General features: G+C 36.1%; 2 protein-coding genes across 2 annotated transcripts; both read left to right on the forward strand.

Annotated features, from left to right (window-relative positions):
* Nucleotides 1-21987: 21987 nt before the first annotated feature.
* On the forward strand, nt 21988-107003 carry PSMD14 (proteasome 26S subunit, non-ATPase 14; the record flags this gene model as incomplete). The annotated part of the gene is made up of 10 exons (XM_084236236.1): nt 21988-22035; nt 66615-66686; nt 66902-67021; nt 69550-69620; nt 70573-70723; nt 84847-84954; nt 92088-92162; nt 95446-95571; nt 104412-104474; nt 106905-107003. 10 exons carry the CDS (start codon nt 21988-21990, stop codon nt 107001-107003), a joined length of 933 nt encoding a protein of 310 aa, XP_084092362.1.
* A 4978-nt stretch (nt 107004-111981) lies between these two features.
* TBR1 (T-box brain transcription factor 1) lies at nt 111982-119961 on the forward strand (the record flags this gene model as incomplete). The annotated part of the gene is made up of 6 exons (XM_084230848.1): nt 111982-112673; nt 113324-113478; nt 113855-113976; nt 114578-114736; nt 115842-115903; nt 118864-119961. 6 exons carry the CDS (start codon nt 111982-111984, stop codon nt 119720-119722), a joined length of 2049 nt encoding a protein of 682 aa, XP_084086974.1. The 3' UTR covers nt 119723-119961.
* Nucleotides 119962-123518: the final 3557 nt, after the last annotated feature.

Below are 123518 nucleotides of genomic sequence, written 5' to 3' on the forward strand. Positions count from 1 at the left end.
CAACAACCTACTCAAACTGAAATAATAACAAAAACTAGAATATCCACAAAAGACAGAAAGTACAGTTGTGAACATAGTAGAAAAATATTGTTAATATTTGGAGGAAAAATAATTGATAACTTAGAATATAACAGTTAAATTGCTATTCAAGGGTGAGAAGAAAATATATCTAAAGTCAGAGACTGAAAGAAATAGTGAAGAATGGGTTTCTGTAAGAAAGCAATAAAACCTATGTGCAAAAGCAATGCTGAGCAAAATAATGAATAACCACGTAAGTCCAACATTGATTAGAAAAAAAATATTATGATTCATTGTGAATATTCATATATATATGAATATTTAATATTCATTCATTCATGAAACTGGACAATAATAATATGGAAGATGGAAGAGGAGTTTGTTAGAGTTCAAGCATGTTAAGAGCTTTGGTTTGGAGGAATGAGTGACTGATTTAGACATTGATAAATTAAATATTCATATTAAAATTTTGAGGGTAGCAACTAAAAAGATATAATGTACAGACTAAGGTAATTTATTTCTAGATTATATGCAATAATTATGATAACTAACACATTTATTAAGTGCTGTAGAAATATGAGGTCATTTAATTCTCAAAATAATCCTACTGAATATGGAGCGTAACTGTCCCTAACTTGGCTCCAAAATTCATGCTTTTATCCACTATGTTAGTGTTTTATATGTGTCTTATTTGATTATAAATGCAATCAGGATTAATACTTTTTTCCACAGTTGGCAACAAGGAAAAGATATACAACAGTGGGGGGTGGGTGGGAACGAAGGTGAGAAGGGGCACAATGATCTGTGGTAAAGGACTATGGGTGCTTTGACGGGGGTGGTAGTGTGGTGCCCTACAACTGAGTTGTAAACCTATTCCCCTAAGTCACATGCAGTGTTGCAAACCAATAATACCACAAAAAAGAAAATAAATAAATAAACCAGAGAAAAAAAGATACACAAAATGCTAACAATCAGTTTAAGGAACTAAAAGTCTCCACAGTTTAAAAAACAAAAGCAGAACTATAATGTAATAGGTTCTTGGCAATTGGTGAGGATGGGAAGAGTTAGAAGCATCCTTAAAACTAATGTAGTAGAAACTAGAAATAGATTTGATGATAGGTGAGAATTAATTACAGGAGAAGGGTGACATTTCAAATCAGTAGGAGAAAGGAACATTACTTAATAAACTGTGGAACAAGTAGGTAATAATCTTGAGAAATGTAAATTGAAAGAACTGCTTTGTTCTTCACAAGAAATAAAATCCAGTAGATCAAGGATTTAAATGTAAAAGTCCATGAAGGACAAGATGATCATTTTACGATTTTTATGCTGTGAAATCCTTTTCTGAGTATATACAACCTAGAAGCAAAAGCAAAGTCATCAAACTTTTTTTGAATCTTTATACAGCAAAAAATAGAATAAACAAATCTGCAGAGGACTCCAGGTTTTCCCACCCACCAACCACCTCAACAGAGAAGTTCTGAATTTACTGTTTTATACACTGGCGCTCCATGTAAGATTCCATTTGGCAAAATATTCAATTGCTAGAATAAGAAGAGGAAGAGAAGGAACTTGAAAACCAGTCTCTATTTGCGCATACTGAGACCCAGAGCAGTTAAGTCACCAAGGAGCATAATCTGGTCCAGAATTTGTGCTTTTTTTTTAATTTTTATTCTTTCTGCTATTACCTTGTTAAGATTAAACAGCATACTAGCAATTAAAATAAATTTTTTTGCAGAAATTAAATAAATAGCTCATTGACTTTTTCAACTTGCTTAGTTCTCAGTTGTGATTCATTATAAATCTTTTGCATGTCTCTCATTGATTATGTAATTATTTAAGGGACTATAGGGCCTAAAAGGTACAGGTTAGGGAAAAAATTGAATACTTTTCAAAGAAATATACAATGCTTTAGAGTTATTCTTAAGTTTGTCCAAATGATTAGAACATCTTACAATCTAATGAAATTTGGCATAATGACAAATTTCCAAAGTATCTTATTATAAGGAAGTGTCACCATCTAGGCAATTCCTTAGCACAGACACTATGACTAGTATAACAGCTCTAGCAAGTCTTTTTGTACGCTAGTTTCAAAAACAACTATATATATTTATACTACATACTATATATACACTACATATGTATGATCATGTATATGATCATGTATATGATCATATATATATGTAAAAGATTTGATATGCTGTGCAAATATTATTTTTATTTTTACCATCTTTTTGGGCAGAGCATTTACTCTTGCTAAATATTAATGCCCTGATTATGTTTTGAAACATAAAATAAAAAATTATCACAGTAGGGAAAAATACTATAAACTGCCCTTTATTTACTTCTTAATCAAGTTATTTGTAGTCTTAGAACTATCACCTTCAATTTTTTAATCAATGGCTGAAATTTATTTAAATTGTTATCACTGATATATAAAGAACCCTTGTTATTTTGTGAGTAAATATTAAATCCTCTTCATGAATGAGTTCACTTTCACCCAAATTGTTAGAAAATTCACCTATTATACTAACTTTCTAAAACACTAAGATTTTTGCTTAATTTATTAAATACACAATAATTATAGCAATAAGTCACAAAAAAGCTAACTAATGAAAGGATCAAAACGATTTATAATGAATAAACCTACAAATCAAATACAGTCATTATAAAAAGTTATACTCTAATAATAGGAACTCTTAATAGGCCCAATTAATATCCTCTAACAAAAATTATCTTGTGTAAGCAACCTCATTAGAAGCTAAGAAAGCTTTTGAAAATGAACTGAAGCAACATTTTCTGATACTTAACACATTTTGATTTAATTCTCATATTTGTAAGTGAATCAAATTTATTTTATAAAAGATTCAGAGCTTTATGCAAGTTCCAACCAATGAGTCACTAATATTTTTACTCTTAAAATAGGAGCTGTCAGTTTGAGGATTTTATGAAATCAAGAAAAGTATTTTTACCCCAATTCTTAGGAAAAGAGTAAAATTTTATGCAAATGGTATTGTGTATACTGAAACAAATGACAATACTAAATTTCTTTGAATCCTAGAAAAAAAATCAGTTTGTTAATAGTCTTCAGTTATGATCTGACGTAAAAAAAATTGCCTTGATCAAGAATACGTATAAATAGTATCTTCGAATGATCTCTTAAAGTAGTTCACAAAAGGTTATAGTCTAGAGATACTGAACCATTAGGTCATCACTACCTTTTTTCTACTCTGTACCCTAACAATTTTAGAGAGTTACTTTTAGCTTCTTTCATTTAAAAACTCCTAAGTGATAAAAGAAAGATAGGACATTTATCACCCCCAAAACTGGATGCATCTTATTTTAATGCTTTTAAGAATGAAAATATTTTATGCTATCCTTATCATGGATATTGTTGTTCACTTATAAATGATAAAGCTCTTCAAAATTGTCATTCTGTATCTTCTGTGGAATATATGACCATTCTACATTTTTCTTGAAATTAACTTATTATTCACTTGAATCCATCCCTTAGAATTTTTCTAGGTTATACAACTCAAATTAGTTTCATCTTTACTAGTGTTTTCTATGATATATATAAATAACTATTGTTGTTTTTCTTAAAATTTGGTGTAAAAGTTAGATAGAAAATTCTAAAAGGGGCCTAGTCAATGCCCCAAATAAGAAGAGATTGCACATGCTTATCAGAAGAAAGAATAGGAAAAAAAATTAAAAAGAAAAAAGAATGGGGATTTTAGGAAGCACACAAATAAAAAGATGGGCATTTTGGTGAGCTTTCTCACTGCAGCCAGGAATAAGGAGAGGAAAGTACCTTCTAAACATAAATGTGTCCTTGTAAATAGCCAGAAGTTGAACGTTAAATGGAAAGGGACAACATTTATGAATGAGTAGAGAAACTACAGAGAGAATCCACCAAAATGGAAATTAGATTTTTTTGAAGATTAAAATTTTTTATTTTAATTTATTTTTTATTAATTTATTTTATTTTTTATATCATTGTTCATTTTTAAACAATATTTGCTTCCCCCCCACCCCGTCAGGTGTAGTCCCCATAGAGTTTCCTTCCCCAAGTACGCTGTGCACCATCGACTCAGTCCCATGTGCTTCTCCCTCCCTCCCTCTGATCCCTCTCCTGCCTCCTCCCCTGCAGGATGTCTCTGATTTATAATTTTCTGTATTGCTTTGTTGTGTTTTGTACTGTTATTATTTTTTTACACTGATGTCTTATTTGGTTCCCCTATATTCCAGCTATAAGTGAAACCATCCAATATTTTTCTTTTTCCTCTGGCTTATTTCACTGAGCATAATTCCTTCTAGCTCCATCCACATTGCTGCAAATGGCATAAATTTATTTTTTTGATTGCTGAGTAATATTCCATTGCGTACATGTACCACATCTTGAAGATCAAAATGAAACTTATTATTATCAGCCAGTATATACGGCAAGTAGGCCTTTAGCTATGGATTGCCTTTGTAATTTTTCTCCTGACTATGTGGGAAGAGTTATATTACATACTCCTCTCAATGTCATTGGAAAGATAGTAAAAATTTAGGAATACTAATGCAAAGTTAGTAACACAAAACAGGATGTGCATTTTTTTAAAGCAAATCTTTATCATAATAATATCTATCTATCTATCTATCTATCTATCTATCTATCTATCTATCTATCTATCTATCTATCTATCTATTTATACAAGCACTGGGTACAGTCAAAAGCGTGGGAGGATGAGAGAATTCACCAGAGCCAGAGCGGGGAGCAGAGCAGGCAGAGGGACTGAAGTACACTCCTGAGGGGAGCAGCGGGCGGCAGGAGAGGTCTGCACGCCATGTGGGACCCTCCTCTGGTGGCCGGGGAGCAGCCGGGGATGGAACCGGCGCTGCAGAGGCTGTGGGCAGCTTTGCAACTCAGCAACCGCTGCGCCACTGGGGAGGCCCAGGATGTGCATATTTTTAAGTAAAACAATAATGGGGGAATTTTGAAAAATGGCTATGTAAATAGGAAACAAATAAAAATGTGTCAAGCGATTTGGGTAGTGTTTTTAAGGATTTGCTTGGTGGAATTTACATTGAGACTTGGAGTATGGTAAGCAGGCTTCAAGTTTATTTTTATTTTACTATACTATAAAGTGAAAGGGGCAGATTCTGGGGATATAAAATAGTAGTTATCAAACATTTTGATTTGAAATTCTTAAAAATAAAATTCTATGCTCCATATCTTCATAAATTTCAAAATGATAGCATTTGCTCACATGTATGTATTCAGTTTATAGGCCACCATGGCTATTTAAAATATACTATTTGGAAATGAGAACTTTGACTTATAATCATATACTGTCAAAACAGTCACAGGGATGTAAAATAATAGTACTTAATTAAAAAATAAACAAAAATAAATTAAGAAAAATACACTGTAGTTCTTTTTGCCTATTAGGCAATGAAGAGCTATATCACAATGAGTAGATACTCATCTGGGAATCTGTATAACGCTACATACTTCCTTCACTCCATCCCCCAAATTTGACTTCTCAGGACAGTTATTAACAAAATCTTCTGTTGCTTGAAAATATAATGAACAGATCTTTGACTTTGCAGGGTTCACTATCGGGTGTAACCTCCTTGGAGCAGCATTCCATTCTCAGTGGACAGCTAAGCCTACATACTGACTTAGAATCACCATAGTCATATGCAATCTGAAGTGTAGAATGCAATCTGAAATGTGACAGAAATCTCATATAATACTAGTTTCCACTTTAGAAAAATAAAATTTAGAAGGAAATGATATTAGTTGTACGTAAGTTGCTTTTAACCAAAAAAAAAAAAAATCACTGATTACTATGAATTTTGACTTTGCTACATCCCATGTGATGTATCATCTTTGGGTTTTGTCTTGTTGAAGTACAAAATGAAGAGTTTAAACATCCTCAAAAAAAAAAAAAAGGAGAACTCCAAGGCCTCCTTGGTGGCCCAAGGGGTTGCGATGCAGCACTATGAAGCTAACCACAGCCACTACAGCACAAGTTCCATCACTGGCCAGGGAGCTACCCCCATGGCGCAGCAGACCTCTCCTGGCTCGCCCGCTGCTCCCCTCAGCAGTGTATTTCAGTCATTCCACCTGTTCTGTTCCTTACTGTCTCTGGTGAATCCTCTCACCCCCCACACCTCTGGCCTGTACCCCAGTTCTTGTATGCATAAATAAATAAATCTTAAAAAAAATGTAAGCCTGAATAAAATCATACATGGAGTCTTTACAGTGAGAACTGGTTGGAAATGGCAAGGGAAGACAGGCTAACAAATTACATTTCCAAAAGAGCAGAGGAAAGAAAGGCGTATTAAAACCTTTGTTTTGATAATCATGTAATATCAATTTCCTTTTCCCGTTATATATCTGAATACTGTTTTGTATCTTCTATAATGTTTCTTTCATTAGAAACCCTTTTGTAACGTGAAAAATTATTCTGTAATATCAATAATTACCCTATCTTATTTATTTTTATTGAGATAACATTGTGCTTACAACATTGTATATAGTTTAGAGATATAGGATCACACATCTTCAGATGTTTGTTACCATGCAACACCCACCACCATAATCCTCCACCATAGAATACTAATGCTCTTTTTTATATTAAGACTATACTAGGTTTCTGAACTTAAGGTATATCAATTTGAAGTCATTTGAGTACTCTCTATATGCTTTTTTTTTAATGAAAACACAGGAAATTATATTTTAGAGGCTTTTCAAAAACAGAGATTATGTTTTTTATCCTGGAGTAATTTGAATGTGGATTCTGAATTCTGCTTTATCCTCTTTCTTATATACTTTGGGTAGCTGCTTAAAAAATTCTTTGTTGAATTATTTGCTCAAAGAGAGATTAGGAAATTATTTGAAAAGATTAAATTTTATTGACACTAAGAATACTTAAGACCACATCACCAAAAAAAAATTATGGGAATATCAGTAGTGCTTTTTAAATTAAATGACAAATTGGAAGTGTTTAATAACATATGGTCTCTTTTCCTTGACATATATGATTAAGAATATATCTTTTTATCAAAATGTAAAATACCATCTGGCAGAAGTAACAATTATTCTATTGGCCTTATACATTAAATTAATTCACTATACTTTTAAAAGTAAATATTTTCTTATTTTTCCTTTTCCTTTTGCTAGATCTATATTTATTTATAATACTCAAATACTGCATAACTCAAAAACTATAATTAGGTATAACAATTAAAACCAATATTGAATTTGGGACAGAAAACAATGTGTTTCTAAAATTCTTTCCAAACATTTCTTAAAAATTCAAATGGCAACAGCCCTTTTCTGATATCCATAATTATAAAAATAGGATATTTCAAAATTTTCTGTTACAATTTTTTTATTACATACAGACTTTGTATGTGAAAGGAATTATATCTATGTATATAATGCTCTTTACAAATAGGAAGGCATTTGTAATAAAGCCGATGTATTTTGAACAGGTATGTAGTAATGCCACTAGTAAGAGTTATCTATTCATTTAACAAATCTTTCATGTTCAGAAGCAGGAACTGAGCAGGCAGGTTTCTCTCTGACACAATGTACATTGCATATTTAGCAATGTGAACTTTTGGCAATTTATGATTTTAGGAAATATATCAAACATTTCCACAAATTTGTGCACTATAGTGTTTTCCAAAGCCACATTGGAACCACCCAATGAATGCTTTTAGCATTAGCATGTAATATTCATGTCAGATATGTGACTATTTAAATTCCATAAATTTGTTTGTTTTTAAAAATTTATTTCAAAAGAGGTTAGATTTGGCTTGAAAATGTTTCTGATCCTCTTATATATTATTAGCAAGGTACTTTAACAATCATTTTCACTATTCAACAACAATTTTTAGTACCTACCCTGGCCAGGCCATGCTCTCTGCTCTTAGGAAGCTTAAATTTTATTTATTTTTTTATTTTTTGTGGGACCCTCGCCAGTGGCAGGTCCCCCCCCCCCCCCCCCCCGTCAATCGCCGTGCCACCAGGGGAGGCCCGGCAGGTTAAAGTTTAAATGAGAAGGCAGACAAGTAAAACAGGATTATAGAGTAAGATTGTAGGGTAACATACATAACTAGTATTTATTGACCACTTTCCAAAAGGGGTGGAGTGTGGGGATAGGAAACGAGAGGAAGGACCTTCAGAAAGGAGAATAGGTTTGAAGATTCTGATGCATAAAACAACATGACTGAACTACAAATGTGTGGATATAGCTAAGCAAAGGGGTAAACTAATAAATTTGATGGATTTTTCTTCTTTTAAATAAACTTTATGGTATTATGAATTATATACAATAAAATGTACCCATTTTAATTATAGGTTGATGAGTTTTGACAAATCACCACAATAAAGACATAGAACAATTCCAACAACTCAAGTTCTTTCACATCCCGTGTAGTCAATCCTCTCACTTAACTCTACTTCAAGCTCCTAAAATGACTACTAATCTAATGTCTGCCATTACATATTTGATTTCATTTGTGTAATAGCAATGTTACTTTAAAATGGTGTTACACAGTTTGTACTCTTTTTTTGTCACACTTCTTTATCTCAGCATGTTTTTGAAAGTCATACATAGGAGCCTCCCTGGTGATGCAAGGGGTTAAGATGCAGCGCTATGAAGCTATCCGCAGTCACTGCAGCAAAAGTTCCATCCCTGGCCAGGGAGCTACCCACATGGCGCAGCAGACCTCTCCCGTCTTGCCCACTGCTCCCCTCAGCAGTGTATTTCAGTCAATCCAACTATTCTGTTCCCTACTCTGTCTCTGGTGAATCCTCTCACCCCTGCATCTCTGGCCTGCACCCCAGCACTTGTATGCATAAATAAATAAATCTTCAAAAAAAAAAAAGACAGACATATATGAGTAGTTTCCATTTTATTGCTGAGTATGATTGCATGTTAAGGAGATACTCATCTTTACTTACCAGTTGGGAAACATTTGGTTTATTCCCAGTTTGGGGCTGTTATTAATAAAATTGTTATGAACTATCATATTTTAAGTCTTGGTGTGGGCATATGTTTCTATTCATCTTTGGTAAACATAAAAAGTGGAGTGAGAGGTCAAATGATAATTATATTTTAATTAAAAAAATGCCAGAACAATTTCCAAAATGGTACCATTTAGTTAGTTTGCATGTTATATGTTTTTACATGCTTTTACTTTCAATATATTTTTGTCTTTGACTCTAAAGGGTGTCTCTTAGGGACTACATATATCTCTTTTGTTTTTCTATTCCTTTATTACTTTTGTTATTTGTGTTAAATACATATTTTCTAGTGTACCACTTAAATTTTAATTCTCTTGTCATTTATTATATAATTTTTGAGTATTTTCTTAGTGATTACTCCTAAGATTATAATTACCAGGTTTAACTATATAGTTCAGATTAATACCACTTAATTTCAATAGTATACAAAAGCTTTGCTATAGTATAACATCATTCTTTTCTCCCATGTCTATGCTTTTATAGTGATAGAAGTTATATTTCTCTATATATTATGCTTATCCACACTGATTATAATTATTGCTTTATATAGCTGTTGTTTAAATAGGAAAAAATGAATTGCAAACAAAAATATAATTATACTGACTTTTTATTTACTTTTACAGTTTATATTTACTTTTACAATTACTTTTACAATTACCTTTACCTTTATAGTATCCTTTAATTCCTTAATGTGGATTTGAGTTATTGTCTAGTGTCCTTTCATTTCAGACTGTAGGAATTCCTATAGTATTTCTTGCAGGGCAGGCTTTCTAGTGATGAATTCCATTGCTGTATATACACACATCTTGGGAATGTATGCATTTCTTTATTTTGGATAGTTATCTTAGATATAAAATTCTTGATTAACAGTCTTCCTACCTTCCCACCACCCCACCCCAGCATTTTGAATGTTATACCAATGCATTTTGTTTCTATTGTTAATTTTATTAAGGATTATGTGATGAGTGATTTCTCTCTTGACATTTTGAAGATTCTCTCCTTGTTTTTGACATTATTATAATGTGTCTATAATGTATGGATTTCTTTGAATTTAGTTACACTTGGAGTTTGTTAAGCTTCTTGGATGTGTGGGAAAAAATGTTTTCCATCAAATTTGGGGATTTTCTGACCCTGTTTTTTCAAATATTGTCTTTTTCTTTTTGTCCTCTCTTTCTAGGACTCCCATTATACATATGTTGGATGTTTAATTATATCTCTCATCCTCTCGCAGTTTCCATTGATATCTATTTTCTATTTGTTCTTCAGATTGGATAATCTCCACTGATTATTCAAATTTGTGGATTTTTTCTTTAACCTCTTCAAATCTTCTGTTGAATCCCTCTAATGAATTTTTCATTTCAGGTATTATACTTTTCAATTCCAGATTATTTATTTTTTAAAGATTTATTTATTTATGCATACAAGAGCTGAGGGTATAGGCCAGAAATGCAGGGGGTGAGAGGATTCACCAGAGACAGAGTGGGAAACAGAACAGGCAGATTGACCGAAGTACACTACTGAGGGGAGTAGTGGGCAAGTCAGGAGAAGTCTGCTGCACCATGTGGGTTGCTCTCTGGCTGGCCGGGGATCGAACTCGTGCTGCAGAGGCTGCAGATTGCTTCATAGTGTGGTGCTTAACCCCTTGCGTTACCAGGGAGGCCCCCAGATTTTTTATTTATTTAAAATAATTTCTATCTCTTTGTTGATGTTATCCATTTAATGAAACATTCTTCTTATACTTTGCTTCTAGTTCTTTTGAAACAGTCCTCTAGCTTTATGAACATATTTAAAATATCTTACTTGAAGGTCTTATCTTTAACTAGCAAGTGCAATATAGGGGTTCCTCAGTGATAGTTTCTATTGACTGTTTTATTTTTGTATATGGGCCATAGTCCTTGTTTCTGTGCATGTACCATACTTTTTTAATATTTTATTTTGAAAACTACACATTTTAACTAATCCAATATGACAATACTGGAAATCAGATTCTGTCTACTCCCCAGGGTTTCTAGTTACTTGTAGTAGTAGTTGTTGGTTTAATGACTTTGCTGAATTCATTGTCTGTATTCTTCATTGTGTGTGACCACTGAATTCTTAGTCAGTAAGCTTAGTGTTCATCTGATAACTGACAGATTTCCTTAAACATCTTCGATCAAGGGCCTCCCCGGTGGCGCAGCGGTTGAGTGCTGTGTTGCGAAGATGCCAGCAGCCTCTGCAGCGCCAGTTCAATCCCCGCCTGCTCCCCGGCCACCGGAGGAGGGTCCCACATGGCGCGCAGACCTCTCCTGCCAGCTGCTGCTCCCCTCAGCAGTGTACTTCGGTCCTTCTGCCTGCTCTGCTCCCCGCTCTGGCTCTGGTGAATTCTCTCACCCTCCCGCGCTTCTGACTGTACCCAGTGCTTTCATAAATAAATAAAAATGAAAAAATCTTAAAAAAAAAAAATCTTCGATCAATAAATCTCCCAGTCTTTGTTGAGGGGCTATGTATGTGTATTGATGTGTGCTTCCAACAACAGTCAAAACAGGGATTTTACAGCTCCACCTTGGGTTTTACTTCCTGCATGTGCACAGCTTCAGAGTCAGCCAGAGGTTAAAGCTGAGGGCCTTCCTGAGCATTCCCACAGTCCTAGGAATGCACACAACCCTAAATACACATGATATCTTCTAGATTCCCAGGAATATGTCAGAGTATTTCAAAGTCCATGTGAATATCTGTGTGGCTGAAGCAAATAAGGATACTCCAAAGTTAAGGGATTTTTTTACTTTTGTATTGGATGTTATAGGAAGCGGAGCATGAATTTCTTTTTTTAAACACAGGTGAAATTTTAAGCAAACGATTGTGACTACATTTATATAGCCAAAATATCTTTACCAATGAAGTGGAGAATGGATTGAAGGGGAACAGATTGAGGCAAGAATAGCATTCCAGGAAAAAAGTGATGAAGTAATGGAGAAAGGGGGTGTGATGTTAGAAAAACTATTTTATAGATCAGACACTTCATGATTTCTAGGGTGGCTAATTGAACGGCCAATAAGAACAAGCGAATGAAAGTGTCTACTCTCAGATTTGATTAGGGATACTAGATAGTGAATAGAAATTCATCAAAAAATATACAAAGAAAAGGCACTGTTTGGGGAGGGAAACAAAGACGTGAATCCAAATATAATTAAAATTACCTGTGATTGAAATACTCTATTTTTTGATATGGAGTATCTTGTAGAGGAAAATTCTAAATTGTGCGACTCAAATATCTTTGGATGCTTTTCCCCCTCCATCCAGCAGATTTATCTGATTTAGGAATGCTTTCAAGATGCTATTTGGAGCATAGTTGATAAAGTGGGAAGGATCTGGTGAACATGCTGCCTAAACAGAGCCTGTACCTACCTGCGATACAAACTTGTCAATAGTCACTTCTTGGGCGGTTTTGCTCTCTGAAAATCTGGCAAGGAGCAAAGAAGAGGTAAACGTCGTTGACACTAATTACATGGAGAGTAAATTATTTATTTCTTAAGCCCTGTAAACTGACCATAAACTGAGTGGTTTTAACATCTGGGAAACACTGCATTTTCCTGAATCCAATCCTTGCAAAGCAGTAGACACGGGCAGGTAGTTCACACGATAGGAAATACGTTTGACAGATTCCCCTTCGTTTCACACCCCTTCCTTTTTTCTTGTGCTTCTCAGATGACCAAGTTAAGTTTATTTGAAGTGAACCTTCAGGTTTCGAGGAGGGCCTCGGTGAACACCAAAACGAGAGCGGTTCAGATCTCTCACCCCTGCAGTTGCAATTCCCAGCCACGGTCCCTCCGCGTTGGATAGGCCGCGGCCGCAGAACTTGGGGGGAGCAGTGCGGGGGGCGGGGGCGGCTGTTGGGGGTGAAAACTCAGACTATCCCAGACGCAGGGGCCCCGGCCGGGCCGCGACAGGCGCAGTCGGGCAGCCAGCGCCGTCGGTCCACCCGGCTCCTCCCGGGACGCCCGCCCGACTCTCGCCCGAGTCGCCTCCAATTGGCCGTCGGGGGAACGGAAGCCGCCGCGGAGCGGTGAACCCGGAAGTGATTCGCGGGGAGGCCCGGGCGACTCTTTTGAATGGAATCGGGCTGATTCATCGCGGGTTCGCCGAGCCTGAGCCCAGCGGAGTGCGAGCCACTCTCAGCGCCCCGCCGCCGCCGTGTCCCGGCAGCAGGAAGACAAGGGTCCAGACCGCGGGTTCCCGGGCCCGGCCGCCTTCAGGTAGGACGGGGAAGGGAGGCCCTGGAGGCCGGCGGAGGCAGCCGCGCTAGGCCGCTGCCAGCCCCGTGCTTTCCTGAGTCACGTTGTCCAGCCGAGTTGCCACTTGTAGGCCCGGGCCCTGAGGAAGGAGCCCAGGCGCGCTAGTGCTCCCCACCCGCTTTCCCTGGTTTCCGGCAAAATTAGTTCTGGATGTGGGCCCCTTGCTCCCGGATATTTTGCTCCGCTCAGTTCATCCTATCTGGGGAACCTCCCTTCCCTGTAGAGGGAGAGCTCCTGTTTATGGCCTCAATTTGTTGGTGCTCTATTGATAGTTACTCCTGCGTTGACAAACTTCAAAGCTAATAGAGGAAACAAGGGAGAGAGGTTTAAAATTAATTAAAACTTTCCCATTGGAGGCATGGTGGTTTTATCATTTGTGCTTCTCGTAGCTTTGACTCTTTCTCTTAGTGTTATGTTTTCAGCTCCCTTCAACAAACAGAAAGCCCGGAGGTGCACTTGTTTTTAACTTTGAAAATCTTCAAAACATTTTCCTGCTTTGCCTCCTAACTTTAATATCAATTTGTCCCGAGTCGTTGCTAGTGAATTGACTACATTCTACTTTTCAAGAAGGTAGAACTCTGCTAATCTACATTCCCTCTTGGAACCTAATTTTCGTGGGGACGTTACTTTGCGTCTGTCAAAAGAAAAAAATGCAAAGTTTCCGGAAGAGTTTAATTACAAATACAGTGACGGGATGAACAGTTGTCGAAATGGTAACCAAAAGTTGATAAAGATTGTATGGGAAAAGCAGAGAGAGGCTTAAAATTAGCACAGAAATACAGGTCTCAGTGAATTTTTTTTTTTCTGCTCATAGAAGTAAGTATTTTTTTTAGAAGTTTTAATGCTGCTGACTCAAATTGTTAATAATGTGAAATAACAAAAAAAAGGACCGAATTTTAGTAAGGTTGATTAACGGTGATGACATTCTTGGTTATGTGGCTACCTCGGGGCACATTTGAAGTTGAAGTTAGAAGTTTTTCAAACAGATTATATGGATTATTGTGCATATGCATAGATTAAGGTATATGGGAGTTCAGAAGTAACTACAATTATGATATGTTTAATGAAGTGTTATTTAGTAAATAGCCTGTCATGAATTTGTCCCAGAACAAAATTACAACAACAGAAAGTTTTGAAGTCATGATCTTTCAATGAGGCCTCACCTGTTGAGTTGAAAAAAATTTCCGCCCAAGGTGTTTGGTTAATAATATATTGCTATTACAATTGCAATGCTGCATTTTAACCTCTATGATAGGGGTTCATTCTGTTTTTAAACATGTCATGTAAACCTTGTGTTTTAGTATGTAGGCTCATAACTGTGTTTGAAAATTAGTAGCAATTGTGCCTTCATTTGTCCTCAGTTTAGTAGTGTTCTTTTCATAACTACAGCTGTGGAAGCTTTACCTGAATACTTTTACTCATGAAGTTGTTATGTACCTTGCTTGTTGCACTTATGTACCATTCATATTATACTTTGTGATATTTCAGTATCTCCCTCTGTAAAATAAGGATTGGATTAAATAGTCTTTTCCAAAAAAAAAAAAAAAATAGTCCTTTTCACCTCTAAGACAACAATGGAAGCAACAACACTAGTTATTATGTGTGGGTGGTCCAGATACAGTATTAGGCTCTTTGTATTTATTTTTACAACAGACTTGTAAGATAAGTATTACCCTATTTTATAGATGAGTTCTAGAGTCTGATCATTTGTTCCAGGTCCTAAAGTGAATAGCTGGAGGAGTTAGGATTCAAATCTCTATCTCACTGACTCCAGAGCCTTTCTGGTTGTAAACTACTGTGCTGTCACCATGTTTTCTCATGGGTTTATATCACGCCTCTCTAGGTAGATTGTAAGTTCTTTTAGTGCAAGCCACAAAATTTCTTGGTGAATCTTTTTCTATATCCAGGTAGTATTTAAAAAATATGCTTGAATGCTGTAATTAGGAGATAGCACAAGAGATATTTATAATTCTATCCTCACTGTTCTAAACTGCGGGAGATCTTCCTTTCAAAATCCTACTTAAATGATTAAATTTAATGTTGTCTTTTCCACTGAAGAATGCCCTTAAGAAAATTAGATAAATTCCTAATTATGTTCCACAAATTATAGAGTTGGGGAATTAGAAATACAGTAAGATCGCAAATATGGAGTGGTTTAAAAGGGATTTACTATCAAGTAATTGTATTTAGGTACATCATAAATTGGGGAGAGAAACAGTAACAAAACTAAGAAACAGAACTATAAACTTGAACAGCTAAAAGGACATCAGGATTTTGCTTGAATTCTATGAATTATTGGATAGTGTCCCTTGTGAAAAGATTGAAAATTAAAAAAAAAAATTGTCAGTTTCCAAATCCAGATTAAGATAATTTTGAAGGATCTGTGTTTTGAGGTTATTCATGGTTCTGTACATTTTCTATAAATGATAACTGATTTATTTTAATTCCATCATAATCTAACAAATCTGTGTAATCATATATTAATTCACTTGGGTGGGTGATGAAAAAGTAGAGAAAATTAAATCTTATGAAATTACTGATGCCTGGGCCTCGCTGTGTCTCAGGGGTTAATGTCTCAGTGCTGTCAAGCTATTCGTCACCCACTGCTGCATGAGTTTGGATCCCTGGCCAGGGAGCTGACCCACATGACACAGCAGACCTCTCCTGTCTGACCCACTGCGCTCCTCAGCAGTGTATTTCAGGAGATCTGCCTGTTCTGCTCCCCACTCTGTCTCAGATGAATCCTCTCACCCCCTGCACCTCTGGCCTAAACATTATGTATGACATATTAGATATAGTTACACACTTCATATATATTTCCGAATAATGTTTTAAGTAAAGTTAATCATATGAATGAACTCTTGAGTTCACTTTTTGATAAGTGTAAAAACTTGGTTTAGATTCATAGGCCTTTTGTATTGCTTTATTTCTAAGAAATAAAAGCATGATTTCTTTTGTTAATAGTATAACACTTTGATTTTATAACCCCTTTGCTAAATAGAATTTCTTCCTCTCCATGTGATTAATTTATCACTATGGAATAGATTGGGTGTTTTGAAACTCACTAAATGATTAATTATTTGAGAAGAAGGATCTCTATTGGATGAACTGTAGCTCAGCTCATAGGTGCTGATAGTAGCTAGCATTCATTGTTTATGCCAGGCATTATGCTGAATGTTTTTTATGTCTGTTGTTTTTAATTTTCTGAACAACTCTGAGGTGGATGCTATCATCCATTTTGCCCATGAGGAAACTGAGGTTGAGAGAAGTAATTGACTAAAGGACACAGTGCTAATAAATGTCAGAGCCAGGATATGAATCCAGGGCCCTTGGATTGCAGTCAGTTTTAACCATCATAATACCAAGAAGGGTAGTCATCACCAATTCCCAAATGTACCAGTCGACCTTTTTTATTGTATTTTTTTTTACAACTTTAGGTCATTTTATGAATACAGAAATAAAAATAATGGGGTAGCAACTGTATTAGACTGTATTAGAAATGGAATAGAAACTATTAGAAATGTTAATAAAGTTTTTTAAATTTTTTTAAAAGATGTATTTATTTATGCATACAAGAATGGGGTTACAGGCCAGAGGTGTGGGGGATGAGAGGATTCACCAGAGACAGAGTGGGGAACAGAACAGGCAGATTGACTGAAATACACTGCTGAGGGGAAGCAGCGGATGAGTAAGGATAGGTCTGCTGCACCATGTGAGTTGCTTCCTGGTCGGGGATCGAACTCCTGCTGCAGTGGCTACGGTTAGCTTCATATGTTGTGTCTTAACTCCTTGCGCCACCAGGGAGGCCCCATATTAATAAAGTTTTAACATAGCAAATACAATTTTTTATTTTGTATTTGGTTTTGAAAGAATGTATCTCAGATAAACAACTTTCTTGAATGTAATTAATTGCTCTTCATCATACCTAAATCTGGAGTATAGCCATCATGTAAAGAGCAATTCCACATTTTATATATGTCTCTGATAAACCCTAGCTTAGCACTTCTTCTGATTCTCCTTGTACTTGGGATGTTTTGTATTTGTGTTAAAAAATATATAACGTAAAATTTCCCATTTTTAGATATATAGTTCAATGACATTCAGTACATTCACTTAGTTTTGCAACCATTATTACCATCTACTTTAAAGAACTTTTAGTCTTCCCAGTTGCAATACTTTTTGAAAATAATGACATCTAATAATTCTGTTGATGAGATCATGGCCATCATCTTTCTTGTAACACATTTTTATTTTACATTGATAAACACCTGTTAGAGTCCAGTGATTTTATTTTAATTTTTGCATTATGAGTTTCCTTTTGTTCATCTTTGTGTGCAGCTCTTTCAGCATTTGTCCACAAAAAAGATGAAAGGTCACTCATGTCTTCAGCAGAACAAGTTCTTGTAAAATAGTGTATAATGATGTCCTGTTGAATGCTGAACTGGATAAAGTGTCATTTGCTTTTTGGTCTTAGGAATATATTGGTCATTCTTTTGATTCTTTAAAAGAATAATGTATTGAGGTAAAATTAATTTAATATAAACTATTTTACAGTGAATAGTTCATTGTCATTCAGTACATTCATTCATAATGTGTTGCAACCAGCACCTCTATATAGTTTCAAAACATCTCAGTCATTCTGAAGTAAAATCTTTTAGCCATAAAGCAGTTTCTCCATTTTTTTGCCTTGTAATTTCTGGCAATCACCAATTTGCATTCTGTCTCTATGGATTTATATATATATTTTGGATATTTCATATAAATCAAGTCTTACGGTATGTGACCTTTTGTGCATGACTTTTTCCAGATAACCTAACATTTTGAGGTTCATCTATGTTGTAACATGTATCTGTACTTCATCCCTTTTTATACCTGGGTAATAGTCCATTTCTCTGTGTGTGTGTGTATATATATACATATCAAATGTAATTAGTATCTAGTTAGTATACACAGACACAAGCACACATACACACTAGAATTTGTTTATTCTTTCATCCTTTAATGGGTATTTGAGCAGTTTCCATCTTTTGGCTGTTGTGAATTGTGATGTTATAAAGATGTGTGTACAGGTACTTGTTTTGCATACCTGTTCTTAGTTCTTTTGAATATGTAGCTAAGAGTGGAATTCCTGGGTCACATGGTGGCTCTGTATTGAACCTTTTGAAGAGTTGCCAAACTGTCTTTAACACCAATTGATTCCTAAGCTAAGAAACCCTGATACATACCGTCAATTCATTTTTCATCTTTTGTCAACATCAGATGAGAATGTTGTTACTTGTTTCTTTACATTCATCTTATTCTCTTAATAATTTAAAACTTTTTTATCTGTCAGTTTTCCTTTCTTTGCCATTATGGTGGAATATGAAAAATTCTGAATTCTCAACTGTGCTCAATGAAAGCTAAACAAGGAACTACAAGATATGTCTCTGACTTTTTACATCTTTTTTAAAAGATATATTTATTTATGCATATAAGAACTGGAGTACAGGCCAGAGGTGTAGGGGGTGAGAGGATTCACCAGAGACAGAGTGGGGAACAGAACAGGCGGATTGACTGAAATACACTGCTGAGGGGAGCATCAGGCGAGTCAGGAGAGGTCTGCTGTGCCATGTCGGTCATGTGCCTGGCCAGGGATCCAACTCCTGCTGAAGTGGCTGTGAATAGCTTCATAGTGCTGAGACTTAACCCCTTGTGCACCAGGGGGGCCCTGACCTTTTATATCTTTTTGAAAGATGAAGTAGTGCTTTGGGCAGCACAATAGGAATCTAAGGTGATGGAATAACGGTAATATGTTTCACTGTTGCATCATTTTGGACAATTCTTATTCTTCCATTTGGAACTTTATTTTTGGTATAGTTAGGAATAAGTAAGAAACTTCCAAGGGTGATGAAAAAGCAAACTTTTAAGATATAGGAAAAATAACATCACTAGGATCCTATACTACATCATAGATTTGTAATGATGAACAGTATACCTGTAGATAATTGCGCAATAGAGTGAATTTTGTTCTATTTAAAAATATGAGTAAATTTTCTCATTATTCTTTGAATACCTCTAGAATGACTAAGTCATGAAATACCAATCCACATAATGAGAACTGCTCAAAAAAGGAACTTATAACCATTCCTAGTATAGTTATTTCATTCCATACTCTCAGGAAATTGTCATTAGAAGTCTATTTTTATTTTTATTTCACTTTTAGGAATTTTTTCTTCTTATAAAGCTTTTGGCATAACATTTTTTCTCCTTGATTCTCAAAACAATTATATCTTATTTTCTTTTAGGAGAGAGAGAAAATATACGTGTGAAAAATTACACCCGCCAGTATTAGCAGGAGCTTGAGTTCAGAAGAAATTTGTCCAGCTTAACACCATCAGAGTTGTAGTTACTGACCAGGTGAGAATTAAGATGTGTTTTATTTTTTTCTATTCTTTCAGGCTATAATATAAAGATCTTATGAAAATTTTTTATCACATCAAAATTGCAGTTGTGTGCTAGATAGCCAGATTTAAGAACTTATAGAAGTCATTTAGATAACTGACATTTGTGTTCTTGTTTGTTTTCTCTAAACTTCTTTAAAAGTGGTGTGATTCGAATGTTTATCAGTATATTTCATTTTCAAATGTTAGTGTTTTTATTAAACCTGGTTATTTTATCTTAAATGTTTTAGTTAGTTAAATATTTTTTCCTGTTTGCTGAGACATCTAATTTTGCTAAAAACACAAGTTTGACCTGCCAGATTTTCTTTCCCTCTGCTCCCCACATAGCTCATGTATATTCACAGCATCTGGAGTCTGTGTAAAGTCATCAGAAACAACTCAGGGGGAATAGATAAACTGAACACAGCTGGGAATCGACTTTGGCCTGGAATATATATAATGTCTAAAGTATACTGTATGTTGTTTCCTTTTTTCCACTTGTTTTTTAAGTTTGTAAGTTTGAAGTGGTCCAAAAGAATTTTTTTCCTTTGATAATATATTCTTGAGAAATGTCTTTAACATTTTAAAATACACAGGACTTTTTTTGTTCTTCTTTCTACAGCCTTTGAAAAATGTATTGAATGCCAAACTTGAGGAATTTTAATGAGAATTTCATGGAGATCTTATATGTAATGTTGCTATTAGGAGGATCAGTTAAGGTTATGAAACAGAAATTTTGCCTGGATTAATAAATTTTCTTATGTGTCTTTTCATTTTTTTAAATGTTTATTCATTATGAATCTCACAAACTTGTTGATTGAAGCAAATGAAACAAAAAGTATATTACAAAAAGTACTTTTTGTATATTACATTTATATAGAATTCAAAAATGGCAAAATTAATTTTTGCTGTTAGAAGATAGAATTCTACCTTTAGCAGGTTAGTAGACCTGGGAAAGGAGCATGAGAGGTGATAGTAGAGGCCAGTAATGTTCTGTTTCATTTAGGTAGGTGATGGATATTTGTTTTCACATGGTGAAGATTCTATGGCATTGTCATTTGTGCACTTTTCTATATATGAACTTTAATAAAGCTTGCAATATTAACATTGTTATATAAATGCACAGGATTAAATTGTTAGTGAAGTCAACAAATATGATTGGGCAATATATATACCAATATATATGGCAATATGGACAAATGACTCAACTAATTTGTTAGCATTTAATTTAGAATGTAATTTATAATAGTATCATTTTCTAAAGTATACCCTTAGGGAGAAGAATTTTAAGGCACAGTAGCAATTTTCAAATAGAACAAAGCCGTATCATTGTCATGTTTAAAGCATTTGTGTTTATATTAATTTTTACAATTTTATTCCTCCTTTTTCTGTATTTGAAGTGATATCAGTACAATTACTATTTCTTTTCTTTAATTTCTGGGAGTTTTTTAAGTTTAGGAGAATGCCTTCCTGTAGTTATCCCACATATAAAAAACATATTAAATTGATGTTTCGAAGTTAATTCTCTTTGTATTGATTAACTCTAAAGTTATAATTGAGAACAGCAGTTTTCAATTTCTGTAGTGAACGAGATGTGTGTGTCCACAACATCTGAAAAAACACGAAATATCTGTGTAGGTTTTAGAACACTATCTTAATGCAGTTAATGTTTACTTTACATTTCTTTTAGTATAATGAGTTCGTTTTTTAAAAGCCTTTGATGCTAATTCAGAGATCCATAATCTGCTCACAATGTCTTTCACATGTAGTTTTGATGATAACTGACAAGCTGTAAGTTAATTAGCACAGAACTTACTAATGAGGATGTTAAAATTTAATTTAAAAGTGAGGATTTTTATTTGTACACTCTGGACAAATTGAAGGAAATTCAATCATACATATGATAAGCATTTCAGGCACTTTTTCCTCGTACAGGTACTTTATTAGATAACAATAAGAAAATATAATTAACTTAATGATAGCAAAGTTTTGAAAGTATGCTAAGATTGCTTGTCTTTAAAACTGGGGATAACCCAAAACCAAAGCAGTAAAATAAGGTCTGTTAATTAGCATGGAAGACAGCTTCTTGAATTAATATGTGGTGTTAATTAACAGGAAGTCTGATGTTGTGTTGTAATTACCACCAATATTTTTGACATACTGAGTGACTGAAGGTGAATTATATAGATAGCAATTGAGTAAACACTTTTGTGCTTAGGAACGTTTTCCTTTGTTTCTGTTTTCTAGAAATATGGACAGACTTCTTAGACTTGGAGGAGGTATGCCTGGACTGGGCCAGGTTAGTATATAGACTCTCAGTATTTCTTTGTAAACTATATGCCTTTCTTTAGTTATCCAAAAAAAAAAAAAAAAAAAAATCACACCAAAGAAACTTGACTCAGAAATAACCTAATGGTAAGAATTTACCTATTGCTGATTGCTATATTGCAACACTAAGTAAAGTGTGGAGAACATTTTCAATTAATTTTCTCTTAGGAATAAAAATTTTCTCTCTGTTTTAATTTAAAAATTGGGGTTATATGAGATTATCAAAATTGTCTTTTACTAAAAAAATTGATGCAAAATATCTTGTTTCTGGGTTTGCAATATATGTAGACTTTAGAGATAATATATTAGAAAGTAAACATGGCATGTAGTTTTTCTGCTCTTGGTGAATTCCAGAAACTGAACCATAGAATGTTTGTATAGTCTTAACCAACAATAAATTCCTTCTAGTAATTATGAATTAATAGGTATTATATCATTTTTTTAAAAAAATTGCTATATGTTTTCTTTCTGTTCTTATTAAAATTAACTGAATTTTCAGTTGCTTTAATATTATTATTTATCTTGTTCCATGCTGTTGGGCAAATGGAACTTTTCTCCTAGGATATGCTATCTGCTTTTAACTAAAGAAGTAATTCTGCCTCTTTAGAGTTTTACACTAGTTATCTTTCATCTCTTCATTCACAGAAGAGATGACTGTTGTTTCTTTCCTGAGACTTTTTTGTAATGTATTGTTTTATGACCAAATTTTGGGGTTATTTTATAACCTACCTATTTAACCTCTTTAGTTTCCAGCTTTCCCTCACTTCTGTGTCACTATCAATGACTTTGTCTTTATTCAAAGTAGTCTGTATGTAAAGATTTATTTTTATTTATGCATACAAGAACTGGATGCAGCCCAGAGGTGCAGGGGAGAGGGGGAAAAAGGATTCACCAGAGATGGAGTGGGAAGCACAACAGGCGCATTGACTGAAATACACTGTTGAGGGGAACAGCAGGAGAGACAGGAGAGGTCTGCTGTGCCATGTAGGTCAGCTCCTTGGCCTGGGCTCGAACTTGTGCAGTGGCTGCTGATAGCTTGATAGTGCCGAGACTTAACCCTTTGCGCCACCAGGGAGGTCCCCAAAGTAGTCTTTATTTTGTGTAAGAAACAGTTTTGTTTGAGACTTCATTAAATTTTCAGTGTTTTAGAGGCCTTTTACAAGCATTCTTTGATTAGGTCTATCGTGATTTATGACTAATAATTCCTTTTAGAAAGTTGAAATCATTTTGTAATTCTATATAGCATTCTTGTGTACACTTCAGTTATTTTTAATTTACTTTTGTTAGTGTTGGATATTTCTCATGCTCATTTACTGGCAGCCTATTTCTTCATGGTCCTTCATTTTTGTAAGCTATGTAATCCATTCTCTGAAGAGGCCTAAAGCCCTTTGAACTTGGCCCTTCCAAAACTGCTTCCATAGTTTTGAAAACATTCTAGCTAACTTCTCTACTCTGAAACTAGTAATAACAATGATAATACATAATTTACCTGTAAATTATGCTTAAGTTTTTGATGTAATAAATTCTGTGTCCATGCTGGAAATCCATACTCAGAAGTTGCTTAACATGAAATAATGGCTTTATTGACTTCCAGTTGAACTATATCACATATCAGTGAACACTGCAAACTTTTGCCTTCAGTGGAAAACTAAATATTGGTTCAACAACCGTTCCTTACTTTTTCCTCCATTTTATCAGCCCCTCTGTCCTCAGTTTGTATATTCATTTTAACTTAAAAATATGTTGCTTAAGAATCTGTCATTTTGTGTGTATGGTTTATCTCCCCAATTAGATGACAAACCTAAAAGGAAATAATTTGTAGGGCTATTATTTCTGTGATATCTCCTTTATCAAATACTAACTATTCAACAATTAATTTTTTTCTTAAAATGTAGTTAATCTAATACTTGACTAACATGAAATGCTAAATATATTATTTTTGAATGAATAGGAATAACATTTTAGAATGATAATAGCTACTTTTCCTAGTAGATTATGCATAGCAGCCAATAAAAATTAGAAAAGGAGACATAATTTGTTTTCTCCCTCCAAAAATCTTTAGGAAGTATTAGTGCTTTACCATTTAATGGAAAAGACAGTTTTTCCTTATAAATAGGGGTAGGTCACTTATTGGTAAATTTGCAAGTGGCCCTTGTTAAACATAGGATAGGAGCAGAACACAGTTCTCTCATCCATTCTCAGGATTCTTAACTTTTTCTGACTAGCAGCCACCTGTCTCTTTTCAACCTAGTCCTTCCATTTATTCTCTGATTACATCTTCTTTTAAAATGTTGCTTTATCTGTACCTACCCCTTTCCCTGCAAAGATGTTTACATCTCCTGTATCCAAAATACAGTAGAACTTCACTGCATCCTACCATTTACCCTTTCCTTTCATTTATTTCTAGAATTATTTCTAGAATTCTGTAAGTAATAGCTTACGCTTACATATTCTACTTTCTTACTTCTATTGACTCTAATGAGACTATATTCTGACCTCCTTTTAAGCAGGAATTGTTCAAGTTGGCAAATCTATTGGCCTGGTTTTAGTGCTTTTTTAGCTAGACTTTAATTTCCACACTGTTTATAATCTTTCGTAAAACTTTCTCTTCTATTAGCTTTATCATGGTAACTTTATCTAGTTTTTCATCTTGGTGTCCATATCTACAAAAGAACTTAAAATTTTTTTTTAATGTTACATTTTTTAGATTTTAAAACTTGAAAAATGATAAGCTAAAGTCATGGAATCTTTCCATAGTTTCGTACTTCAATATAACTTACCAGTGATTTAAAGTGGAAACAAATGTTTTATTTGAACTATTTAAATCTGTAAACTAATAACTTTAAATTCAAGTGTTTTTAAATTGCTTTTAAACTGAAGAGTGCATTTATTTTAAAGATTTATTTATGTATACGAGAACAGGGGTATAGGCCAGAGGTATGGGGGGTGAGAGGTTTCACCAAAGACAGTAGGAAACAGGACAGGTGAATTGACTGAAATACACTGCTGAGGGGAGCAGCGGGTGAATAAGGAGAGGTCTGCTATACCATGTGAGTAGCTCCCTGGCCGGGGATTGAACTCATGCTGCAGTGGCTGCAGATAGCTTCAAAGGTTGCGTCTTAACCCTTTATGCCACCAGGAAGACCCTGAAGAGTGCTTTTAAACTGAAATTACTAAACATGTAAGGTGATTCTATTAAAAACATTTACGGTTGTAATTTGGCTGCTTGATTGGACTAGAACTATTTCCAAAGCCGTGAAGACAAAACTCAAGAGATGGGCATAGCCCAAGTATAATTTTCAGTGTCCAACAGTTTTAGTTTAAATCTCTGGGTCCATTTTAACTTTAGAAACAGTCAAGTTAAAGCATAGAAGTACATGAAACTTATGTAAAATATCAGTATTTGAATGTTAGGCCAGTGTTTTCAGGTATTAGCCATAGGGAATACTAAGATAGATAAAAATGTCATTGCTTAACCTAGGGTCCTTGTATTTTAGTAGATACATATAAATTATGTTTTAAAGGCCTGGTACATAATGTGGCAGTTACACTGAATAACTAAATATTAGTGTTCATTATAAATAATGTGATATGTTAGTAGATTTAGGGTTTATTTTTTATCTACAAAAAGAGAAAATGAGACTGAATGGAGGAGATGATATTTGAGCTAAATTTGCGAATATATACCAAAACATTCAGAAAGACTGGAGAATAGGTTATGTGAGGTTAAGTAATGGGAAAAGATGCTGGGAAAGTAATTTGGAGTGGATTATGAAAGGTGTTGAATATCATTCTTAGTGCTTCAACTTTTCCCCCCATAGGCATTGTAGTTTTCACAAAGATTTATATTTAGCAAGTTATGAGATAATTCAATCTGCTTTTGAGTAGTTATTTTAGTTTGGAAAATAGGCAGAGAGGAAGAGATTGAAGGCAAAGTCATTATTTATATGAAATATTTTTGACTTTCAACCTTCTAAGCACATAAAAGAATTATATTTTGTCATCATTTTTGAAGTTAGCCTGCTCATGATTTTGCTTTGACTAAAATAATATGAGTTGGGAATTAACAGGACACTTTTAGGTGGAAGCATTTTGAATCTGATTTATTTGCTGTCATAATCAAGGAATCATAGATATGGAGTCTCTCTTAGGTTGGTGCCTGAATGAGATGATATTCTTTAAGTTTTAAAGCAAAGTCAGAAATCGTGTGCTTTTGTGTGTGTATGTGTTAAATACCCAATTTTTTGTCTCCAGTTTTTTTTATAGAAACATTATGCAGAAGTCACTGCATATATGCAGGAGTGTATTACCTGTAAGTCATCAGTTTATATCTTTCTGATATAGACCTCAGTAGTTTCCAGGTACAAACATAAGGGAAAATTGCATAGGTGAATAGTCAGAAAAGGCTTTCTGAAAATAGTGAGATGCAAGCTACATTTGGAGGGACTTCAGGTGACTAGATTTTAAAAACTAATTTCATGAATCATCTATTTTGTTATAACTCCCAACTCCACACAACATGGATTTTGTATATGTAACTAATAACTTTTTCTGGTTTCCTATGATGGACCTTAAAGTAGAATTACTCCTTTATTGTAAGATTTTTATTCTTTTATTTATTTTCATGTGGAAGAACTGTGGTGTAGGCCAGAGGTGCAGGGGGAGGGGTGAGTGGATTCACTAGAGACAGAGTGGGGAGTAGAACAGGCAGATCCACTGAAATACACTGTTAAGGGGAGCACTGGGCAAAACAGGAGAGGTCTGCTGTGCCATGTGGGTTAGCTCCCTGGCCAGGGATGGTACTCAGGTGCCTTTGCCTCTGGAGGCCTGTTTCAGTGGTAGTGCTAAGACTTACCCCCTGGACCACCCAGGGAGGCCCTGGTCTACTGCTTTATAGAAAGGATAACTTTAACAATGGGAAAATGACTGGGATAATGGGAGAAATTGTACCATTTCCATGGATGAGGACTCTAAATAAATATTACATCCCAGTTCTCTCCAATTAATCATAAATTCGATATAGTTTGGTAAAAATACCAACCAGAATTTCTGTGGAATTAGAAAACCATTTCTATATTCATGTAAGAGAAAACTGTTTAAGAATAGCCATGAAATCCTTACAAAGGAAAAAGAAACTTGCTGTGCCAAATATCAAAATATATTTTAGTAATGAGTGACTCAAGTTGGTGTAGAGATAGTCAGGTAGATCAATATTTTCCCCAAAAAGCTGAGAAATAGACTTGCATATATGAGTACTTGATTGGTGATAGACATGATATTAAAAAGTAGTGGGGAGGTAGAGTCCTATTAATTAAATGATAGTGAAACAAGTGACTTTACAAATGGGGGGATCACAAATTTATTATATTTCATTTTACTTATTTGTGTATCTTTTCAGAGGAAAACTAATTTAGATTCCTCCCCTATTCTGTACACCAAATAGACTGAAAACCTACTTGTGAAAATCAAATTTTATTATTTTGGAAGACATGCTTCTTAGGATTGCTATTATCCAAAAAAGCTAGAAAATGACAGGTGTTGGTGAGGATGTAAAGAAATTGGAACCTTTGTGCATTATTAGTAAAAATGTCGGATTGTATGAGCCCTGTGAAAAACAGTACAGTGGTTCCTCAAAAAATTAAACATAAAATTGCCATATGGTCCTACTATTCTGTCTCTTGATATCTATACCCCAAAGAATTGAAAACAGGGACTCAAATGGATATTTTTACACCAATGCTCATGTCATTATTACCCATACCAGCAAAAGGTGGAAAGAACACCAATATCTCTCAGTGAATGAATGGATAAATAAATGTGCTACAAATAGTCAGTGGACTATTATTCAGCATTACTGGAATGAAATTCTAACACATGCTAAAATATAGTTGACTCTTGAGAACTTCATGTTAAATGAGAGGATAAATACTGTATTATTCTACATATATATGGAAAAAATCAGATTCATAAAGGCAGAAAGTAGAAAGGTGGTTACCAGATGTTGGGGGTGTGGCAGAGTGGGGAATTAGTGTTTAATTGGATTCAGAGTTTCAGTTTGGGAAGATGAAAAAGCTCTGGAGATGTGTGATGGTGATATTTGATAATATGAATGTACTGAAAATGCACAAAACTGTACATTTAGAAATGTGTTTTTTAAAGTGGCAAATTTTATGTTGTGTGTATTTAATCCCAACAAGAAATAATTAAAAATTCACTTGCCATATCTTTAAAATGAATTAAAAATACCTATCTTAAATGGTTTTTATAAGGATAATATAAATTAGTTGTGAACATGCTAAACATGCAGAAACTAACCCCCCAATTTTTTTTGAAAGAAAATTTTATGTCTTTAGGATCTCAAGGTAGGAAACATAATTCAGAAGAAAAGAGTGATGATGTAACTGCCTCAATATTTGACTCTTGTTCCAACAAAGATAATAGAAATAAAAGAGAAACAATAGGAGAGAAGATAATTTGCAACACATTTAATCTGTAATTCAAAAGAGACAACCTTAAAAGAAAACATGAAACCGTAATTCGTAGAGCAAGAATTGCCAAGCATACTAAAAGATACTCAGTGGGGCCTCCCTTAGGTGTCAGTACTATGAAACTAGCCAAAGCCACTGCAGCACGAGTTCTATCCCGGGCTGGGGAGGTGCATGGTACGGCAGACCTTTCCTGTCTCGCCTGCTTCTCCCCTCAACAGTGTATTTCAATCAGTCTGCCTGTTCTGTTCCCTGCTCTGTCTCTGGTGAATCCTCTCAACCCCCCCAACATCTCTGGCCTGTACCCCAGCTCTTGTATGCATAAATAAATAAATCTTTAAAAAAATAAATAAAAAGATACTCAACCTACTATGTATTAGGGAAATGGTAATTGAAGGCAGAGTTGTACCAGTTAGGCTTTTTCGGTGTTTTTTTCTTTTGCCTCACTAAGATGTTCCATATTCTACCGTAGTCTTGGAATTAAAGAGGATAACAGTAGATTAGGAGAGACTAGGATATCAGTGACAAGATCATGTAGGGCCTTGAACATTCATTCAAGTGTATTGGCCTTGTAGAACATTCATTCAAGTGTATTCAAGTGTCTTAGCAAGGATGTTAATGTTCATCAGATGTAACATTTTTAAAGAACCAGGATACTCTGGAGATGAGACCAAAGATGACAAGAATGGGAGCAGAGACAAGAAGCAACTACAGTATGATTTTAAAATAAGTTACAATTAAGTTTTTATTTTTGTTGTGTATCTACTAAAGTGATTCTGATGTGACTTAAACCAAACATAGATTAATGTATACAATTAATCTTTTTTTTTTTTTAATAGAGGCATGCTTTATTTATTTGTTTGCTGGTTTGTTTGTTTGTTTTGTTTATACATGCACTGGGTACAGTCAGAAGCGCGGGAGGGAGGGTGAGAGAATTCACCAGAGCCAGAGCGGGGAGCAGAGCAGGCAGAAGGACCGAAGTACACTGCTGAGGGGAGCAGCGGGCGGCAGGAGAGGTCTGCGCGCCATGTGGGACCCTCCTCCGGTGGCCGGGGAGCAGCCAGGGATTGAACCGGGGCCGCAGAGGCCGCGCGCAGTTTCGCAACCCAGCGCTCAACCGCTGCGCCACCGGGGAGGCCCTACAATTAATCTTTATACTTGTCACATTTATAATAAAACCTTTATTTACTACAGCAGGCATTTAGAAGAGGCTCCTTACCTTTTTTTTTTTTCTTTTGATTAAACTTTATTTTCTGCACTATTGTTCATTTTTGTACAATATTTGATTTTTCCTCTCAGGTGTAATTCCTGTAAATCTATCACCACATCACCTGTGAACCATCACCATAGTCCCTTGCACGCTTCCCTCCTCTGTTTTGATCCCTCTACCTAACCCCTCCCTACTGTATGCCTCAGATTATAGTTTGCCTGCAAGTTTACGTTTTTTTTTGATGCTTTGTTCGGTTTCCCTGTATTCCTCCTATGAGTGAAACCACCTGCTATTTTTCTTATTCCTTCTGACTTATTTCACTGAGCAAAATCCCTTCTAGCTGTATCCATGTTGCTGCAAATAGCACGAGTTTATCTTTTTTTTGATTGCTGAGTAGTATTCCATTGTGTGAATATACCACATCTCTGATCCATTCATCTATTTTTGGGCATTTAGGTTTCCATATCCTAGCTATTGTAAAAAGTGCTGCAATAAACATAGAAGTGCAGGTTTCTGTTGGAATTAATGTTTTTGTGTCCTTTGAGTAGATTCCTAGGAGTGGAATCACTAGATCATGTATGTGGTGGATCCATTTTTTAGTAATTTGAAGAACCTCCACACAGCTCCATAGTGGTTAGACCACTTTGCATTCCCAGCAGCAATGTAAGAGGTTTTCTTTCCCCCTTTATCTTTGCCAGCATTTGTTGTCACCAGTTTTTTAAATATGGACCTTTCTCTTTCACTCGTGTGAGATGGAAGCTCATTGGTTTTGATTTGCATTCCCCTCATCATAAGTGATGTTGAACTTTTGTTCATATACCTGTTAGCCATTTGTATTTCCTCTCTGGAGAAGTGTCTTAGTGCCATGTTTTTGTTGAGTTGTGTAAGCTCTTTGTAGATCTTTGATGTCAGTCCCTTATCAATTGTATGGAGTACAGATACTTTTTCCCAATTTGTGGGTTGTCTCTTCATTTTGGTTATTGCTTCTTTTGCTGAATAGAAGCTTCTTAGTTTGATGTAGTCACAGTTGTTTATTCCTTCATTTTTATTGCTTCTGGGAATGAGTCATTAAAGATGTTTCTGAGATATATATCATGTAGTGATGTGCCTGTGCTTTCTTCTATATATTTTATGGCTTCAGGTCTTACATTCAAGTCTTTTATCCATTTTGAGTTGGTTTTGTATTCTTGATTACTACTAGAGGTGGTAATCTAGTTTCATTATTTTGCATGTAGTCATCCAGTTTTCCCGACACCATTGATTGAAGAGACTTTCCTTGTTCCAGTGCACATCCTTTGCTCCTTTGTCATAGACTAGTTGACCATATATGTGTGGCTTTATTTCTGGGTTTTCAATATGATTCCATTGGTTTGGTGTCTGCTTTTGTTCAATACCGAGCTGTTTTAATTATTATGGCTTTGTAGTATAGTTTGAAGTCTGGGAATGTAATACTTCTGTGGCTTTTTTAAAAAATGTTCATTGAGCACTAACCTGTTTATATTGGCAATTTCTATATATTGATGCATGCTTCTGGTTACTTGTTCTCTTTGACTTTTTGAGTATCCTTTGAACATTTACAAAGAGCCTTTCTAAATATTGGTAGGTATGTGATCATATTTCTTACTATTAAGAAGTAGAGATGGGTCACTACATTTTAATTGTTTCATTTCTTTGTTTAATTACAAATAAATAGTGATTTTTGCGTTAGAAACACAATACAGAGCAAATACAAGATGCCTTTTTTTTTTTATTTGCTGCCCTTGTTATGTGATAACTATACTTCTAAAAGTATAGTTCATAATCATTCTATTTGTGTACTTGAGCTGATGTTTCTATAGTAGAAACTTAAGAAAGAGGTTGGGTCAAAAGCAAGCTAATTAGAGCATATTCTTTCTGGTTGTTATAGTATATTTCTTCTGGGCAGACATTAAACCCACATGAAAAATGTAGTATTTCTGAGAAGTCTCAAAAAAGTAAAACGGAAGCAAATTCTTCATGGGGCTTTATTGTTTTTCTGTGTCATTTTTTAACATTCTAATTGCAACTGGTTTTCCAAGGGGAAAGATCTTTGATATTTGTGAATGTTAAATTTCTACTTTAATATTTAATTACCATGAATAACTTTGTTTGGATTCTTTGGAACATAAGAAAAACAGTGGTGTATTTTTTTTATTTTAAGATTTATTTATTTATACAAGAACCAGGGTATAGGGCAGATGCGCGGGAGGGTGAGAGGATTCACCAGAGATAGAGCAGGAACAGAACGGGCAGACTGACGAAATACACTGCTGAGGGGAGCAGCGGGCGCGACAGGAGAGGTCTGCTGGGCCATGTGGGACCCTCACGGGGCGGCCAGGATCAAACCGGCGCTGCAGAGGCTGCGGACAGCTTCACAGTGCAGCGCTCAACCGCCTTCGCCACCAGGGGAAGCCCAGTGGTGTATTTTTAATTACAGTGAAACTGTCTCCCAGATTTAATCACATTCGATGAAAGAAAAAACCAAAATTATGAGGAAAAATGAAATGTTAAGATTTAAAATTTGAAGTCCAAGTTTATGGTAACTATAACATCTGGTGCTATTTTTGGTACAAGAATATATGAGATGAGAAATAAGACAAATTGCCTCTGTCTAATGTAGCAATCTAAGATACAGTATCATCTCAATATGTTAACTGTATGGGATGTTACCATAAAAATCCAGTCTTTTCCTTCCCTATTCTCAGCATTGTTTTACATGTTTAATTTACTGGATACTGTGCTCATTTGGTACATTGATCTTGGGGTTTCCAGTCTTCAACTTGTACAGTATAACTTCCCATTTTTCAGCTCATGTTATTGTTTGGACTGGGCAGACAGGACTGGTGTTCTCTCCCATAACACACATTCAAGGTGGTTCTTTGTGGGATGCTAATTTGGGTTCAGTGTCCTGGAAGACTGCCACCAGAGCAGGCCAGCGGTCTCCACTGGGCAGCCTCCCAGTGCTGCTTTTCAAACTGTTGCCAGTGATTCACAGGCTCCTCTCTTCAGGAGACTAAATGCCTGTGTCATACACAATGGGGAGGAATCTGTGATAATAAAAGAGTAAATTAATGATTATGAAAGTTAAACTTTTCTCTTAAACATTGTATATACATTTCCTCTTTTTTTTTTTTTTTACTTAATAATGTTTTTACCTGCCTGTGGTAGCTGTTTTAAGTTGTTCCTTATTCCCTAGTGTTGTAGACATCAGAGTTGGTAACTAGGAGCAAAATGCTTATCAAAAGTAGGCAAAACCTAGTTTTGGAAACATCCCTTTCTGTTCTTGAGAAAATATGTTCTTTTACTACATGGGAATCTTTCATTACTTAGTAGAATGCATTTTGTTACCCATATATCTATATCAGCATCTCTGTGTCTGTGTATTTGTGTCTGTGTATAGCTGTATCACAATAGGGAGGGGATTTTGATTTTTCATAGTTTGATTTTATATTAGTTTGCCTTACAGTTCTTGTCTCCCATTTCCTTTCCATTTGCAGGTTCTGGTTACTATACATAATTCCTATTCAGTAGACTAAATGAGATCTTTAGATATTTTATATCTTCGTCTTTCTGTGACTCTTCTTTGAGTTCTTTCAGCTTGCTATGAAAATTGTAGTTATACTATAGGGAGATAGTCAGATACTCTGCATAGGGAATGTCATTGTCAGTGGGATCTAGAGCAAATGTGTGAATCCATTAAGAGAACCCATGTTGTTTGATAATTGTATCAGGATTCCCCTGTAGAATTTATAGAAGTGGATGGGTGAGGGTGTGAGAGGCAAGGGGATTAATACTGAGTACCTCCCATGTTTTGATCTGAGGTGTTTTATGTATTTAATATCCTCACTTAATCCTCACAGCATCCTACATGGGAAGGAATAATTATTTCTGCATTATAAGGTGGAGACATGGAACTAACAAGAAGTGGAGCTAGAGTTGGAACACAAATCTTTCTTGTACCAAAACCCATTCCACATCATCAACACTTCCTCAGGTAGTTAGTATCTATAGTGTTGTCGTTGGCCTCTTGCTTCATAAATGAAAAAATACCTTAAATAGTCTTAAATTTTTATTGGAAAATGTAGATGAAGAGTAAGATGCTTACTTTGAAAATTTTTAGAAGCCTAAAATATTTGAGAGGGCTTTGTCTTTATTCTGACATGTAATACTTCGTCCATGTTTTAAGAAAATTTCAGGAATCAGTGAATATTTTATTCATTTTATTCTCTATCATAATGTATATTTTGACACTGATAAAGGTATAGGATACAAACAGTACAACTTTTTAAAGAAGGTTTTTTTTTTTTTTAGCTCATAAAACATTTTTCTTACTATCGGAAACTGATTAGTGCTCTAAACTAACTGCCAAATGAGTTGTTACATTAAAAAAATTATTTTGGAAAAGAGGCTCTCTTATTAAGCTAATTTGAATGACCAGTCTTGTTCTACCTTGATTTGTAATAATGAAAGAAGAGGTGCAGAGAGCTGTTTTATTTGAATAATAGACTTGCCAATTAGCCATCAAGTGCTTCCATCTGTGAAATTGTTGATCAGATGGGTTAGCTGGGATGTTTCCAGACTAGGGCATCATAAATGGCACTTGAAAACTGTCACTTTGATGATGAGGTTTCAAGTATTACACTGCTTGATGCTGTGGAACCTTTTTTTCCTTTTGCCAGTTCCATGTTTTTTTAGAACATACTGATCCCACTTATGAATTCTGTGGCATCAAGAGAACTTGGGAGACCTGCCACTGATGTAAAGTTCTGCTTAATCTGCTTCTCTGGCCTGTGCTGAGATTAAACCAGAGTGTTAACAGCTTCTTTTAGTCTTCAGAGAAATGTTGGTTGGTGATCTGACTGGCACAGGCGGGCGATGCTCATTGCCTGTGGCCATGGAGCTGGCACACATTGGCAAGTTTCTTGCACTTTTTCATTAATTTAAACTCATTTTCAAATGTATCACTCCCTTAAATAAATATGTAGTAATCTAAGGCCATGCAAGTATTGTATTTTTTTACATGTAGCAGTTGTGTGAAATGATTTTAACATGTGTCCTATAGATTTTTAAGGATTTAAATTACTTACTGGTTATTTTTACTTTTAAAAGTTTACTTAATAATGACTTGAAAACACAAATTTCTGTAAATAATAATATTTCCTTTCATACTATGTCACATCTTCCTTACTTGGTCTTCTATTTTGTAGGAAGTCTTTAGTAAGTCAGCTTCCTCAAATTTTTATAGATATGATTAGATACTGTTATCTCTGAATGACATTCCTATCTGGTAAGTGCTTTTCCTCTTTTCCCACAAACCTAGATACCTGAAATTTGGGCAGGCTTCCTGGTCACCAGTCTGTGTGGGGATTAATTCATCGCCTTTGCCTCTTGTACACTGCTAGCTTGGCTTTTTGTCTGACCTGCCCAAACTCATTGTGAAAGGCAGTATGTATTGCACAAGGATGAAAAGCCATGCTCTGGAGCTAGATCTATACAGAGACTGAGATTCATGGATGAGGAAGGGAAAATGAGAATGTAGTGTGAATGTGCAGAAGTTGATAATTTGAGATCTTGTTCCTATTCATGTTTCTTCCAGGATAGATTTTAAGCAATTGCTACATTTGCTACATTATCAGGCCCTTCAGCCTCTCCCAGCTGATCTTCTCAATGAGAGGAGTATCAATTCAAATGTGTTGTTTGTTGTTTTGGAATACCTGGTCACTCTGTTTTTTGGTGTTTTTTTTTTTTTTTCTTTTTTTTCTTTTTACCTTCTCAAAGGTTTGGTGGTATGTGATATGTTACAGAATTCAGAAGTTTGAATAAGTGTCCTTGCTATTTTTATTCCCTCTTCTTACAAAAATCTCTAGAAATTAGTAAATAACATTGATTAAGCAACAAGTTTTCCCTTTACAGTCGTGGAAGTTGAAGAAATAACATATTAGGGATGGGGAGAAGTGATTTCAGAACTGAAAGACTATTGATTTTAAGAAGCTTCTTTTAAAAGCATTAAATGGAAGTATAAAAAAGAAAAACAGATGTGACAATAAGACCTCATAAGAACATGCCTTTTGACCACAGCTACTTTCATGTGTTGTAAGCATTTTTCTTTTGTTGTCTCTGTTCCCTTACTTCCTTAGAAATAACAAATTAGTTTTGTGAATAGATGAATTCTTAGTGAAGTTAGGACAGTCATCAGGACTAATTCTAGGAAGTCTTGAAGAGATGATTTTTATTAGCCTCTCACTGTTATGCCTTGGAAATGCTGTGCTTGTCACTAGCAGATATCAATGTTTTGACAACTAAACAAGGTATTTTTAAATAGGTAGTATGTGACAAGTTATAGAGTTCAGAAGGTATAAATGTTGAGTAAGTGTCCTTGCCATTTTTGTGCTCTTCCCTAGAAACAACCGTTGCCATTTTCTTTCAGTTCTTCCAAAGATATTCTCTATCAGTGCTGTCCAACAGAACTTGCTGTGAGGATGTAAGTGTATTGTACCTAGCTGCCCAGTGTAGTAGCCACTAGTCAGTCACATGTGGTAACCGAGCTCTTGAAATGTGGGGTTTTTGACTGAGGAACTAAATATTTAAATTTTTACTTAATTTTAGATAACATATTTAAATAGCTGTTTGTGGCCAGTGAATATTATATCAGACAATGCAATATGCATTCTTAATAGTATAGCCTGAAGAATTAACCCATTCCATATCCCTATTTATATAGCTTCTCTGTTTTCTTTAAATGATTATTTGCTATTTCATTTTAATTCATGATTTATTTAGCCAGCCCTCTATTGAGATACAGTTAGGTTGTTTCCTGTCTTTTATAAGTGTTTTATTCTTGTAATGAGAACTTTTAAGATCTCTTAGTAACTTTCAAATATGCAGTATATATTTTAATTATTGTCACCATGCTGTATATTACATGCATGGCTTATTTTATAGCTGCAAGTTTGTAGCTTTTAACCCCATCACTCATTTTGCCCACCCTTCCCTCATTTCCCTGCTCTGGCTGTCATAAGTCTGTTCTCTGTTATCTATGAGCTTGTTTTGTTTTAGAGTCCACATATAGGTATAGTATTTGGTTTTTTTTTTCCTCTCTCTGACTTCAGCCACTTTGCATAATGCCTTTGGGGGCCATCCATGTGCAACTGGCAAGATTTCCTTCTTTTTTTAATGACTGAATCCTATCTTTCAGTTTATATACAGTGTTGAAGTAAATATCCTTTGAAAACATGTATATTCCTAGAAGTAGAATTACTTTGTGATCAGTGTAAGTTTAGCCTAATGTGATAGAAAGAGTGTAGGATTCAACTTTGAGTTTAGACTTCACCCCTTTATCATCTCTGATAGACACATTGGTTTAACTTTGAGCCTCAGCTTGCTTCCTCATTTACACAGTAATATCCATTTTACGTGATTATGTCATTATTAGAAGTAAGTTATGTAATGCACCTCTGGAATGGTGCTAGCAGCTCAAATTAGAGGTGGTAGATAATGATAGCCTTACTGTTGCTTATTATTTGAGTAATGAGACCATAGCAAGCCTAGAGACCTATGTTTAATGTTGAATTGTGGCAGAACATTCAGACGGCTTTGCTTAGCCCATTTTAGATTTGTAAGTACAGACAGTCTCCACCTTTTATTCACTTGACTTCTCTGAATTGTACATAGCCATCTGTAGATTGCTTTTCATATGCTAATTTAGAACGTTTATATATCAGCCTTCAAAATTGTACATTTCAAAGACTACATCTTGCTTTGCCTGTTAGCCAATAGTTAAATTTACGTTGGGTCACTGTCTTAATATAAACATTACTTAAATTTAAAAATTTTATGATACTTGGGAATATGGCGGAAAACCATATTAAAATAAGGTTTCTTATTAATAAATGGAAAATAAAATTTCTGACCTAAAATTTATATGGATTATGAAAGTCTATTATGAGTTTGGATATAAATTTTTCTTTAGTATTTTCAGTGTTGTTGCTTGTTTGAAATAAAACCCTTAGAATTATATTGAAGAAGTAACTTTTGTAAGTGTATACTCTACGTCTGTGCATGTTGTGCTATACTTCTCATTTTCTTTTTGATTTGTGTCCCTAAAAGGTATGTTTTTATGTGAAAATCAGTTAAAGGAAAAAGTATTAATTAGCCTTTTTATATCTAAATTTGTATGTTTCTAAAACATATTTATATTGAAATTAGGATAGACATTGGTAGTTTAAGTATTCAAAGTTTATTACTAGAAGTGGTAGGTAGAGAACTATGAAGACTAACAACGATGTAAGAAAAAAAATAATTCATTTGGGGGCCTCCCTGGTGGCGCAAAGGGTTAAGCACCGCACTATGAAGCAATCCGCAGCCTCTGCAGCATGAGTTCGATCCCCAGCCAGCCAGGGAGCAACCCACATGGTGAGGCAGACCTCTCCTGTCTTCCCGCTGCTCCCCTCAGCAGTGTATTTCAGTCAGTCTGCCTGTTCTGTTCCCCGCTCTGTCGCTGGTGAATACTCTCACCCTCCCGCGAGTTTGGCCTGTACTCTGGTTCTTGTATGCATAAATAATCTTTAAAAAAAATAATTCATTAATAAAAAAAGAGGGAAAAAAATAAAATAATAAAATGGGAAAAAAAAACAAAATTTACAACAACAAAAAAGAAATGGTAGGTAGATTAGTAGCCCCTGTGTGCCGTGCACTCTGCTAAATGCATGTGTTTTATTTAATCCTCACAGTAACCAGTACCATGGTTATGATTAGCTTCACTTCACCAGGGAGAATGAGTCTTAACTTTAAATGGTAGAGTTAAGATTCAACTTCAGGTGGAGTCTTTTCGATTCCAAAATATTTATGCCTGTTTGCAATAGTTTAATTTGGGAAGGGGTTTTGCCAGGTTGATAGCATTGCCATCTTCTTTATATTCTGAATTTTTAGGAATACACAGTGCAAATGGTCTTTCTTTGTTAATGTGATAATCTGCCTGTGCAGATGACTGTGAGCAGTAAGTAATACTATTTTTCAAAATGTAAACTTAAGTTACTTTTGCAATAATTGAAATGATACAGAAAGGGGATTAGACTGTTAGGAGATTTGAGTTCAGTTGTTTAATGTAAGTATGAGTATACCTCTCAGACTAGTTTGATAATATGAATATCAGTAAAAGTGATGAGGGAATCTAATATTGTTTTGTAAAATCATAGCATTCATCAAGTACTTTAATCTGAAAGAATGGTGGTCTTGGAACATAAAACATTGTAATGAGTTGTCCAGCCTTAGTAAAGCATCCTTAACTAAATTTGTCTCCTTTGACCAGAATTTCTTTTGAAGAACTTTGGAACTATAAATTATAAGAAATGAAGTTTGGAAACTGCAGTATGTTTGTAAATACAGGCTATAATCCAATCACATGGTGGGTGGGGTCAGAAGATTTTTTTTTTTTAAAAATTAGGAAAAGTACTCTTAAAAGTTTAAATTGGCATTTTTGAATGAATGCTATTTTTCACCCTGATACCATGATTTTTTGAGCTGCTGTACCCTGTTTGCAAACCTTTTTTTGTTCTATGTTTATAAGCGGTTTTTTTGTAGTCACTATATTTGGTAGTGATCACAGGAAGAGGCACTAAAGATACGCATTAAAAACTTTTATCACATTCTACATTAAAAGAATTCAGGATATGAACATTTATAAGCCTTTTATTTTTAATAGCTTTATTCAGCAATATAATTGACATACAGTAAACTACATATATTTGAAGTAGATGAGTTTTAACAAAACCATTACTGCAGCTATGATGGTGAATATCCAGTACACCCCACATTTATTTATTCCCCTTGATCGCCCCATTCACTCTTTCATATTCTTCAGACAATCATCATCTGCTGCCATTATGACTTAGTTTGCAGTTTCTAGATTTTTAAATAGAGTCATATGGTAGATACTCTTTTGTCTGGCTTCCATTACCAATAGTAGTTTGTTCTGAGTGTGCATCAATAGCTCATCTCCTTTTATTGCTGAGTAGTATTTCATTGGATAGATACAATACCACATTTTGTTTATCTGTTCCCTTACATATTTTGGTGTTTTAGTTTTGAGGTTGTCATAAATAAAGATGCTCTAAACATTGTGTACATGTTTTTTTTTTTCTCTTGGATAAATACCGAGGCGGGGGGGTGACTCTATCATGAGGTAGGTATGTGTTTAATTTATTAAAAAAGGCCAAATGATTTTCCAAGGTGGTTGTACCATTTTATGTTCCTACCAGCAGTTGTGTGAAAGTTCCAGTTCCTCCACATCCTTAAAAATTGATTTGGTTGGGCCTCCCTGCAAGGGGTTAAGTCTCAGCCCTATGAAACTATCAGCAGGAGTTCTATCCCTGGGCAGGGAAGTGACCCACATGGCACAGCAGACCTCTCCTGTCTTGCCCGCTGCTGCTCCCCTCAGCAGTGTATTTCAGTCAGCCCTCCTGTTCTGCTCCTCACTCTGTCTCTGGTGAATCCTCATACCCCACACAACTCTGAACTACACCCCCCCACTCTTGTATTCATAAATAAATAAAATTAAATCTTGAAAAAAAACCTTGATTTCTTTGATTTTTTTAAATTGTAGCCATTCTAATAGGTAATATAATCTGATTGTGGTTTTAATTTCCATTTTCCTATGACTCATGATGAACATTTTTTTCATGTGCTCATTTGCCATCAATATATCTTTTTTAGTGAGGTGTTTATTCAAGTCTGTAGCCTAGATTTACTGAACTATTTTTTTTTAAGATTTATTTATTTATGCATACAAGAACCATGGTACAGGCCAGAGGTGTGGAGGATGAGAGGATTCACCAGAGACAGAGTGGGGAACAGAACAGGCTGATTGACTGAAATACACTACTGAGGGAAGCAGCAGGTGAGTCAGGAGAGGTCTGCTGTGCCATGTGGGTCACCTCCCTGGCCAGGGATCGAACTCATGCTGCAATGGCTGCGGATAGCTTCATAGGATGCATCTTAACCCCTTTCGCCACTAGGGTGACCCCTACTGAACTATTAATGGTTTAGGAACTTTACATATTGTAGATAATTCCTTTACCAAATATGTTGTTTGCAGCTATTTTCTCCCAGTTTATGGATTATTTACTTACTCTCTTTAGCAATGTTTTTCAAAGGAGAGAGAGAGAGCTCTTAATTTTGAAGTCTAACTTATAAAAATTTTCTGTTATAAATTATACTTTGGTGTGATATCTTAGAAGTCAGTGCTAACCCAAGGCTATAAGATACACTCTTATGTTTTCTTCTACAAGTATTATAGCTTAAAAATTTTAGCAGTTTTTAATTCATTTTGAATTACCTTTTTTACTTTTTTTGAATTACTTTGTGTATTACTTTTTTTGAATTACTTTGTGATACACAAAGTGTGATAATGTTCAGGTTTAAGAACATTTTTTATATGTGAATGTTCAATTTTTCTCCGTCACAGTGTTTAATTTATCAAGAGAAACTATTCCTTATACCAGATATTCATGTTTCATAGTTCAGGAACACACGTCAATGACAAACTTCCATAGAAGTCAGCCAGAGAAATCCTTTGTTTCAAATCACTTTGCACTCTAAAAGATACCAACCTACTTCATCACCTTAAAATCTTTCATGGTATTGTAGTTTTTTTTTTTTTTTTAATTTTTTTGTCTATTTTTTTTAAGATTTATTTATTTATTTATACAAGAACCTGGGTACGGGGCCTCCCCGGTGGCGCAGCGGTTGAGTGCTGGTTGTGAAGCTGCCCGCAGCCTCTGTAGTGCCGGTTCGATCCCCGGCTGCTCCCCGGCCACCAGAGAAAGGCCCCACATGGCGAGCAGACCTCTCCTGCCGCCCGCTGCTCCCGTCAGCAGTGTACTTCGGTCCTTCTGCCTGCTCTGCTCTGGTGAATTCTCTCATCCTCCCACGCTTCTGACTGTACCCAGTGCTTGTATGTATAAATCAATCAATCAATCAATCAATCTTTAAAAAAAAAAAGAACCGGGGTACAGGCCACATGCGCGGGAGGATGAGAGGATTCACCAGAGACAGAGCGGGGAACAGAACAGGCAGACTGATGAAATACACTGCTGAGGGGAGCAGTGGGCGAGACAGAGAGGTCTGCTGGCCATGTGGGTTGCTCCGAGGCTGGGCGGGGATGGAATCGGCACTGCAGAGGCTGCAGACAGCTTCACAGCATTGCACTCAACTGCCTGTGCCACCAGGGGAGGCCCCCATGGTATTGTAATTTCTGTAGAAATCTATGTGTGCCTTCTTTCTGTTTCAGTCACAGCAAACTTATAGAATGTTGCAACCCCCAGAGATCAAATGAATGCTCCTACAATATGAAATCACAGATGCTAGGCCAGAATGCCTTGCTATCTGAGGTTTTGACATAGCACTGGAAGCTGTGGTAGTTATTCTTCTTAACATGGATGTCCTTCTACAATGAAGGGGAAATGAGAGTTGATGTTTAATTTTTTACAGTGCCATTTGTTGAAAGGATTACTTTTTCTCTACCTTTACATTTGTACCTTTGTTGACTATTACTTGTTCATATATGTGTGACTGTAGTTCTAGAATTTCTATTCTATTCCATTATCTATCTTTTTAAGCCATTAGTTCACTGAATTGGGTACTGTAGCTCTGTATATATTGAGATCAGGTTGTATTAGTCCTCAACCTATTCTTTTTTAACAGCATTGCTTTCAATATTCTAGATTTTTTGCATCTTCATATGTATTTTAAAAAAAAGTATGTCAATTTTTTAAAATAAAAACCTGCTTGAGTTTTGATTAGTGGTGTTTCAGATTTACAGATCGATTTAGGGAAAATTGGCATCTTACCAATATTAAGACTTGTATTTACATCTTTTCTATGACTATAATAGAAATCTGTTATAATATATATTTCTATTTACATCTTTAATTTTTTTCTCAGCATTTTTTTGTAGTTTTCAGTGTACAGAATATTCACATCCTGTCATATTTATGTCTAAGTTTCAAATTTTTGAAGTTATAAGTGGTATTTTTATTTCAATGATTATGTTGTCTATGAAACAGTTTTACTTCTTCCTTCCCAATCTGGATGCCTGTTTCTTGCCTTTTTGAAAACTGACTGTAACTTCAGTAAAATGTTGAATAAAAGTGATAAAAATGGATTTTTCTGTCTTCTTCCTGGTTTAGGGGGAAATAATTCATCTTTTTTTTTACCATCAAACATGATATCAACTATATGTTTTAAAATAAATGTTGTAGAAGTTCACTAGTGTTCCTACTTTTTTCAGAGTTTTCATCAGGAATCAATGTTGGATTTTGTCAAATCCTTTCCTATATCTATTGATTATATCAATCCTTTATATAAAAACCTTTATCCCTTGTAATATGCTCTGCTCTGAAGTTATTTGATGTTAACATAAGTATCCAATTTTTTTTTGATTAATATTAATGTATTATGTAGCTTTTCCTGTTAACCTATTTGGGTCTTTATTTTTACCTACTTGAAGTAATCAGTAGGCAGTATATAGGTAGGTCTTATTTATTTCTTTTTAATCCAGTCTGTTAATCTTGGCTTTTTGAGATATTTAATATTTAGGTCATTTTTATTTAGTTTAATTACTGTATGATTACATTTAAATCTAATATTGGTCATTGTTTTTTCTTTTTCTTAATTAAATTTTTTAGTAATTCTGTAGTATGACCTTTGTATTATTTCTTGTTATAGTTTTTTTTTTTTTAGTTTATCATTACAGCTTTTATTATTATTTTTAAAGCTTTATATATGCGTTCAAGAACTGGGGCACAGGCCGGAGGTGTGGGGGGAGGGGTGGTGAGAGGATTCACCAGAGACAGATTGGGGAACAGAATAGGCATATTGACTGAAATCCACTGCTGAGGGGAGCAGCAGGTGAGACAGGAGAGGTCTGCTTTGCCATGTAGATCTGCTCCCTGGTTGGGGATTGAACTCTTGAGCTGCTGTGGCTGTGGATAGCTTCAGAGTGCTGAAACTTAACCCCTGGAGCCACCGGGGTTACTGACGGGAGGCCCTATGTCAGGTTTTATACTGTACACATCTTTAGCTTATCACAGTGTACCTTTAGATGATATCATGCTTTTTTGCTTGTATTTTATAAATGTTAAAATAGTATACTTTGTGTCTCTTCTCTGTACCTTTGTAGTACTGATTTTGGCTTATTTGTTTAATAGATTTATTATCAGATTTCCTTTTTAAGGCTGAGTATTTCATTTTTATAACACATTTTGTGTATTAATCAATTGAGGAATATTTGGATTGTTTCCTAACTTCTAGTTCTTATGAATAAAGCTGCTGTAAACATTACAGAACAATGTTAGTACTTAATCTCTATGTTCAGTATGCCTGGGTATCTACACAGAAGTGGAATTGGTATAGCAAATGGTAATTTTTTTTTTTTTTTTAGGAACTACCATATTTTACACAGCAGTCTGTTGTCTTTCAAAGAGATTTAATAAGAGAAAAATCCTCTGCTTACCTGTGTGTTTATCTTTCCAGTATTCTTCTTTCCTTTATGTAGATCTGGTATCATATTCCTTCTGCCTGATAGACTAACATTTTTATGATGAAAGTTTGCTGCCCATTTAAACAATTGGACTATTTTTCTTTCTAATATTGAGTTGTAAAAATTCTTTACATATCGTGGCCATAAGACCCTTTTTGTGATTTGTAAATATTTTCTTCAAATCTGTGTGCTATCCTTTCACTTTTTTGATAGTGACCTTTTAAGTATAAAAGTTTGTGATTTTTATTAAGTCTAGTGTATTAGTCTTTTTAATGATGTCTACCTTTGGTATTATACTAAGAAATTATTCTTTAACCAAAGTTCATGAAGATTTACTTTTAAGTAAATTTTCTTTTAAGAGTTTTATAGGGCCTCCCCGGTGGCACAGCGGTTGAGCGCTGGGTTGCGAAGCTGCCCGCAGCCTCTGCAGCGCGGGTTCGATTCCCGGCTGCTCCCCGGTCACCTGAGGAGGGTCCCGCATGGCGCACAGACCTCTCCTGCCACCCGCTGCTCCTCTCAGCAGTGTACTTCAGTCCTTCTGCCTGCTCTGCTCCTTGCTCTGGCTCTGGTGAATTCTCTCACCCTCCTGCGCTTCTGACTGTATCCAGTGCTTGTATAAATAAATAAAAATAAATCTTAAAAAAAAAAAACTTAAAAAAAAAAGAGTTTCATAGTTATAGCTCTTAACATTTAGTTCTGTGATCCATTTTGTGTACCAGGTGAGGTGGATACCTTTGCAAATTGGTATCCAATTTTCTTAGTGCAATTTGTTGAAAAGACTGTTCTTCCCTCCATTAAATTGTATTGGTCCTTTTGTCAAAGGTGAGTAGACTATGGGCATGGATGGTGGGTGCTTAGGTGGCAGATGTGCTACAGTAATTATACTTGAAGGGGTAATCTTATATTTCCAGCATACCAACATTTCCAGTGCAAACCAATTGTACATGCATATGTACTTACACATGAGTTTTAAATGTAAGTATCTGATTTTTAGATACCCTGCAGTTTCTTCCTTATCATAATATGTTAAAGGCTTACTTAGTGATTCATTTTCTCAATTAAAAAAATTGTTGAAATTGAAACCAAATTAATAGAAATTGCTATCCTTTTTTAGTATTCAGTGGTTTTAGTATTCAGTGGTAGTAACTAAACAAGGTAAGTGGAATGTTTATTGTTTTATGAACACACAAAATTGAATGTTCAATATAGGACTTTTTAAACAAGAGAGTACAAAGGGACAGATTAATAAATTACACTGAAATTTAAAATTCATTTTTCTTTTAAAAAATGCATTATAAAATAATAGCTAACATTTGCAGAGCATGTACCTGTGCCTGACACTATTCTAAGTAGTTTAGAACAGTAGTTTACATCTGTATAAAGGTGGGTTATTGGGCCTCCCCGGTGGCGCAGCGGTTGAGCGCTGGGTTGCAAAGCTGCCCGCAGCCTCTGCAGTGCCAGTTCGATCCCTAGCCACCGGGCGAGGGTCCCACATCGCGCGCAGACCTCTCCTGCCGCCCACTGCTCCCTTCAGCAGTACATTTCATCCGTCTGCCTGTTCTGCTCCCTGCTCTGGCTCTGATGAATTCTCTCACCCTCCCGCACTTCTGACTGTACCCAGTGCTTGTATAAATAAATAAATAGCAAAAACAAATAAATAAATAAACAAAACCAACGTTTTTAAAAAAAGATGGGTTATTGTTATAATCCTTATTTTTCAGATGCACTGAGACAAGAATGTACAAAATAAGACTGAGCAACAAATTGGGAAAGAGATGTCTAACATAATCAGCAAAAAAGCATTAGTTGTCAATATATATGTTTAGCTTCTACAAATCAGTAAGAAAAAGACATCCATTTTTAAATGGGCAAAAGATTCAAACATCAGAAGAAATGTGTTTGTTACAAGATGGTGGTAGCATACAAACATCTTAGAAAATATATTGGCAAAATCTAGTAACAACAAAGATTTACTACTCTCTAAGCTAGCAAATATTTCCTAATTATATTCCCTTGAGAAAATCTCCCACAGGAACAAAATCTCCCACAAGGACATTCATAACAGCATTGTTTATGACAGGGGTTGTGTTTTTTTCTTAAAGGGCCAGATAATAAATATTTTAGGCTTGGTGTACCAAATGGTCTCTGTTGCAACTACTCAATTTCACTCTGCCATTGTCCTGCTAAAGCAACTATAAATAATACTAAAAGAATGGGCTTGACTGTTCCAGTAAAACTTCATTTTCAAAAACAGCTAACTTGCTTTTATAAGTCATAGTTTGCTGATCTCTAGTCCATTATATTTAAAAAATTGAAAATCTGATGGATAGGAGTAGGAGAATATGTACATAATTTTGCTTAACAGTGGAAGTTTGTAAAATAGTGAAAATGAATGCTCTTCATATGTCATCATGATTAATAACTAGCATGATTATGTTGATATTAACATAATGAAGGGGAAAAGCAAGTAGAAGAATAAATACCTTCTATAGGAAATTTTTAGGTATAATTTTAAAACATGCAAAATAATGCTATATATTTCCTGTGTATACATATGTAGTAAAAATATACAGAAATGCACATTAATCACTTAAATTGGAATGATTACAGCTAAGAGTATGGGAGAGGGCGGCATTGATCAGGGAGGAGGACATGGGAATTTCTGCCCAGTTGCTTTAGTTTCATTTCATAAGTTGGGTATAGAGTTTATTATGTTTTAAATCTTTTTGTGTCTCTTAAGTATTTTATAATAAGTTTGAGAAGAAACAAAAAAAATAATGGTTAGTTGAAAAAAACATTCATTGTTCGCTTTGGATAGTTGTCACTTGGCTCTCCCTCTCAATACTCCGATCTGACCCGCTTCTGCTTCCCGCTATTCTCCCCCAAGGCAGCTTTCTACTTAGACCTAAGACTGATTAGCTTTCTAAATGAGTAATAACCATTGTGCCCAGTTTGCTGCCTGATTGATTTACTATCTCAGTCTCTTATTCTCTTAAGTATCTTTCAAGCATACTAGTTCCCTTTTCATTTAGTCTGCCTTTTAGATATACTTAGCCTTTTGGGAGAAGGGGTCTGAAATTTCTTAATGGAAACCTTACAAGCAAAGGATTATTGCCTTTGGTGGTTTTTTGTATGCTTGGCTTACAGAGCCATCATAATGCCTGCTTGGCATGTTTGTAGGTGAGGTCGTGATCACAAATAAAGCTAAAACTGCATTTATTTATAAAGAGATTGAAGAGTTATTTGTTCAGCATTCTTTTGTGTTTTTGATAATCTTTTTCTAATGTAGAATTATTTCAGTTATATCTATAGCCTTAACTTTTGACTTTTCTATTAAGATATTACATCAGGAAACAAGTGGTATGCAGAGCACTGACTCAGGTACTGTGTGACTTTACGAACAAGTGAATACCAAGCCCGGATAGAGTGTTTTACTTAATGGGAACCTACTGACATGGTGAGGAGAGTGTGTAACAGGGAAAACTGCATCCATAGAGTGCTGCTTAGAGCACGTGGGAGTCATCCGTCAGCCAGACTAGCAGCAGAGGTTGGAGGAGATTAGCAGGGCAATATGCACAGTGTGCTCTAAACTGTGAATGTTTTCTTGCCTAAAGTAAAAGACATATTTATCAGTCAGTGAATGATTATTTTAGCATTTGGAGAGAGAAGATATTTCAAAGTAGGTGCTGATGTCCAGCAGTATTTCACTGGGCATAGCAGGTAACATGTTCATATCTGACTTCAAGAGATCAGGGAAGTACAGTCATATGCCTAAGAAAAGGACCAGAAATACTTAGTGGGTAGCAGTAATTACCACATGTGATACCTCCAAATCTGACTAGTCTTTCCCTACTTCATTCTTCTATAACACTTCATAAAGCCCCTATGTGTCATTGAGTTGATATTATAATAAATCCTGTCGTAATGTTAAATATTATTTGTTTGGCAATTGACACTAAAGGCCTCTGAAATTACTAGCCATCTCGCTGGATAAACTCACCCTAGTTATTTCATTAACCTTGCAATAATAAAATCCCTTGCTTTATAAATTTACATCAATAATTCTCAACTTTGGCTGTACTTTATATCACTTGGGTAATAAAAAAATAAAAAGAAATTCTCTAGAGTCATGCCAGAGCAATTTAAATCAGAATGTCTGAGGGTGGGCTGGGCACAGGTTTTTTTTTTTTTTTTTTTTTTTTTTCAGTGTATCAGATAATTCTGAGGAATAAATAGAATTAAGAACTACTGTTTTACATATGTTCATTACTTATGTGCTTTATGGGGAAACTCTTTGAAAATAAGACCTGTTTATATTATATTCCAAGGCTTATTTTCTTCCCTATTAATTTGGTACCAAACCCAAAGTATAATTATATATTCACTTTTATATTTACTTGTGTCTTAACCTCTCCTACATATATTTTCAGGACTAGCACCATATCAAATTAGATTACATACCTAGTGCGTATCTTGGTGAATGGCACACAGATTTCCCAAGTCTTTTTTTTTTTTTCTTTCTTTTTTTCCTCCTAACCATGCCCACCTTCTTCCAATTTTTGGGATTCCCTTATATCTTGCTGTTTTTTCCTTATATATTGTTCCTTTGTCTTTCTCCTTTATTAGATGAGATAAATAACATATTTGAAAAATGTAAAGCAGGACACACCAAATTGGCAAAGTTATTAGTATTCTCTGTTTACGCCCTCTAGGGCTGACTTTTGCGGCTACTTAGTGGTTCTAACATGCTGATCACAGTAGCATCCTCTTCACCTTCAGCTCCTTTGATCAGTGATCCCGCTAATCCCAGCCTTTAAACTCTGTGTCTTCTCTTCAAATCATACCCATTGCTTGGATGTCATATAATCAACTTTTGGTAGTATTATTTGCTGAAAGAATATTTTGTCTCAAGAACTGTGTGTTAAATAGGTCCTTGACCTCCAGGCTCTGAGATGTGATATTTGTACAAATTCTATAAATCAAAGAGACTACATAGCACTGCAAGACATTTTGTATGAAGAAACTCATTCCTTTAACTTATAACTTACAACTGTTTCTTTTTTAAAACATGTCAGAATATCAAATCATTTCATTTACACTCTGAAATACTATTTTTCATAATAGCCAAGGTGTGGATAAGAAAACGTTTTTTAACAATGCCCTTTTTGAAAAAGGTACATCCTTAGAAAAGCACCTATTGAAATTGGAGCAGTATTAACTCATGTTTGACTTTTTAAGAATCCATGATTTTAGTGGGCTGTTTAATTGTTTAAAAAACTTTGAATAGTAACATACAGGTGATTGCTGTTTCATGTCTGTGTGCCTTTCAAAATGTTTTTGAAGTTCTTGGAATGCTTCCCACTTTTTTTGTTTGTAAAAGTCTACATATTCAATTCTTAGTGTAGGGAAAGATTTTTATCCAATATTAATAGATTACTCTGACTTTTGTGCCTCCTATACTTGCCTCCATTTTTGCGCGTAATCTGCTGTGTTTGATTTACTGTTTTTCTTTTTTGCCTTCCTTCTAGTTTGTAAAGCTTTTAAAGGCCCCCTAGGACCTGGCTACTTTTATATAGCCAGTACATGGCATTGGGGCGTGGGAGCGGGGGGAGAGGAAGGGGAATGTTCTCAAGTCTATGATTGCTACTGAATAACTAAAAATATGCATCCTGTGTATAACATTCCATGCATGAGTTTATGTAATATAGTTTGGAAGGTAGTCTTATAAATTGTGAGTGCTTCACAAAATAACCAGTTCATTTGTGGCTGACTGTATTTTGCATGCATTTAAATTATAAATACATAAAGAAATAGTATTGTAGTTGAACAGTATAAAAGAGAAAAGCTACTGGTCATTATAAAAACATTAAAGTAAGTTGTAGGATCTATTGTGAAACAATTCTAATACCTTAATGTTCTGTTATAGGACATTCACAGGTTCTGCATTATTCTGGGACCCTAATTCCAATGATAGAAGATAGAATTTTTTGCAACTTGTGAACATTTGTAGTTATTGTCTGGTTTCTGAAGTTTGACCAGTTGATCCTTTTTATTACAAAGGTAGTTAAGCTTTGTCCTTGCTCCTTCCTTATTGTGATGGGGGGGGGGGGCAGAGTGAAAGTCACCTAGAGTGGGAAACAGTCAGTCCCTGTTCTGGTAAGACAGATTTCATAGATGTCTAAAGTGATTGGTGCTCCCGGCATATTTCACACACACATACACACACATTTTTAAGTAGGTGAAAATTGTTTCAAAGTGAATATCAAGGGTGGTCTTAAGAGAAAGAAATGTCACAGTTGGGCATTGTGCACTAGGCCACCAGCCCCTGTGTTACTTTGATCAGGTGTCTTTATAAGCAGGTAATGGTGTCATCTCCCCTGCTCTCCTACTATTACATTACCTCATCCCACTGCTTGTTCCCCACTGAAATTTTTATATTCTCAAAATATTGGCTCCAGGGTAGCCACTTAGATTCATTATATTGGAGGTAACTCAATAGAGCTAGGAAAAGAAAGTCATTTTCCAGAGAGTAACTGAGTTTGTTAAGTACTTGGAAGTCTTGAAAGAAAGGAATAGATGAAATAGGAAAAGGTATATAGATTAGGGTGTAGGAATATGTATAACTCCCTTTTTTGACATCCTGAAACCTTTATATTACCTGTTGTTATCTAAGCTCTTCTTAATGAAACTTATGAAAAGCATATTGTTAGTTATAGTTACTCGAGAGTTCAGCTGTATTACAACAGTGGATGAAATTACATCTCCATTGTCATAGTGGTGATTTTTTTTTTATTGATTTATCACAATGTACATAGTGTTAAGTATTACAGATTTTCTAAAGTTTAGTTCTTACTCTGATAATTGTTTTTATTAAAGGAAACTCTCCCAAGAGTTTCCAAGATTACTGAAATGAAAGGTGGAGTATGTTAATTTTTTATTCTAACATTTAGAATATTATTTATATAATTAAGTTTTACTTTAAATATCTATAATGCTTAAAATATATGGGAATATTAGTATTTATAAATAAGGTCTTTCAAAAGCAATGCACTATTATTTTGACATTTCCATTCTTACTTTCTTTTCTCCCTTTTTTTTTTTTTTTTTAAAGAATTAATGTGCCATCTGGAAACCTCTGAGATCATGCCATAAAAGGAGTTTTGGCTTTTTGGCAATCAGTCATCAGGATATGCTGTGACTGTGCACCTTATCAGAATAATGAAACATAATTAGAAAGGTGTTTAACTTATAAAACATTTTTATATTGGAGAGTCTTGTGTAGACATTATGGGATTAAAAAAAATTACTACTACTAAATCCCAAGGTTAAGGTGATTTAAGATATCATCATGGCAGAGTCCTGGGATGCTTAGACAGATATGTAAATCAAAACCCTATGTGACTAAATGGGTCCAGGCTCTTTCTAAACACTATAGCCTATATCTTCTTTTCAGTGTTAAAATAAGCAATACAATTAGTTTGTATGTTTTTCACAGAGGAGAGTAGCAATTTTACTTTGCAATTAACTTCCTGTGTTCTTCTCTTCTGAATAATATAGTCATTGGAATTGTCGGCCAAAGGACCTTTTTTTGGAACCTTTTTTTTTAACTCTAAAAAGTAACAAGTTTTTTAAATTAATTGAGAGAAAACAGCTGAAATCATGTATTGAAAGGGTTAAGTCGACATGAAAGAATTCATTTCCACTTTAATGACCTAGCCTTGCTGGGTTAGGACGATGGGGAACATGCTTCTGACTTGTACTCCTATTGCCAATTAACACCTCCTATAACAGGTTGCCTCAGCTAGTCATTGAAGCTCAGGCAGTAGAAATAGTTTACATGCAGCTTGTTTTTCACACTAGTTGTTTAAACTCACAAAATTAAAGTATTAAAAGGTTGTTTCTTACCTTGCTGGGTAAGAGATAAACATTACAGTGATAGTTATTTGTGTGTTTGAATTCACTTATATTTTGTTCAATGTTCTTTCTTTTTAGGGGGGTTTTTAATTGAGGAAACTAAAGGTAATGATTTCATCAGATTTTAAAGTTTTTGTGACAGGTTGAGGGTTATATCGAATAGCATAAATTGAGAGTAATTTTTGGTGAACTATTCAGTATATTATGTTTAGGATTATTTTTATTTAAAAATATACAGTCACCTTTATTTTTTAAGAAAGTTTGTTTTCTCTGTTGAAAAATACATATTTTAAGATACCTTTAAAAATCTGTAATGCAGGACCAACTATATACCTTTAAACAGCCATTATGAAAAGATGACCTATATGTTATAATCTTTTAGTGATAGAACTGGTGGTGTTTTTTATTTTTTTAACAAAACTTAAATGTTTTATGTTGTTTCCTAAGATAACTCTATTTTTGGATTGTTTCAGTTTTCAGTTCAGTGATACTATTTATTTTACATTTCTTTTAAGTGACACTTTGGTTCATGTTTAATCAGCAGGTATTTTAATAACATAATAAAATTGGCTAAATAATTGATACCAGTTCACACTAAGGGAGAGGTGGAATAATATAACTAATAGTGTTAACAAATTTGTTAAAAGGCCTGAGTAGGTAACACTTTGAGGCGTTAGTTTTTATCCTGTTATAATGGCAAATGCCTTTTTTTTTTTTAGCACTTAGTCAACAAGGGCTGCCCAAATAAACGTCACAGTTTTTTATGCTGGATCAGATTTTAACCTTTTAAATGGGCGGGGGGAGGGGGGCAGGAAGCAACCATGTCTCATTTAACAACATTTAAAATTTGTGTTAATTTCTGGTTTAATGTGCTAGATCAAAATTTACTGTATGTAGATAAGTTTGGTGCCTTGTGGAGTCCATAATAAGTATTAAATCACTCGTGTAATTTCTTTTTGTATGAGGATTGGTCACAGTGCTTGTACCTGTGGCTCACCTATTTCCCCTACAGTTCTATCGGATAGATGATTACACTTAAGTCAATTTAAGTATAAAGGTATAGATTTTCCCTTTTTTCTTAAACAAACTTAGTCAGATTTAAGTGACTTCAAAGTTGCCTATAGGAATTGTTTGAAAATTTATCTAACAAAAATAATGATTTCAATTTCTTGTCTGTATCGAGTATGTGCATTTTTTGTACCATGCTTTTTGCAGCAATGTATAACTAAATTTCCATTTTCAAATTTTAACATTCATTTAAGTTTTAACAGATCATAAAGTTGCAGCATATTCATATTTTTTTACTTATGTTGTCAATGGGGTGTGTATTTCTGTTTTATAGTGGCATTGTGTGAAATTCAGACTAATTTTCTTTAGTTTTTAAATTTTATTATTTTATATTTTTTGCTTACTACCACTATAAACTGATTCTTCAGTTTTTCTAAAAGTTATTAAAGGACCTTGAAGTTTAAGTTAACTTTGTATTACAAGTTATGTTCAATCTCCAAAAAAACCCAGCTTTCTGTACTTGTTTATTATTGATAAAATAGTTGCTATAAGGTCAGCAGCGTTAACTTCAATAGTTCACACACTATATAAGTAAGCTGGTAATCCTAGAGCTATGCAGTTGATTAAGCACCAGAAAGAAAACATTTTCTCCATTACCTTTTTTTTTAAATAATAGTAACAGCTTAAACCCGTTTTAAAAATTTAAGAAGTATTTGGGACTAGGTTTTCTTTAGATTTATATTGTACAGCTTTCCACCTTAGTTTAGCCAGTATTTAGCTTAGTTTTTAAATATAAGTTCACATGAAATGAAAATTGAAATGATTCAAGTTCTGTACACTTATTCAAGGTTTTAAAAAATTCCTGTAAATGGGACATATAATATGTATTTAATTTCTATATATGAAGTTTTTTATTTCTCATTAAAGTCATAGAATTGTAAATAAAAATAGGGCTGAGGTAGGTAGTTAAATGGATATGGAAATTCTCTTTGGGTAAAAAATAAAAACCATCATCATGTCTCTTGTTCAGTAGCATTTCCCAATCCTGGTTCTTTGTCACTGTACCATTACCACTTCATTACCCTGATTGCTCCAGCTCTGTACACCCCTCCTCCTTAAATTCGCTGACTTGTACATTTTTTTCCTCTTAATCTGTTTAAAATGGATCTATTTGAAATGGAGTTAGACCTCACTATCTTTATTTGCTTAATGTATAGTCATGTAGCACTTGAAGTACCTTGAAAATTCTTCATATTTAAGACCTCTGCTTCTGTAATGAATTGGTGTCTTATTTTTGTTGTGTACTTTACTCAGTATTTGTATTACAATAGATATAATACTGAAATAATTTTCATATATACACACACACACACACTTATATACACACAACCATGACTTAACTTTTGAACAAGGTGATGTGTTTGAGAAGTGTAGTTGCTGTGTTATTATTTTTCTATCACTTGTATGCTGTAATTAAACACAAACCCCAAATGCTTTGCATGACTTAAATTTCTCATAGTAGGTTTAAGTAAAGTTATGATTTTTGTTTTCATAGTAGCATATATACTATTAAAAGAAAATTCAACAGTTCATTTGCAAAATCCACTGTTCTCATCTAACTTTCAGAAAATATGGGGAGACTTTGAGGTGTTCCCTGCTCCCAGTGGGCATCCTTACTGCTTTTGGATGAAAAACATCCCAGTTTTTTCTTTCCATAGGGAAGTGGCTCCAGGTGGCAGAAAATTGTAAGCAATGATAGGGAACTAAGCTTATAGAATGAAAGTAGATTTGGGTACCTGAAGATGAGATGGTTTGTTGTGGAGGAAAGAACACATTGCTAGAAGTAAGAAATTTCATTTTAGTTCTGGTTATACTACTTTCTAGTCTTGCGATTGATGCCAGTGTGTATTTTGATTGCCTCTCTGACTACATCATAAGTTTCTTGAAACCCTCCTTTAGCTAGCTGGCTAAAGGGCTAGGCGTATGGTAAATACTTAAGTATATTAGAAGCCTGGAACTGATCTCTGCCTCATATTTGGGGAAAAAAATGATGTATTTTTCAAAGTCTTAAAAAGAAACTCCAGATTTTCCCTGGACCATGGAATAATTCAGAAAACTTTTGGTTAAACAGATCTTTTCACTCCATGATTTTTGTTAGATCCTTTAATAGTCTAATGTACAAATTTGGAGGCTAGGGTGGATATTCAGTATGTTCCAGTCTTACTGGACTAGAAACGAACTGTATGGATGGCATTTTCTTGAAACTTCCCAAAAGTGAATATTTAAAAAAATCTCTGTCACACAGCTGAATAACAGAGTAGCCAAAACTTGGTTATGTATTGAATATAAGGACTGAAGGAGAGAGGGAACAAGAATTTTGGAGGTTTTTAGTTTGAGGTTTTTAGTTTTTAATTAAAATTATAAATTGGAAAGGTTAATTTGTAGAAAGATGTAATGGGTTAGAGGTTTGAAGACATTAAATTTGAGATATTTCCCTTGGGAGACATATGATTGATAATGTTAGTAAGTTGGGGGTGGGGAAAGGGCTCTAAATAAGTCTGATTTGATCACTCCTCAAATGTGTATAACATTTTCACCAGTCACAGTGCTTACATTTTTATTTTAATAAATCCAGTTACAGAGAACTCATTAATTTCACTCTTTAGATAGCTTGAATCAGTAAGATTTTTCTTACACTGAATCGATGTTTAATCTCCCCATAGCTTTATCCATTGCCCTTAAGTCTATACACTGTGTAGTCTAAATCAGTGGTTCTAACACTTAGCAAACAATGTAATCACAGAGAGGACTTTCTAAGCACCCATTTTTTCCTGGACTCTGCCCCAGAATTTCTGATTCAGTAGGAATATGCATTATGCATTTCTAATAAATTCCCAGGTGATGATGGTATGTCTGGTTTAGGGACTGCACTATAAGAACTATTAGTCTGAATTTGGTCTGAACTTGGTCTGATGTTTCATATGCGAGGGTAACTTTTTTATATCTTGAATCTTTTCTAAACTTTATCGAGATCTTAAGCACATTTCCTACATATCATAATCTTAAGTCATTCTCCCATCTTGGAAGGTCAGAATTTGAGTGAAGAACTTTCAGTAGTGGAATCTCTTACATACAGTCAAGAATTGGCCCCACGTCCCTGTATCCTTAAGTGCTCTAAGATATTTTGCACTGGTAACATTGACACCTATGTGGTTTGTCTTTGGTCAGTTCTGATTTACCTTCCTTTGTTATCATAGCCTCCAAGAAGGGAGTGAAATTTTTCTCCATTTGAGTATACTTGGCAGCTATGCTCTCTTCTTAGTTTTCTTTTTAAATCAGAGAAGGATTTCTTCAAGATTGTAAGTTAAAAATATTCAATATTGCAGCAGACTAGTAGACTTTTAACTTTAGGTAATGATGCTAATTAGAAAGCTCACAGAAAGGGGTTTTCAACAATATTTTTAAATTAGTGGTTATTATTTTGTACCTGGGTTTGTTTACATTATTTTCATTCATACAAACTTCTTTTTTTTTGAAATATGAATACTAGCTACCTTTATTATGTACAATACCAAATTATGTCTAAATTTTTATTTTTTTTAAATAATAAATTTTATTTTTATATTCCCCATACAATTGCAACCCCCCTATTCTGACCCCAATCCCTCCCCTCCCGGCCCCCACCCCCAAAAAAGTGTCTCTGGTTCATAGTTTTTTGTTGATTTTGATTTTCACTTTCTTACAGTTATTCATTTTCCTGGTCCCTTATTTAAGTTTTCTAGATTCCTGCTATGAGTGAGACCATCCGGTATTTTTCTTTTTCTTTTTGGCTTATTTCGCTGAGCATGATCCCTTCCAGCGCCATCCATGTTGCTGCAAATTGCATGTGTTTATCTTTTGAATGCTGAGTAATATTCCATGGTATATATGTACCACATCTTCTTGATCCAGTCATCTATTTTTGGGCATTTGGGCTGTTTCCAAAGCTTAGCTATTGTAAATAGTGCTGCTATAAACATAGGGGTGCAGGTGTTCTTTGGAACTGATGTTTCTGTGTCCTTTGGGTAAATACCTAGCAGTGGAATTGCTGGATCATATGGAAGCTCTATGTTTAGTAGGTCCAGAAATCTCCACACAGCTTTCCATAGTGGTTGGACCAGTTTGCACTCCCACCAACAGTGCAGAAGAGTTCCTTTTTCTCCACACCCTCGCCAACATTTGTTGTTGCTAGTTTTTTTAATATGTGCCATTCTCACTGGTGTGAGATGGTATCTCATGGTAGTTTTGATTTGCATTTCCCTGATTGCAAGTGATGTTGTCATTCATACAAACTTCTTTACTTCTTTACTTATAATTTTTAACAGTACATACAAAAGTAGGTCAAAAAGTTTGTACAGTTGTAAGATTCTTGACATATGTTATTAAGTTGCTTTTCTGATGGATTATACCAATTCACATTCCCACCAACAGTGCTGAGGGTATCCTTTTATGACATCCTTTCCAAAATTGGGTATTATAAAGTGTGTGTGATATAACAACATCAGCGTCTTACTATGTTAATTGGTATTTCTTAATTAAAGAAGTCCAAGTAGTGAGGTTGAACATTTTTCATATTTATCTTCAGTATTACGTCCTTAATTTGTGTTCTTTGCCTGTGTTCCCATTAAAATTTTGGTATTTTTAACTTACTTGTATATTGACTTTCTGTTATAAATGGGAAAACTTTTTTTCAGGTTTTTTTTTTTCTTGTTAATTTTTTGACTTCAGTAATTTTAAATTATGTTGTGAGTTTTATATTGCTTTATTTGTTTAGTGGATTTATACTTGAACATTATTTCTCACCCAGATCAGAGATAAACATTTATATACATGTTTATATATAAAACTTCATGCCCATAATAAACAGTAATTCTCCATACCATTTAACTCAGCCCCTGGCAACCACCAAAACAAAAAACACCTCTTTGTCTTTATGATTTTGACTGCTCTAAGTACCTCATCATGTAAGTGGAATCATACAGCATATTTTTTTGTGGTTGGCTGCTTTCACTGAACATACAGTTCATTCATACTGTAGCATATTGCAAAATTTCCTCCTAATTTAAGGTTAAATAATATTCCTCTGTATGTATATTCCACATTTTGCTTATCCATTCATCCATTGCTGGACCCTTGGGTTGCTTCCACTACTTAGCTGTTGTGAATGTTGCTGCTGTGAACATTAATGTACATATATCTCTTTGAGATTTTGCTTTCTTTGGGTAAATACTTAGAAGTGGAGTTGCCGTGTTATGTGGCCTTTTGTTTTGAGTTTTTTGAGGAACTGCCATATTGTTTTTCACATTGACTTTACCGTTTTATATTCCAGTCAGCAATGCACAAGGGTTTCACTTTCTCCATATCCTTATTATTTTCTGGGGTTTTTTTTGTTTGGCTTTTGTTATCGTAGCCGTCCTAATGGGCATAAGGTGATTATTGATTTTAGTGGGGTTTTTTTTCCCCCAAGATTTATTTATGCATACAAGAGCTGAGGGTACAGGCCAGAGATGCAGGGGTTGAGCAGATTCGCCAGAGACAGAGTGGGGAACAACAGGCAGACTGACTGAAGTACACTGCTGAGGGAAGCAGCGGGCAAGCCAGGTCTGCTGCACCCTGTAGGTTGCTCCCTGGCCATCCAGGAATTGAATTCATGCTGCAGAGGCTGTGGATTGCTTCATATTGTGGTGCTTAACCCCTTGCGCCACCAGGGAGGCCCTGATTTTAGTTTTGATTTATAATTCCCAAGTGATTAATGATGTTGAGCATATTTTCATGGGCTTGTTTTCCATTCATATATTGCTAGAGAAATTTCTGTTCAAGTCCTTTACCCATTTTTGAATCAGGGTGTTTGTGATTTGATTGTTGAGTTTTAGGAATTCTCTAGATTTTCTGGGTATTATTTCCATAACAGATATGATTCACAAATATCTCCCATTCTGTGGATTTCTTTATGCTCTGTAGATAGTATCTTTTGATACTTAAAATTTTTTTAAGTTTAATGAAGTTGAATATGTCTATTTTTTTGTTTGTAACCTGCATCTTTAGTGTTACATGCAAAAAATCATGGCCAGCTTTTGTCTTGTGATATTTTATGAGTTTTATTATTTTAAGTCTTACCTGTATATCCATCTTCCATTTTGAATTAATTTTTGTAATTGTTGTTAGATGAAGGTCCAGCTTTAGTTTTTCTTTAAAAATGGATATCCAGTTTCTACAACACCAACTGTTGAAAAGATTTTGCTTTCCCCATTGAATTGTCTTAGTTTCCTTGTTAGGAATTATTAGACTGTATATGTGAGGGATTATTTCTAGACTATTCTATTCCATTGGTCTATGTGTCTCTTTATGCCAGTAGTAATTGTTTAGATTATTTAAGCTTTGTGCTGAGTTTTGAAATAAAGTGTGAATCTATAGTTTTGTTCTTTTTCATGATTATGCTGGGTATTTGGGGTCCCTTGAGATTCCGTATGAATTTTAGGATGAATTTCTATTTCTACAAAAATTATAATGGAATATTGATATAAATTGCATTGAATTTTAGGTTGCTTTGTTTGTACTGACATTTTAACAATAGTAAGTCTTCCAGTTCAGAAACATGGGAAGTGTTTCCCTTTATTTAGGTCTTTAATTGCTTGCAGTTGTGTTTTGTTATTTACAAAACTTTCATTTCCTTGGTTAATTCCTAAGTATTCTTTTTGATGCCATCGTAAATTGAATTGTTTTTGTAATTTCCTTTTCAGATTGTTCATTGTTCAAAATTTAACTCATTTATTGTGTTGAATTTGTACTCTACTGTTTTGCTGAATTGATTTTATTTTTAATAGTTTGGAATCTTTAAGGGTTTCTGTGTACAAGATCACATCACTGCAAACACAGACAACTTTATCTCTTTATTTCCCATTTGGATGCCTTTTATTTCTTTTTATTTGCCTTGTTACTGTGGAGGTGCTATGTTGCATTGAAGTGGTATACGCAGGTATCCTTGTCTTGTTTTTGACCTTTCAGTCTATTACTATTGAATATAATGTTCATTGTGGGGCTTTTATATTTGACTTTTATTATGTTGAGGTAACTTTGTTCTAGTCTAAGTTTGTTGAATGTATTTAATCCTAGGAGAAGTTGGCTTTTGTCTTTCTGCATCAATTGAAATGATCATGTGTAGTATATTACATTGATTGATTTTCATTTGTTGAGCCACCCTTGAATTCCAGGAATGAATTCCATTTGGTCATTATGTATAAATTCCTTTTAATATGCTGCTAAATTCACCTTAATATTTTGTTGATTTTTATGCCAGTATTCATAAGAGATTCTGGCTTATAGTTTCTTTGTCTAGTTTGGGTGTCAGAATAGTGCTGGCCTCATAGAACGAACTAGAAAGTGTTCCTGTCTCAATTATTTTTAGTTTATTTTTTAAACAATTTTTTATTGTAAATCAGTGTGTTGGTAATATAATGTAATATGGAGAAACAAATTTGGTTTTAAATGCTTCCAGTATTAAGACAAGTGAAAATAGACTATGTTTAATACTATGGTGATAACTTTGAAATCTAAATGAAAGAAACTATCTGAAATAATATAATTAATAGTCCATCTATTCTGAAGACATAGGTGACCTGCATTTATTAATATCACAGAAAAGGTTATAACAATTAGTTCCAAAAATAGCTTTGGAGCAACTGTTTTGCTAATAAACTCTTCCATGTTTTAAAGACATAGATAATTTACTATATCTAATTAGATAATTTACTATATGTGTGTAAGCATTATTAGAATAGAAAGTGAGAGATTGCAAAATTTTTCCAATTCATTTTATAACCTAGTGATATGACAACCTAACAAATTTAACAGAAAAAGAAAGTATTCACCAAATCTCATTTTATAAACAGGGAAACAAAAATCCTAAATGTAAAATATTGTGAGTCAACTTGGACAGTTTATTCCAGAAGTACAAAGGTGACTGAATACTGGGAACGATAGTGATTAGTACATCATAGAAGAAAGACTTGGTGAGTGATATATTGTGGTTTCATTTACAAAAAGAATTATAGGTATGTCACCATACCAAATTGTTATTTGGTAGCAGCAAACACATGCATTCCCATTAAAAATGTATTTTGTGGGCCTTCCCTGTGGCGCAGCAGTTGAGCGCTGGGCTGCAAAGCTGCCTGCAGCCTCTGCAGCGCTGGTTCAATCCCCGGCCACCTGCAAGGGTCCCACATGGCGCACAGACCTCTCCTGCTGCACCCACTGCTCCCCTCAGCAGTATACTTTGTTGGTCTGCCTGTTCTGCCCCCCGCTCTGGTGAATTCTCTCACCCTCCTGCGCTTCTCACTGTACCCAGTGCTTGTATAAATCAATAAATCAATAAATAAATCTTTTAAAAATGTATTTTGTGTGGCTGTTAACAAGAGACTTAAATTCATTTATATATTTTCTTACCAATCTGTTGCTCTACCTTAAATTGTTTGCTTATTTGCATTTTGCTTCCTTCATGGGTCCCTACCTTTTTTTTTTTAGTATTCTATTTGCTTTAATTCTCTGTTGATTGATAAGGCATGCATTCAGTTTTAGCATTCATGTTTTCATTTAAAAAATTTTTTAAGATTTTATTTATTTTTGCATAGAAGCACTGGGGTACAGACCAGAGGTGCAGTGGAGGGTGGTGAGAGGATTCATCAGGGACATAGTGGGGAGCAGGACAGGCAGATTTACCGAAACACACTGCTAGGAGGAATAGTGGGCAGAACAGGAGAGGTCTGCTGCGCAATGTGGGTTAGCTCCCTGGCCAGGCATTGAACTCAGGTTGTGGCGGTGATAGCTCTGAGACTTAACCCTTAGGCCACCAGGGAGGCCCTATTTCAAAATTATTTAAAAAAAAAAAAAAAAACAAAAAACTACTAATATCTGTTTCTATAGTAATCAAAATCAACACTTAAAACAGACCTCTTTCCCTCCTGTATGTATATTAGAGAATTTGGTAAACTTCATTTCCACTACCCTATCGAGTTTCTTGTATAAAATCTATGGTTTTGAACCCTGGCCATTTATATTACTTTGCTCTATCTCTGTTTTTAATTGCATTCAGTGGTTGTAAAATTTTTTTTATGTATTCTATATATGCTTTTCCCTTTTTAAGGTTTTTTTTTTTTAAGATTTATTTTATTTATTTATACATACAAGAACTGGGGTCTAGTCCAGAGATGCAGGGAGTGAGAAGATTCACTAGAGATAGAGTGGGGAGCAGAACAGGCAGAGCTCCTGAAATAAACTGCTGAGGGGAGCAGCAGGAGAGACAGATTTGCTGTGCCATGTGGGTTAGCTCCATGGCCCACGATCAAACCCACACTGCAGTAAATGGCAATAGCTTACCCTGCGCCACCAGGGAGGCCCTTTAAGGTTGTTTTTGATTAGTTCTGTTTTGGATTAGTTGCTCAAGAAGTTCTTTCAAGGAAGAGGCATGCAAGCATATTTTCTGAGCCCTTTTATATTTAGTACTTTATTTGGGGATCTCCAACATTTTTGACTCACAGGGTTATTCTTTTAGAAATCTGAAAGATTGTTTTCTGCCATTTAATATTGCAGGGAAATTCAACAATTTTTCTGCAGGTGCTAGATTTTCCTACTTTGTATAGTTTTAGGAATTTTGCTATATAGGTGTAATGAAGATTTATCTAAGATTTTTCAAGGTATAATGCTTTCATCATTGACTTTTGCCGACAGTGATCCAAATGTAATTTTTTTCATTCAAGAATTTTTCATCTTTGTCTTGTTGACTTTTTTTCATTTCTTAATTTATCCTTTGAATAACTGTATTTCTAAGCTTATCTCTCCTTTTTCCATCCTTCATTATATTTCTAATAATTTTCATCTCTAACTTTTAACTCTGGCTTTTTTTTAAGGGTTTATTTTTGTTTATTTGTGCATACAAGAACTGGGCTACAGTCCAGAGGTGCCATTGGGAGGGAGCCATGAGAGTATTCACCAGAGACAGAGTGGGGAACAGAACAGCAGGATATACTGAAATACACTGCTGAGGGGAGCAGCAGGTGAGACAGGAGAGGTCTGCTGTGCTATGTAGGTTAGCTCCCTGGCTGGGGATCGAACTGTTATAGAGCAACCCCGATATTAAACGGGTTCCTGGCTGTGGGTCCTCACCCGCGCGCTTTAAAGGGACTTATGAATACTCTACTACAGACACACGCAAAATAAAAGGTTTATTTACAAGAGAAAAAGAAATAAGGAAAATGTACAACTCAGGGAGAAAATAGGGAAATAAAGTCTTTAATGCATCCTACCCAATCCGACGACCTGGAAACCCAAAGTCACTCCCAGAGCTGGCCAGACACTGCGAGCTGGCGGAGAGCCAAAATGGAGAGAGCCCCCCAAAGCCCACGTGTCTGCCTTTTGTATCCACCTGGCTGCTTAACCCCACCCTCAGGTCCCAGCCACCTTCCCTTTGGTGGTGATGGGATTTGGAGTTCCCAGTGTCTTTGGCTTTGACCTGGGCTGGGGGTGGAGTCCACAAAGCCTATATGGAATTTGCTTTGGGACATCCTTTTCCCCCTAACAGAACTTGTCCTGCAGTGGCTGGCAATAGCTTGATAGTGCTGACTTAACCTCTTGTGCAACCAGGGAGGCCCTTAACTCTGTTTGGAGATATCCAAAGTTTGTATTCTATATCACCAAGAGAAACTAATCATAATTTCTTCAATGTAATTAAGTTTAATTCTTATTTTTCACATTTTCTTCTTGACCTGTCCTCTAACTCTCAAAGATAAGAAACCTTGTATTTTACAATGCCAAGTAGTTTTTCTAAAATACTGTTCATGATTACTGTTTTTAGATGACTTTTCTCTCTTTGAATCATTAGAATGCTTTTTCCCCAGAAATGTTTGCCAAAAGATAAGAGTTTGAAAATGTACATTGCCCCCCATTTTTATTGCTTTGGGGATAGTCAGATGATATTTTACCTCTACAGGTTCTTACATATCTCTCTTAGTTCAGTTTCCAGGCTGTTTTATGGAGATTTCTTCTTTTTCATTGCCTAGTTATGTAGTATTCTATACAGGTGAACATCCAGAATAATATATGTAGCTACAGATATTGTAGCTATAATGATAGCTACAAATATTCACTGCTGCTAGAGATTCTTAACATATGCCCCACAGACAGTGTTATACATGGGTTACTCTTTTTTTTCTAAGGATGCAGTTCACCACTGCAAACATTTTGTCTTCTAGTCAAGCTGTCTTTTGGGAAATTTAATCCCCAAATAGATCAAGAAAAAGAGTAGCAGTGGAGTGAGAATCTTTCTTTCTCCTTGCATATGGTTTGTTTTTTCATTTCTGTTAAATAGTCTTGCAATATCTCAATTTAATTGTTTCCTTTTTTCAACAGTACTTAATATGTGTTCTTATCATGTGTCAGGCACTTTGCTAGTGCCTGGATAATGTTTTTTAAAAAAGTGTTTCTTCCTTCATTGGTTGCAGAAAAAGATTCTGGATTGTGTCAGGAATACACTTTGGCATTCTGTGATGTTTTGTTTTCCTATTCTTTTTTTCCTTAATAAGTATTTTCTGGCCAGTTGAGAAGGGCTGTGTTATTTATTGAAGTTTAGATACCAGTTTAATTTTTTTCTCTGTATGAATTTTTAAAATTTCTATGGCTCCAGGAAATAATTTTTAGTGTTACTGGACCTCAAACTATTACTTCCCCCAGAACCTTTTATGACAGCTTAGTATTGTTCTTAACTTTTTGTCTTAAATGCTCTTAATTTTCTTAGATAACTAAAATCATATCAATAAAATTTTTATGTTTTATATGATAGCCTCAACAAATATTTTGACATGATAGTACTTTACCGTCAAGTTTTTGATTCTGAAAGAGATTCATTTCTATTTGAAAGGCAACCAGTAAAGCTGCATTAGGTCATATTAGAGGAAGAACTTGTCAGTTTTTGACTTTATTATCTGGCATTTATTATTAAAAATAAAATTTGAGGGATGTGATTTTCTAACCACTTTGTGCATAAGAATATAAAAGGTAATATTATTTGTATGTGAGACATATTTAGAGAAAACTTATTGTAGAACCTTTTATTATTAATGTTTCCAATAAATATTTTAAACTCCTAAACAAAACCAAAGAGAATCACTGAATTTTGCCTATAGACAAGAAGAAACACAAAGTACATATAGACCTGTAAGTCTGAAATGTAGTGTAATTTTAGTAAGTAAACCCATAAAGTGAGATAGACTATTCACTTACAATTTGGGTAGCTAACGTGTTTGTTGTGTAATTTATAAGACATTGTTAAGGAAAGGTAACTAAGCAAAATGGAATCTGGCTGTTCTAAGTCACATCTCAGTTTCCCACACTGGCCAGTATTAAAAAAGATTTTTAAGTACATTGGTTGGGGCAGAATTAACAATTATCAGGTAATAGGCATCCTGAGGGTAAAGACTATATATGTCACAGTCAAAGAAGTGTGTTACTTTTGACCTCTCCTGTCTCACTCGCTGCTCCCCATAGCAGTGTATTTCAGTAGATATGCCTGTTCTGCTCCCCACTCTGCCTCTGGTGAATCCTCTCACCACCCCACACCTCTGGCCTACACCCCATTTCTTCTATGTGAAAATAAATAAATCTTTTTAAAGAAAGAAAAAGTTTGTTGCTTTTGATGAAGCAGATGGAATCCTTAGGGAAACAGTATCTTCTTAGCATGTAATAAGATTAATAATATACTTGTTTTAAAAGTAGTGGTCAGAATTTGGAAAGAGTGTCATGTTAGCTATACCTACCATTGTTCACACCTGGGACAGTTGTGTTAAATTTGTTGTTGGGGGGAGGGGAACAACTTCATCAGGTGAAGTGTGAGTGTTTTTTCACAGCTCTTTTACCTAGGGATTAGAAGTCTTCTACAAAGAGATCGCATAGCCCTAATCTACATGCAGTCTTTAGCTGAAATGAAGCTCAGAGAATTTGCTGTTTGTGTTGATCCTTTAATCTAGCTGGTCAAAAAGCATTTGACATTCACACTGAGGTAAGAAACATGGCTACTTGGTGCTTTAGAGTTATGTGGTAGCCCGAGTAGGTTAGCATTGCTGAAAAACTTAAACTTTATGTCCCCTGAATACTTGCCTGAGTACTGAGTTTGTTTTTTTCCTACAGGTTTGATATTTGCATATTTTTTAATTATCTGTATTGTATGGAATAAAAGGATACTTGACAAGTTCTCCCCAAAACACTTTTGAAACAATCAATTTATATAGCATATAATGTTAACGTTAAGCTTATAAATTCTGGGCACATATAATAGTCAATTTGCTTGTTTCTAGGGACCACCTACAGATGCTCCTGCAGTGGATACAGCAGAACAAGTCTATATCTCTTCCCTGGCACTGTTAAAAGTAAGTATTGAATGGTGTTACTTGCTTTAGGGAATTCTGTTGCTTTCTCTCTCTGTCTTTTACTTAGGTATATTTGTTACCTTAATCCTCTCAAACATGAGCAGTTGTTGCTGGTACATTATAAAATAGTGTTTTATTTCTACTGAAACAAAACTAAATAAAAAGAAGAACCAAACATCTCAAAGTCTTGTGTCCACATATTTTCCTCTTCCCAGATGTTAAAACATGGACGTGCTGGAGTTCCAATGGAAGTTATGGGTCTGATGCTTGGAGAATTTGTTGATGATTACACTGTCAGAGTGATTGATGTGTTTGCTATGCCACAGTCAGGAACAGTGAGTAATTTTTTGATTGTTTGCTGCAAGTAAATGTGTTTTTTCTTTTCCTATGCAAAATAATTTTCATCATATTAAATTTTCACTTTCTTATTGAAAAATATCATAAGATTAATTATAGAAATTTTTAGACTATATTTAATCAAAACCATTTATTCTTTTAGTATATCATGAATTCTTTATAGGTCCACAAACTTGTGTGAATCGTACTAACATTAAATCCCTTTACTCAGATCTTCAACTTTAGTTAGTATGGCTCATTGGATTTATAAGTTAGTTAGCCTAATATTTGTTTCATTAGTTTGAACACTTGTTTCAAAAGATTTCAGAGACTCTCTTAACGAGACTTAAAATTCATGTGCATTGTCTTGCCTCATGTTTTGTTCTGTTTTTGAAATATGCCCCCTTTTAAAATGTTATGTAGTGTTATGTATGTGGTCATATATGACATTTGCTTTCCTTGTTCAAAATGTTAAGTCTAAAAATGAAAAAAAACTATGGCAAACTTTAGTTCTTATTGCCCAGGTATGGCAATTTGCTTTATAGGAAAAAGCATACTCTAAATAGTTCTTGAAAATCATCCATCTACTCTACCTGTTTAGAAGGCATTGTTTTTTCTGAAGCACAAATTGTGTGTGTGTGTGTGTGTGTGTGTGTGTAATGTATTGCATTGCATTTGTGTAGCTAGCTTTGTTCTAAGATTTAAAGAAAATGACCAAAAAATAATAACCGTTCTCTTAACCTTCTAAAAAAAGAACACACATATCGTTTTCATCTGTTTGCTTGAAAAGTATCTGTATTTTTCTGATGGATTTTTTTTTACTAATATGCAACAATTATTGTTCTTTTAAAATATTTGGATTAAGGAAATTATTGTCATAGTTTTGAGCTATTTGTTTGATGAGCTATTTGTTTTGCTTGATGTTGCTTCTTATAAGTATACTTTGATAAGATAGATATTGGAGAAAAATTATATTTTAAATACTGCAAAATATGTGACTGTGCATTTTAAATAGAGTAGTTGGTACAGAATGCAATGCATTTATAAATAATCCAAAATGTAGAACAAAATGCAAATTTTCTACAAATAAATCTATGTCTTGAGGTAAACCAGTTTGGATCTGCTGATTTTGCCCACCTGGACATCCATTATTTTTATTTTTTACATTTGGACATAGAAAAAACATGCTATATTTTAACTAAATGTTTGTTAGATTTAAATCTTAGACTATTAGTACTCGTATCAGTGTTTTCAAGCTCAAAATGAATAAAACACATAAATAAAACTGTTAATTTTATTGCATGAGGTCCTTTAGCTATCCATTGTAAGAAATTGTCCTTAAACTTTAATATCATGATTTCCATGTAAAATGCTTGTTTGACAATATAAGATTGTGATCCACATCTTTATTCTTTGTAGCAGAATTGAAAGTTTCTTGTGGCCCAAGAGTTAGCATACTTTTTCTGTAAAGGCATATGTTTCTGTCTCCTTTTTTTTTTTTTTTTTTTTTACAATTCTTTAAAAATGTGAAAAAACCACTCTTAGCCTGTCAGTAGCAGATTGCATACCCCTATTCTTGAGGATGCACTCTCAATTAGAATTCAAAATAATGTTTGTTTTGATGAGAAGGACGTACTTATGTTAACTGGTTTGTTTAAGTAGATTTGACTTAAATTCCTGATGTTAGAAGAAAGCTTGTAGGAGCTATAATGGCTAGAGATATGTTATGAACACTTTTACATTCTAACATATTCTAAAATCTTTTTATTAAACTATCAAAATTATCATTTTTTAAAGGACTTGATTAATCATTGTCTCCAGTGATGAATTTTTTCTATATATGAGATAATATTCAAAAGTATATATTTCCTTCTAATGTACCAAGTAGTCCTTTCTGAAGCATTGAACTTCCTCCCCCATCAGCCCAAAAAACAAAACCAATCAAATGAACTAATAAATTATTTTCCTTCTTTGAAGTGTTAACATTAATGGGGAAAATAAGACCTTGAGGCTGTTGATTATAATAGCAGAATAGTTGTAGAACTGTGGAAAAGATGGAAAAGAAATAGCACTTATCAGTTATCAGAAGATGGCGTTAGGAAGTATACTTGATTAGATAGGTCTTGCCAAAACACAGTTGATTCAGTTATTTGGTATTTCTTGGGATAGGGTAGGGTGGCATGTGTATGTGTGTGTGTGCACATGTGCGCACGTGTGCGCACAGTCATGGTTATAAACTTAAAGGATCTTGAAAATTGTCTTAACTCATTAGCTAATAGCAGTTGGGTGCTTTTCAAATTTAGAAGCATTGTTGCTGTATGGTTTATTAATTGAATGACCTATGTGGGTATCAGGTTTGGGTGTCACAAAATCTGTAAAATTATTTTGTACTCCTAAGTAATACATACAGGTCTTGGGGGTATTTTTTGTTCTTTAGCATAGCAATATAAAGTTCTTTTCATAGTTATAAGCAAATTTTTAATATAAAAATATATTATAAAGAAATTATTTTTCTTTCTCTAACTAGGGTGTCAGTGTAGAGGCAGTTGATCCAGTGTTTCAAGCCAAAATGTTGGATATGCTGAAGCAGACAGGAAGGTAAGTATTGTAAATGATCATAGAAAAGAATAATAGGAAATATTTTTAGAAATGTATCTCAAAAGTATGGAAGTTTGGGTATTATTCCTTGGGGGGGGGAAGCTAATTTGAAAATATTAATATTAGTGCAGTGCATAATCTAGTATCTCTTCCCTCTAGATTCCAAGTAATCTGCCAATCGGAAAATTGTCTCCTATTTGGGCTATAGCTTCCCATGTTTATCACATGGAGTTACTGTCCAGTCACTTACATAATTGTAAGAGCTTGTATATTTCATGTTATTTGAGAGTTGTGACTGAATAAGTTTCTGAATATTTAGATATGTTTGTAGGCATATGATTTGTAAAGACAGGAAAAGTACAATCCCAATATTCTTCAAATTTTCTCCCAGATTAAATCTCTCTGTAGTTGTCATTCTCTTGCTCAAATTCTTCTACTGTGGAAAAAACTTCAAAATTAATGTTAGCAAAAGGCTCAGCAGCTGAGCAGAACAGTGCAAATTGGTTTTTGACTGAGTTCCTAGTTCTACTGCTGGTTTAATTGATATTTAATCCTTTCACAACAGTGGATCCTGGTGTCCATTGTTAAAAATGTACTCTGCCTGGAAAATCCAACTCCCAGAGCTAAGGAGTTAAAGAGTAGATATTTACTTGAATGCTGAAAGGGTAAAAACTGGCTCTGAGAAAGTGTGGTAACAAGGTGAAAAACTGAAAGCCTTATCTACCACTGTTAATGTGCATCTCTTAATGATAGCACTCCTTTGTCACACTTATTCATTTCCATGTTTTCTGGATAATATGGTGTATGATTTCAGTGTTTCTAATGGTGCTTTTTCACACCTGTGTGTTTTTCATCTCTTCTTAATTTATACCCTGTTAGTGTGTTGTTTCTTTTCATATCATAATGTATTACTTGTTCTGTACTGAACCGCCAAATGCCCTCTTTGTTTCAGGCCTGAGATGGTTGTTGGTTGGTATCACAGTCACCCTGGCTTTGGTTGTTGGCTTTCTGGTGTGGATATCAACACTCAGCAGAGCTTTGAAGCCTTGTCGGAGAGAGCTGTGGCAGTGGTTGTGGATCCCATTCAGAGTGTAAAGGGAAAGGTAGAGTCTATCTTTATTAGCATCTACTGCCACATTCTGTTGACAGACACATTAAATAAAAATCTATTTTGTTTAAAGCAGGATCCTTAATTACACACACAAAAAAAGCACCTATCTGTTTACTTACCAAAACAAAAATAAGAAACAAACAAAAACTACACAAGTGTATTTTGGTATTATTAGCAATTTAATTATTTAGAAATTTGCTTCTCCCTTAATTAGCTTTTGTCTAATCATAAATGTTTATTTTTAATTTTTAAAAATTTCATAGGTTTAGTAATGGTAAACAATACTAAAAGCTTGCTATGTACATTATATTAATATTGTAATTAATAGTGATCTACCTTTATTTTAAAATGGATTGGCATTGCATTTTAAAAATCGCTGTTTGAAGAGCGCTGTTTTACAAGCAGTGTGCAGGACATATTCTGGAGTTGTATGTTTCAAATATTTTAGACAATGAAAACTTGCCCCAAAGACTTGTCTCAACCATTCCTATGTTTTGGAGGGAGGACGCAGATGAATGATTAAATATGCTAAATGATTCTGAAAAGAGATTAACTTGCAAAGCATATTGGGTTATAGTTGTTCTTTGTTGAAATCTCTTTTGTTCTTGTTTAGTTCTTTTTTTTTTTTTTCTCCTGTTCGTTCGTTCTTTCTTTCTTTTTTTTTTTTCATTTCTTTCTTTCTAGCCCCATATGCCATTTTCCTATTTCCTGCCTCATGACAGCAGGGAGCAGCTCTATTATCACCTTCACAGAGCTGTCTGCAAATGTGAGAGGCAATTCGATTTTGCTCAACCACAGGGAGAGTGGATTAGAAAAACTACAGAACATACAGAAATTGGCTAGGTGGTTACTGCTTTAAAATACTGCTGAGGTGTCTTGTTTGAGCATGTACTTCCATTGTAGTGTAGAATAATTGTTAAAATAAAATCACAATACATTTATAGAATCCTTTTTATGCAGCTTTTACAAATAATTTTTAGAGCACTTAAAAATAAATATTAGCTGGCTGTCTATGAGACCTGGAGTTTGATAGTATTGCAGATTATATTTACATCTGCTCACCAGCTTAAACAAACTAAATATGGCTGTTAAAACATGGAATTTTTATCTCTCATGAATTTGAAGTTGAATATTGTCTGACATCATATTATGATAAATAAAAATTGAGGTCTTCTCTAAATCATGATCTTATTAGATGTGATTTAGCTTTTCAGAAGCAGAAACTATCCACAAAAACAATAATAATAGAAACTAATGTACTAGGGATTTCAGAGCTGATAACTTACGATTCTTGCTATATACCTATGTTTCACTTCATTTACTTTCCTTTTTAGTAAATGTATTGTTATTTAACTGATATAAATAGAAATTGAATTTTCTTTATTTTTCTTAGTTTTATGAATCAAAGTATAGCATAATACTTTGTTATATTTAATTCTCTGATAATTAAGTTACCTTTATAGTTACTCATAAGTAACTAAGTAATAATTATTATTTTGGAAATATAACAGAATTGTCAGTAAAGCCTCCCACTACAGTATTTAAAATGAACACTAAGCTTAATTTTAAATAAAATTGGAATTCTATTTTGTACCATTAGTGTCACTTTTTATAATAACTTGATTCATATGATGGTAGCCACTTTGAAACGAGAAACATAAACTTAAATTCAATGAAAGATGGCATTCTCAAAGGGATGTAAATTAATTTATTTTATTTTTGGCTATCTTATTTGTAGTATTTCAAATGGCAGTGTTAGTTTCTAAACCTATGTAAGTATTATAGGACATTGGAATTTGCATTGTTTATTTCTAAACAATCATAATCAAAAGAATGTATTTCATTAAACTACTCTTATCACATGACTGTTATATGGTAAAATATAGTATTAAATTATATCTAAAAGTACTTTGTGAAATCACGTTTCAGTGGTCTAGTTTTACATGTCATGAAAAAATATTTACCATTGCTAATGATTTTCAACCCTTGTTTATACCTAACATGTAGATTCGTATAATTATATCACCTGAAAGAAGCATCCAGTTCTTTGTCAATAATACAATAATAAACAGTTCTCTGTCTCAAGACCTCATAAAACTATGAACCAAATTACATACTGGTAAATCTATGACCAGAGTGTCTTAGGTAAATCATTAAACTCTTAAGAATATAAATGTATTTTAAAAAATGGATAATAATGGATTTTTCCTCCCCCTTCCCTACATGTGATTTATCAAAGCTGTCAAAATATTTTAAAAGGCAATGATTAGATCGAGTTAAGGTTATAATCAATTTGTAAGTAATTTAAGATGGATCTCTTTACTTACTATCATTTTCCTATACGTTTCCATTTTTATAAATGCCAGTGTTATCTTTATGTTTTTGAATGATTGGTTAAGCTTGGATTCTTTTAATCTCAATTCATTCATAAGTTTGACTTCCTATTATAGTGACTTGATTGCATCTTTATAGAATTACTCCTCTGTGCCAGGTATTGTAATAATCATTAAAGCTTATCTCATTCTTTTCAGTAATTTTGGACATAGGTGCAGAACCAGGATACAAATCTACATCTATAAAGTTTCAGAGTTCCATCTGTAACATTGTAGAGCAAAATCTTTCTTACTGGTTCTTTAATACTAGATAATTATGAATAATCTAATTAGAGTAATTCAGAAATAGAAAATGAGTGCTCGAGATTATTGCAGGGCCTCATCTTAATTATAGATGTGTCACTCCCTTCAATATAAGTTAGGGGAAAGAAGTATATACATTTTCTCTCTATTTTCCATACTAGGTATTATAGTAGGTAGGTATTATACATTGATTTTTCTCTTCAGGTTTCGTACTATTAATTTTAAAAAACAGTTTAGACAAATTCATCCCTGTCAGCTTTTGTCACCCTCCTAGAATCAAACATTGAGTGAACATAAATAATAATGTATGCAATATGATACAGAATCCCATTCTGTATATTATATAATGTTTTTAAATGATAACATTCATAATTTAAATGAGTGTGATTGTAGAAATTACTGGTAAGCTCTGTTCTAATCAGTGAAGTGGTTTTTAGGATTTTGTTTCAGTTTATTTGTAAAACAGTCATATTCACATACTGTAAACTTTAGTTCTCAAGTGGCACAGTGGCAGTCTCTTCTATAATGTTTTGTTATCTTATATTTTCAGTCCACAACTTGACTTGATCCAGCAGCAATTTTAGAAGTTAATTCAACTTGTAATACCACTTTGTGCAAAGTCATAAAACTAGTATGTAACTATTACTGCTTTTGAGAACATTTTTTTATATCAAGATTCTTGTTGGTAAAGTATTCAGATGATGTCCTGCTAACTCCTAAAAACATAAATATATGATAATTATCAGTTAGTGCAAGTAAATCTTCATACCAGCTTGTTTTCTTGAAAGATTTTTATTTAATCTGATCGAAATACTCAATGGACCTTTAAAAATGTTTTTAATAATTTTGATGTTTCGGTAGTTGCAGATCAACTTATTGCATGTACTAAATACACCTGATTTGCCTGTTTTCCAGGAAAGTTTTAATGATTCTGGAATAGAAAATAAATTAAAATAAATTAAAATAAATTAAAAATGGTCCTTGTTTCTTTGTGAAGATAAATCATACACGTTTAGTGATACTAATGAGCAAGATAACATTTTTTCTGATTACATGCTGATAATTTTATAGTGCATACTGTGATACAATGCAAATTTGACTGATAATGTCTTATTCCTATAACTATTTAACTTGCTTGCTAGAGAGACAAATAATTCAAGAAATCCTTATTCAGAACCTTGTATGTTTCAGTATGCAATAAAGTATTACCTGTATAGCAAACATAGTAAATACAAATTAAATTAGAAGAAGGGAGGAACCTGTAGAAGTTGCACAAAAAAGAGGAAGCTGAAAGTAAACTTTGAGGGTAAGCAGGATATCACTTGGAAAAGAGGAACTTGTGCCTTGTGTGGAAGCAATGCCATTCCAGTTGGTACTTACCTGTGTTCATTCTTTCACAGATATGCTAGAAAGAAAAAAATGAGTGGTTACTATTATTGTTACTGTTCTTTAATCAACATTTTACAAAAAAGATTGGGGATGTGGATAGTGAATGCAAATATAGGAGGAAAGAATTAGAGAATGAACGTTTTAAGAACTTACCTTTTATTTTCAAGTATCTGTCAGGTTATGTCTTTCAGGATAAAGAGACAAGTATTTTACTTTTCCAAGAAATTTTGTATTATATAGTTTTAAGCTGGTGGAACTTTTAAGCTAGTCAAATAATGATTTTGTTTTAGCTTTTTCTTATTTAAAAACATATACCATAAGAGGTATAAAGAAGAATACAGGCTTTGGTGTTACACTTCCATTAGTAATTTCATGTTTAGCTCTTTACAGTATGACCTTGAATATGTTACCTATTTTTTCTTAAGCTTCAATTCTCCCATCTATAAAACAGGGATTTTAGTAACTATCTCATAGCATTATGAATATTATGAGGTGATTACAGTGCAAGTGCCACATGGGAGGTGGTAATAAATGGGACTTTATCATTCTGGAGAGTGAAATAATTGATAACTTGAAAGAAATAACAACTAGCATATTTTTACATTTTATTATTTTATTGAGGTTATATTGTTATACAACATTGTATGTGATTCAGAGGTACAGGATCACACCTCTTCAGATATATGTCATTAGCCATTCCTACTACCCAGGAACCCATAGTCCTCCACTGTAATTTTGTTAAGAGCTCATCTGTAAAATTAAGTATTAACTTGCTCACTTTAGGAAGAGGAAGGTAATGATTACAAAAGAAACCTCCCCTTTTTAATTTTGTATAGCCTTTTTAGATAAGCTTTTTAGATTCAGCTAATTTTTTTATTAAGCACTTATTGTTTCCCACATCTCTCTCTGGGAAATTCTGAGGAAGAAGAAATGAATATATTACATTAAAATTCTGCCCTTTGAAGTATAATGTATGCACTTAAAACTATTTGTTGTATTCATATATGTGTTGTCTCCTTCATAATATTGGAGCCTCTTTTATGAGAGAAATGGTTTTAGGTATTGGAATTTATATAGCATCTGGCAAAACATCATTTTCTTTATAAATTTTATAAAACCAAGGAATGAATGTGTCAGTTGTCAGCCACTACCAATAATTCTGACTTTTAGCATATGAAGAAACCTACAGATAATTTTGAGAGGTTTAGTAGTAATTTTTATGTTAGTAATCATCGAGTCATTGATTAAATGAGTGAAACATGAGATTGACAGTGTCAGTGAGCCAGTTTGTTTATAGACGTTAGCCTTGATGAATTTGAACCTTGTGTCACAAGAGCTAGAGTTCAAGATTAACATGTCCTTTTCTTCCGAAGGTAGTGAAAAATATTTAAAATAGCTGTCACTCAAATGATTTTTTTTTAAAGATTTATTTATTTATTTATACAAGCACTGGGTACAGTCAGAAGCACGGGAGGGTGAGAGAATTCACCAGAGCTAGAGTGGGGAACAGAACAGGCAGACTGACGAAATACACTGCCGAGGGGAGCAGTGGGCACGGCAGGAGAAGTCTGTCACGCCATGTGGGACCCTCTCCAGTGGCCAGGGATCGAACCTGCGCTGCAGCGGCTGAGGGCAGCTTCGCAGCCCAGCGCTCAACCGCTGCGCCACTAGGGGAGGCCCCAAATGATTTATTTTTTTTGGATCCACTGTCTTAGAAAGGTCAGTTAGGGCTGGGTAATCCTAGTCTCAGTTTGTGTACATACACACTCACACACACACATATACACACACACACCTTCATCTAGTTTTCCAGATTGAAAGAGGAAAATAGAAAATAGAACACATAAAAATTCTATTTCTACTCCCAATATAGCTCTGTGAGCATATCTATCCAACTCTTGGAACAAGTTTAATTACTATTTTATCTTTTGTTTGCTTCCTGATTTTTACTCTTATTAATTAATTTGAAGTTTTATAACACTCTCAGATTTAACTTGTGAGAATAGCCAAGAAAAATTATAGGTGCTAATGTACCTATACTATTCTTGATAGACAAATGTAATAGTTTTTACATTTGTTTAGTTGATAGGATCAAACATTATCAGCTAGGAATGTAAAAGCAATTTTGTGTTTAAAACTCTAAGAAGCTTAGATCTTTTATAGGACTAACAGTTCTTAGTTTTTTGTTTTTTTTTTTTTCAATTTGGAATTCTATATTAATATAATCTCTGAGCTAATTTATTAGCATTTAGTAAAAACTATGCATTTCAAGTGATAAATTCTGCTTCAAAATAGTTTGAATCTAGCTGTTTCAGTAAAAATACAGGAAAACCTTTAAGACAACCTTTCATTATCTGTAGTAATTTTATTTATTGACTTTTGCTTCTTGAACACTTTTTCCCCCCAGCCTAATGTTCTCTGGTCATTCATTCAGCAGACATTTACTGGTCACTACTGTGTGCCAGGCATACACTGGAAACAGAAGAAAAAGATCTGTTCCCAATCTTAATGCCAATTTTGTGCTAATAAATAGAAGCTGACATTTTAGATGGTGACTTTGTATAATAGGCCTTTTGAAAGTCATATATAATAGTTGTTTAAGTTCACATTTTTACTTAATTTATTCAAGTCCTGTGAACCTGAGTTTCTTCTTCTGTAAATCGAGAATATTAATACTTAACTCTTGGTTGCTGAGAGGATTAGACAAGATGATTAATGTAGAATTTAATTAATAAGCCCAATGAAAATATATAAAAAATGTATATAGGGCCTCCCTGGTGGCGCAGGAATTAAGACACAACCTATGAAGCAATCCACAGCCACTGCAGCACGAGTTCAATTCCCGGCTGGCCAGGGAGAAACCCACAAGGCGGGACAGACCTCTCCTGTCTCACCCGCTGCTCCCCTCAGCAGTGTGGTTCGGTCCGTCTGCCTGTTCTGTTTCCCACTCTGTCTCTGGTGAATCCTCTCATCCCCCGCATGTCTGGCCTGTACCCCAATTCTTGTATAAAAAAATAAATAAATCTTTTTAAAAAATGATATATAGCAAAGTAATTGACTTTTACCTATGTTTTTTCCAAAAGTGACTTTACCTTTTGAGAGATCAACAGTTTGAAGGTTGTATTTGCATTTTTCTTTGAAAATGAGGTTAAAACACAAAAATGTATGTAAGTTCCTTATGCCTTTCATCCACGTGGCCTACTGCCATGCTAACGTAGTTGAGCTCTAGCCTTTACACTCTAATGCCTTATTTTTCTTTTTGTACAACTGTCAATAAGTGTACCAGTTGTATTGCTTTACTTTGTCTCCTAGAAAGGAATTCCATATCTCTTGTTTGTTTTAGTGAGCTGGCTGCAGCCACCAGATACAATTGGTACTGAATTGGTATCAGGCCAGGGACCCAGAGATGATAATCTTTTATAGCACAGTAGTCTCCTGAGGAGCTCAGATTTTAAGTTCACTGTTAATTTGCTACATTTAAGTCTAGAAATACCTGTTATGCAGGGGTATCAAGATTATGCACATATTGAGTAATTTTTTTAAAGAAACAATATTCAGTATTACTACTTTTTTCCTCTATTTTAATTAGGAATTTTCCTGAGGAAATGTGTGTCTTTAAATGTCTCTCCCTATTTTTTTATTGATGTTTTCATATGCCAAGTGTCTATGGATGCCAAATTTATAATTCTGATTTGATTTTTGGTTAGCTTTTTTCTAACTTTAATAGTATAGTGTGTTATAGTAGCAGTACTCTTCTCTGTTTACTGTGTCAGTTTGGGTGCTCCAAGAGTTAGATGCTAAAATGGGTCAGAATGCAAGAGATTTATTAGGGAAAAAACCTGTGGTGGATAAAAGGCCAACCCACAGCAGGTTCTAATGGAAGATGATTTGAACTGAGCAATGACTGCCACAGTTAATAATACTAAGAACCATGGTGGCAGGTACACAGCTGGTATCACTAATTCTATGAGGTAATGTTCATGAGTAAACAGAGACAGGTTAAATAACTTTTCCTCAATCACTTAACTGGCAAGAATTCTAACTTTTTTTTTAAAGATTTATTTACTTATTGCATACAAGAGCTGGGGTATAGGCCAGAGGTGTGTCGGGTGAGAGGATTCATCAGAGACAGAGTGGGAAACAGAACAGGCAGATTGACTGAAACACACTGCTGAGGGGAGCGGTGGGCAAGTCAGGAGAGGTCTGCTGTGCCTTGTGGGTTGCTTCTTGGCCTGGGATCAAACTTGTGCTGCAGAGGCTGCAGACAGCTTCATAGGTTGTGTCTTAACCCCTTGCACCACCAGGGAGGCCCAAGAATTCTAACTTAGACTGGCTCTGACTCCAGAATAACTTAAGATTTAAACCCCTATACCATGCTGCCTACATGAATATAATTTAAAAAAAAAATCTGCAAAACTTTAAGACTTTATATGTACTTTTCATGAAGTTTCATGAATCAGTTTGTTTTCAATAAGTGTATGTATGTATATAGGTTTCATTAGGTAGATATATATTTCATTTTATATATATATATATATATATAAGGTACATATGTTCAAAAATTGTGACTATACTATTTGAATTTTGATGCATGTCTTCACTTGTCAAAAAAAGTACATTATGCTAGTTATACCCCATCCCCCTTTTCTCCCAATATATTGAAGTTGTACTACAGATCTCTACCTACAGTAAGCAATTCTCTAAGGGTGAAGAAAGAAAATGTACATACATATAGGAATTTCTTTTCCAGAGCTAAAATTGACATTTTATAAATAATTTCCATGTTGCAAACTTGAGACTAAGAAATCACAGCAATTCAGTGATATGCATTTGGCATGAGTCAGTTTTAGTTCTTAGTGCTTTTCATTGGAAATGGCATAGAAAGTAAGATTTCTCTGAATTTTTTATGCTGTGGGCTTACAAGAGACATAAGATGTTTTTCTCTTGTAGATGTCTGGCAGTGCATGACAGCAGAAATAACAAAATGGTCACAAACCCCAGCAGTACCTCCTAGGTCACATGTACCCTTAATTTTTAAAGAACCTAGAAACATCCTAAGCAGTTGATAACAGGTCATTTCTAGGTGATAAAAGGGATTTGATATGGGGTGTTGCTTTTCATTCCACACCTGCATTTTTTAGTCATTTAGAGCCTTTGTGTGGTGGTAGGTTTATATGTTTTAAAATTGGTAACTTAATCAGTAATCAAATTATAAATAACTTTTTTTGATGTTTAACATTGATTTTGACATCTTAAAATTTTTGTTTGAAACAGTTTTAGTTCATTTTATATATAAACATTTCCCCATAATTATGAACTTCAATATAAGTGCAGTTGGAAATGCTAAAGGCAGCTACTAATTTTAAAAAAGCGGTGAAGTATAGTAATTAATTTCTGCCAGGAGGCCTTGTGCATTTTTCTTTCAACTCTTTGTAGTAAACTAATTTTAAGAGTTTTACTTAAAGAAATAAAAGCTTTTTTAATTATAAAAATTAGAAACTGTAGATTGGTGCTTTAGGAATTTAGTCTTTTTAGTCACCTAGCAGTTGATACAAAAACATGAATTTAAAAATAAATAGCATATTGAGTAAATTTTACTATACTCATGAAGGAAGCCAAAAATCATGGATTAAACTGAATTTGAAAATAATTGTAGTTTTGAGTCTTAAATCAGATTCATTATGAAAATGAAATTATGGGTCCTTGACCCTTGAATGTGCTTGGAATAAATATGGAACACAGTATTGTTTTTAAAACTATTTTGCTTTTATAAGCTAAGACAGATGTACAAAAAAGATGCAGTTTTTATTTTGTATTGGCAGCTTCCAAATATTTAGTATCTATTTCCAAGAGTTGCAATTAGTAAAGCAACCATGGTACTGAAATCTGCACATCCCACAAGCTAATTATATTTGCAAGGTCAGAGTGAATACATATTTTCAGAAAAATAAAGGGTTATATAAATATGTGTCTTCTACTTGGCTGTTATATCACAGTTTGTTGATCTGGAGTATAATGTGTACAATTCACAAATTTGTCTGATAACAGAAAGTGGTGTGTGATTGTGTTTATTTTACTAACCAGTATATTCACAGCAATCACTTCCAAATATCTCTCCAGTAAAGATGTGTTAATTACAAAACAGACAAGGTCTTCTATTATATTAAAGCTACTAACAAGAAGACAGCAGGAATCACACATGTAAATAGCATCATCAACCCCTATTTTAGTCCTCTGTTTTGATCTGTGAGTTGCGCATAGACCAAAGGTGCTATTAAAGACTGAGTGTATGAAATAGGCAGCATTATATGAACAAAATTTATTCAACAAGAAAACAGACCTTTAACATGAATTTAACAAGCCTGAGAAATTATAAACTATCATATGCTGCAGATTCATGCAGTGATAATAAACAAAAAAGGAAAGTAAGAGGTTTCCCTAAGCTAGCCAAACTGCTAATGGTTTTGTTATAAGCTGTCTACTGTTGCAGTGACCTCTGAAAAGTCTCAAGGCACTTGTACCAGAAAAAATTAAATGGTCAGGCTAGTGAATAAAGATTCAATGTGGTGTGTAGGACTTCGGCATGAAAAGGAAATATAAAAGTCTAGCATCAAGTTCTGGAAAACATTCTTCATACTTTAGCTTGGAAGTTCTTGTTACTACAAATTAAGAAGGTAGTTTTTGTACATTCTTTTGGCTAAGTTACATTTGCATTTATAAGACAAACTGAATTGGGTAAATTACTATTTGGGTTTAGAAGCTATAAACTGAACTGGTTTACAACAAATTGTTAAGGAAATTCATGTGGCTCCAAAAATTATTATTTTCCCTTTCCCTTTCCAATACTTTAATTAATCCTTGGGGGTTCTTTGTTCAGTATATTGTATCTAGGATTTCCATTCTTAATCATGGAGTGACCACTTTGCTGTCATTCTATTGCATCATGCCATAAATACACAAACATGGAGAAACGCATTCAGCTTATACACACCTCCAAGTGCTCACTAGGGCTTTTTCTTGAATCTGACTGTGGTATAATTAACACCTTCTTCACCCATTGCTCATTAGTGCACTGGACATTAATGAGTCTATTTTGATAGGTTGTTTTAAAGGAGAAACCTACTTATTCTCACAGTGCAAAAAGCAATTATAAAATTGTATAGAAATTAAAATGTAGAGTATATTGCCATATTTATATTATTATTGCATACTAAATCTAATTTTGGCCTGCAGGTTGTTGAACAAGTTAGTTTCCTTAAGACAGTTGCTATAGTGATGGCAGCAAATTCCTTTAATCTTGGTATGGTTAAAGTATTCATTTTCTATTGGCTATCACATTGCTTCTCAGGAATTGTCAACCTAAGCATGGCATTTTAAACAGGCCATCATTTATTAGTTGTACAATATATTAAATCCTTGAATTTTTCCTTAATTTTAAATTAGAATTAAAAATATTTTATTTCAGATTTGTTTTTAACAGATCATATTTATTTAACTGGTATTTTCGTTTTATGAAGTTTCACACCTGCTTATAATATTCCAGAGATTTTTGCATGTAAAATAGCTGTCTGCTGTTTCATTTTGAATGCATCCCATGTAAAAAAAAAGTATGTAGGCAGTACTCTATAATGGAATTTTTATTTTTATAAAAGTGTTTTCTTTCTACAAATGATCTTATAGGAATCTTAAAATGCAATCAAAGTTTTCTTAAAACAATGGGATCAAAGTGATGCTTGCTTTTCAATATTTACCATTAATGATTGGGGCAGAAATTCTTAATCCTGTAATATATCTAAGTTGTATGTCATCTATTAAAATGGTGACCTCCCTCTTTTGTTTATATTTTAATTTTACCTTATTTTATGTGCTTTTTTAGTGAAAATGTTGGGAAATGTTATTTCTACATTTTAAAAAAACTATTGTTTAAATTATATTATCTGATTAAAGCATCTCTCATTACTACTTATTTTTATTATTGCTCTATAAAAAAATATGATTAGGAAAAACTAAGTATAAGCAAGAAGTATAAACCTGGGCCATATTTATTTATATTTAAATGCGAAAGTTAAGTCTAGATTCTAGCTATTGTATAAAAAGAGAAAGTTTTCACAAACTTATTTAGTCTTATATGTCCTAGGGAGACTTGGTTTTATTTTGAGGCAGGAGAAATCTTTGGGGGGAAATTCAAATTGTTAGAAATAAAAGCATACTTCAGAGTTGGTGGGTTTTGGTGATTTTGGCCTACCAGAGCACACCAAATCCTTAGATTGTTCTGTTTATCATAATGCTTTGGTCTGTTGACCCGTCTTGGTAGCCTTGTAAAAAGAATAATTCTTTTTTTCCTCTTTAAATCTTCTCCATTAGCATATGGCATGGAGTAATACTACAAACAGATTTTCAGACTTGATTAGATTTCAGTTGGCTTAACTTGAAAATAAATTTTACTTTTTAATTTTGTAAACCCTCAAACAGTAGTTACACAAATGAGAAATAATGTAGTTGACAATAACTACAAATCATTGATAAATCTCACTTTTAATGTTAAATTTAGAAATTCTCTAGTTTCCCATTTTAATATTAGTTTATGTGATGAATATAATGAATTTATCTTAGGTAATTGATTTTTTTAAAGATTTATTTATTTATGCATATAAGAGCTGGGGTACAAGCCAGAGGTGTGGGAGGTGAGAGGATTCACCAGAGACAGAGTGGGCAACAGAACAGGCAGATTGACCAAAGTACACTGCTGAGGGGAGCAGCAGGCGAGTCAGGAGAGGTCTGCTGTGCCATGTGGATTGCTCCCTGGCCGGCCGGGGATCGAACTCATGCTGTAGAGGCTGAGGACTACTTTATAGGCTGCGTCTTAACCCTTGCGCCACCAGGGAGGCCCTAGGTAATTTATTTAATTAAAGAGATTTCTATTTCAAAAGTCAGTGCTTTAATGTAAAATTTTCCAACATTTGAAAGCTTAAACAAGTTCCTTTAAAATGCTTAATGCAGGGCCTCCCTAGTAGCGCAAGGGGTTAAGATGCAACCTGTGAAGCTCACCATAGCCACTGCAGTACAAGTTCGATCCCTGGCCAGGGAGCTACCCACATGGTGCAGCAGACCTTTCCTGACTTGCCCACTGCTCCCCTCAGCAGTGTATTTCAGTCAATCTGCCTGTTCTGTTCCCCTCTCTGTCTCTGGTGAATCCTGTCACCCCCCTACACCTCTGGCCTATACCCCAGTTCTTGTATGCATAAATAAATAAATCTTTTTAAAATATGCTTAATGCACAGAAATAAGCATTAGGATAGTATGATTCTTATTAATATATTTTAACATATAAGAGCTAGTAGTTTCGTATCATGTATGTTTTTCAAGTCTTACTATAAGAAATATTAATGCATTTAGCAAAAAGAGGATACCTATTGTTACTTCTTTACAGTGAACTTAGGACCATGTCATTCTATACCTTATTCCTGGTTTCAAGTACAGGTGACCTTGGTTTTCTCCTGTTGTGCTTCCTTTACTTGACAGTGGCTTGGACATTTAAGGCCATTAGACAAGGTATAAAGTCTTTTATAGTCACAAGAAGTAAAAGGTATCTGACTAGAAAAGAATAGTGGAGCAAGTGCCTTGCTGGTTGTAATTTTGTTGTCATTTCAAGTACTGTGGAGGTATAATTGATGTGACAGGACTGGGCTTTAGATGTGGTCCCTTAGCTTGTGCTCACTTTCAGTTTTAGTTTCTATTTGTCATTCATTTTGATTAGGTAAAATTTAGATGACAAACATGCACATCATTGGAGGCTGTTTGGAATAAGTTTAGTAATGACGTATTTCAATAATAAAGATGCAAAGTTAATAATTTTCTTTACTGCTTCATGAAAATTGCAATAATTGGTGTCACCTTACATTACAAGAGAGAGGGTGGTGTGCTGATGGCACAGTCAGCAGGAGGTTCTTTTTTATTAATATTATAATTAAATGATTTTCTGGAAATAGGCCAGAAACAGATGCAAGTTGATCATGCCTTGTCCACTGTTGCTTGGCATCATCAGTTGTTTTTTTTTTAAAAGAATTGACTTAACGCCTTGTTTTTACAGGTTGTTATTGATGCCTTCAGATTGATCAATGCTAATATGATGGTCTTAGGACATGAACCAAGACAAACAACCTCAAATTTGGGTCATTTAAACAAGCCATCTATCCAGGTAATGCTTATATTTGATCATATTAAAACTCTGTCACTTTTAAAGGCCTGTGATAAATGACATTTTAAGATCTAATTCTTAGCATTTTAATTTGCTTGCAGTTAGTTTTTAAAAGGTTATTTTTTAATTATCTTTAAAAGATTATGGGGAAATTGTTGCAATATTCAGTTTTTAGTGAAGTTGAAAATAATCGTTTTTAGTGGCGTCATTAAACTTTCCTAACAGTTACTGAGGACACCCTTTTGGAGAACATAATAGTAGCTGAGAGTACTTACAGCCTTGCATGGTTAACATTGTAATAAAGGACCAATAGGAGTTTCAGGTGGAATGCATTAGCTGTCATGGATTGGTTGGTAGACATTTCTGATAGCAGGGGTAAGTAATGGGAAATATGATATATAATCCCCGAAACAATTCCTAAGTAATACTTAAGTGTTTTTACTTCTTTTTGTCTAATTCCCACCTTTAAAACAAATCCTTTGAAACACAGCTATATACTACCTTTGACTAGAGTTTATTTTTGTTCTTTCTCTTGATGTCAACCCACCATTATTATATTCAGACACTTAATATCCTCCTGAGTGATTAATGTTTTCTTTGTATCATTCACATGCCTCATTGTTTTTACACAAATCTTTATTGTCTACAAAAATTATTTTAAATGTGTTTTTAAATGCACCACAACCTCGGTTTATGTAGTTAATTGCTTCTCTGAAGATTAATTAAAAGGACAGAAATATCATGTTTGGTTAAATAGATCACATAGGACAAAGACATTATAGTAGCTACTCCTGCTCCCCTTCTGAAACCTTGCTCTGTCATTCAGTTGTCTTTGGGGAGTTGTGGCTTTGACAGTTACCTCTGGTTAAGACTTAGTTACACTTTTGTAACTTTATATTTTTAGAGGCTTTTGCAGCAGTCACTCATCTGAAATCTTCATCAAAGTGAAATGTTTTGTTTCAAAGGATTGAGGTGTGTTTCTTTTGAAAAAATGTTCTTACAAGTCAGGAAAAAACTGCCAAGCATAATGAGTATGAAATAAGCTACCAGTGTTTTTGATTGGGTACAGGCAAGCCCATGCTTGCATGCTCCAAGAGAATATATTATTGGACCTGTTTAGCCTGTGATAATGACCTTCCTTATAAACCCCCATAGCATCATACTGCTTCATTATTTTTTTGCAAAAGGTTAAGTAGCATCTCACAATCCACGATCATTGTGATTACTGCATGGTATATTTCTGCCAGAAGTTTTTACTAATTGCAAGTCAACAGCCACCTGTTGGAGATTTCATCTTTCAAATTTAAAGTTTTTAACCCTAGAATTATAAGTAAAATCAATATTAAAACCTGATTCTTTCTATACCAGTCCAGTTGGTATTTTTTTTTAATCCTACCATATCAGTCTGTAATTTAAGATGAACCTTATGCAGCAGGTTCCAAACCCAAGTTAAAAGGACCTGTATATGTAACAGCTACAGCATCATTGTTTTTCCTTTCATTTTAATTTGTTTTGCCTTCCAATTAAGATCTGTAAATATATTTATTTCACAGTTTATATAGCGCCCATCAGAATGACATCTATCTGGGTGCCTTACAGTTTTAAGACAATTTCAATATTGAAGCATTCAAATGGGATCAAGTCAAAAAGTGTGAGAGCAAAGCCACACCTTAAAAGAAATTTCTTAGTTTTCTAAGACAAGCTAGAAAGAAGGGAAACCAGAAGAGCTTGAAATGAATGGCAATATCCATACTAGAATTGTAGTATGTGTTAGCAGAATCTTTAACTCAGAGATTAGAAACCTTTCAGAAAGACTTTGCCTTTTATTTTGAAAGAAAATTGGCTCACATTAAGGGCCTTGCTCCTAAATCAGCTTTGGAGTAGCAAGGATAGAGACCTGACAGCAACAGTCAACATTCATGCTGGTGATCACTGATGGTTTTCAAACACTGATTTCTTCACTGTTATACTTAAGATGATGGGGGAACATTATTACATTTAGATTACTATTTAATAATTTGAAGCAAGTTCAAAACATGTTAGAAATATTATAAAATAGGATGTACCATTTCTTTTTTTTGTAAATATATAATTTATAAACTGTGCCTGTATATTTGCACCAACTAATTGGTATTGATTACCTTTGGATTATAGTAGGTTTATGGATTTTGCCTTCTCAATATTTCTTAAATTTCCTATAGTAAAATATATATTGCTTCTAGCAGATGTTATTTTAAAACGCCAATAACGGGCCTCCCCAGTGGCGCAGCGGTTGAGCGCTGGGTTGCGAAGCTGCCCGCGGCCTCTGCGGCGCCGGTTCGATCCCCGGCTGCTCCCCGGCCACTGGAGGAGGGTTCCACATGGCGCGCAGACCTCTCCTGCCGCCCGCTGCTCCCCTCAGCAGTGTACTTCGGTCCTTCTGCCTGCTCTGCTCCCCGCTCTGGCTCTGGTGAATTCTCTCACCCTCCCACGCTTCTGACTGTACCCAGTGCATGTATAAACAAAAACAAACAAACAAATAAATAAATAAATAAAAACATGCCTCTATAAAAAAAACAAAATAAAAATAAAACGCCAATAACAATGTTGAAGTCTATATCAGAAGACAAAACTAATATACAATGTTTATATTAACTTTCATATTTTATTTTATTTTTTAAAGATTTATTTTTATTTATTTATACAAGCACTGGGTACAGCCAGAAACGCGGGAGGGTGAGAGAATTCACCAGAGCCAGAGCGGGGAGCAGAGCAGGCAGAAGGACCGAAGCACACTGCTGAGGGGAGCAGGGGGCGGCAGGAGAGGTCTGTGCGCCATGTAGGACCCTTCTCTGGTGGCCGGAGGGCAGCTGGGGATCGAACCGGTGCTGCAGAGGCTGCGGGCAGCTTTGCAACCCAGTGCTCAACCGCTGCGCCACCGGGGAGGCCCAACTTTCATATTTTAAACAAGAGAAATCATTAATAATCCCAGTAGAGTTGGGACAGTATAATACCTATACTATAGGCTTTTATATTAGTATATGAGACTATATTATTTTATGCTTGGAACATTTGACTGTAACAAGCACTTATTTTAGAAACTAAAAATTTTAAACTATTACACTAAAAACTTTTTAGTGGTCAGTGACACTTCAGGCCATTAAGAGCCAGAGTTCTGGGAAGATTTAGTTGTCAGTACCATGGAAATATAGTTAATAATGGTGCATACATCCATTGTGCTAGCACTGTGAGTCTTTGAGCATAGTCCTAAGTACAACTGCATTGTCTAATAGAGTTAAGCTATTTGAAAAGCATTGACCAGTTATAAAAACAGTTGCACTGGAAGGAAACACTGTGCTCATTTTATAGGTGACAAAAATGAGGCTCAAAGTTTGAATTGCCTAGGTTATCTAGTGAGTTAATGAAGGAGCTGGTATTTGTAACTAGGGCTCCTCTTCCTTTCATAGTTTAGAAGTTTAGTTAATGAATTTTTGCATATATACTATATGTATTGCAACTGAGTATTAGAAAAGTGAAAATTGGTATTTAGCAAAAATTTTCTTCTCTATTTTTGCCTCTGTAGCCCAGTTTTCCACTCAAGACAAAATGGGATAGCACCATATTTTGCTCTCTTTAGTTACTATGTTTGTATACAGTAAGCTTCATTTTCAAATGATTTAATGGATATTATTTAGCACCACATTTTTACTTATCAGTGTAAAATTAAGGCAGACAGTTTGATCTTCACAGCTAAATTAACATGCCATACTTTTTCAAGAGCTTGAAACTTTTTAACCTATTAAGAACCTATTACTCGGTGATTATGTAGTTCTAAAACTATGGATTATAATATTCCTGTTTTTCTTTAGCAGATAGGTATAACTTATTACCTCTTCTCAGTAGTCTAGGCAGTATCAGGGAAGTATGATTAGGGTGGATTTTAGTTGCTTTTTATTATCTGACATAGTCATTATATAGGAAGACATATAAGTAAAGAAGCTTATTTTAGGAACTGTTGTCAGCCTCCCCTAAATAAAATATGGTTCCACACGATTCCATCCAACCTGGTAGCCGGATGCCTCTCAAAAACTGCCTTTATTTTTATTCGTAGTTTCAGTCAACTTTGTTTAGATGCCCAGCAGTTCTAAGTTTATTATTTTTCTTCTTTCTATTATTTTTGCACTGGTGGTCAGTCTAATCTTAAATGTTCATTGGGCTTAGGTACCTCTTCTCCCAAAGACATATAAGTTTAATAATTCACATGGATGAATGGACACAGAAATATAAAATAATTTAAAATGGTGGTTTATTTTGAGTCTTATTTCAATGGTAATGAAATTTATTTGTATACTTGTTTAGAATTTGCCATACCAGCAAAATTATAAAGCTCTACTCTAAAGATTAACTGGAAAAGAATAGAAATTACCTGGAAGTTAATCATCAGTCTCTCAAACTCCCCTTCATCTAGTTTCTCTTCTAAACCATTCTTCATGTAGAATATATAGTATCTTAGATTGATACTGAGTACCACTTAAGCAGATCTGCTTCCTGTTTTGAAAAGTTGGCAGGCTTTGAACAGAGAACAAAGAGGTCAGGAAATCCAAGAAGCAAATGAGCTAAGTGCTGTTAGTAAATCCAAAATGTCTTGTTCTCAAAATAGTGCTGAAAAAGATGTCTAGCTTCTCAGGTTAACCAATGAAACCTTATTTAATCTAATGTATATAATATTATAGAATAGAACCATTAATAATGCTTCTATGAAAAACTATTGCACATTTCAGGGAAGCACTTAATGAATGAATTCAGGAACATACCATGTTTTAATCAAGACATGCTTATTAAATTTTCCTAACTGCAACATGTTTGTTAAGTGTAAATTTCAAAGTTATGTATTGCTGTTTTAAAAAATTTCCTGGCTATATGTTCTCTCTCTCTTTTTTTTTTTTTTTTTAATAGCGGCATGCTTTTATTTATTTGTTTGCTGGTTTGTTTGTTTGTTTTTATACATGCACTGGGTACAGTCAGAAGCACGGGAGGGTGAGAGAATTCACCAGAGTCAGAGCAGGGAGCAGAGCAGGCAGAAGGACCGAAGTACACGGCTGAGGGGAGCAGCGGGCGGCAGGAGAGGTCTGCGCGCCATGTGGGACCCTCCTCCGGTGGCCGGGGAGCAGCCAGGATCGAACCGGCGCCGCAGAGGCCGCGGGCAGCTTCGCAACCCAGCGCTCAACCGCTGCGCCACCGGGGAGGCCCTGGCTATATGTTCTCTTTCATTTGCCTGACATATCATGGCTTTTGTTGGTATATTTTGTTTAATTTGCATTTTGACCCTTTCAGAAAATTAGTTTCCTGCTTGAAAAAAAAACCTAGTATTTGTCACACTTGTAATTCACTGTCAATTAGATGGGTTAATTTCGATAATTTATTATTCACTGAACTAAAAAATGGCTGTATTTTGGGGCTCATGTGGAAGGAGGATTACACATGGCCAATTATGATCTGGGTGAATGCACTTAGAGTACACAGCAGGTAAGTGAGTGAAATAGAAAGACAATGCTTGAGGATATCATTTGAGTGAAACATATTTGTTTGGTTAACATTTTACCTGCTCATCTTTCACGCTACCTCTTTTTTACTTCTTTCATCTAAATAGTATCATTGGAAATCAAGTAGATAGTGCCTTCAGATATCAAACTATATTTCACTATGACAATTAATCTCCAAAATGTGTGCCTGTCTGTGGGCCCATTGGCTAACTTCTGTATTTAATTACTATAGTTTTAAATAACTTTATTGTACTATCTCTAAGTAGTTAAGGCATTGCACAAATGCACTTGGATAAGAGGACAGTTGGTACCTGAAATCTAGCCTAAGCGCCATTCTTCAGATAGGCTATTTCTGAAGGACCCAGTGCTTTTTTTCTAAGTCTTTCACCCAGAGAATGCACTTTTTAATATGCATAAAGGTGAGCACAGAAGTCCTGTTATTTCTATCATAATTTGCCTACTTATTTTGGAGAAAAAGTGCATTGGAAAAAATTCTGACTAGTGAGAGCATGAACTAAACAGAACTAGTAAAGAACAAACTCTGCTTTATTAATTTGGAAACATATACAGACACAATTATTTGAATCTATTAAAACTGAATTAAGGGGCCTTCTTAGTGGCACAGGGGTTAAAGACACAGCACTATCAAGCTTTTGCCAGCCATTGCAGCATGAGTTCCATCCCCAGCTCACCAAGGAGCTGACCCACATGGTGTAGTAGACATCTTCTGCTTGTCTGCTGCTCCCTTCAGCAGTGTATTTCAGTCGATCTGCCTGTTCTGCTCCTTACTCTGTTTCTGGTGAATCTTCTCAATCATCCCCTGGCCTCCCACACCCCTACACCCCAGTTCTTGTAGCACAAGGGGTTAAGATGCAATCTATGAAGCTGTCCGCAGCCTCTGCAGCTTGAGTTTGATCCCCGGCCGGCCAGGGAGCAACCCACATGGCACAGCAGACCTCTCCTGACTCGCCTGCTGCTCCCCTCAGCAGTGTACTTCAGTCCATCTGCCTGTTCTGTTCCCCGCTCTGTGTCTGGTGAATCCTCTCACCCTCCACACCTCTGTCTTGTACCCCAGATCTTGTATCATAAATAAATTAAATCTCTTAAAAAATAAAAGCAGTAAATAAATAAATAAATCTTAAAAAAACAAGAAAAATGGGAAACCCCAGATTAATGTTATATGTGAACAAATAAGTGATTTTTATGTCTTTTTATACAAGACAATATTTTTATTGTCTTTTGAAATAACAAAAAGCCTCATATATATCCTAATATTCTACTTAATAAATTATATACTATTTATAAATTATGAATATAATTTAGATTATGATGGAATCAAACCTTATCTCTGAGCAAGGCTACTGAAACCATTGAATATGTGCTGCTTTGTGTAACACCTTGAAGAATGTGTGACCAGTACTCCTAAACCCATTTCTAAATTTGTAACTATGAAAAAAGTAATTTAGTATTTATTTCGTATTTTTTAATACTAAATACTTTTTTTTAAAAATGGTAAAGGTCTATAGTATATATTAAGTTTCCAATAGTTCTATTTATCTTATTAGATGAAACATATTAATATGTTCTTTTCCTTATCATTTGTCAATATAGGCATTAATTCATGGACTAAACAGACATTATTACTCCATTACTATTAACTATCGGAAAAATGAACTTGAACAGAAGGTAAGTTAAAATTTTAATTTTAGAGTAGGAAAATATCTTTTTCAAACCATTTAAATTATTGGCTGTCTTATCATAGATATATTTGAATTTGAATTGTCTTATCATAGATATATTTCAAATGCTTTTTCATTCCTGATGAATTGCAGCATTAAAATTAAATATTTTATTGAACACGTGGATGTTGAATCAAGAAGAGGAAGTAGGAAACAACTCCAATTTGGTTTTATGATGTTATAAAATCTCTCCGTTCTGTGATATTTTTTCTAATTAATTCATCTTCTCCAATAAAATGATCCTTTGTAACTAAATCATTAAATAGTTTTCCAAATTTAAGAGGAATAAATCAGATTATAATTATATGTTACTTTTAAAAAAATATGTTGTGTTTTTCCTAGGGTAAACTAAAGGTGCATCAAAAGGAAACCCCTAAATGGGGTTTTCAGATATTTAGAGCTAGATTCTTAGTCTGTTTTCTACTTGGCAGTTTTTAAATTTGATTCATTTTAAAACTAGAATCTTGGTGGATTAGTATTCTTTTGTTCCTACAGTTTTAGTATTATTTCAAATACCATTTTTATCTCACTTAATATTTAATTTTCTCTTGAAAATAATTCATTTTCTTATACCTAATAGTTAAGTCTGCCTATTTGATTTTGCAGTACAACCTGAATTACTTTTTTTTATTATTATTATAGCTAGTAATCCTTCAAATTAGTTTCTTGCATTTCTCTGAAAGACTCTAAAAAAAATTTTTTTAACACAATACTATTGACATCCAGAAAGATTTGGTTCCTAACTGTAATCTCAAGTTCAAACTTGTTAAAGTAGTTAGTAATTAACAATTTTCTTACTAGTTGAAAATGTATTTTCACAGCAGTGCTTTAGAAAGGGATTCTAGTGCATATGGTAAGTAGGTCATTGAGTAAGCTGAGCTCTCCACATCTACCCTCTCTTTCAACCAGATTAGTTTCTTTTTTTTTTTTTTAGATTGATTTATCTATCTATCTATCTATCTATCTATCTATCTATCTATCTATCTATCTATCTATCTATCTATTTACACAAGCACTGGGCACAGTCAGAAGCACAGGAGGGTGAGAGAATCCACCAGAGCCAGAGCAGGGAACAGAACGGGCAGACTGACGAAATACACTGCTGAGGAGAGCAGCAGGTGCCTGCAGGAGAGGTCTGTCATGCCATGTGGGACCCTCGCCCTGGCACCCAGGGGTCAAACCAGCGCTGTAGAGGCTGCGGGCAGCTTGGCAGCCCAGCGCTCAACTGCTGCGCCACCAGGGGAGGCCCCAGATCAGTTTCATTTTTAATTTCATTCATATATTAGTGGGGCAAAGGGAGGTGAGATTTTCTTGGAAAGAAGAATTCTGATTTGTTGGGGATTTTTTAAGTTTGACAAACCACTGTTTCAATAGGGTAGCCACCCATAAACTCATCCAAAGAGCCTCAGTGCTGCAGGGGATCAGTTCCCCTTTGCCTGAGAAAAGACTCAGAGCCTTAAACTTTTCTTCAGCTGCTTGCTTATGTCTCAAAGTTTATATCTGGTATGGTAGGTTTAATTGATTGCTTGAAGTACATTTTCAACACTAAATTTTATGTAGAATAGGTACAGGCCATGAAAATTCATTTAGATATGTAAATATTTTATGAGTCTGATACTCAACTGTTTGGAAATATCCAGCACATTACATCAACTTTCTCTTCTCCCTTTTTTTGATTTAAGTACTCCATAAGCTTCTCTACCATCCTTGGCATTAAAAACAAACAAACAAAATACACATATGTAAACACTTACATTAATGTTAAGTTTATGTTCCTAGTAGCTCCTAAAGTTTTCTTAGAACTCAAAGTCCTGCCTTTACTGTTATCCCACCAACCTGTATACTTAACACAAAGCTTTACCTTAAGTCCCAGTGGAATCCTTGTGCAGGCATATTGGGATATCCTGCTGTTCTGTGGAAACTTCTTTGTTTGCTTTTGAAGTGGTAGAAAAAAATCTAATCAGCATCTAATTAGATTTAAAATCTAATCAGGTAGCTTTCTTGTATGGATAGTTGTGGTTATACCAAAATTTTCCAAGGCTATATTTTCAAGGACATTATTTGTAGAGAAAAGGGAAAGCAATCAGAGAAACTGGCAGGATTTTTCCAACTTTTTTGCAAACTCCTCTTGTGCCCATGGACCCTAGGAGGGAAGATGAGGAATCCTGGAGTTTTCATGTCTTGAAATTTTATAAGTGATTTTGACATGAAGCCTATTCTTCAATAATTGAAGAATTATTGAATTCTACTTCATGTAGCTGCAAACCTCTAAACAGTTTTCTTAAATAAAGTTCTCAACTGAAGAACATTTGTAGAGTAAGACTTTAAGAAAAACTGTCTGAAGACTCTAAACTGGAAAGCTTATGAACATAGAAATATAAATACTCAGAACAAGGAGGCCAGTTGGAGAAAAAAAGAACTAAGGTGTTTAATTCCATGATCATTTTTAGGACATGATCCCAGTTTACTGATGTGATTGCAAACTAAAGGAATTTGTGCTTTCCTTACCAGTTTCATGACTTTTCGTTCTGATAATAAAGAAGTTTTAATTTTTTAAATTATAGGTGGAATATTAGAGTTTGAAAGAAACTTATAAATTATTCAATGTAAGTCCTCAATTTATAGATATGTACACTGAGGTTCAGAAAGATTGATCAACACAGTAATTTTGTAAATGGGGCATTTACCACCTTATTTTGGCATTTGAAACCTGGACTGTATGAACTGTAAAAGAGATCCTGTATATAACACTGTAGTTTCAGTCATTCCTTCTTTCACCAGATAGTTATTGAGTCTGCTATGACTAGGTACTGTTCTAGAATCTAGATCAGCAATCTTGAAATAAGTCAAGGTCCTTATTGACTTCTTGTTAGTGAGAGATAAATGGCATAATCAAGGAAAAAATTCAGATATTTACTATTATATAAAAATAATAGTAAGTAGGTTAGAGGAAGAAAGATATTTTTGTGTAGCATGGTGAGGGAATTCATCTGTCTCAAGGATGGTAAACCTTATATATAAAATTAGGAAAATAGCTTTTCAGGCAAAAGGACAGCAAATGCAAAGGCCATGGGGTTAGAGTACTCTTTAGGTTATTATATTCATATACATTTTGGAGAATTTGTATTAGAGTTTAAGTTAACAAACTTAAATCCATGAATTCCAGTTATTTTCTGTAAAGATTTTTCTTCACAGAAGTGAAGAAAATATTTTTTCTTTATATTTTTCAGATGTTGCTAAATTTGCATAAGAAGAGTTGGATGGAAGGTTTGACACTTCAGGACTACAGTGAGCACTGTAAACACAATGAATCAGTGGTAAAAGAGATGTTGGAATTAGCCAAGAATTACAACAAGGTAAAAGTTACTTCCAACATTTCATTTTTTTTTTTTTGAAGATTTTTTTGAGGTTTATTTCTCATAATTTTGGAAATATGTGTGATTAGGAATCAAGCATTGTATAAATATAGTATAAAATAGAGTGGCTTATTTTATAGACACAGAAAATATTTTACTCTTTTTAGGCCATCTAGACTGTCATAACCACTCAACTCTACTATTTTAGTATAAAAGCAACCACAGAAAATACATAACTGAATAAGTGAACCTGTGTTCTAGTAAAACTTTATTTACTAAAACAGGCTGCTGGCTACATTTGACCCATGTGCTATATAGCCAGTCTCTGTAGTAGACCTGGTAAAATAGTTGACATTAAAAATCTCTTCATTATTGCTTCATTATTTTAATTGACATTAAAATTCTCTTCAATAATCTCTTCATTATTTTTCTTGGAAGAGAAAAAGAACAAGAAGATGTAAATAACAATAGCATTTAATACTCATTACATATAGTTTATTTCATGAACTTTCCTCTTCTTCACTTAAAAAGTTTTTATTGGGCAGCAGCTCTCCTGCCCACCTGTGACTATGCAAGTGTTACTCTTCACCAACCTTCTCCCTGGGTCTCTTTTAGCAAATCTGTCCCTTTCAGTGGCAGCTCTTTCTGCCTGCTTGAGTCTGTGCAAGTGTTCTTTACTCCTCTCTCTTTTTATAATAAACCTGCCCTTTTAGATATAAAAAAAAGTTTTTATTGAAATACTACTATGGGTCAGGCATTGGAGATATGGTAAGAAGTATGACCTGTCCTCACAAACTTACTCTCTGACAAAGTAAACAAATACACAATAACTAAAGCTATAAAGAAAAAATGGTGTAAAGAAGAGTATGTAGAAAAAGCTGTATTTTGCAGTGTTCATGATAATGTTTTTCCAGAGATTTATATTCTTTTACAACTCTGAAATTAAGAAAATATTTGGGTTAGGACTGAAATATAACTTCTTGTATTAGTTTTATTAGTTTGTATTGTATTAGTTGTATTGTTGTATTAGTTTCCTAGGGCTGCCATAATAAACTGTCATAAACTGGTTGTTTTAAAACAACAAATTTATTCTCTCACAATTCTGGAGGCGAAAAGTCCAAAATCTAGGGTATTGGCAGGGCCATACTTCTTTGGAAACTTTTAGGGGAAGACTCTCTTTTTCTTTTTCCAGCTTTTGTTATCCAGCCTCCAAGCATTCTTTGGTTTGTTGTAGCACGACTCCAGTCTCTAACCAGATTTAGGATTTCAGCATCTTTTGGGGAGGGGGTGGTGCACAGTTTAATAACATGTATTTTCCAACTTTTTTTTATTTTTACCAGAGTACATATAAAGAATAGATTTTACATTTTGACTCAGTAAATGCAAGTGTGTGTGCATGTATATATATATATTTGCAACAAGTTTTATGAAGCAGTATTTACTCTTATATGTGGTAGTTTCTATTTTCTTTCTCATTTTATTTCCATTTTCTTCTTTTTGAAATATATATGTTCATGTTAAACACATTTAGCTTGCAACCCATTAATAGGTTGCAAAACTGCAATTTGCAAATTTATAAATATCTATAAAATATCTCCTGTAAAATTTACATTGGAAAACAGGGATTTTTCCTTCATTTCTAGGAAAACAGGTAATAAGAAAAGGTTCCTAAGTAACAAGAGTACTAGACCAAAATTGGTGTATGCTATAACATATTATTCAGATTTTCCACAGACTAGATGCATCAGTGTCACCTGGGATCTTATAGGAAACATAGCTTCTCAGACCTGCTGAATCAGAAGCAACATTTTAACAAACTTGTCAAGTCATTCAAATTAGAAGTTAGAGAACACTGTCATAGAGAAGTCCTATAGGAGTTTAGAGGCTTTTGCTTAGTTAGGAAAGACCTTGTATGATATCTTAGAGAATAGCAGCATTTCAACTAGCCTTTAAAGCATAAATAAGATTTAGAAATGGAGAAATGTCACCCCAGGCAAAGTTAACATCATAGGCAAAGAATAGGAGACAAAAAAGGCAAATGACATGTTTAGGAAACTGTTTGGCTAGAGTACATAATACTTGAAAGTGAATAGTGGGGAATAAAGCTTTTTAAAGTTATTAAAGTCAAGTAGCAACATTTGTAATATAAGAATAAGAGTTATTTTTGAAAAGGGGTGTGATATACTCAGAACCTCACTTTGGAACATAATTTGACAAAGATAAAAGAATGCTATAAGAGGAGAAGCTGGCTATTACTCAGAGAAAAGGTACCAAGTACCGTGGATTACCACAGTAGCAGCGGAAACAGAGGCAGTGATAGACAAAACATGGTACTTGTTGGATAAATGAAAAAGGCTAGAGTTTAAGATTTTGGAGTCGTGGTTAAATTGATATTGTTTGTCATACCAAAAAGTAGTATTTTTTTGTTTTAAAGCACATTTTAAAGCCTATTTTTTAAGCATATTTTCTCCAGATAAGTATTAGCTAAGAGACAGTGTAGGACCAAGTATAGCAGCAAGTCTTCAGAGACTTGTTTTTGTTCTTTGAAAGAATTGAGCTTAAAAAGTGTCGAAGGACTCATACAAATTAAATTACAGCAGAAGTAGATTTGGCTTTTAAGAGTATGCCCTGGGTATTTAAGAGTATGTGGTGTTCCAGCTGGAAATCCCGACTGGTTCTATGTTGTAGGGAAAATATTTTTTTGTCTTTCTAGTGTATGTTTTTATGCTGCGATTTTTATAAGTTAAAAGGTTACAACTTAATTTTCAGCAAATTGTAGGACTGGTTTTAATTTCTCTGTAGCATTATAAGTTTAATTCACATTGGTACCTCTGCCAGGAAATAACCTATTTATGGTTACTACTGCCCATCCATCCACAGACGTTTTTCCTATTTTACAGTTTTGAAAATCTCTGTAGTACTCAAAAACTTGTAAGATTTGGTTATAAAATGAAAACAATGTGTAAGCTGTGATAGGAAGGAGTCCAAATTTGGGAATGTAATTCCCTCTGTGATTGAAAGAGAATGTGCTGGATTTTTTAGTAACACATAAAATATAAAAAGAAAGGCCCATGCCATCAATTTTTCACATATTTTTAATTGGTTGATGCTTTAAACTAAGGTAATTACTGTTAGGTGACAGTTAACTCAAAGTGAAAGAAGGTTAGAAAATAATTAAGTTCCTTTGCCCCAGCTTTTCAATTGCAAGTCTGAATTCCACATCGAAATTAGTAGTTGATTTCCATTAATTCCGAATCTCCTAATTGAGTCAATGCCAACAATTATGTTTTTTTAAATATTGATGATATTTGATTGCATATTTGTAAATGTATGAGAAATTTTAAAAATTAGTTGTAATTTTAAGAGTGGTGTAGAAACAGAAATTTGTCTTTTTTGGAAGATATAACCACATAAATTCTGGCATCTGACAGTTTACTTTTCACATGAAAATACCTATTTCTTTTTCTTTTTTTTTTTTTTTTACCTCATATGTCTATTTTATTTTTTGTAAGAATGCTCAAGATCCATCATCTTAGGGAATCTCCAGCAAACACAGTTCTCATTCTAAAGTCACAATGCTTGTTTATCTTGCATTGGTAGGCTTGTAACTTTGACCAGTATCTCTGCATCTCCCCCATCCCCAGTCCCTGGTAATCACCAGAAAATACCTATTTCTTAACCTATAAGAAACCTTGGATGTATTTTTCATATGCTTATATGTAAAATATGTAATTAAATTATTATATTAGGTTCAGTACAGTAGCTATATTAAATAGAAAAATCTTGTTTTATACTAGTACAATAAAGTAAGATAAACAAAATAAAATATAAATGTTGAGGAAAATAGGCCTGATTATTATTATTAATTTGGTATGATAGGACATATTTGCTATCAAACATAGAAATCTAAGAAGCTACACTATAAAATTGTTAGATCTGTTATACTTGAGAATTACATAGGCGGTAACCATGCAGTTAAACAGACTGAAGCCAATTGAAAAATATAATAGGTAAATCAGTTCACAGTAGCATCCATAATTATAAAATACTTAGAAATAATTATCACAAGAAATAGAAATGTATGCGTGGTTCATATGACTTATAACAATATTAAAGACATTTGTTTATAAATATCCTTGTTTCCAAATGTGAGGACTCAGTGTTATCTGCTACTCTCAAACTTCTAAGTTCCTTTAATTCTAACAAGAATGTCAGTGAACTTATAAAATTTTGCTAACTTCACAATAAATTTACCTGCAGTAAAAATAAAACTAGCATTTAATGAATGCTTGTTATGAACCTGACTGGGAGAAAATATTTGTACTTATAACATAGAAAGGGCTAGTATCAAAAAATGCATAATATTTAAAGAATTCTGATAGGAAGAAAAAGAAAAATACCAGATGGTTTCACTTATAGAAGGAATGTAGAGGAACCAAATAAGGGATCAGGAAAAAAAACAAAACTATAATAGGATAAAAATCAAACCAACAGGCAGCCATAGACCAGAGACATTATGTAGGGGAGCAGGAGGGAGAAGGATCAGGACAGGGGTGGGAAGAGCACAAGGGACTATGGTGATGATGCGTGGGTGAATTGGTAGTGGGAATTTCATGGGGAAATCATACATTGTACAAAAATGAAGGATGATATAATAAATATATATTTTTTAAAATTCTGATAGATTTTTTAAAAACATTAAATATGCATATAAGAGCTGGGGTGTAGGCCAGAGGTACAGGAGGGTGAGAGGATTCATCAGAGACAAAGTGGGGAGCAGAACAGGCAGATTGAATGATATACACTGCTGAGGGGAGCAGCAGGTGAGATGGGAGAGGTCCGCTGCACCATGTGGGTAGCTCCCTGGCCAGGATGGCTTCACAGTGCTGAGACTTAACCCCTGGCGCCACCAAGAGGGCCCGGAATTCTGATACAGTTTTAAAAAGCAATAAATTGGTCAAGAACTAGAAAACTCACTGAAGACAAAGGACAAATTAACATGAAAAAGATCAACTTCTAAAAAAAATATTTATGCATACAAGAATTGGGGTACAGGCCAGAGGTACAGAGAGTGAGAGGATTCACCAGAGACAGAGTGGGGAACAGGACAGGCAGACTGACTGAAATACACTGCTGAGGGGAACAGCAGGTGTGAGTTTTACTTTAATGTATTTGGAGAAAGGTAGAAATGTTTAAGTACGGTTTTACAGCTTATTTGACTATATGTGCACACTCCTTGTTTGTAAAGTTCATACTGGTTTATAAATTGAAATTTAAGGGCAAGTAAAATCCAAATGTGAGCTCCTTGAGGAGCAAGAACTGTCTTACTCAGGATACTTAATAGTAGTCACCAAGTGTTTAAAATGCTGAAAATGCTACTGTTGAAGACATTCACAGAATATACCAGTATGTTACAAGCTCTTCCAAAAAGAGTTAGAAAAGTTTCTTTTAAAGTAGATATACTTTTAGATTTAATATATGGTACTCCCAAGGACATAGTACCTAATTTCCTCATATGTAAAATGTAGATTAAATACTTCTTGGGGATGTTTTAAAGGATTTATTAAATTATTATTTGTAAAAGCATATTAATGTTTAATTACAGAAGATTGTAGAAAAAACCTTTTATCATTCCCCATATTTTATACATTCACAGATTTCTAATTGTTTCATGTTTGTTAATTTGCTAGCCACTTCTTTAAATTTGTTCTCTTCCTCCATAACCATTGTCCTGATGTAACACTCGCCAAAGAAGTAAAATATATTCACTAGCAGTTTAAGAGTGAGGAAAAAAAAAAAAAGCCAGACAGGTTACTTTAGAAACTGCATAAATATGAGCATGGCAGTTGTAGAGTGAACAATGTTAGCTTGTTAAAGGGAAAAAAGAAGCCGAGGATTAATCAGAGAAATATGACATGGAATCAGGCATGATGTCTTGAAAGCAGAAGTGAAAGGATTAGAAAACAGGTGTTTGAGTGGCTCTACAGGTTTCTCAAAGTTCAAGAAAACTAACTCCATTGGAATTAACCTGGTGGGGATTCTTAAAGGAGTGTTAATGAAGTGACAAAGAACCAATCAGTGTTTATTAAAGGGTATATAAAATGATAGAATTTGAGATACAGGTTTTTTTATTTGAGAAATTTGACCATTACCAGAAAAAAGAATCCGAGGTTAATGGACCTAATATGAACCTCTTTAAGATGGGGGGTACGTCTGAGGGGATTATGATAACATAACAGACCAAATTCCAAGAATTTCTTAGAACTGTGCAGACCGTGCATGATGGGATAGCCATCTGGGGGTCTTTGTTGATAAACTGTTAAAAACGTTTCTAGTGCGAATAGCCACAAACATTTTCAGTGCTTTTTTGTTGGTTGAGTAAACCGAAGAGCATGAATGCAAAAGCAAAATTCGACGCCAAATCACAGAAGTTGCCATAAACACAGAAGTTCCCTAGTGAGGACACTGCCTGTGCCTGAATTTCATTTGTTTCTGCTGCTACCATTTCTTAATTTTTCCTGGTGACTGGCCAGATTAGAACTATGAATGAAGACAACCTAGTCTTGCCCAGATGGTAGATAGGTTACAGGTAACTTAGTAGATGGAAAAAATATATAGGTGGTTGATGTAATGATTTGGTCTGAGCTGGTCTTTCTTACTTAGTATGTAATAGATGTGCTTACTCTTTTGTCATGGGGGTTTGCAACCTTAGTATATGCCTAAATCTACAGCTGCTCCTCATTTTCCAGATGGCATCTATGGCTGGGAGTACTTTTTACCATCTGCACTTCTCAAAGAGTTTGTGAACTCTCTCTTTTAATTATTGGAAATGGAAAAGCTAATTGGTAAAGTGGTTAAATGAAGTAAAAGATTTTTAAAATTGAGTTAGAGCTTATTACTTTGGATTTAACCTTTCAAATAGACTTTGATTTAAATGCTTTTTGACCTTCATCTTTGCATATCTGCCATCTTTGATATTTGCAATACTTCAAAATACTCCTTAATAATTTGTACATGGATTCATATTTTGAGCCAAATTCCATAAACTCCTACCGCCTTCCAATGCCGAAAGTACTGTTGTTGGCATATACATAGAACAACGAACACTGAATGTGTATAGAGTGCAAACTTAGGAGAATTGTTCCATTCATCTAATGTGCTTTCTCAAAGTAATTTGGAAAGACAAACATTCTATGTGTTACCATTGTATACATTTATGTAAAACACTGAGATAGTGGGAGAAGTAATTTCCCATTTAGGAAATCCTTTTTTAACTAGCTGAGAATAAGAGGAGTGACATCTGACTCTGAAAATGAACATATTCTCTGTCTAGGGAATTCTGGATTTGGAGTGTTATTAACTTTTATTTTTCCCTCTTTCAGTTTTATGAGTCATAAATGTATTTCCTAATGATGTGTTGTAAATAAGTATCCTCTATTAATCAGTAGATACAATACTTATTTACCATCTTTTCTCTTTAGGCAGGTTCTACTGGGGAAAATTCTCTAGATAGTTTGTCCATTTATAAAATTAGACACTTGCCATCTTTGCTCATTTTCAAGTTCTCTGTTTACAAAACTATTAAGAAGGTGTGAAATGCAGCCAAACTTCCCAGTTTACGGGAAATGTCTGATGATTGCATTTCGTACATGTTCATTGTTCACACATGAAGAAATTTGGCAGCTTCAAGATTATTAAGTTTAAACTATCCAAATCTAACCCTCATTGGGATTTTGGTTTTCTGCTTTCTGCCACCATCATGTCACCCATCTCCTTTTGTAACCATCTTTGTGGTAAGTGCTACGGTGATATTTCCTAAGGTTGATGATGCTTAAAATTTCATTTTCATATCAAATGTCATAGTCCAGAAGTTCACCTGATTAGAGGCCTACCTTTAGGAGTACTATACCCAAACTCTTAGGAGGTTTCTTAAACTTAGAATTGTTAATGAAGGGGTTTTGTGGTGGTGCCATTATTGGGAGAGGATGGCATTGGTGGTAGCTAATCTAACTGCTGTAATGATTTCAGACTTGCTCTGCCAGATAACCTATGATCATACACATAAGAGTTTGTAGCTAACTTTGAAAATAGTAAAAAAGTGGCTTGCATATGTATTATTTTGGTTAATTTAATTTTGATTTGATTTGGCTTTTGTTCAAGTCATTTTTGATATTGAAACTTCAAATTATTCATGATTATTTCATAACCATTAAATCACTCATGTGGAATAGTGAGATTTTTTTTCTGAATAGCTGTATTACTTTTAAAGACTTAAATATGTGAAATTATTAATTATTAAGGAAGGAAATTATATGATTTGTTAAGTGGATCAAAAGCCAGCAACTACTTTGATCCTAAGTGCTGTCAGTAAATACATACTAAGTATACACAGGTTTGGCTGACAAGAAAATGAACAAGAAAAGGGATGGTAGAGAACTAGTCTGAAAGTAGGAAGAAGAAAAGAAGACATAATAGAACCAGTTAATACCAAAGTGCCATAAGCAGCTAAATCTGGGGCTTCTGTCCTCCAGTTTAGACATCCCTCAAGAATTCAGTAATGTTTTCTAAATGCTTAGCAGTACTATTTGGTAGTCCAGTTGATATTTTCAATGTCTTTTACATATTTCTTAGTCTGTTTTCAAAATGATGATGATAATAATTTTCATTACCCCTAAGTGTTATTCTGGAGATTAACAAAGTAAGGTTTTTTGTTTAGTAAAAGTACTTGAGTAAAGGTTCTGTGGATAATAATTTTGATCACCATTATTTTTGGTGATCTTTCTGCAGTGGGAAAAGTAAATTTAGAATTTGAAACTCTGTCCTTTGTGTTTCATTCACAGGCTGTAGAAGAAGAAGATAAGATGACACCTGAACAGCTGGCAATAAAGAATGTTGGCAAGCAGGTGAAGTGTACTGTAATAGGTTATGCACACGCATAATAACGTGCTCTGTAGAGTTAAAACTATTTTAGGTCCTATATGATTTTCTTTTCCTGTCTGTTCACTCTACGTTTTTCTTCTGTCATATAAATGTGATACTAATTTTAAAGGTCACTGAATTATTTGATGTCAGGTTCTTTTTGCCATCTATAGAGAAGTAAATCACACATACCTATGAGATACTCTCTTTAGTGAAAATTTACTAGAAATAAAGTAGGAAACTTACGTCCCGAGTTAATTTTCCAAGAATGATTTTTACTTGAAATAATATTATCAGTAAAGATAATGGGATGGTAGATTTATTTTGTATATAACACTTTTTTAAATGATATAGTTTATCGATATGTGAGCGTCAGTGTTCCTGAGAAAGCTTAGTTGCCTGTTGGTTAGATTGAGTGAAGAGAAAGGGTTTTCAGCTCTTGCTCTTTCACTTTTCCAAGATGAAATATATATTTTAGTCCCTATTTTCTGAGGATGGGAGAGCACACCATCCAATTAAAAGAATCTACAGATTAATTAGACTGTTTTTTAAAGAATGTTGATTACATTTTTTTCATTTCATAGAACATGGTTATCATATTGCTGATGTTGGCAGAATCTTGATATTTCAGATGCAAGACACTAAGCTGTCTTTGCTTTCAGCCATCCTACCATATGCTCTGATCCCATCACATCTCACAAGCTATGTAGGTTTGGGCCAGGACCATTCTTGGATGGGAAATCTCTAAGAATCACCCAGCTGCCACAAGAAGTAATGTAGATAACTGAGGGAAGTATGTTACCAATTCACTACAAAACCAGTTATTCCCACAGAGCAGTAGGGGCAAAGGTCTGACTTAAATAACATAATAGGTGAAATCATATTAATATTACTGCATTTGGAATATGTAACTTAAAAAACAATAAGGATATTCTAACAGCAAAATGAAATAGAGCTCATTTTATTTTCTAATTCTATGTGTTAGTCCCCCCTGTTGTCTATTCCTACTTATTTTAGTCTAATATATAAGGTCACCAGCTTTAGAATCCTGTACATTTTAAAATGCAGTAACTGTCTTTCAAATAAATGACTCTCTGAGGCTATAGCTTCTTGATGTAGATTTTATTTAACAGTTAGCGAATAAAAGGATTAAATGTAAACGAAAGTAAAACTAAAAAAATACATACTTTTCAGAGTTTAATCATCAGAATCATTTTTTTAAATTACAGTGCTTCATTGGTTTGGCCTACTAGATGGCAAAAAGCGAAACTGTCTGTAATGGAATCAAACCAATATCTTTTTCTCCTGCCAGTCTTTCTCAGTCTCTTTCACCTAAAATGCCCTAAGGCTTATTTTTGAAATAAATAAAATTTAATATTGTGGTTTAGTTACTTGATATTATTTGTGTCATGTTAATATACCTCAGTTGTTTAAAGAAATCAAAATGTGTTAAAATTGTAGTTTAGAAAAGAACAGCCAAGAAATAATTCCAGTGATGAACATTTGTTTAAAGTTAGGAATCTTGGATATTTTAGCAATACTCATAAGAAAATAATGCTTTGATTTAAAGTATTTTATCGTGCACAATATAAACCATTATTTCAAAGCTCTCAAGTTTAGCTGAAATAACTTCATTCAGTTCAGCTTTCAACAGATATAAATTAAGTCATTTCAGTTTAATTTTCTTTATTATAATGCGGTGGTAAGCCTCATTTTAAACTCAGATATATCAAATACAAATCTAGATCAGGTTTAAGTTAAAAGATTGTACTATGTACTTTTCTGTGATATACTTTTTCAAAATAGGGCATGATGTTTATTATTAACATCTTAGAAACGATTCAATTTACATTTAAGTTTTTAAACTACTATAGTGACTTTTGATCCAAAATATTTCCTGAATCATTTTAAGCTCTATTCCTGAAATAAGTTAAATTATACAGGAACTTAATTTAAATTTAAATTATAGTGAAAGTGATAAGAATTTGTCTGCTGAGTGTAAAGTACCCCTTTCAGACATTCAATGTATGTGAGTGTCAGAAAATACACATACATAGTTGGACTTACACACTTTTGTTGTTTTTTGTGCCCCCTATCAGATGATTGTGGGCTATATAGAATTCCTTGTTACTTTTTATAATTTTTGGTACAGTCATAGCATTTATTGTATACATCAGTCTTTCATTATATAATTATTATTTTATCAATATTTTAAACTTTTAATAGATTTAGAAATCCTAAGGCTGTAGTACTGTATTAGGAAAGTTAAAGTGTGTCTGTGTCTATACACACAAATATAAATAGAAATTTAGGTTTGCTTTTCCTTAACAATTTTATCTGCTACTGAAAAAAATCTAAGTAATTCATCTGCCGATAATATGGTTCTTTCTTTTTCTTTCCTTATTTTGTTTTAGGACCCCAAACGTCATCTGGAGGAACATGTGGATGTGCTTATGACTTCAAATATTGTCCAGTGTTTAGCAGCTATGTTGGATACTGTTGTATTTAAATAAAGTAATGCAAAAAGCTATCAGTGATACTTTCGATGTATATTCTTCCTCTCTTGTTCCTAGTGCTCAAAATCAAGGGACCTCTGAAGGTGTATTTGGTTCAGTGAAAGACATCTGGCATCATTTGCAGCACTGTAACACCTTCAGTCTCGGTTGTGCAATTACTTCTGTTTCTTTAGTCAGGGTCTCCGCAGATTCTAAAGTTGTATAAGAATACATCAAAATGGACAGATTTTGTTAAGATCCCATTTAATATTTGAAGAAATCAGTAACAAATATATTTTGATTGTTGCTTACAAAATAAAATACATTTACAATCTATGTCTCCTGAGGTCTTTTTGGCACTGGGTGGAATTGACTGAATAATGTTTGATAGTATTCTAGAAATGTCACACTAAGATGTGTTTCTCTTTGTATTTTAACATCTTAGACCACATGAAAAATCATTGTGATAACAAAACTTGACCAATATGAAATGATGCCCATTTATGAGCGACTACTTCATCAGTGATTAACCTTGAAAAACTCAATGTATTTTTTTTAAAAGTATTTGTCAAAAGTTAAATATTGTATACTCAATATTTTATGAACAGATTATCCTGTCAAGATTTCAGAGGAGTATTTAAGAAGAAAAGGGACTTTTAAATTTAGACTTTATCATTTTGTATGAGTACATTCTACCAACAGTGTTGAGATTGGGAGTAGCCTGCTGTAACTCCACTAGACTTTCAGCTAAGACAGCTAAGATGGTATATAACATCTTCAAAGTAAAATGAGAAAAGTGGTTACAGTGTGAGTTTAACTTCATGAGCATATAAGTAATAACTTTGTTACTGCTTTTTCTCATCATTCCCAAATTAGAAGTACTCAGTTTTTTGATATAGATAAAAATTTGACTAATGGCAGTTACAGATGCCCTTGTCCCTCAGCCTGCTTCTAACTTGATAAGCACCTGCTCCTGTTAATACCCATGGTACAACACCATGTTAGGTACACCAAGGAGTATTGTAATAAATAGAGGTAAACATATAAATTCTTATCTGTACCCTTTGTGAAAATATGGTAAGAGTGTTTCTAAGGTCTTGTTAAAAGGGGATTTTACTTGGGGAGTTAGAATTTAGACTTAAGACTCTACTAGAGGTGGAATGAGTGATGTGGAAGACCAAAGGCTGGCTGTATGAACAATTCTGGGCTCTTGGTTGCCTAAGGGAAAGTTACAGAAACTAGAAATCAAAATGGATGAAATCGTCACTATATTTCAATGTCTCTTATGGTGGAATAAGAGGTATTAACATTTCTTGCTTGTTCTGTGGTTTCTTTTAAATATAGTGATAGTATGTTTTATGTGGGATGTAATGTGTATTAATTGTTACGACTACAACAGCTAACCATTTATAATTAAAGTTTTAGTGGAAGTTATTAGATGTTTTCCGATTGCCTAATTTAAACTTGTGTGCAGGATAGTTTTTTTGATACATGATTTCCCCCTTTTATATAAGTAAGTTTCTATGACACTTCACAGATAGGGTTCATGGAGCTTCATGATTTTCGTAAAATCGGCCCTCATAAGATGGTCTCAGCAATCCAAGGACTATTCTCAATATCAGGTTGGAAATACTTTTTTTTTTTTTTTTAATTTAGCCCTCTGAAAATGTACCCTGAGTATAGTAACGGAGAAGGCTTCCACAATGTCTGCCTTTTACTCTTCTTACTGGATCAGTTCATCTTCCTGGACTTCCTACAACCACATTTCCCCCTTGGCTTACATCGGAGATATTCCCAATTTCAAGACCTTATCAGAAATCCTTCCTAGAAGAAATTACATTTTCTGTATAGGTTTGAAGTCGATCAAAATTAGGATGCCTTAGGAGGTTCACCTTTATCTGGGAAAGGCTTAGCTATTTTAGTAGCAGTCTCATGCCCCACATCCCACTTAGGAGTTGAAAGGATTTCCTTAATCACAAGCTCCAGAAGCCGCTTCAGGTGTGTGTGCTTATGTGAGCATCTTTGCCCATCTACCATGCAGTATCACAGCAGTACTGTGACTTACTTGCTTGCCTTTAGTACAGATTTCCTTGCTTTCCACTTAGGTTAGTGTGGAGGCATTGAAAGCTCTACCTTCACTCTTCAGTGTGATCTGCCTGGACTAGGAGCACCTGAGTTTTGGGAAGCTCATACAGAATGCAGGCCCCACTCCAGACCTGAATCAGAGTCAAGAATCCTGGCATGATTCATAGGCATCTTAAAGTTTGAAAAGCTCTGCTCTACAGATATATGGCTCAAAATCCTGAGGAAAGCCTTAATTTTCCTTCGTGAGTATATATATATGTTACATAACCTGTGAGGAATCACAAAATTTAGTACCGATAACCTAGAGTGTACATTGAGTCCTTATAAACTGCGAGGGAGGTGCAGTCTACTCCTTTTCTATCCTTTAAAGCTAATTCAGAATGCTGGGAATTAAAGAACCTCAAAAAATGGCAGGAGATTCATGTCTTGTCTGTATATTTAAGACTGTCCCACTGAGTAAGGAGGGGGGTTAATCCTGGACCAGCGGGGACAGCACTCGGACAAAACAAGAGTAGCCAGAACAGGCAAAAGCCACCCAGGAGATAATTGTGGTGGAAAGTAAAGGGCAGAAAATCCAAGTGTCAGTGTCATAAGCTACCGTCCTCTCCTACACACCCCAACGCCTCGACAGCTAAGGCCTTGCTTGTTTATAAAGCTCCCTGGTTAGGAACTGATTTGCTTTCAAAAAGAAAAATGGGTCTGGCAGCAGTATTTTTCTCCCAGAAAACTGTCTCGGCTTAAGTCTGGGACATCTGGTCATCAACCTGTCCAGTCCAGGGCTGCCTGCACAGGGTCTTGCTCTCTGCACCCTGCTGGAGGCCACAGCTGGTGCCCGCTGAAGCCAGGGCGCCCAGACTGCACCCTGAGGCACCGCTCTAAATACGCACGGGCCTAGGTGAAGGTCGAGTCTCATTAACCCTTTACTGCCCAAGCCCACCCCAGGCCCTTAGCGCCGCTGTCTACTGGGAGCTGCCGGGGCCGAGGAGGGTAGGAGCGCTCTCTTGAGGCACAGGCTCCACCAGGCGGAGGTGCCAGGCCCAGCTCCACGTAAGGTAACAGTGTGTGGCCCTGGGGTCTGCGCCAGACTCGGCTAGCCCCGCGCTCCCTTAGTCTCCTTGGGGGCGGCTACCTCCCCGGATTGCCAGGGTGCTGGAGCGCTTACTCTTGGGCCGGTTGGAGACCTTAGACAATGAGCCAGTACCGGCAGCTGGCTTGGGCTGCGCCACCAGGCGGGGTTTGGGGGGTGGCCTCGCCCGTCGCGGGCCCCAGCAGTGCCTCGCCCGTCTGTCCGCCAACTCTCTGGACCGCGCTGAGATCCCGCACTGCGCTCCTCCTCTGGGTCCCCGCGCGGCTCTGCGTCGGAGGGAAAGCCGCAGGAGGGCGGACTGGCGGGTGCCGGGCCACGGGAAGCAGTTTTGGGCGGATTAAACCTTTGCTGTTCTTAAGTCCTCTAGTCCAGGCAGAAGGCTGGGTACTTTGTAAACCCCAGAACTGGGAAAATTCTCCATATACCTTGGGGTCAATACCTCGTGTTATTTTTTGTGCCAACATCCTTACATGAGTTCTTTTTTTTTCTATTTCTCTTTAGAGTCTTCCCTTTTAAAATTACTGGCATGAATTCTTTCTCTCCCCTCCCTATATAAACATTAAACATACATAACACACGCGCGAGTCATTAGTAAGGATTACTGCGTTGACACCACTTCCACTCTGTCTCCCCAGATCAGTGCTGCAAGAAGAACCCATTTGCACGAAGACTGACTCTCTCTTCCTGGAGAGGCTTTCTGAACCTGTCGCCGAACCACTAACTCAGAGAAGGAAGTGCAGTAGGACCGAAGGAGGCATGCATGGCGCCTGCCCCCAGTTCGATGCTCTTCAGATCATCTGCAGCCAAGCTCGCTGATAAAATATTTAATAAAGACCTAGTAAGCATCACTGCAAATACATTAAGGCACTTCAGCTCGACAGCGTATGATTATTTCAAAACTTAAAAAGGAGATCCTAGATTGTCACTGTTTCTGTGCTCAAGCAAGAAACCAAACCTTCCCGGGGTGGGTGGATGGGTGGGTGAGTTGTTGCTTTTCGCCCCCCACGTGTCCCCTTCCTGACTTGCATCGCTGCGGCTCTGGGCGGCAGCGATTTATTTATTTATGTAGTTTAAAAGGTGTGCGGTGGGGGGTTGGGGGTTGCCGGGGACACGTAGGACCTGCTCACAAAGGACTGGCTCAGGTGTTGTGTGTTTCTGTATTAACTGGAAAAGACAGACTCTGGAACTTTTACAGGGCGAGAAGAGGCCACCGGCTCGAGCTTTGTATACTTTGCACTTGAAATCGTTACATTCAACTGAATATTTGGCTCATTCAGATCCGAAAAGTCTCCTAGCATCGTCGAATTCCCTCCTCCGCCCCTCAGCTCCAAAGGAGGGAGGGGGGGGGGAAGGTAGGAAAATGTTTAGTAAATTGCACATCTTTGAATCTTCCTAAAGCAGTGGTCACAAAGCTTAAAGGTGACACAACAGTGCTCACGTAAAACCAACACACATTCCCCACCCCCCAAGCCAACAATAAAACCATCCCCTTCAATATGCCATGATCGTCGCGACCAGGAGCCAGGTGATTATCCTAATTAATGTCTATCTAATTAAATTACTGTCAGCAGTTAACCAATGGCAGGAGCCGTTTCATCGGCTGCACAAGCAGCAAGATCAAAAGTGAGCCTTTTCTGATTGCTGCATAGTGTCAATTGGCCAATCTCTTCTCCCAGGGAAAAAAAAAAGTAAATCAAACCTTTGAGAAGCATTTGCTGGTTGAAGTGCTTTCTGTCTAGTGAGGGGGTCTATGGATTTCTAGTTTATGATAAATAGGACTTTAAAAACCAGGGACAGGAGGGCGAGTGTTCAGGTTCTAGAGCTATGCAGCTGGAGCACTGCCTTTCTCCTTCTATCATGCTCTCCAAGAAATTTCTCAATGTGAGCAGCAGCTACCCACATTCAGGCGGATCTGAGCTTGTCTTGCACGATCATCCCATTATCTCGACCACTGACAACCTGGAGAGAAGTTCACCTTTGAAAAAAATTACCAGGGGGATGACGAATCAGTCAGATACAGACAATTTTCCTGACTCCAAGGACTCACCAGGGGACGTCCAGAGAAGTAAACTCTCTCCTGTCTTGGACGGGGTCTCTGAGCTTCGTCACAGTTTCGATGGCTCTGCTGCAGATCGCTACCTCCTCTCTCAGTCCAGCCAGCCACAGTCTGCGGCCACAGCTCCCAGTGCCATGTTCCCGTACCCCGGCCAGCACGGACCAGCGCACCCCGCCTTCTCCATCGGCAGCCCCAGCCGCTACATGGCCCACCACCCGGTCATCACCAACGGAGCCTACAACAGCCTCCTGTCCAACTCCTCACCGCAGGGTTACCCTGCCGCCGGCTACCCCTACCCACAGCAGTACGGCCACTCCTACCAGGGAGCCCCGTTCTATCAGTTCTCCTCCACACAGCCCGGGCTGGTGCCTGGCAAAGCGCAGGTGTACCTGTGCAATAGGCCCCTTTGGCTGAAATTTCACCGGCACCAAACGGAGATGATCATCACCAAACAGGGAAGGTAATGATCTATTTTTGGCGGCCGCTGCTCCAGGCGCCGCCCGGGGGCAAGTGCGCCTGGGTTGTGACCGCGGCCGCAGCGACGATTTGGGGTCGGGAGTGGAGTGTAAGGCGCTCTGGTGCGCCCTAGAGTTGGCTGGTTTTGGAAAAGGAGAAAGTGGAAGGTATAACCACCGCGGTAATGTTGGAGGTGGGGGGAATCCCGCTCTAGAAAGGTGTTCGGAGAACCAGTCAGTGGCCCGAGGAAGGCGAGTGAGAGAGAGAGAGAGAGAGAGAGAGAGAAAGAGAGAGAGAGAGTGAGGGAGAGAGAGAGAGAGAGAGAGAGAGAGTCCGGGCCAGCGGCCGGGCGACGGGTGGGACGCATCAACGCCCGGATGCACCGACAGGTGGAGATGCGGGTCGCCGACCTCGCTCTCCACCTGGGCAGTGATAACCGTCGTCTCCCCGCTCTAGCTCACCCGCAGATCGCCCCGATTTCAGTCCTGCTTTTCCTCCCTCACCACCCCTTTTCTAACCCAGCAAACATTTGCTCATCGACGCTGTGAGAACAAGTTTTGCTTTGCATTCTGGCGCCGCGCTTCTTGCATTTAATCTTTAACATTTATGTTTTTTTCCCCCCTTGTTTTCTCCCCCCCTCCTTAATTTAAATAGGCGCATGTTTCCTTTTTTAAGTTTTAACATTTCTGGTCTCGATCCCACGGCTCATTACAATATTTTTGTGGATGTGATTTTGGCGGATCCCAATCACTGGAGGTTTCAAGGAGGCAAATGGGTTCCTTGCGGCAAAGCGGACACCAATGTGCAAGGCAAGTCCTTCCAATTAACACGTTTTCCTGACACTTATTTAGGTGAGAATGATTAATTAAAGCCTTTGTGGACTGGCTCGAGCGACTTTTAAAACGATCGGCCAATGACTTCTAAAAGGAAACGAGGGGGAATGAGGGACAGACTGAGCGGTGAAAAGGGGGAGGATTATGCAAAAGCTATTTTAATCATTCCCAGTTAATAAGAAGAAAAAGCGGCCTAAAAAAGCCCCAGCTAATGGGCCTCACGGTGGAATAAAGGAATAAGGTGTGTGTTTGTGTGTGCGTGTGTGTGTGTGTGTGTGTGTGTCCTACGTGGTGAGGAGCTGGGACTGGGCTGTGCCCGGGGCATATGTAAACAACGCATTTCTTTCTCTAGGAAATCGAGTGTATATGCATCCGGATTCCCCCAACACGGGGGCTCATTGGATGCGCCAAGAAATCTCTTTTGGAAAATTAAAACTTACAAACAACAAAGGAGCTTCAAACAACAATGGGCAGGTCAGTGGCTCAAGCGCTCATTCTCTCTCTCTCTCTCTCTCTCTCTCTCTCTCTCTCTCACACACACACACACACACTCACACTCGTCTCTCCCTAACAGTTTCCAGTTCATCCGTTTAAATTACCATGAGAAACTGGCCACCTCTCTCTTTGCTTCATTAAAAAGACTTTAAATTTTTAAAAAAATTTCCACCCGCCACAATTCTATGAATTCATCTGTAAAGTTGTTCCCCTTGCTCCTCGCCCCATTCCCGAGTTCCCAAGGACAAATACCCGCCATTCCCAAGTACAGAGACTTGATTTATTTCGAGAAGGAATCCCACAGAATCTTCAGCGTGTGAAAATCTTGTTCCTCCTCTGCAGGGAGGCTAGGAGAGGGTCCCTGGGGTTTGGGCGAGCCGGGTGCGTCCTCTCCGGTGCTGCCGCGAGCCTGGCGCGCAGAGCAGCGAGGCCGACGCGGCGAGCCAGGCCCCGGGCCCGGGCCCCGCCGCGAGGGAGCCGGGGCGGCCGACTCCGTGCAGCCTCCGCGCGGCGCGCAGCCCCGCACACGCCACCCGGGTTAACGCGCTCCCCCGCGCCCCCCTTTTTCTCCGCCGGACAGATGGTGGTTTTACAGTCTTTGCACAAGTACCAGCCCCGCCTGCATGTGGTGGAAGTGAACGAGGACGGCACGGAGGACACCAGCCAGCCCGGCCGCGTGCAGACATTCACTTTCCCCGAGACCCAGTTCATCGCCGTCACCGCCTACCAGAACACCGATGTAAGGAGGCCGCGGCTGTGCGCGCGCGGCGGGCGCCAACGGCCTCTCCCCGCGCCCGCCCGGGTCCCCCGACCGTCCCCAGCTCGGTTGCTAACATCAGCAACAGCTGGCTCTGCTGCGCGTTTTAGGCACTGGCCTAGGGGGGCTGCTGGCACCTTCCCTGAATAACAAGCCGGAGGGAAACGCTTCCCTTGCGTTTCCGGCTCGTGTCAGCCCTGTCACCTTTGAGGCGCCCAGGTGTTCTAGGGCCTCTTCCACTCCTCTTCCACTGGGAATTTTAATTCAGTTTTCAAACTAGTGCTATATTTAAATCTGATTTATTTTTCAAAAAGCTCGCCTTCCTCTAGAAAACAAGCAGATTTTCTTGGCAAGCATGGCATTATCTAAAAAAAAAAAATTAAAAGAATCTCAGAAGTCACAGCTGAAATAAACACCACTTTTTGAGTGATCTAAAGAACATACACATCCGCAGCGTAAGAACTGCGATATTACAGATTACTGGGGGCTGTGGAATGCGTTTTCTAGCACTTGAACCTCTCTTCACCACTTGCAACTTTGCAAAAATTTATGGTACTTCTGTTGATTTTACTACTAGGAGTAATGGCATTAAAATAAAAACGTAAGTGAAAATATCAGAAATGAAAAACATGCAGACGTTTAACCTGAGTTCTGCAGGTTAAGTCTTCTGACTTATTAGAAGTAAAACAACTTTTAAAAAATATGGTGAATCATTTTAAAATGGACAACATTTGGTGTGAATTCAGGTTCTCCTTAAAGATTTTTGACTGAATAGTGCATTGTGAATAACAAGTATTTTTAAAATGTGTATCTGAACCAATTTAGAACACATGGGAGAGCTAATTGGAAGCAATCCTTAGGTTTTAGCCATTCATCATTAATTTAAAGATGTTCTTTATAACTTTCATACTTCCTATTTTTTCCTTTCCAACATCCATCACCTCAAAATTTTCGTTAGGGAAAACTCACTAATAAACAAATTATAGGCTTTAAGTCCCTGCAAAAAGTGCAGGTGATGTATTCTTAAACACCCAATCCTGCATAGAAGCTGATATCATGTTAATCTTTTTTTTTTTCTTTATCCCAGATTACACAACTGAAAATAGATCACAACCCCTTTGCAAAAGGATTTCGGGATAATTATGACACGTAAGTAATTTTGCATCTTTCTTCTCTTATAGTTGTGGAACTGGGTCTTAGGTCAGAGGTGACTTGTTGTGTACAGGGATTTTGGAGGTTAGAATGTGTTTGTTTTTTTGAGGTTTTCCCTTTCTTCTTTGTCGGCTCCCCCTTCTCTCTGATGACTTTCTGGCTTGGTATTTCTGTGGTTTTGGTCAAAGGTTTCCTCTACCTATTTTTAGTTGTCTTATGAATTACAAAGTTGTTGGCGGGCCTCTGGGGCTGGCTGGCTGGCTGGCTGGCTGGCTGGGGAAGCTGCCCTGGTTCCCTGGTGCGGGAGTTTTATGTGTCGCTACAGATGCTCAGCTCAGATTGTCTGTGTCTGAAACCGCCCGATTCTGCCTGAAAGTGCATGTGGCTCTGGCAGTTGTTACAGTCTTCTTGGCATATGTGACTTTTATTTACCCATTTCCAAGTTTTGTGTAATAGCTTTTCCTGTGCAAGTTCATGAGCAGAGCCACTGCTGCAGTCCTTTCAGGTTTGGGGAGGACCCAGGTGCTGTTGCTATGTATTATCTACAAGCTTAAAAAGAACAATATTTCTTATCTTTTGTTTAACTAGGTGTGTTTTAATGAAATGTGTTTGTTCCTGTTTCTCCAGGCCTCCTTTGCTATCTCCACTTCTTTTATATCAAAATGCCCTCTCTGGGGGCAATAGTAGGTGTAAACTAAATACTTTCTGGGTTTGTTCTAGCATTCTTACTCAGGGTCCAGGTATAGTGCCTAACAGTTCAGAGAGTGTTATAAAGCAAAAGTCTCAATCTGGATTGTAGTATCCCCCCACCCCACTTTGTTTGACTATAAAAAGAAAGGTTACACACACTTTAATTTTATGGTTAGCATTAAGTGCCTCAGAGCTACAAAGATGATGCTGTCTTTGAATAGAAATATATTAAATTTGTGGAGGAGACATGTGGCTATCTCTAATCCATTTCCAGGAATATACCAATATTCCCTCCTAATATTTTTTTTATAACAAAATGAAGAGTCATTGATATTACTGCCTATAGTCATCACGTACATTCCTCAATCTAGATGATTCCTCAGAACAAAAACTTGGCTACTGTAGTCATAATCCAAAAAGGTGGACCTGGCACACTGGAAAGTATGCAGCCCAGGAGACCAGAGATATTGGTCTCTGTACTAGGGGGTCTTGTAGGTTTTGAGTTTTTAATTCTGTTGTGAACATCTGTTGCAAAGCATTTTATTTTGCACAAATCAATTTGGTAATCCCAAGTGGATTGGGACCTGGATGGGCATCTAAACTGTACCTTCTGCAGACTGTTTTTTTCTTTTGAGATATATGGTGTTAAACAGAGAAGATATTTGTACCTTGCTAGTTATGTTCCATTCCTGCCTTCCTCTACTGTTCTCATTTGAAACTAGAAGGAAATTTTGCTCAGTAAGAAGGTGGACCTGATCAATCACAGCATAACCCTACCTGCCCCTCCTTTGGCTGACTTCTGTTGGAAAAGTCATTTCCTTTTGGTTCTTTAACCACTGTATATTTTTTTTTTATAAAAACTTCTCTACTTATACAAATAGATACCTTATAATTTTATATTTTGGAATAAATAGAATGGTTTATGACACTCACCCTTCTTCCTTTTATGTTGATTATTTGGATATGGCTCACTTTTAGAGACATAGGGAGAGCAATACGAGTTCAGGGCAACTAGGGGGTTGCTTGGCCTCTCACCAGAGAATCCCCTTCCCAAAGGATTAAAGTCTGACAAGAGTGAGACTCTTTCAAAACAGTCTGCTGATTAAAGATTAAAATGTTTATGTGTGAACTAAATAAAAAGGGAGGCAGGCTTGTGTGTATGTGTATGATGTACCGTACCAGTCTTGATCCAGTGTCTGCTCCCCTCTCAAACCTAATGGGATTTTCTAGGCCCAGGGCCTAGAATTAATCTTTGATTATTTTAACTGTGGAATTTCTCAGTAACACAATCACTGTCTGCAATTGGGCAGGTCATTTAACTTTTCGTTGCCTCAGTTTCTTCATCTGTAAAGTGGGATAATAAGGGTACCTAACTCAGAGGACTGTTAGGACACTACAATAAATGATGACCTGTACAGTCCTGAACAGCAGTGCTTAGCACCTAGTCAAACTGTAATAGGATGAGTTATTATAAGTGGGAGAGTGCTTGGAGGAGGTTGATAACTATATTGCAAGAGTTGATCCCAAAGTGTTTTTTTTCCCCCCAACCGTTAACAAATCAAAAGCTGGGGGGGAGGGCGGTGGTCAGAGTAAAGAACAATTTTTCTTTGTAAAAGGCTTTTCTGGACTGATGGTTTTGTTTCCAATTAGTAATTCCCCTTTGTATCGGTAGAGGGTTGGGGGTTAAAGGCTCACACGGGGGAAGCAACAGACAGTAAGCATGGTGGTGACGTCCATGCTTGGAAGACTAAGACTTGTCTTTGACGATGACTACCTGGATGGCCCGCGTTGTGTGTTAAATGGAAGAGCGTGGTCTTAAAAGGTGGAGCAGCGAGCACCTTGTTTAGAAATTTCAGAAACTCACAGCAGATGAAAGGCCCACTGGGCAAACAACACTTCGTCTCTGGGTGACTCTGCTCTGGGTGCGCACATACACTGCAGAAGTGGGATGAGAATCCCCTGCTGTGCTCCTCTCCCCGCCGGTCCCCAGTGCACTTGGCGAGAGGGAGCGAGCGAGCCCGGAAAGAGGACAACCTTCCTCTTGATCTACACCTCGCTTAGGTCCTCGAATGACAAATTGGTCCCTTTATAATTTCCCAATCCATTTAGTGCTGATGCAGCTCTGTGACCTGGTGTCCGCATCCTGGACGGCAAGTTGCAGATGCGGAGGGTGGGGGCGGGCGGAACGTGGAGGTGGCCTTCCCTTCTGCCCCCCAAGGGACCTCCGCGCCACCCCTCGGTTCTCTCTCTCTCTCCTTCCCTCGCAGGATCTACACTGGCTGCGACATGGACCGCCTGACCCCTTCGCCTAACGACTCCCCGCGCTCGCAGATCGTGCCCGGGGCCCGCTACGCTATGGCCGGCTCTTTCCTGCAGGACCAGTTCGTGAGCAACTACGCCAAGGCCCGCTTCCACCCGGGCGCGGGCGCGGGCCCCGGGCCGGGCACGGACCGCAGCGTGCCGCACACCAACGGGCTGCTGTCGCCGCAGCAGGCCGAGGACCCGGGCGCGCCGTCGCCGCAGCGCTGGTTTGTGACTCCGGCCAACAACCGGCTGGACTTCGCCGCCTCGGCCTACGACACGGCCACGGACTTCGCGGGCAACGCGGCCACGCTGCTCTCGTACGCGGCGGCCGGGGTGAAGGCGCTGCCGTTGCAGGCGGCCGGCTGCACCGGCCGCCCGCTGGGCTACTACGCCGACCCGTCGGGCTGGGGCGCGCGGAGCCCCCCGCAGTACTGCGGCGCCAAGTCCGGCTCGGTGCTGCCCTGCTGGCCCAACAGCGCCGCGGCCGCCGCGCGCATGGCCGGCGCCAACCCCTACCTGGGCGAGGAGGCCGAGGGCCTGGCCGCCGAGCGCTCGCCCTTGCCGCCCGGCGCGGCCGAGGACGCCAAGCCCAAGGACCTGTCCGACTCCAGCTGGATCGAGACGCCCTCCTCCATCAAGTCCATCGATTCGAGCGACTCGGGGATTTACGAGCAGGCCAAGCGGAGGCGGATCTCGCCCGCCGACACGCCGGTGTCCGAGAGCTCGTCCCCGCTCAAGAGCGAGGTGCTGGCCCAGCGGGACTGCGAGAAGAACTGCGCCAAGGACATAGGCGGCTACTACGGCTTCTACTCGCACAGCTAGGCCGCCCCCGGCCGCCCCCCGCCCGCGCCCCGCGCCCCCCGCGGCCGGGACCCCCCAGGCAGCCCCTCGCAGCTCGGCCCCAGCTCCTCCTCCCCAAGCCCCGCCTGGCGCACCCCCTCACTTTCTTTGACCCTCGATTACCGTCTGCAGCGAATAAGTGCAGGTCTCCGAGTGTGATCTTAACCTTTTTTTTTTTTTTTTTGCACAGCAGTTTCTGCACTTAGCGCACCGACCTTCAACTTTGCTGTGAACCTTTTGGTTTCCCTCCCTACTCTCCTTCTGTGAAGTTAAACTCCTGACAGCCCTCCTCCCCCTCGTCTTCTTCTCCCCCCCACTTTCTTCTTTCTCGTAATGAAACTCTTCACCTTTAGGAGACCTGGGCAGTCCTGTCAGGCAGCAGCGATCCCGACCCGCCAAGTCTCGGCCTCCCCATTAACCGTAGGATGTTGACTCTAGAACCTGGACCCACCCAGCGCATCCTTTCTTATTCCCGAGTGGATGGATGGATGGATGGTAGGGATGTTAATATTTTAGTGGAACAAAGCCTGTGAAATGATTGTATATACTGTTAATTTACTGTAACGAATGGCTAGTTTTTATCCTCATCGTCAAGGCACAAAACCAGTTCATGCTTAACCTTTTTATTCCTTCCTTTGCCTTTTACTCCACCCCACTGCCCCCTTTAAAATTTTCTTGTGAGATAATTAATATTCTAAGAGGCTCTAGAAACGTGAAATACTTGATGGATAATGATGGGTTTCTCACTTCTCAATCCGTTGCATGAAATAATTACTTTGTGCCCTAACGCACACAAATAACCAAGGAGAATCTGACCAAACACCTTTACAGGATAGGTGTCTGTTCATAGGCAAGTCGATTCAGTGGCATGATGCCTGCAAAGCAAAGTTAACTGGAGTTGTATGTCTCTTCCCCTCCCCCTTCCTTCTAAATAGAATAGCTCCACATCAGCAATATTATTTTGCCTTATTTGTTTTTCCCCAAAGTGCCAAATCCATTACTGGTCTGTGCAGGTGCCAAATATGCTGACAAACTGTTTCTGAATATCTTTTCAGTCCCCTCCCCTCCACCTTTATATGCTGTAAATCTTTGTAATGAATATTCTACTAATGATATAGATGACTGAATTGTTGGTAACTATAGTGTAGTCTAGTGAAGATGAATTGTGTGAGTTGTATATTTTAACTGCATTTTAGTTTGAAAATGATTTCCCCACCACCTAGAAACAGCTGAAATTTGACTTCCTTGGGAAAACACTAGCATTAATGCAAGTAAGACTGATTCCCCCCACCCCCCACTCTAAGTCTTGTTATATTTGATAAGGAGCATTAATCCCCCTGGAAATAGATTAGTAGAATTTCTAATGTTGTGTAGCAAACCTATACTTTTTTTTTTTGTATTTAAAATCAATGTGAAATATGCATCATACACAATATTCAATCTAGATTCCAGTCCATGGGGGGATTTTTCCTAATAGGAATTCAGGGTCTAAACGTGTGTATATTTTGGCTCTTCTGTAAATCTAATGTTGTGATTTTTATATTTGTTTCGTTTTGTCTGTGAACTGAATAATTTATACAAGTACACACTCCATTGAGAAACGTTTTGTTTTTTGCTCGTTTGTATCGTCTGTGTATAACAAGTAAAATAAATCTGGTAAAACACTATGGTGTTTGGAAACAGTTTACAGTTTGAAAATAATTTATTATAGGTCATTACTTTTAAGGGTTAAGGAATAATAGACTGTCCCCACTCCAATACAGGACAGCCTGTTTAATGGGACCCACCTCCCATTTTCCAGGAATTACTTTTTTCCTTCTTTCTTACAATTAGTTCCCTATGAGGCAAATTTCACTTTGTTGCACTCATTTTTTTTTTTTCCAGGAAATGTATGCACCTTCTCATATCTATCCGATTTTCTCTGAAGTTGGATATATTGCCAGCAGGAAAAGGAGGGCCTTTATTAAGGAGTAAAGAATTTTCTTAAATTTCACAAAGTAAGGTGGGAGGCTTTGGTCAAGAGAGGGTATAATTTAAATGCATGCCCAAATAGGCTGTTGACCAGCTGTAGGCAGATATGGAAAATTTCGGTCTTTCATTCTGAGGCCTTGGAGATAGTGGAGAATTTGTAAATGCAAACACAGATCGGCCTACATTTCTTGAGTTGACAGTTCCGGGGGCAATTGGGCAGGGTCGGAGTCGGGGAAGGATGCTTAGAACAAACTCGTGAAAGGTCCGTTTTTAACCACTGACCTGAAAACTTGCTTTGGAAGGTCTGGGAGGGGGCAGCAAGCTCTCCTGTCTACAGTAGAATACCAGAGCCAGTCCTGCCCAAGTAAGAGCCCCATCCCTGAGAAGAAACGCAGGAATGCGGGCATTTCAGCTTGGGTGTCTCTGCGTCTAAGTCAAAGGCGTCCGTCGAGCTCTGCCTTTACCTCCTAGAAAAGCGATTTTTGTACTTTGGTTTCCAGAGAGAGACCCAGCAAAGTGCTGGAACAGGGTTACAACAATCTTGCTTAGTCCGGGCCAGCCTCAGGCCGCGCGGGACAAAATCTACCACCAGCTAGTGAGCGATTGCGCTGTGTTCTCTTCGCAATTGACAGACGCAAAGAGGCTTCAAAATTACAATTAAAATGAAAATCAGAAGGGGGACAAAACCCATTCGCCATCCCTGGTCAATTTCGCCACTAGACGGCGTTCCGCAGAGTTTTGTCTGCCACGTACAAGCGCGATGACTGATTTTCCTTTGTGTTTCTTTCTCCCTGCCCACACCTAAGAACTAAACAAGAGGACGAAAAGTACAAAACACGGTGCCAGTACAGCTAGTGAAGTCGAGAGGTGCCTTCGCGTAATCACCCTCCCAGGTTGAGCTCCCCTGACCTCGCGGCCCGGCGGGGCAGAGGAGGAGCCGCACGTGCGGTCGGGGGGTGCGCCCGTCCCTGGCGCCGAGGCGCGAGGACTAGGGGGTGTGGGCCCCGCAGGCTCTGCCGCCTGAGGCCTGGCCGCGGGAGCGCTGCGCCCGGCCCGCCGCCCTCGGGCCCCAGGCACCGCGAGCAAAGGAGTCGGTGTCGTGTGCGGAAACGAAGCTCTTAGGAGCCGAGGAAGGATAGATTTCACAGGAACGTAGTGCCTTGTACCGAAAGACGCACTTTAGCTGCTATTAGGAAGTACTTAAAAAAAATCGGGGAGGTCGTTTCCCTTGCAGTTCTGCCACCATCTGCTGTGTGGACTGAGTCAGCGTGAGGTAAATTTGCAGCTCCGCGCTCCTCTCAGAGGCAGTGTGCTTGCCTGTCCCTTTCAAGCCTGATCAGTGCTGGCTTCCAAGAAGCCTTGGGTGCCTAGTGGAGGGACACTGTCCATGCGCCCGGGACGCGGCTGCCGTCACCCGGAGGTCAGCGTTTGGCTTCGGGAGGGCCTGTGGAACCCAGGTTCGCCTCCGGGATTAGATTTCGAGTTGCATTTTTGACTTCGCGAGGGCAGGGGTCAGGCTTAGGACGGAGAGGGATGAGGCAACCTCCCTGGAAAGTGCATATTTCCTCAGTTTTCAAAAGCGTATTTTCAAAAAAGGAAGGCGAGCGTTCGGCTGGCACTTTATTCTGGCGCCCACCTTCCCGCCACCCGCAAAGCGCGCCATCTTAACTCACTCTCTAGCATCCGGAAGGGGCCGTGTGAGAGGCCGCCGCGGGCTCGCTCAGACCGAGAGATGCCGGGTCTTCTTCACTTTTTGTGGGTTCTTAACCTTTGGGGCTGCCGCCGCCGCCCGTGGAGACGGAGGCGG

Source organism: Talpa europaea, assembly GCF_964194135.1.
Source record: "Talpa europaea genome assembly, chromosome: 1".
Classification (NCBI taxonomy): domain Eukaryota; kingdom Metazoa; phylum Chordata; class Mammalia; order Eulipotyphla; family Talpidae; genus Talpa; species Talpa europaea.